The following is a 102,982-nucleotide window of genomic DNA, read 5'->3' on the forward strand; positions in this document are numbered from 1 at the left end:
AGTCAAATTGACTTTTACATAAATACTAAACTACTGTGTTGGGGTGATATAGCAAACAAATACTTAATGATATGTTTTATTGCACTTCACACTAACAATCACAAAATATTTTTTTTTTGCTTTTATAGCATAAATACTAAACCTACTATTTCAGTGGTGCTATATCAGCAACCACTAAATGATCTGTTTTATTGCACCTTACGCCAATATGAATAACGACAAAAAAAATTTAAACCTCACTCACCAGCTTTAGTCGAGTCTTGAGACTATAGATTAAACGCTAAACCTATTATTTTGGTGGTGCTATGCCAACAATCACTGAATGTCTGTTGCATTTTACACCAACATGAGTGACCTATAACAAAAAATTCCAAACATTATTCACAAGAGGCGTAACAGTAAAATTGTTACTCTATAATCTATCCTGGATTCAAATTTTAGAAATAGTCTTTTACAAAAAGTAAGGTAAGACTATGTACAATGAATCATTTCCTGGGACCCCGTATATGAGAGTTTCATATACTGAATTATTCTTTTTATTGTTTGAGAGCTTTAGTTGAATCTTCATAAAAAAAAAAAAAAAAAATGATAAACCCAGTTAGTCCTAGGATGACCGGTCCGACCCTATGAAATTTTTTCACCGACCATCAAAATAAATCGAGAAGCGCTCGTAGTGGGCGGTCAAAAAGTCCAACATCTCTTAATTCACGTTCTAGAAATCAAACTACGAGTAATTAAGTGATAATTTAGATGTTCTACCATTGCAGCATAGCCGGGGGCGTACTTGAGTCTTCACCATGGTGGCAAAAAAGGCGAATACGCTTGCCCCTAGCGTCCCCGACAACCAGTCCCAGGACCAACACGGAGAAGGTAAATCACGGGTGGCTACTAGCCTTTGGAATAGTGACTAGCACATAAGGAAGATATTTATCTCGACTTTATCGATATTCGAACTCCAGACTTCATGATGACAACACTTCATGCACTAACCACTAGACCCATCCGAGGGAACTTACTTGAGTCTTCACCAACAACATATCCTAGTGGTTTTTGCATGCAAACCTCATCAACCAAGTCACTATGTAAAAGAAGGTTCTTCTAGCACTCATCTGAAACATTTGCCAACTAAAAAGATATTTTCTAAACTTTTAAATGATAAAGCATAATTAAACATAAGATGTTATATGTTATAGATATTCTTTTCCCAATAAATACTGGCATATTTGGAAACAAGGAAATAAAATAAACATTAATATTTATTGGAAAATATGAAATAAATTGAGTTTAAGATCACACTTTACAGAGCCTTCTATTCCATGTTTTCTTTTACAAAAACATGGTCTCAAATCTCCGTACTGTTAATATCTAGAAGTTAATATGTGATTTAAAACAAGAAGTACATTGGGCAACCTGTGGAATAAATAAGAGGAAAAGTTCTCCGCAAGAAGTTTACATGCTATGACAAAGAAGATAAGACATGCATAGAACCTGAAATTGATTGAAAAAAGAATGATAAAAAGATGAGCATTACCATAAGTTGAATCCGAATGATGCACTGAAAGACTCAAAGTGAACGCCAAGAGGTGAATCTTCATCACAATAAAATTTTCCTAGTTTCAATCTTACAGAAGAAAGTGTTGATTAAGTGTGAATGGAGAAGAGGAGGAAGAGAAGAAGCTTCATTGTGAATGGGGACTTTAGTCCCACATTGAAAGTTTCAAGTGGTTTTTGTTGGTTTATATTGATTCACATACTTTGAGGATGTGAACAAGTGCATGGAGAGAGACTCTCTTTCACGCATGGGTGCGCAGGAGGGGTGCAAATCCAAGGCTCGGATTACATTGAACGAAGTTGACTCGTGCGCGAGCGCGACCTGCGCACACGAATGCCGGACCGGTCGGGGCAAAAATTTGCCCAAGCAGAACAACCAACATTTTGCCACGTTGAACTTTTTGTTGCTGTAAAACGGATACATTAATTCGAGATTAATGCAGAATAAAACCGGCCGAATAATAACGAGTGAAACGGTGGCCGTTTCACTGTTCGGCTAATAATGACCATTAAGGTCATTAACACTGCCGTTGATCTGAGCTCCTATATAAGGAGGTTGTGATCACAGGCAGAAAAGAAGAGAGAGCAACAAAAGCAAAGGTCATCCTCCTCGTTCCCCTCTGTCGTGCAACTCCTGCTCGACAGAGCGCCCGTGATAGTGATCGGGTGCCACTCAATTCGCCGTGACCACCAGTGCTTGGTGGAGTCCACGGTCAAATCGTTGTATCCTGGGAAACAGACCTCCCGAATAGGCCTCGAAGCACAGCCGGAGGTGGGGGCGAATCTTTTTCAAGGAAACTGCGAACTCGCAGGCCTCGATCAATCCACCTGACCCGCTGTTCGGCTGAGCTACTGTGCTGCCGACCTGACCTGTTGTTCGGCTGAGCTGCCATCCTGACCTGCTGTTCGGCTGAGCTGCTGACCCGCCGAGCCGAGCTGCCGACCCGAGCTGCTGACCTGACTTGTTGCTCGGACGATTTGCTCAAAACCAGCCCCTGCTGGCAGCCTGAGATTATCAGCTCAGGTCATCTCAATTGTAAGTTGAATTTGAATTCGGTGTAATTTTAAATTCAGCTAAATACCCTATATATCTCCGGCTACAGATTGTTTGGTGTCCAACAAAAAGAGCATAATTTTCATTCCAATCCATATCGTTGTTGATCCTGTCCGAACGTCGAATCAACGGAAGCTGGGCACGTGGCGCTCCCGGCTGCTGACGTGGATCTCCGGCTAGTCTCACGAAGCTCCGGCGAACCTGCACAGAAATCGAGCCGGGAAGGGGTTCCCGGCGGCGACCCTCCGACGCTCAAGTCAGGCAAGCAAGCAGTGAAGAAAGTGGCTCCAGAGGTGTTGAACGCGTACCTCCGGCGAAGTATGCGACTCTTTATATAGAGCGGTGAAAGAGCTCCTGCACGTCCACCGAGGTGCATACGTGTCCGCAACTCATACCTCGGTATGTGTCTGTCAGAAAGCTTACCTGACGCCATACTGCTACAGTCCGAGTGTGTCCTTGATGGGACAACAGAACACCTCGTTGTCAGACTTGGAGCATGGCCTAACCATAGGACTTGACGGCTGTCAGAAGGTGTTCTTGTCCATCTCTACCCACCACAGGTCGGGACGTCCGTCCGTCCGGCTAGACGGGGAGTTCACGCGCCGGCCGGACGGACCTCATCTCATGCCCTGGCCGGACGGAACTCCCCTCCCGTCCGAACTGCCATTTACTTCGATATGCTGGGGGAGAATTTCGGTAGAGTGCTATGTAAGGACTGTTAACAGTATATCACCTTCTCTTAAGCCTTCCGCTCGGCTCCTTGCTACTGTTCCACTGAGCGTTAGAACCCCGACTCCCGCCGGGGCACCTTTTACCATCAGATATTCCTCGGTCGGCCGGTCGGGAGGTCCCGGCCGACCCATCTATCTCCAGTCGCCCAACTGGCCCTTTGACTTCGGTGGGGCGTTGACCCCTCGAAATAGGGGTCCCCTGTTCTAACCACCGGATCACTTGCCTCCCCCTCGAGTCTAGTCGAAGGAGGCGAAGTCCGACTGACTGGACCATCAGTTCGGCCGAGCAGCGCCATGAAAATACCATCCGCTCAGACGAATATATTCTGCTTCGACAGAAGAGGTTATTCACTGGATGTTGGTGAAGTATCTTTGGGTACTGGGCCGAGCGGAACACGTAGGTGGTCGAACGATATTGACGACGAGTACGAGTCCCCTTGATCGCCTTTTTCCGCTCAGAGGGTTTATAGACGCCGGCTCGTCTCTCGATTTTTAACGTCGGAGCTCGACGGTCTTCCGCTCGGAGGGTTTATAGACGCCGGCTCGTCTCTCGATTTTTAACGTCGAAGCTCGACGGTCTTCCGCTCGGAAGTTTATAGACGCCGGCTCGTCTCTCGATATTTAACGTCGGAGCTCGACGGTCTTCCGCTCGGAAGTTTATGGCCTCCGCTGTCTCTCGATATTTAACGTCCGAGCTCGACGGTCTTCCGCCGACGTTTATAGACGCCGGCTCGCCTCGATATTTAACGCCGGAGCTCGACGATCTTCCGCCCGGACGTTTAGGCTCGTCTCTCGATATTTAACGCCGGAGCTCGACGGTCTTCCGCCGGACGCTTTAGACGCCGGCTCGTCTCTCAATTTTAACGTCGGAGCTCGACGGTCTTCCGCCGGAGGGTTTATAGACGCCTGCCTCTCGATATTTAACGCCGGAGCTCGACGGTCTTCCGCCGGAGGGTTTATAGACGCTCGCCTCTCGATATTTAACGCCGAGCTCGACGGTCTTCCGCCGGACGCTTAGCCGGCCCGCCTCTCGATATTTAACGCCGGAGCTCGACGGTCTTCCGCCGGACGCTTATAGGCGCGGCTCTCCATTTTTAACGCCGGAGCTCGACGGTCTTCCGCCGAAGTTTATAGCCGCCTCCTCTCTCGATATTTAACGTCCGGAGCTCGACGGTCTTCCACTGGGAAGTTTGCCGACCCGTCTCTCGATATTTAATGTCGAGCTCGACGGTCTTCCGCCGGACGCTTATAGACGCCGGCTCCTCGATATTTAACGCCGAGCTCGACGATCTTCGCCGGACGCTTATAGACGCAGCTCGCTCTCGATATTTAACGCCGGAGCTCGACGGTCTTCCGCCGGACGTTTATAGACGCCGGCCTGTCTCTCGATTTTCCTGAGCTCGACGGTCTTCCGCCGGAGGGTTTATAGACGCCGGCTTGTCTCGATATTTAACGCCTGAGCTCGACGGTCTTCCGCCGGAGGGTTTATAGACGCCGGGCTCTCGATATTTAACGCCGGAGCTCGACGGTCTTCCGCCGGAGGATTTATAGACGCCGGCTCGCTCTCGATATTTAACGCCGGAGCTCGGCGGTCTTCCGCCGGAGGGTTTATAGACGCCGCCTCGCTCTCGATATTTAACGTAGGAGCTCGACGGTCTTCCGCCGGAGGGTTTATAGACGCCGCTCGTCTCTCGATATTTAACGTCCGAGCTCGACGGTCTTCCTCTGACGCTTATAGACGCCGCTCATCTCGATATTTCCTGAGCTCGACGGTCTTCCGCCGGACGCTTTATAGACGCTCGTCCCTCGATATTTAACGCCGGAGCTCGACGGTCTTCCGCCGGACGGTTCGCCGGCCCGCCTCTCGATTTTAACGCCGGAGCTCGACGGTCTTCCGCCGGACGTTTATAGACGCCGGCTCTCTCGATTTTTAACGCCGGAGTCGACGGTCTTCCGCCGGACGCTTATAGACGCCACTGTCTCGATTTTTAACGCCTGAGTCGACGGTCTTCCGCCGGACGTTTATAGACGCCTCGTCTCTCAATATTTAACGCCGGAGCTCGACGGTCTTCCGCCGGAAGTTTATGCCGGCTCGTCTCTCGATATTTAACGTCGGAGCTCGACGGTCTTCCGCTCGGACGTTTATAGACGCCGGCTCGTCTCTCGATATTTAACGTCGGAGCTCGACGGTCTTCCGCTCGGACGTTTATAGACGCCGGCTCGTCTCTCAATTTTTAACGTCGGAGCTCGACGGTCTTCCGCTCGGAAGTTTATAAACGCCGACTCGTCTCTCGATATTTAACGTCGGAGCTCGACGGCCATTAAGGCTAATTTTGACACTGCCGTTCGGCGAAGCTATTTGCCATCCTTTAATTATTTCTGCTTCCTACATTACAAGGACATAGGCGACCAAAACATATATAAAATTACATCAGCGCACCTCTCACCCAGCTCGGTACGGCTGGAGATGATTTGCGATTCATGGTTGATCCAAGTCCCAATCCATCTTCATCCGCTCGGCGGTGCTCCCCCTTGAATACCGGTTGGATCATTGTCTTGGGGGAGACGTCCGCTCGGGGATCATTGCCTCCGCTCGGGGATAATTGCCTCCACTCGGCCACCTGATGCTGACGTTGTTTGTTGCTTCAGCCACTCGGCTTGCGCATTCTCTCTCTGTTGCTCCACGAGCTTAGCTGCTCTTGCCTTGATTAGAGCGTCGAGTTCCTTCGTGGAGAGCATCACCGTGGGCGGTCGTCCAGCCTCGTCCATTGCTTCCACTCGGATGCAGGTGCGTTCCCACAGACGGCGCCAAATTGATCCTGTCCGAACGTCGAATCAACGGACGCTGGGCACGTGGCGCTCCCGGCTGCTGACGTGGATCTCCGGCTAGTCTCACGAAGCTCCGGCGAACCTGCACAGAAGTCGAGCCGGGAAGGGGTTCCCGGCGGCGACCCTCCGACGCTCAAGTCAGGCAAGCAAGCAGTGAAGAAAGTGGCTCCAGAGGTGTTGAACGCGTACATCCGGCGAAGTATGCGACTCTTTATATAGAGCGGTGAAAGAGCTCCTGCACGTCCACCGAGGTGCATACGTGTCCGCAACTCATACCTCGGTATGTGTCTGTCAGAAAGCTTACCTGACGCCATACTGCTACAGTCCGAGTGTGCCCTTGATGGGACAACAGAACACCTCGTTGTCAGACTTGGAGCATGGCCTAACCATAGGACTTGACGGCTGTCAGAAGGTGTTCTTGTCCATCTCTACCCACCACAGGTCGGGACGCCCGTCCGTCCGGCTAGACGGGGAGTTCACGCGCCGGCCGGCCGGACCTCATCTCACGCCCTGGCCGGACGGAACTCCCCTCCCGTCCGGACTGCCATTTACTTCGATATGCTGGTGGAGAATTTCGGTAGGGTGCTATGTAAGGACTGTTAACAGTATATCACTTTCTCTTAAGCCTTCCGCTCGGTTCCTTGCTACTGTTCCACTGAGCGTCAGAACCCCGACTCCCGCCGGGGCGCCTTTTACCATCAGATATTCCTCGGTCGGCCGGCCGGGAGGTCCCGGCCGGCCCATCTTTCTCCGGTCGCCCAACTGGCCCTTTGACTTCGGCGAGGCGTTGACCTCTCAAAATAAGGGTCCCCTGTTTTAACCACCGGATCAATTGTATTGCCTGAAATCTAACATAACTCCTTGTCTCCATCTGTTCATCAACTTATGCATTTCTTTCCATTCTATTCTTGGTCCATGAGGTACTAGTGTTCGAACATACAGAATGTACTACTCTAACACTAGTAGCCTTCTGCTGCATTGCAAGAACTGCAATCGAAAGTTGATGTTCTTCAGACCTTTTGCTTTCTTCATCTTTAAAATTGAGATGCAAATATACCTTGTTTGCTGCTACTACATGATTCTTGCTCAGCTCTCCACTGTTTTGGTCATTAATAAGGCTATTGGAATTTTTCTGTTTGCCATTTGTAGTAGCTTCAATTTGTAGTACCTTTTTATCCTTCATTCTTCTGTGAAAAAACCATCAAGAAACCTGCTTCTGAGATAATCCTATTTGATTTATGTTTCTGAGAAAAAACATACGATAATTTTCCACTATTTATATTCAAATTGAGCAACTTTGGATTCGATGATTCATGCAATCAAAAAGGATTGGTTGTCAAGAGGGAGAACTAAGCATCCCACTGTAAACTTTTTCTAATGCTAGAACTTGTTCAGGAGTCTTTAGCCTGCTCTTATTCTTTCGAGGAGAAACATTCTAGGTTCTATCAAAGCAACAATTAGTTCTCCATGAAATTGCAAAACAATGTGCTCGTCATTTTTCTTCAGTATGACAAATCTGAGAGGCTGGATTCGTTAGTTGCGAGCATTTTCAAATTCATAGGACCGGTTTCTTAGATTAGTCGCCTGAAAGAAAAATCTTGGAGCAAGGGTGTCAAAAATAGATCCGATCCGTCAATCCACCAATTCAACCGGAGTTATCCTAAAAATATCAAATTAGGATTATAGATTTTCAGATTGGATTCAAGTTGGAGGTTTTTAGATTGATTTAGATTTAGAGTTGTGATAGAGTTCAGGTTGATATGGATTGATAAAAAAATGACAGCCTTATTTTTTTACAAGAAGTTGTTTCCAGTTCCAAGGCTCCCCTTTTTAATATGGATTAATCTGAATTTAAAATTGAAGAATTTTTTTAATGATTAAATGAAAATTTTATTTTAAAAATTATGATATTTTATGTATTTAAATAGTTGGAATAGTATAATATAATAATAATATAATATTAAGATAAAAATAAAGAATTATAAAAATTAATATATATATATTTTTAGTTCGAACGAATTATTATTTGGATTGGTAAGTTATCCGATTTTAAATTCGGATTTAGAATTTTTAGATTGGTTTTGAATTAGGAGTGGATTCATATTGAAATTTTTTTTATAATATTTTAACTCAATCTGACTCAAACTGAATTAAACCGAACCGATCCATCTGACCCTTCAAATTGAAACCCGAGGTAGGCGCGTGAAGTGAGGTAGATTTCTATTTTTTCCATTGTAAATGTTAACTTTGGAACATAGCAATTTGACCAAAAAAAAAAAAATTATGTCGATAATATTTAGGCATTTTATCCATCGATAAACCCGCCGTCGATCACACTCCTGTCCTGTGGTGTGATCCCGGATCACAAGTTCCGCCGGGCTACCGTATTCGCTCCGGCGCCGGCAGTTATTCCTATGGCTAATACTGCCCTCGTCCTGATCTCTGTTGTGGCTGCTGCCTTTCTGGCCATCATCCTCGATCCACTTCGTTACCCTGAATGTATTACTCATCTCTTCTCTCCTCGCCTATATATTTCTACTCTTTCTTTAAAGAAATCGACTTCGAAGAAGTAGAGGAAGGTTTCCATTTTTTTTTTTATTGTTTGGAAGAGGGACAGAAATGTTGTGTTTGAAATGCAGGGATTCCTCCGAGGTGGTTCAGGATTTCAGCGGACATGGTAGTCATGAACGCTACTATCTACACCAGCGACCCATCGCTTCCTTTCGCCCAAGCTATGGCCGTCCGAGACGGTCGGATTCTCCGAGTTGGAAGCTATTCCTCCATTAAGGTAACTGTGTTCTTTCTCAAGCTAGAACTCCTTTCCATTCTCCGCATTAATGTTTACTGGCGTAGAAGTTGGTTAATTGATGATATGCCTGCGTGCCCCTCATTCTATTTCTTTATCTGTGTTTGAAATGCGGGGAGGGGGCTGTTCATGTTACGTAAATCAGAAGTAGAGATTATGAAAATTTCCCCCTTTTTACTGTTTGTTTAATTTTGTTTTGGTTCTTATTGCACTCTCAGTATCTTCTTAACGAAAAACATAGTTTGTTATCTTTATTTTTTCCTTTTGTAAGTCCTAATAATTTTATTTGGGCTGTCACTTTAATTTTCAGTCGTTTCAGAACATTTGGTATTTTTGGTCGTGTTATTTGGTAATTATATTGCAGCCAGTTAATAATGATTACTGTATTCCTTGGTTTGTCAAGTTGGTTTCTAGTTTGTTGTGGAGCCAAATCTATACAAGTGTCTAGTCTCTTTTTATCTCTGCGTGAGGTTTGTCCTGGTGCTAAGTCACCTTCTCAATTAAAGATAGCAGTTTTTCCTAATGTTGTAGTGCTGTTAAGAAACTTGCAGTAAATATTTGAAGATTTAAATTGTCTTGGAGTTGTGCTGTATTTTGAACTTCTGAGTTGCAGGGTCTGATAGGACATGGAACTTCTCAATTGAACCTTAACGGGAAGGTTGTAGTGCCGGGGTTCATTGATTCACATGTGCACTTGCTATTTGGTGGATTGCAGGTATTATACTTATGTATTGTTGTTTTATTGTTGGCTAATGTATTTTTTTTCCTGATTGAATGATTTCTTGCCTATAGATTTCACATTATTTGGTGGCTATCATAAATTCTGTTATATTGTTCACTTGCATGAGTTTCATGCTATTTAACTTTGTACATCATAAAATAACTTCTCCTCGCAAAACATTTCTTTTTTACCTTATTTGTTTCAGTGCATCCAATGATACATACAGTCAGATTCCTTCCAGCATATCTCAAAGTGTAGACATGATTTCTGATTAAGATGGCTGATGGTAACTAGGAAACCCCAATTTAATGAGAGATTTTATATAGATACCAAGAATTAAGATGGCTGATGGTAACTAGCAATATCTGTGAAAAAATAGACTGGTATCTAGAGATGAAACTTCTGTATCTTTTCAATATGAGTAAATAATATTCTTTCAGGGTTGAGACATTAATTATGCTTTTCTATCTATGATAAAGCTTGGTAGAGTAGTTTAATGATTTTCATGAAACGTGGAATGATCATTAACAACCATTAATTACAAGATAGTCTTATTCAAGAATTCAACAGCTATTGATATGGGGAGTATGAAAAGCTACCATAGATGCAAAGAAGATCGGTTAACATGTTGAGCTAGGTCAAAGTCAAGGAAGGTGAACGGCCATCTCTTCTCGGCCGAGCTGACCCACTGGTCTTCCCAGTGAGAGCCAACTTAGATGGCGTTTGGTTCTCTCTTAGAAATCAGAATGGGAATGAGTATCATAGTATTGTGGAATGAGAATGGGTATGAGCTTGGGTATCATTTTTAAAAATAATGTTTGGTTAGTTGAATATTTTTAATCGGAATAAACCTAAATTTCCTTTTTTATCCTTAGAGGAAAATAAGAGAAAAAATTAGATGAGAGAAAGTTGAATGTGAGAGAAACATATGATGAAAGAGAAAGTATGATGAGAGAAAATGAGGAGAGAGAGCGTGATAGGAGAGATTGAGAAGAGAAAAAGTATGATTAGAGAGAAAGTGTGCTGAGAGAGAAAGAGTGATGAGAAAAAAATGAAGAGAGAGAAAGTATAATGAGAGAAAATGAGAAATTGAGGAGAGAGAAAGTATGATGAGAAAGTGTGATGAGAGAGAATGTGTGATGGAAAAAATGAAGAGAAGGAAAGTGTGATGAGAGAAAATGAGGAGAGAGAGTGTGATGGAAGAGAATAAAGCGAGAGAAAGTGCGATAAGAGAAAATGTGGAGAGAGAGTATGGTAAGAGAGATTGAGGAGAGAGAAAGTATAATGAGAAAAATGAGGAGAGAATGAAGAGAGAGAAAATGAGGAGAGAGAGTGTGTAATGAGAGAGAATACAGAGAGAAAATGGTAGAGAATGTGTGATGAGAGAGAATGAGGCGAGAGAAAGTGTGATGATAGAATGAGGAGAGAGAAAATATGATGAGAGAGAATAATGAGAGAGAGAGTGAAATGAAAGAAAAATTAAACAAATATATTAAGAATATTTTCGTCCAAAACTTAATTCTCATTCACATTCCATCAAAACTCAAGAATATTTTTATCCATATCCAAGTTTTTGGGTTTCATTCCAAAATCTTGATTCCATTCCCATCTTCCAAACACAAAGTTTGAGAATAAATTCATTCCTTCATTCCCAAACTCCTAAACCAAACGCCACCTTAGTCTTTAAGGTCGACTCTCCGGTGTTCCCAGAGAGCTGACTCACCGATCTTCAAGCCGACTCTCCGGTCTTCTCGGTGAGAACCGACTCGCTAGTCTTCAAGGCCGACTCTCCAATCTTCCCGGTCAAGCCAACTCGCCGGTCTTCCCAATAAAGGCCGACCCGCCAGTCATTCCGACCGACTAAACAACATGCGGGCCAAATGGGGTTGTCAGAATATGTGGGTTGTTGTCCAAACATGTGGAGTAGTATGAGTGGCATAGTATGATCCCCATAAGATCTCCATAGTACAAGACGTGGGTGACATGACCCTCTGACATTTGGGACGTGACATATTCTTTATTATAGATGTGACTGTTGGGTTTTTCGGGCCGCGAAAATCGCGTTTTCGCGTCGCGGAAACCCCGAACCACCCATGCCACTGGATCTCGTGCGAAGGATAGATTTCAAAAATTTACATGTATGAGTTTCTACTTAGATCTACTTCTAGATCTACATGAAGAAAAGGTTATACCCTTGAAGCGCGCCCTTCGCGAATCCCGTTCGTCCAAGGTGCCGGATCTCTAGACCGTCAAGCGTACGGTCCTCTAGAAGTATCCACACGAACAATCCTTGATGGAGAAGACCAAACAAAGGTGTGCTAGCACCTTATCTTGTTCGGCCAAGAGAGGAGGAGAGGGAGAAGAAAGAGCTCAAAGAGGAAGAAGATGTGAATGCACTTGAATGAGAAAAATGAATTCACTTCCCATTCAAAAGTGGCCGGCCACTTCCCAAGTGTAACCCCCAAATTTTGCATTAAGTGCAATTAATGTGAAGTCATTAAAGAGAATGACTTTGTAACTTCCATGAGGTGGCACCCCATGATGATGTGGAGTAACATCATTAGTCCACATCAATGCCAACTCACCAATGAGGTGGCATAAAGTCAAGTCAAACTTGACTTTTATCTTCCTCTCAAGTCAAGTCAAACTTGACCAAATCTCTTCCATGGTTAATCTAATCTAATCATTTGATTCAAGCCAACTTAATATAATGAATCTAATTCATTAAATTAAGTTGATCTAATGAGTCATAATCTAAATTAGACTCATTGAATACATGAATCAACTTGAGTCCAACTCAAGTTAGCCCAATTAGGATTACTCTTAATCCAATTTGATTCATCAAATGAATCTAATCCTCTTGGTTCATAATATGAACCTAATCTCCATCTAATTGTCCTTAGTGTGTGACCTTATAACGTTGACAATGACCCTAAACCCATTTAGGAGCATAAGTAATGAGCGGTATCTAGCAACACATCATTACTACCCAAGTTACAAGAATGTTGAGATCCAACATCACCTTGTGACTACTAATTGTGACTCCTCACAATATATGACAAATGCCCTTCTATCCTAGACATCTAGATTGATCAATATGAGGCATAGACCGTGTCATCCTCTAATCAATCTAAATCTTGAACTCCAAGTAGACTCACTAAATCAAATGAGCTCAATATCTCATATTGACTCATTTGGGCATGACCATGCACTTCGTGGTCTCACTCTATCAAGAATATTGATGTCTCTCCCGTCATATAGGAGGGATAGATCCCATATACATCACTCACATCCCTCCGCATAATTTGTTACATACCCAAGAATCGCTTTATAGTCCCAGTTACGGGTGACGTTTGACGAAACCAAAGTACATAACTCCTTATGTAGGGAACCATGGTTTTAGTGTCTAAGGACTAGTAGTCATACTAATAGCCACATGAGAAAGTATATGACACTCATATAACGATCCATGATACTTTCTCATGGCGGGTCATTCAGTATACATTCTCCAATGCATACCCATGTGCCAACTTGATATCTCTATATCCATGACTCGTGAGATCAAATCATCGAGTTGACCTACATGCTAGTCTTATTGCATTAACATTGTCCCTGAATGTTAATACTCGACTAGGAATGATTAAGAGTAGTGTTCCCTATATCATCTCACTATCGGTTCAACTAACCGATTGATATAGGTGAGAACCGTCTACTCAAGGACGTTATTATACTTAGTTTATTTGGCACCAATACAAGTAAGTATAATAACCAAAAATTAAATGCCTTTATTTATATATAGAATATGATACAACAAGTCCAAAATACAATCATCAAATGATTGGCTCTAGGGCTCTAGCTAACAGTGACATCTTGTTAGTAGTATTTCCTATAAAAAGATTCACTCCTGCGGGCCAAAGGGGGTTGGATGTTGGGAGGCTCCCATCTACACCTACTCCATTTTATTGCTTTGTTCATCGTTTTCATTCTGTACCCCTAGAATGCAAGATGTCTCACCTAAGTCCTTCATTGAGAAGCAACTCCCTAGCCAGGTCTTGACAGACTGAAGCATAGGGATGCCCTTCCCAATGAGCAGTATGTCATCCACATACAATATGAGGAAGACAACTATGTCCCCTACAACCTTCTTGTATACACAAGGTTCATCTTCGTTCTTGATGAAACCAAACTGTTTGATTGCATCATCGAATCGAAGATTCCAGCTCCGAGAAGCTTGATTTAGTCCATGATCCTGTCCGAACCGCTGAACCAAAGGACGCTGGGCACGTGGCGCGCTCCTAGTCGATGGAGTGGATCTCCGGCTGGTCAAGCGAAACTCCGGCGATCCTGCACCAAGGTCGAGCCGGGAAGGGATTCCTGGCGGCGACCCTCCGACGCTCAAGTCAGGTAAGTGGTGGAAAAAGTGGCTGCCAAGCTTGTATTGTGCGTACCTTTGGCGGAGTAATAGGCTCTTTATATAGGACGGAGAAGGAACTAATGCACGTTCACCGAGGTGCATACGTGTCAGCAACTCATACCCCGGTATGCACCTGTCAGAGAGCTTACGCTACAGTCCCGAGCATGTTCTTCGATGGGACAACAGGACCCCGTTGTCGGACTAGAGTACGGCGAGCTATACGACTCGACTACCGCCAAGATGTTCCGTTTTACCCACCGCTCGACCGGAACGTCCGCCGGCGGTGAAGAACGTCGTCCGGACGGCTTTAATTCCTCATACGACCGGGAGGCACGCCCTTCCGCCATTATGCATTCTTCATTTGAAGGCCGGAACCTCGTCCCTACCAGGTGCCTTTACTATCGATTTCTTCCGAGTCCGGTCGGCTCGTCCCTTTCCGACGAGCCATGGACCCTTTGACCTCCCCCTTCCTCTTTGGGTTCCGATTCTTACCGCCGGATCACCGCCTTCCTCTCGAGTCTAGTCAAGGAGGCAAAGTCCGATCGACCGATCGCCGATCCGCTCGAGCCATGATCATCGATTAGCCGCTCGCCAGCCTAAGGATGCTTATCCGCGGCAGATCTCGTCCGCTCGCGATATTTTGTCCACGCCTTATGTTTTCTTCAACCACGCCTGCCATCACGCTCCGCGCAGGGAGCTCATTAAACGCGACTAGTAACCGCCGACACGTGGCGATCATGCATTTGTCAGAGTATGGCGGTTACGATGGGATGCACCGTTTGAAATGGACGGCTAGATGACAACCTTGATATCAACGACCTGGATCGGACGGTGGAGATCGCTCCCGGGCGGCGATATAAAGCCCTTGACTCCATTTCCGCCGCATTTCGCCATCTTCGTTTCCAGACCCCCGTCGTCCCTCCTTTTGCCGGCGACCTTGTGCTCAGGCTTTCCGACGACCATACGGCTTCTTCCGATCATCTTCCTCGCTTGTAAGACCTTTTTCTCGCTCCCGACGCTTTCTTCTTCCTGTTAATCATCTTTTTCAGTCGGTTTTCCTCTATTGCTTGAACCCCCCTCTTCTATCTCGCATTCTGGCCTTTCGATCATGACCAGTACCTCGCAGTCGACCGGCGGTACTCCGGGTCTTTGGTACTTGAACATGGAAAGCTGGTTCGACGAGGAAGACGCCTTGCGCCTCACTCGAGCATATGACCTATCGATCGACCACCAAATAGTGTTAGCCACACCGTCCGATCGGCCTCACAATCCGCCGCCCGACACTGTTGTTTTCTTCCGGGACCAATTTCTGGCCGGCCTACGTTTTTCACCCCACAAGTTTTTCTTAGAAGTTTGCAATTATTTCCGCATTCCGCTCGGCCAGGTAGTTCCCAATTCTATTAGGTTGCTGAGCGGAGTGATAGTTTTGTTCAAATTGAACGGTGTTCCCTTAACCCCAAAAATCTTCCATTACTTCTACTATCCCAAGCAAGCCGAGTGGGGTACTTTTGTTTTCCAGTCTAGGATAGGCTTCGTCCTTTTCGATAATATGCCGAGCTCCAACAAACATTGGAAGGAGCATTTTTTCTATGTACGTTTTCCCGAACGGCCAACTTTTCGCACCAAGTGGCAGACGGCGATGCCATCACAACCGGAGCTCGGCAAATTTAGAGGTGACGCGGCCTACCTTCATGCAGCCGAACGGCTAGTTGGCCAGCGCTATCATATTGACAAACTACTCCTCCCGAGAGTAATGCACATATTCAGCTTGTCCTCTACCACAGCCGATCTGCCCTGCAGCATGAGTAAGTTTCCTTATCTTCCCATTTGTTTTGTTCTAACTGATTTATTTTTTGCTCCTGCAACTGAAGTCATGTGGCGCGCCAAAGCTACCGAGAAGCTCAAACTGAAGGCCGCTCAGATTGAGGCGGTGACGAACAAGGAGGCCGCCGAACGGGGCCTTGCTCCGGCTGATCCGACAGGCGAAGAAGGTGAGGGGATGCCAACTGTCCCCGAAGCCTCAGACGCCCCAACTCCTCATGATGAGGCCGCGGGCGACATAGAACCTCCTACCGAAACTGAGGTGGAGGGCCGCTCGGCAGATGATGTGCCGCTACGCACTAGGAAACGCCGACGACCGGAATCCGCCCCTGCCTCTACACTTGATGAGTCACAACCCGAGCGGGGCGCGGATGCACCGATGCAGTCTGGGACGGTTTCCCTCGAGAGTACCCCGACCCCTCAGGGTTCTCCGAGGGCCAGTTCGGAGGTGCCGTCTTCCATCCCTCCAAGAACTTTGCGCCGTATCCGGCGTTTAGGCGAGCTACCCTCCTCGTCTGCTGGTGGGCCGTCTCAGAGCGAGCCGAGCGGCCAGAATTTACTTAAAACTGTTCTGCGCCTTCCTTCGGAGGAGTACATGGCTGCTGCTGATGTTTCCTGAGCAGATGATCACCCCGACGGGCCCTCTCGCCCAAGCTTGGTTGGATGCTAGGCGATTTAATAGCCATGCTAACTCCCGGCATGACAAAGAACCTTCACACCAGGTATTTTTTTGAATTAAGTTTTTAACCTGCCCACGTTTGCTAGCAGAACTGGATGGAGCAGATCGCCATTAGCGATCGGTTGGCCGAACTGGAGGATGAACTGAAGAAATAGAAAGCAGCGGGGGAGGCCAGGCAGTCGACGACCGCTCTGGAGAAGTCCCAAAAACTGCTGGATGCCGAGCGGAAAAGGGTGTCCGATCTGGTGAGCAAGGTCGTTCTGCTTGAAACAATGATTAAACAACGAGACAAGGAGATCAAGACGACGACCACTCGGAAGCAACAAGCCATCAATGATATGGACCACATGAAGGTGGAGATCCGGGGGCTGGAGCAACGCATCAAAGAATTGGACGCTCTGCTGGCCACCGAGAAGGAGAGCCGCTCGGCTGATCTCCAGAGATTCGATGGGGACTTGAAGGAGCTTCAAGCTGCCAGTGATGCCGCCCACTCCGCGCTCAAGGAATACCAAGAGGGGGAGTCGGCCCGCTCGGATGAAGTGAGGAAGGCGTTCCTCCGTTCGGAAAACTTCGGAGAGAAGTTTACCGAGAAGATATCCCTCACTTTCGAGGAGGCGATCAAGGCGGCGGTGGACTATCTGAAGACCAAAGGCCACCTGTCTGCCGAGCTGACCATCCCCCCCGAGGATCTAGCGAGCGTGATGGACACCATCCCCGACGCTCTTTTTGATTTTGATGTGTGAGGAGTGTTTCTGTAAACTTTTTTGAATTCCCGCCGGTCGGCCCTGCTTATCTTTGTAATGACTTTTTTGGCTTGCATATTAGATAATCTTCTGTTTCTTTCACTTTCTATTTTGGCAAGAAATTTTTCCCTCGTCCCAACTTCAGGTGTTTTTTTAAAACTCTTCTGCTCGGCACCACGCTATGCCAGATAAGCGAATTGTCTTTAATGTCTTTCATCATGCGACTAAGCGGACGACGCTTGCTCACTTGCTCGCATTTTTAATTCGATTAACCATCTTTGCTTCGCGCCTCGCCTCAAAGGGGTTTTCTGGATTTTCGCAAGGCCTTCCGCCCGGGCGTTTATAGACGCCGGCCTGCCTCGATCGTGCTCGTCGGCTCGGATATTTATAGCCGGCCGGCCTCGATCTTTAACGACGGGCTCCGGCCTTCCGCCGGACGCTTATACGCCTGCCTCGATCTTTAACGCCTGAGCTCGACGCGGATATTTATAGCCTGGCTCTCGATCTTTAACGACGGGCTCGTCGGCGCTCGGACGTTTATAGACGCCCGCTCTCGATCTTTAACGCCTGAGCTCGACGGCGCGGATATTTATAGCCTGGCGCTCGATCTTTAACGACGGGCTCCGGCCCCGCCGGACGTTTATGACGCCGCCTCGCCTCGATCTTTAACGCCTGAGCTCGACGCGGATATTTATAGCCGGCCGCGACTCGATCTTTAACGACGGAGCTCTCGTCGGCGCGGACGTTTATAGACGCCTGCCTCTCGATCTTTAACGCCTGAGCTCGACGGTGCGGATATTTATAGCCGGCCGCGACTCGATCTTTAACGACGGGCTCGCCGGCCTTCCGCCGGACGTTTATAGACGGCCTGCCTCTCGATCTTTAACGCCTGAGCTCGACGGATATTTATAGTCGGCGCGGCTCTCGATCTTAACGACGGAGCTCGTCGGCCTCCGCTCGTATAGACGCCGGCCCGCCTCTCGATCTTTAACGCTGGAGCTCGACGGTGCGGATATTTATAGCCGGCCGCGCGGCTCTCGATCTTAACGACGGGCTCGTGGTCTTCCGCCGCTTATAGACGCCACTGCCTCTCGATCTTTAACATCGGAGCTCGACGCCCTTTCGGTCGGCGCGGCTCTCGATCTTTAACGACGGAGCTCGTCGGCCTTCCGCTCGGACGTTTATAGACGCCGGCTCGTCTCTCGATCTTTAACGTCGGAGCTCGACGGCGCGGATATTTATAGCCGGTCGGCGCGGCTCTCGATCTTTAATGACGGAGCTCGTCGGCCTTTCAAGGCTAACTCTTTACCAGACCGAGCGGCCTTGGCCTTCGTATCATATCCCGTGCTCGAACAATATTTATGCCCGGCCGAACAGCATGGGCTATTTGCTTACAGAGTCTTTAAATATATAAACCTCCTGGCCGATCGGCTCGGGGGCCTTCACTTAGTAAGCCATTCGGCGGATAATGCTCAATGTGTTTTCATCTTTCTGCTTCCTGCATTACAAGTATATAGGCGACTAGCATATACACAAAAACGGATTATATTCGTGCACCTTTCATCCAGCTCGATAAGGCTGGAGATGATTTGCATTCCACGGTCGATCCAGCTGCCGACCTTCCTCATCCTCCAAATAATACGCGCCCGAGCGGAGCTTCTCGATGATTTTGAAGGGACCTGCCCACGGAGCTTCAAGCTTGCCGACGTCGCCGACCGGCTTGACTTTCTTCCAGACCAGGTCGCCGACCTGGAATGATCTGGGAATGACGCGCCGGTTGTAGTTTTGTCTCATCCGTTGACGGTATGCCATCAGCTGAACGGATGCCTTGGCTCGCTCCTCGTCAACCAAATCCAGCTCCATGTTCCTTCGCTCGGCGTTGCCTTCATCGTAACATTGGACCCGGACGGACTCGACGCCGACTTCAACCGGAATGACCGCTTCGCCGCCGTACATTAACGCCTGTTCCTTCCTTAGGAGTCGTTCGGATGGCCCATAAAACGCCCGGCACTTCATCCGGCCAACTCCCTCCCAAGTGGTCGAGCCGAGCGCGCAGAATACGGAGAATTTCCCGATTGGCCACCTCGGCTTGACCGTTGCTTTGGGGGTAAGCCACGGACGTGAAGTGTTGCTCGATGCCGTAGCTTTTGCACCAATCTTCTAGCACCTTCCCTGTGAATTGCCTCCCATTGTCGGAAACCAATCGGCGAGGGATACCGAACCTACAGATGATGTGTTGCGGATGAATTTTTGACCATCCGTTCGGTGATCTTGGCTAGTGGCTCGCCTCCACCCACTTGGAAAAATAATCGACCGCCACCAATAAAAATTTCCTCGCCATCTGAAATGGACCCACAATATCCATTCCCCATCGATCGAACGGACACGAGACGGTTGATGCCTTCATCTCCTCTGCCGGTCGGTGGGAGAAGTTGTGATACTTCTGGCACGAAAGGCACGTAGCTACCGTCCGAGCGGCGTCTATTTGTAAGGTCGACAAGTATCCAACCAGCAGGATCTTCTTAGCTAGTGATCGTCCGCCTGATGTCCTCCGCATGATCCTCGATGTACCTCTTGGAGGATGTAAGCCGAGTCCTCCGAGCTCATGCATTTCAACAAGCGAGAGAAAGCCTTCTTGAGAGCTGATCGCCAATGAGTGTGAACCGACCGCCTCTCCTTCCGAATTGCTGGGCCCGATCGGCCGGTGTGGCTCCCGAGCGGAGGAACTCTATGATGGGTGTCCTCCAACTGGAAACGCGTGAGGCCTCAGATTCGTCGACGTCGCCACCAGCAGATTTTTCAATTGGTTCAATACAGGCGTTATTGAGCTTGCGAGTTTGGCTAACTCATCGGCCTGCACGGTTCTCCGCTCGGGAATCTTCCAATAAGCACCTCTCGAAAGTAGCTTGAGTTTTCAAAGGCCTCAACAGAGTTTAAGCGCTGATTTCAAAGGTGCCGAAAGTCACGAGCGACCAACCGTGAATCGAATAAAGTGTCACCCGACCGGCTCCCACACGCCGCCGCAATCCGCCATGAGGGCCTCATACCGCCTTGTTGGTAGCTTTGTAATCTAGCCTGACGGATAGGTGCATCTTTTCTCGAGGTGAGAGCAGGAATATTCCAATCCCACTTCCGAGCCGAGTGGAAGACCCATCCACATATTCTCCACGTAGCTTCCGGCTCGGCCTTGCACTTGGTCACAAAATCAGCCAAGGATTGCGCTTTGATCGCCGAGCGGGGCTGGTATTGGATGTCAAATTCACTTAATTGCCGTCCACTGATGAGTCGTCCGGACGCTTTCGATTCAACAAGATTTTCCTAGTGGATGCTCGTCCGACAATGATGGTGTGAGCCAAGAAATACGGTCGGAGCGGCTAGAACCAAAGCAAACGCCAACTTCTCGAGCCCGTGTAACGAGATTCAACATCTTTAAAATGTGGCTCGGAAAATACACCGGCTGCTCCTCGCCGCTCGCCCTCACAAGCTGTAGAAGACAGATAAATATAAAGTGACTCACCCCGATCGGCTTGGCTAGTACAGTAGGGAATTAAGATATGTCTTCAATTCTTCGAACGCTCGGTCGATTCCTCGTCCCTGAAATTTAGTGGCCTCATAAAATTTTCAAGAAAGGAGGCTCCGGCCTGCTTGAGATGAATCGACAATGCGGTTATCCGATCAACCGTGACTTCCCTCAGATTTCTTGGAGGCGGCATGTCTTGTAGAGCTTTCACCTTGCTGGGATTTGCTTCGATTCCCCGCTCGGTCACTATGTACCCCTCCTTTTGCTCCGAACATGCACTGGGATTTAGCTTGACTCATATTTGCGCAGCGTTCGGAAGGTTTCTTCCATGTCCTTGAAGAGATCGGCCGCTCGGACGGATTTGATAAGAATGTCGCCCACATAGACTTCCAGATTCCGCCCGATCCGCTCCCTGAACACTTTGTTCATCAAGCACCGATAGGTGGCCCCGGCGTTCTTCAATCCGAACGGCATCACATTATAGCAATACGTGCCGTTACAAAGCTTACTTTTTCTTGATCTTCCCAGCAGCGACACTTGATGATATCCTTGGTAGGCGCCGAGCATACAAATTAATTCGCAGCTACCGTAGAGTCCACCACCTGATCTATCCGGGTAGGGATAAAATCTTTGGGGCATGCTTTGTTTAAGTCCCGAAAGTCGACGCAGACTCTCCACTTGCCGCCCGGCTGGAGACTAATCGTTAGCCAGCTCGGGAACTGCACCTCGCAGATATGGCCACCTCCGAAGCTTTTCTACCTCCGGATGATGGCATTCGCTGAAATCTCTTTTCTCGCTTTCACGTCGGTCGCCTGACATGTAACTCAGGTCGCTATGCTCGCGAAATTCCGTGCGCTCATGTGTCACTGCAAAGACATCATGATTTCTCCCGAGGCATTGATCAGCCCTCTTTTCGCTTCTCCGGATCGGATGCAATAAAGGTGGTGGCCTCCGATCGGATCGATGAATCTGCACTTCCTCTTTTCCTCATAAATTAAACCGGGTGGCTTTTCGGTGATGGCGCTACCTCGATCTGGGGAGCGGAGTTGGATTCTACCCGGATCATCTCGATGTAGCATCGCCGAGCCGCTAACCGATCTCCCGCACTTCTCCCACCTTGTCTTCGACGGGAACTTCATCTTCGAGACGACCGCTCGGAATTCGTTGAGCGCCGGTCGTCCCAAAATGACGTTGTAGGACGAGGGAAAATCAACCACCACGAAGTTTATTGCTCTTGTCCTCCTGAGCGGCTCTTCTCCTAGCGAGGTAGCCAGCCGAATCTGTCCAACCGGCTAGACTTCGTTGCCCGTAAACCTGTAAAGCGGGGTCGTCATGGGCAGCAGCTAGGCTCGATCAATTTGCAGCTGATCGAACGCCTTCTTGAATATGATGTTGACTGAACTCCCTGTGTCAACAAATACGCGGTGAATAGTGTAATTGGCTATTACCGCTTTGATGAGCAGAGCATCGTCGTGGGGTACTTCGACTCCTTCCAAGTCCCCTGATCCGAAGCTGATCTCCGGTACGTTCGCCCGCTCTTGGTTGCAGCCGACTGCATGAATCTGGAGTTGCCGGACACTCGCCTTTCTAGCTCGGTTGGAGTCTCCTCCGGTCGGCCTGATAAACCCTAATTTTGTCGTGAAATGGGTATCAAAAGAATTAAGTATCCGAATTCATTCTACACTAATGTAGCATAGAGATAACTCGGGTCGTCTCCCAACGAATGTAGCCAATGCTTAATATTTTTAGGATTGAATTGTTATTTCTCTTGGGGTTTTTGGGTTTTATTGACTTCTTGGATTAAAGAATGAAATAGCAAGACAAGTATGAAACTAAATCTAACGCAATGGAAGAAATCCTATCTAACTATCTATTAATCATGAACCCACAACATATTGTCACATTATGCTATGAATTTCATCATTAACAGATCCAAACAAATTAGAAACTAAACAAGAGTAAAATAAGAACAAGACAAGAACAAAAGATCAATTCAATGGATCAAACCACCATTTGTCAGATGATAGAAGATCTATTCAGATTCATGCAACTGAGCAGATAAGAAACCAACAATACTAAACAAGAACAAAACCTAATCAGATTCAGCTAATTACTGAAACAAGAACTTGAATTCGGATGAACAGTAGATGTAATCGATTCAAGAACAACTTACCAAACACTTCAAATCTAGACGCAGAGATTCAACAAGCATACAACAGAATCAAAGAAAAGAAACAGATCTAAGAATTCAGCTAACTCAAGCAATGTAAATCTACAAAATTAAACGGCACAAATCATAAACTTGAACTAGAAATAGAGCAAAACAAAACTCAGTAATGGAGATTGGGGAAAGTGATGAACCAAAGTGAGCTGGGCATTCCCGAGTACTCACTGATCTTGACGAAGATGTCAAGATATTGCAGACGGGGAAGAATCGAAATAACGATCTCTGAAACTGGCAGATGCGGTTGGAAATGGTGTAGAAATCAGAGAAGAAAGCAGAGCAACACTCATGCCCCTTTAGATGGTTGCAGAGCTTCGAGGAAGAAGATCTTCGGTTGGAAGGAGGAATAGAATTCGGTTGAAACCACCAAATCGCTCCACTTCTCCGTTCTTCTTCTTCTCAGAATTGCAGCAGATCAGGGATGAATCAGATGATTGAAATGGCGTCGCCGACTTGAAGATGGGTGATGATCGGAGGAAGGGAAACGCCCTTGACCTCAGTTACTCGTCGGCGGTGGAATGGATCGGAGAAGATCGCCGGAGACTCACGCCTCGCCTGTTCTTGACGCGAGGACGTACTGTAGAAGTTGACGATCGAACTGTAGCTTCTCTTGTGATTTAAATCAGATCTCAGATCTATGATAAACGGCTGTGATTCTTCCGGATCGATCCAACGGTGGATATTGCTCCAAATCTGATCCAAATCTTCAGATCTTGATCACTGGTTATGATCTACTTCCCCTTTGCTTGGATGGACCAAATCTTCAATGGATGGCTTAGATCTCTCTTAATCTTGAATGGACGATCCAGATTACTCCAGAGCTTGATCTCTTCATTTAAGCTTGGATTCGTGTTCAATCTGGTTTGGTCAACCTCGGATTCATGATCCCTTGATGCCTATAAAGAATATAACCAAATATTAGCATCAAATACCACAAATATGATATAATTTGCAATTAGGTCCATAAATGGCTCTAACTCATGAAACATGATGTAAACATGACTTTAACATATGAGAAGATTAAAATGTATGCCTATATGGATCAAAATGTTATGATAAAATGATAGTTATCAAATTCCCCCACACTTATTCTTGCACGTCCCGGGCAACAAACAAAACAAAGAAACAATTAAAAATCATCTCCATAATAATCTCCTAGCAATACCTAGAAGATAGTAAAAAGAATTTAACTAAGACCATCTTAAAATCACAAACAATCATGAATTCAACCCCTACAATAATCAGTAGGTATGATGGTTCCAATCCAATTGAAAAACTAAGCAAGATGCAATCTCACAAGGTACTCACCTATTCTAACTCTCACACTCAAACATGTGTATAAGTGGAGTTCAACTCAATGCAACTCACAACATTTCACTACCATAAGCTTGCTTATTTTCTAATTCTCCAACACTATAAAACATAGCATACATGAATCAAAAGGATTTTATTAAGAACTGAAATAGAATCAAAAGAACAAGTGAAATGAATGTAATAGGCAAAAGAAAAGGACTCAATGAAGAATTGAGAGCATTGAAAGAATAACTTGATGAGTTGACTAATTTGAGATGTATCAAAGAATTTATTATCGGGAATAAAGAATACCATTTGTTAATGTCAATACAAAAGATTAAGCCAAACTCTTCTTCAATTTGACCACTGCCATAGAATCTTGGCACACTATCCTCTCTATTTGATAATCTTCATTGCCACTGTTTTTTTTCACACTTCAATTTTAGAATTTGGAAGCCAAAATAATCCCAAATCACTTCATGGAAGAGAGTTCCCTCCCCCACACTTAAAATATTGTCCGTCTCGGACAAAGATTGCACTGATGTGAAGCACTCAAACTTCCTCATCATCAATTACAACAACTACCAGCTAAATCCAAGAATGTTCCTACAAATTCTGCAAAGTTCTGTCAATTTCACACTTTGTTAACATTCAATTGAACTCATCTCTTCTAATTTCCTTGCTCCTACATTGTAATGGAGAACAACCATTTAATTCAGATTCCAGCCATGTAAATTTTTAAACATCAGCTGTTTAAAGATCAGTTTCATGAATTGAAACTTCATGGAGTTGCAAAAATCAAGTTAAGTCCTTGATAAACAGAATTTGCTGCATTTCAGCATTTAGAACCAGCACAACTCAGCAGGAACTCAATTAACTGCAAAAATTTCAGAATTTCAGAATTCAAATTCAAGTTCAAAGAATTCCTGCAAATCAGAACTTAAAAAAAAAACAAATTCAGCAAAACTTGATGAATTAAGCCACCACAAGTTTTAGAGTTTCAGTAATCTGAACAAGGAAATTAGATTCAAAGGCACTCAGAAAATTAATTTCAGAAGTTCATATTCAAAGAGATTTGGTTTATTTCTGGAATTCTAGCTTTTTCCTGGACCGTAGTTTCAGCACTTTGATTCAATGGAAATTTAGCTCAGCATTTTCAGGATTCAGCTTCAATTGGAATTATAGAAATCAGATATAGTCTTTGACAACAGATTTATTTTCCGTTTTCTGCATTGCAACAACTCAGAGATTAAATACAGCAAAAACTCAAAAATCCAATATTCTGATAAAAAATGAAACCACTCTATTCAGAATTCAGGAACTTGGCACACGTTGCAATCTTGAAGATCAGCAGAAATCAGAATCAGAGTTCTGTTTGCAGAAATCAGTTTCAAACCTGCAAATCAGCTTCCAATTATAACCTCAGCAACAGATTTCTTGTACCTTTCCTAGCTTCTGTGGCTGCATTTCTTATTTTTAACCTCCAACTACTAATAGAACTTTATCAATACTAAATCTCCAATTCTGAATTCTTACATTTCGGATCAGATATCATCTTCATCATCCATATTGCAGAATTGATATCAGTTTACAACTCACAACTTCCACATTTGTTTCTGCTTCTGATTTTTTTTTTACAGCTTGATACCATGTTCCTACACATACTCACACTTAAGCTCATCACTCTGGTTTGCTCTTGGATAATAAAGGTAGACTAACAAGATTATTTCAGCTATCCAGCAACTCCAGGAAATCAGCCAACTCAGAAACAAAATCTGAATTCGGAAAACAGAATGCCAATGCTGATGACAACAACTTCACAGACCAAATTCAGAATACATGGCTGGATTCTGGAAATCAGATTCTGATCTGATTAAGAATTTCTGCATCTCAGAATTCAACTAGTCTCCCCAAGATTTCAATTGCGCCATACAAATTATATTAAGAACTAAATTTTTATTATTGCTGCCCAGGAACACCAAATTGTCTTGGAACAAAATTGAAATTCCATTTCAACATTCAAGATTCAGATTCAAGGTTTTAGCTGTGCCATTTACATTTCGTATTTCAGAATTCAAAATCAATGAATTTCTACTTATGAATTTTGAGGTTTATCCAACTCCAGTTTTAGAGTTTGCTGGACCTTCAATCCCAATGCTAATCTTATTATGATACTAGCTTAAGACCCCCCGCTTAGTATTACTGACAAACTGATTACATAACTTTTGATTGGATGTTTCAGTTTTAGAACATAGGCAAGCAGTTTACTGGAATCAGATTTATTAATGGCTGTTACTACTTCCTAATGCATTAGCAATTCTCAAACACTTATTAACTGCTCCCCATCAGCTTGGCAGTGCAAAAGCAGTAAGTATCAGTGAGTTTTGTCTCTTGGAATCTTACTGATATTCACAAAATTTCCAAGTGCAGGAACATCCTCTTAGAGTGACTCAACACAATTCAGAAATAAAAATACATTCCTGCATTTCTCTGCATTTTGCTCATTCCTATTTATATCTTTTTCTGTTTGTATTGTCTTCCTCGTATACTTCATTGGAAAGATGATCATTACAAATCCATTGCTTCCTTATCAACAGAATCAACAAAATTTTGTTTGTAGAGTATTATTTCTTGTTTTCAGCAACCTCTGAAACTTTTGGACAACATTCTAGCAACAAGCAGTGATTCAGAACTTGTATAGGCAGATTGTTTAGAATTCAACACTGCCTATTACTAGAAATTAAATTCCAGCTGTTTTTTTATCACATATGTGCACAAAGCAATTAGGAAACTAAATTTCAGTTCCTGTTATTCAGAATTCTGCACCTCATTCAGATTCTGGATTCTGAATTCGGAAAATCTGCCAATTCCAATTCACAGCTCAACTCTTAACTCCTCTTAAGTTCCTGTTTTGCATTACTGCACTCTTTTTTTCTTCTGCAAATTCTGCACAAAAATTCTGGTAATTCAAATCATACAACAAATTAGCATCCTTGCTCTATGTATCACTATTTTTTTTCCATGCAGTTATTCACTTCATAATTGCCTCCTAACAGCAACACACATTCATTGAAATGTGCCTATCAATAGACCTCACTTCCTTAAGCAATTTGAGCATCCAACGTATACCAATCTCCCCCCACACTTAACCTTTGTCCATCTAGTCAATCCAACTCATCAAGAATTCAACCAAACTCTCATGGTGGAAAGTCAAATGTTGAGTGAGTTATTTCAACTAGAATTTGAGAAGGAAAAGAAATCAAAGAATAGGAAGGGAAATATCCTTCATCATATTCATGCACACTAATGTTATTGTGATTTTGAAAAGAGGCAAAGCAAGTTCTAGAGTTCAATTGTCATGAGTGCATGCCACACAAAAGAATAATTAAGTATAGGCTTAAAGTGGTTCTCTCTAGGTAATTTTTGGCAATCAAACTCAATTAATCAAAAATGGAATCCACCACCACACTAACCAATATCATGCAAGTAGAGTATTCAATCATGTAAAATAACCTAAACTTGATGGTCAAACTTAAAGAACTTTTACCATTTTAAAAGTATTACTAGAACAATTTCATGGAGAGTTTTATTCAAAATGAAATACTATGTAGACTAGACAAAGTGCAAAATATAGAAACAAAATGCAAATGTAAAGCATGAAAGTAAAAGAAAGTGTAAAGCAAAAAGAAAAACAAGGAACGAACTCCCCTTTATTCCTGGCGGCTGAAGACGGTTCAGAAGTAGAATCCATGCCGGTAATGAAATGGTCTTTCCCGATGGTTGGAGTCGATTGAGCTGCAAAATCCAAGTTGGAAGTGAAATAATTGTAGTTGCAGTCAAGTCCACTACATCCAACATTTTTCCTTTGAAAATTCTTCCTGGAGGTCGGAGGCGGTTTAGATGGAGCAATCATTTTGGAAACCTACGATGACCTACAAAGCAAAAGGAAAACAACACCTCTTGCAAGCATGGGAAAATATTAGTTTCTACATTACATGGTTCAAAAAATATATCACATCCAACAAAATCAATTAATGGTACCTTTATAAAATCTTCTAATGAATCACAAGAAATACTAACCTTGTCATGTTGAAAGGTACCTGGAAGTTCTGGAATGGTGACTGTGACCTCCTCATCATCAGATACTAGCTCAGATTCTAGCTCAGGTGGTGTATCTAAGGGAAGTGATTCTTGGGGCTCTGCTTCCACAGCATAAGTCCCTACACTCTCATCATCAACATCTAGTTCAGGTGATTCTTGGGGTATTGCTTCCACTATGCAATCCCCTACACTTTCCTCATCATCCACATCAGTACCTGCATCATCAACAACATCTACAAAAACAGTATCAGTAGAGTTAAAATTCCTTACAACTACAGAATCATAACAAGAAATACTAGAAGAGTCTTGTGGAGTATTGGAAACAATATCAGGTCTATCCAAAACACTACAATCCCTCTTCTCACTGAAGCATGGTGCTTGTTGCTGGCTAATGGATGATGCAAATTGGTCTACTTGTATCTGAAAGTTTTGTATCTCTGCAAATTGTTGCTTTTGATACTCTATCATTTGCTGGATAATCTCTTTAAGGTCCTGTGTTGAATTAGGACAAGGAGCTTCATCTTGAAATGTTCCCCATGGAGTTGGATCACTCTGATGGTCTCCGATGTGGCCGTTGGAATATCCATTGCCACCTTGTTGAACCGCTGGATGTAAGTTCGAAGCGATTCTCTCGGCTCTTGCTTGATGGTGAACAAGCTGACACTTGTCTTCTGATAACGTCGACTGCTGGCGAAGTGGTGGAGGAAGGCCGCTCGGAAGTCCTTGAAGCTCGTGATGGATCCGTCCGGCAGCCTCCGAAACCACCGTTGAGCCGATCCCGAGAGAGTGGTAAGAAAAACTCGGCATTTTACTCCATCTGTGTATTGATGGAGTGTAGCCGTGTTATCAAACTTACCCAGTTGTTCCATTGTACTCGCCGATCGTCGGAGGCACGTAGTGCTTGGGCAGAGGGTCTTGTAGAATAGCCTCCGAAAATTGGCGATTGATCCGCTCGGGAGATGAGTCCGCTCGGGGGGCTTTCCCCTTTCTGTCATCTCACCTAGGCATCTCGTTTGAAGAAGATCCTCTATCTCTTCGAGCTGGTACGGCTTCATGGGTGCGAAATAAGGCTCGATGGAATGCGACGGTGGCCGGAGGTGCTTCCGCTCGGCCACCCGACGCAGATGTCGCTCGGCTACTACTTTCTGTTTTTGCTCCACAAGTTTGGCGGCCCTCATCTCAACCAGAGAGTCGAGTTCTTCGTTGAAAGCGCCACCGTGTGTTGTCGTCGACCTCGTCCATCGTTCCTGCTCGGATGCAGTGCGTTCGACGGCGCCAAATCGATCTTGTCCGAACCGAACGAAGGGGGCACGTGGCGGCTCTAGTCGATGGGTGGATCTCCTGGTCGGCGAGCTCGCGATCTTGCACCAAAGTCGGAAGGATTCCGTGGCGACCCTCAACGCCAAGTCGGGTAAGTGGTGGAAAAAGTGGCTGCTTGTATTGTGCGTACCTTTGGCGGAGTAATAGGCTCTTTATATAGACGGAGAAGGAACTAATGCACGCCCACCGAGGTGCATACGTGTCGGCAACCCATACCGGTATGCACTGTCGAGAGCTTACCTGCCGGTACGAGCATGTTCTTGATGGGACAACAGGACCCCCGTTGTCGGATTAGGAGTATGGCGTAGCCATACGACTGACTGTCGAAGATGTTCCGTCTTTTACCTGGCCGACCGAACGTCCGCCGGGCGGGCAAGAACGTCGTCCGGACGGCCTTAATTCCCCGGGAGGCACGTCCTTCCGCTCGTTATATCTTCTTCGTTTGAGCGTGGAACCACGGTCCCTACCGGTGCCTTTTACTATCAGATTTCCCTTTCTTCCGAGTCCGGTCGGCTCGTCCCTTTCCGGCGAGCCACTGGACCCTTTGACCTCCCCGTGGCGTTGACCCCTCTTTATGGGGTTCCGGATTCTTACCGCCGGATCAGTCCATAAATGGACCTATGCAGCTTGCATACTCTGCTAATATGATGTGGATCTACAAAACCCTCAGGTTGTGTCATGTACACATCCTCGAGTAGGTTTCCATTCAGAAACGCGGTTTTGACGTCCATCTGTCAGATCTCGTAATCGTGGTAAGCTGCAATAGCAAGCATGATCCGAATGGACTTAAACATCGCTACTGGAGAAAAGGTTTCATCATAGTCAATACCATGAATCTGCTTGAAACCTTTAGCTACCAAGCGACCCTTATAGATAAGTCCATCCATATCAGTCTTTCTCTTAAAGACCCACTTACACCCAATGGGTTTTACTCCTTCAGGTGGATCAACCAAAGTCCATACTTGGTTAGTGTACATGGATTCCATCTCGGATCTCTAGCCATTTCTGAATCTGGTCTCATCACAGCTTCCGATGGGTGGTGGGCTCATCCTCTATGAGCACAATGTCATCATGGTCGACAAGAGAAATGAGTATCTCTCGGGCTGACGACGTACCCTATCGACCTCGAAGAGGTATATCTACTTGAATTGGTTGTTGTTCCTCAACTCTTTGTGGAACAACATCATCCACAATACTTTGTGGTTCCAGTTCAACTTTCACAGTGCTATCGTTCGCGTCTTGAACTTCTTCAAGATCAAACGTGCTCCCACTAGTTTTCTATAAACAAAGTCTCTTTCTAGAAAGACCCGCAGTCTTTGTGGGAATGTAGAAATAATATCCTTAGTTTCCTTGGGATATCGATAAAGTAGCACTTGTCGTATTTGGGTCCAATTTGTGCGAGACTTGACGTCCAACGTAAGCCTCACAACCCCAAATCCTGATTAAAGACTGGGCATCTCTCCCGATCCATATCCTATATGGTGTCTTTATCACGACCTTTGATGGAACTCGGTTGAGTATAAAAGCTGCGTGTCTAGAGCATAGCCCCAAAAGTATGTCGGAAGATCCGTGTGACTCATCATAGATTGTACCATATCTAATAAAGTACGATTCTTCCTTTCGGATACACCGTTCCATTGTGGTGTTCCAAGAGGAGTGAGTTGGGATAGAATCCCACACTTTGCTAGGTAGTCAACTCATAGCTAAGGTATTCTCCACCTCGATCGATCAAGTATCTTAATACTTTTGCCAAGGTTTTGTACTTCGTTCTTGAATTCTTTGAACTTTCAAAGGATTCGACTTATGTCATCAAGTACACATAACCATATCTCCTGTCATCAATAAATGTGATGAAGTACCTATAACCACCTCTGGCATGACATTGAAAGGGCCACATACATATAAGTCCTAACAAATCAGTCTCTCTGTGCCCACTAAAGGAGTCTTGGTCATCTTGCCTCGTGGGCGTGACTCGCGTATCTCGTATGATTCAAAATCAAATGAGTCCAAGAAACCATCTTTATGGAGTGGGATAGCGTTTGTCATTTATATGACTTAAGCGACGGTGCTAGAGGTAGGTATGTCATTTGACTTAAACCTCTTGGTATTTATGTTATAAATAGGGCTCTCAAGGTCTAGAATATGAGTCCGTTCACTACTATAGAACATTTCGTTTAAATAGGCGGAACAACATTTGTTCTTTATTATAAGCGAAAAACCTTTCTTGTCGAAACAAGAAATGATATAATGTTCTTAGTTAAAGGGCACATAACAACAATCATTTAATTCTAGTACTAGCTCGGAGGGCGGAGATAGATGGTAAGTTCCTACGGCGCAACCCGTGCTCCATTGCCTACTCGTAGGTCTATCTCACCCTTCGTCAATGCCCTGCTATTTCTCAGCGCTTGTACATTAGTACAAATGTGCGAAGCACATCCGGTATCTAATACCCGCGATGAAGAAATAGAGAGGTTGACTTCTATAACATGTATACCTGAAGTAAAAATCTTATTTCTCTTCTTCTTAAGATCTTCCAGGTATTTGTTCCTCTTCCAGTGCCTTGCTTGTCCTTGATATAGGTGACAAAGATGTTCAACCATATCATAAGCACCCATCAACTCATGTTGCTTCTGAAGCTCAGAGTTCATGGTCGCGAGCATAAGACAGGACACATCTAATGCGTCATCTTGATGCTTCTTGTAAGCATCTCGATCTACTCGCGTGGCAGTGGCAGGAGGAGCCTCCGGAATGGGCTGCTCCAGAACGTACAATTTACGTTCTTGGGTGAGAACTATTCTCAGGTTCCTGTACCAGTCCAGGAAATTTGCTCCGTTGAGCTTGTCCTTCTCAAGGACAGATCGCAAGGAGAAGGTGTTCGTATTCGACGTTATGGTAATCTACAACAGAAATAAATGCAGAAATAAGTATCATATTCTTAATCATTTAATTAGGCCTTTAACTAAATGATGCTCCCACTGAATTCTATAATTCATGTAGGACAAGATCCACATCATACTAACCCTTGAGTTAGCTTTGGCTAATACGCCCAAGACTTAGTATGATCGGTAGGTTACGATTACCAATTACATCTCTATGCAACTCTTGTTTATAGGATCAAAATCCGCATTTATATTAAAACTCGAGTTAGCTTTGGCTAATACGCCCAAGAGTTAATATAAACATGATTTTGACCTATCTACCAACCATTGGATAATGCCTATAGTTAAACTCGATCTAATTGAGTTAACTAGTTACTCAATCTAATTGAGTTGTACTCACCCATGCGTTGATAGGCGGGACCAAAATTGTCCCTCCGTACCCTACCAAGATAGTATGTGTTGCTCTGCTTTGGCAGATTCAACAACAACATGCGATCAAGGTAGTGGTAGGTATCACGGCATGGTAGGCATTATGAGTTGACGCGATTTAGATCAAATCTAAATGATGATGCGTATCATATACTCGATAGATCTAATCTAATCGAAGGGTGCATCATGTGCACGACTTAGATCTAATCTAATCGTTAGGCACTAATTAATTACTTAATTAACTAGCATGCATCACATACACACAAAAGCAATTAATTAAATAATTTTGTGATTATGTCATGACCCTACTACGATCTTCTCAAGCCAATGAGAAGATCGGATGGTCAACTTAAGGTCAACAGCTTCTCAAGCTCCTTCCTTTGACCACTTCGTGTTGCTCGCGCCCTCCTCGTAACTCCGTCTCGTGTGGACTTTCCACCGCTTAAAAATTACATTACAATTTTTGAAACTCGAGTTACATTCGAGTCTAAATCTAATTTACAACCAGAATATAAGAGAAAGGCACGATGCGCAGGTTGTGAAAATAAAATAAATAAAAAGAATAAATACAGCACGCACATCACATAACGGCACGCAGGCCGTATTATGAATTACAACACATTTCCAAATCCAATTTGGGTCGTTTGGGCCATGACTATTACAAAATTAATATATAATTCAAAATTATATATTTCTATAATTTTCTGTAATTTTTTTTTCTAATTTTACAATTTTTTGCGGGTACAATTTCCCGGCGGATCCGTTTAGCGGTTTTCGGGGGCAATCGCGGAATGAATCCCCTTGCGGGGCCAGGGGGAGCACCCCTACCCGCGATCTAACCATCGCGAGGGTTCCTTTGCGATCTAACAGCGTCTTAGCCCGCTGTCCCAAAAAGATTTGGGGCGAAACCAAGCCGTTTTGGAAAAATCTTCCCGGTAGCGGAAGCTTATAAGTGCCGAAACACTTGTGCTTCGCTTCTACGAGAAAATTACCCATAAAAACTATAAAAAACCTAAATTTACAGAAAATCACAGAAGCTATTTTTTTTCATAAAATCAAAAACAAACTCGTACACGCCTTCGCACGTGGCTCTGATAGAAAATCGCGTTTTCGCGTCGCGGAAACCCCGAATCACCCATGCCACTGGATCTCGTGCGAAGGATAGATTTCAAAAATTTACATGTATGAGTTTCTACTTAGATCTACTTCTAGATCTACATGAAGAAAAGGTTATACCCTTGAAGCGCGCCCTTCGCGAATCCCGCTCGTCCAAGGTGCTGGATCTCTAGACCGTCAAGCGTACGGTCCTCTAGAAGTATCCACACGAACAATCCTTGATGGAGAAGACCAAACAAAGGTGTGCTAGCACCTTATCTTGTTCGGCCAAGAGAGGAGGAGAGGGAGAAGAAAGAGCTCAAAGAGGAAGAAGATGTGAATGCACTTGAATGAGAAAAATGAATTCACTTCCCATTCAAAAGTGGCCGGCCACTTCCCAAGTGTAACCCCCAAATTTTGCATTAAGTGCAATTAATGTGAAGTCATTAAAGAGAATGACTTTGTAACTTCCATGAGGTGGCACCCCATGATGATGTGGAGTAACATCATTAGTCCACATCAATGCCAACTCACCAATGAGGTGACATAAAGTCAAGTCAAACTTGACTTTTATCTTCCTCTCAAGTCAAGTCAAACTTGACCAAATCTCTTCCATGGTTGATCTAATCTAATCATTTGATTCAAGCCAACTTAATATAATGAATCTAATTCATTAAATTAAGTTGATCTAATGAGTCATAATCTAAATTAGACTCATTGAATACATGAATCAACTTGAGTCCAACTCAAGTTAGCCCAATTAGGATTACTCTTAATCCAATTTGGTTCATCACCTGAACCTAATCCTCTTGGTTCATCAAATGAATCTAATCTACATCTAATTGCCCTTTGTGTGTGACCCTATAGGTTCTTGTAACGTTGGCAATGCTCCTAAACCCATTTAGAAGCATAAGTAATGAGCGGTATCTAGCAACACATCATTACTACCCAAGTTACAAGAATGTTGAGATCCAACATCACCTTGTGACTACTAATTGTGAGTCTTCATAATATGTGACAATGTCCTTCTATCCTAGACATCTAGATTGATCAATGTGAGGCATAGACCGTGTCATCCTCTAATCAATCTAAATCTTGAACTCCAAGTAGACTCACTAAATCAAATGAGCTCAATATCTCATATTGACTTATTTGGGCATGGTCATGCACTTCGTGGTCTCACTCTATCAAGAATATCGATGTCTCTCCCGTCATATAGGAGGGATAGATCCCATCTACATCACTCACATCCCTCCGCATAATTTGTTACATACCCAGTAATCGCCTTTATAGTCCACCCAGTTACGGGTGACGTTTGACGAAACCAAAGTACATAACTCCTTATGTAGGGAACTATGGTGACTTCAGGTCTAATGACTAGTAGTCATACTAATTGCCACATGAGAAAGTATATGACACTCATATAACGATCCATGATACTTTCTCATGGCGGGTCATTCAGTATACATTCTCCAATGCATACCCATGTGTCAACTTGATATCTCTATATCCATGACTTGTGAGATCAAATCATCGAGTTGACATACATGCTAGTCTTATTGCATTAACATTGTCCCTGAATGTTAATACCCGACTAGGAATGATTAAGAGTAGTGTTCCCTATATCATCTCACTATCGGTTCAACTAACCGATTGATATAGGTGAGAACCGTCTACTCAAGGACGTTATTATACTTAGTTTATTTGGCACCATTACAAGTAAGTATAATAACAAAAAACCAAATGCCTTTATTTATATATAGAATATGATACAACAAGTCCAAAATACAATTATCAAATGATTGGCTCTAGGGCTCTAGCTAACAGTGACATCCTGTCAGTAGTATTTCCTATAAAAAGATTCACTCCTACGGGCCAAAGGGGGTTGGATGTTGGGAGGCTCCCATCTACACCTACTCCATTTTACTGCTTTGTTCATCGTTTTCATTTTCATCGCCGGAGACTAACTTGTGCGTCGGAGTGGAAGGCCAGGGCAGCCCGATCTCCATTCTAATCCCCTCCTTCATTCTTTTACTCCTCACAGGCTCATCCAGTGACCAGGACAACTCACCTTTTATTTAGAGATTCTACAACTTGGTCAATATCGAAGACAACTCACCCTCTCCTTCCTCTTAGTCATGTCGACTTGGTCAACATTACAGCCAACTCACCGGTTGCCCATCTTTTACCGATTTCAGACAGGATAAAATTTGGCGCCTTTTACGGGAACACGCCTGATTTGTAATATGAAAATGGATGACGCCGAAAAACTCTACTGTCACCACGATCCCGAGGATTTCGACAAACACAACACTGCCACATTGCAGGAGCAAAATTCCATCAGTCGACAATGACTTCAAATGGAAAAATTCCAATCGGCAAGTCCATTCAACAAAATCCAAATGGTAGCTTCACTCGACAGCATATCGGGAAAATTTCTCCAACTGGAAAATCCCGATCGGCAGCCCCACAAGCCCTCCCCACTTGGCAATTAGAAACTTGTCATCCAATCAAAAAATTACAAGTGTCCAAACCAATCCAAAAACTCAAGGGGGCCAATTTCAAGAACATTGGCAAAACTCCAAGGAGCAAGTGAACATTCCAAATCAAATGTTAAGTGGCTAAAGACGATCGACTTTGATCGGAACAAAAAAGGCCTGATGCGGAGGGAATGCATTACCCGAGTGGCTTGCTCCCCCTAACATGAATAAGCCTCATTCAGGTGGGGTCCATGGGACACACTCTCCCAAAAACCATGCATTAATAGCAGTGTTGAGAAAACCGGACTGGACCTGCCGGTCCGACCGGTTGAACCGCGAACCGACTCTTGATCCGGTCCGGTCACCCATTAAAGCTGAAAAAATCAAAAATCCGGTCAAAACTGTTTAAAACCAATCAAAACTGCTTAAAACCGGTCAAAACCGTTGCAAATCGGTCAAAATCGCAGGTTCAATCAGGATTGAAGCATGATTTTTAATTATTGAAGCATGATTTTTATATATATATATATAGCGGTTGAACCACCGGTTCGACCGGTCAAACTTTAAAAACCTCGATCCGGTAATCTCACCGGTTCAGTGATCGGTCCAGTTTTCAAAACATTGATTAATAATGAGCCTCTCACTAAAGAAAGTCCACTCGGCTTCATTCGGCAAGTCAAATGGGCAAAGTCCCAGCTAATTCAAAAGGGAAAAATTGCCTAGCAGTGGCTAATTCCGATCGACTTTAATTAAATAATCCAAGATAACAAATGTCAATCGACAAACTCTAATGTAAGAAATGCTGATCAAATTCCAATCAGCTTTAATTGGAGAATCCAAGATAACAAATGCTGATTGGCAAACTCCAAGGTAAGAAATGTCGATCAAATTCCAATCAACTTTAATTGGAGAATCCAAGCAACTTCAATTCATTCGGCAATTCCAATCAGGTTTTGGCAAAGATTCCATGGCCAAATCCGATCGGCTAAGGGACAATCCAAATTTTCAATCAACTCAAGTGGACAAATCCAAGCAATGTCAAATTAGCCAATTAAATTCCAAATAGGAAAATACGAACAACAACCCAAATCCAAATGGACATTCTCCTGATCAGCAAGCAACTTGGCAAATTCCAAATGGCCTCTTGGCCGTATCTCCAATGGCCTCTTAGCCAGTATTTCTAAGTGGCCTCTCGACCGTCAATTCCAAATGACCTCTCGGTCGGTATCTCCAATGGCCTCTCGACCGATAATTCTAAATGGTTTCTCGGTCGGTATCTGCAAATGGCCTCTTGGCCGGTATCTCCAATGACCCAGTCGTATTCTCCAAATCGACTCCTCAATCAGTATTCTCCAAAATCAATCGGCGAAAATTCAATCAACTAGGTAATTCCAAATGACAATTTCAATCACTCCGATCGGCAAAAGGAAGAAGAAAAAGAAAATGCATAAAAAAGGCAAGCACTAACGGGTAAGCTTCAAATGGAAAATTTCAAAGCAGTGGCTCCCAATCGACAGCCTCACAAGCCGATTGGAAAGTTAATCCGATCGACAACCTCCTTGTCTTCATTGTGGTTCACTCGGCAACCGGAACAATCCTTGGCCACTTCATATAAGAAATTCTCATTGGCGAAATTCAATTGAAAAAATCCCACCAGCTTCACTCGGCTTGAATCAGCAACAATCCCATGAACAAATCCAATCGGCTAAGGAGAAAAATCAAAATTTTATTCCAATCGGTATTCAACGTCTTCAAAGGTTGTCAAATTCCGAATGCACAAATTCCAAAATTCATTCGGCTGAGCAATTGGAAAGGTCAAACTCCATTCGACAATCAACATCGACAAATGAATAGCACTTTAATTGGTAGCTCCAATTAGCCATTTAATCGGTTATCCAATCGGCAGCTCCAATTGGCAGCTTAGCACAAACCATTTCGACATATAAGTCTGAACTTAAATTTTAGAATTTAAATTCAGAATATATCCCTCTTTTTATCTAGCAGAAAGTTCATCTCTAGAAGGTTACTTGCTCGCAAAGACTAAAGCTGCTCGCTTGGCATAAAACCTAAGGCCGCTCACTCAGCAAAAAGACTAAGGTTGCTTGCTTGGTAAAAAGAATAAGGCCGCTCGCTTGGTGTAAAGAATAAGGTCGCTCGCTTGGCAAAAAGACTAAGGCTGCTCACTCGGCACAAAGAATAAGGCCGCTCGCACAACACCAAACAAAAAACAAACATTGCAGCGCCCGCTCAACACAGCCATTGCAGTCGCTTGCTTGACACAACCATTACAACCGTTCGCTCGGCACAAACTTAAACTGTCACAAATTTACAGCCACTCGCTTAGCACAACCATTAGCATTCAGTAGTGCCGGAAGAGGAAGCAAGAGTGCTCGCTCGGCACAAACTCAACTTTCACAATTTTTTAACCGCCCGCTCGACACAACCATTGCAACCGCTCACTCGACACAACCATTACAGTCGCTCGCTCGACACAACCATCACAACCGCTCGCTTGTCACAAACTTAAACTTTCACAATTTTACAGCCGCCTGCTTGGCACAACCATTGCATGCAGCCGGCCGCTCGGAACAACCATTGCATGTAGCCGCCTGCTCGACACAACCATTGCAGCCGCCTGCTCGGGACAACCATCGCAGCCGCTTGCTCGGCACAACCATCGCAGCCGCCTGCTCGGCACAACCATCGCAACCGCTCGCTCGGCAAAACCATAGCGATCGCTCGCTCGGCATAACTATCGCAACCGCCGATCGTCACATCCCAATCAACAGCAAACCATCAGTCGGCAAACTCACAAGCATCAGCTGCATTACAAGTTGATCGGCCGCATCACAAGTTGATCGGCCATTCACTCAACAAATTCTAATTGGCAGCTCAACTTCAATCAGCTGTTAAAAAAAAATACAGGTTGGCCAAATCCTCCAAGTGGCCAAATTAAATCCTGTAGGTGGCCAAATTCAAAAAAATTTAAGTGGCCAAATTCCAATAGGCCTTAACTTGGTCCAATTCCAATCAAATGAAAAGTCCGATCGACAGCTTCTTGTTACACTCCAATTGGCAAAATCCAATCACATGTATATGGGTAAAAGCCAAAGAAGTCCAATCCACAAATTTCGATCAGCAAAAGTAGTCAAAATCCAATCGAATTCACAAAGCCACGATCCGATCCAATTTACAAAGGCGAAATTTCAGTTCAATACACATGGATAAATCTCAAATTAAATTTCCAGTTAGTTGCAAGTGACCCAATCCAAGGACTTTTCCATCAAAATTCTCCAAGGATTTCTTAGTCATACTTCCTCATACACATAATCCAGTCAGTTTGGCTCGGACCTCCTTCTACTGGACTTGAGGGGTAGGTTTGTGATACGAGGAGTATGAAAAGCTACCATGGGTGTACAAAAGGTCGGTTGACCTGACATGCTGAGCTGGGTCAAAGTCAAGGGAGGTCAACATCCATATCTTCCCAGCTGAGCTGCCCCGACCCGCTAGTCTGCTCAGTGAGTGTTGCCTCGCTAGTCTTCAATGGCAACTCTCCAGTCTTCTTGGTGAGAATCGACTCGCTAGTTTTCAAGGCAGACTGTCCAATCTTCCCAATGAGAGCCGACTCACCGGACTTCAAAGCCGACTGTCCAGTCTTCATGTCGATTCTCCTGTCTTCCTAGTGAGAGCTGACTGGCCCGTCTTTAAGGTTGACTCTCCGGTCTTCTCGGTGAGAGCAGACTTGCTAGTCTTCAAGGTCGACTCTCCAGTCTTCCCGGTGAGAGCTGACCCGTTCTTTAAGGCTGATTTGCTAGTCTCCCGGCAAAGGCCGACCCGCCAATCTTCCCGGCTGACCTAACTCGCCAGTTATAGTCATTCCAGCTGACTAAGCAGCACGTGGACCTCATGGGGGTTGTCAGAACACATGGGTTGTTAGAATATGTGGGTTGTCAGCACATGCGGGTTGTCCAAACACGTGTAGTATGGGTGACATAGCGTGATCCCCACAAGATCTCTATAGTACAAGATATGGGTGACATGACCCTCTGGCATTTGGGACATGACACATTCTTTATTATAGATGTGACATCGAAGTAATTCCTATAAAAAGACCCACTGCTATGAGCCAAAGAGGGTTGGATGCTGGGAGCTCCCATCTACACCTACATTTTACCGCTATGTTCATCTTCTGCATTCCCATCGCTTGAGATTGATTTGAGGGTCGGAGTGGAAGGCCGGGGCATCCCGGTCTCCATTCTAATCCCTTCTTTCACTCCTTTATGTTGGATCGTGAAAACGCTAGAGGGGAAGGGGGGGGGGGGGGGGGGGGAATAGCGATCGTTAAAAATTCATTATTAAATCGAGTACGCAGCGGAAAGATAAAAATCACAACGCTAACCCAAACCAATTTTACTTGGTTCGGAACCTTCGGCGACTCCTACTCTAAGGCCCACATGTGAGAGTGCTTTCGTTGGGCAATCAATAATAAATCGTAATAAGTACAAGAATTTATAGAATGAAAATGCCGACAAGAATAAAATAAAGAATTAATCACTTGGTTGTCGGAGAAGCTTCGCAGTGTAGCAAGAGCGTCTTGGAAGCAGCGTGCATGAGAGCAATCATAGAAGAGAGTTGTTGTTGAAGCTTTGGTGGAGGCCTTCTTTTATAGGAGTGCTCCAGGCACCTGGACCGTGACGTCGGCCAACCAATCAGCGCGCTCCAAGTTGTTGAGATAAGTTTTGCCTTCCGGGCGCCTAGATCCCTTCCGGGCGCCCGAACTATCATTTTCCAACACTCTTTTTTCCTGCAAGAAAATGTTAGTCTAAGGCAAAATACAATTTATACTACCCTACAAAACAAAGTGTTAGCACAATTATATTCAGAAGGGTAGTAATTAGATTCTGTCTCCCCGAGACCAGAATCTAGTCACGATCTCAACTTAGATTCCCGAAATGGTTCTAAGTTCGATCGACGTATACTGTTTCTTCGAACGGGGAACGCGCCCTCACCAAGTCATTCCCTTCTAGTGACTTACCTTAACTTACCTGTCAGACATCCGATCAGTCCGTCGACCTGTCTAGACTTCGTGCCAGCTATCATGTCAGCCCGTCGACCTAGCTGGACTTCGTGCCAGACCCGGTCAGTCCGTCGACCTGTCTGGACTTCGTGCCAGCTATCAGGTCAGCCCGTTGACCTAGCTGGACTTCGTGCCAGACATCCGGTCAACCCGTCGACCTGTCTGAACTTCGTGCCAGATATCTGATTAGCCTGTCGACCTATCTGGACTTCTCCTGTACACTCAGTCGAAGTGTTAGATCACTACGAAACTAATTTAACTTATTTTGTCATTCATCAAAACCTGAGTTAGATCATTAGTGCTAACTGCATCAACACTTTACTTGTCACAGGCTCATCTAGCCACGAGGACAGCTCACCTTTTATTCGGTGACTCCGCAACAGCTCACTGCTCACCCTCTCCTTTCTCCTGGTCATGGTGACTTGGTCAACATTCCAGCTAGCTCACCGGTAGTCCAGATTAGTCCAGATTTCACCGTTCAGATAGGATCAACTATTAACAAAAAATTCTTGGTGCCCGTCTATATTAGAGAGATAGCATAGTGTTTTCATTGTGTAACTAATGCTCTAATTGTTGATAACTGAGACAGCCATTTAGGCTGAAGTTCTTTATGATTAATTTCATGAATTTAAATGTGTCTTTGTTATGTGCACTATCTGTATGCTCATAATCTGTATTGCTTGACTTAACTGGTCCATCCATTGTGGTGCTTATTTTCTATTAATATTCCTTTCGAGGGGTTTAAATATAATTCAGTTGGGATAGGTATCTGATTCATGCATGTATTAAATATTTTTGTAATGTATTTTTCTCTGCCTCAACAATTGACAGTGAATTTGTTCCAATGCTATTTTGGCTTATATGGGTAGTGAATCTTTCAGATGGCACAAGTGCTACTTCGAGGTATCAAGAGTAGAGAAGAATTTGTAAGATTGGTCCAAGAAGCATTGAGAGGTTTCTACTTGTACAACGGACTTTTTTTTTCAACTAATGTAAATTATGGTTGAGCCATTGGTTGATCTGAATGTGATAAACTCATTCAAAGGTATGCCAAAAGAATGAATTGGTACCAAATCACACCCCAAATAAGATTCTTTCATCTATGGTTCTCCAATATTATTATTATTTTTTTAACCAAATCAGGCACCTCCATATTTTCTTCTGATTTTACCCTTCAGATTTAAAATCCCTTCATAAATTACTCCTGCTGATTTCTACAAGTTGATTTGTGAATCAGATTTTGACTTGATTTTTGCTCAAAGTCAACTTGTTTGAGTTCCTTTGCGCCTCTAATATTCATTTTGGAGTCTCACATTTAATGGTGCCTAAATATATGTGAATCTTCACGTAGGCTGATTAAAAAAATCAGAAATGAACTTGTTTGAGTTAGTTTCATCTAAAATATTTTTTTGGGGGTGCATAAGCGTTTGCCCATGCAAGTTGAATTCAGAACAGCTTGCATGAGTGAATTGGCAAAAAATGATATGCAAGCAGATTTGGAAATCAGCTTGCAGCATGATTTTTTCTCAAAATCAACTTGTTTGAATTTGTTTTCATGTCATTTTTTGGTCCCGCACGTCCTAATGATGTATAACATAGAGTTCGCCCAGAATCAACTTGCAAGGGTCTGTGGTTTAGACAGATGGTAAAATGGGGGAAAATTTTTTGGAGGGGGCACAATTCAGCACTGGGGTATGATTTGGTAAAAACAACATATTAGGGGTTTGATTTGATGAAGCCTTCTTTGTTTCCTTAACTAATTCAAATAATCCAATCAAACAATATGACTTTGATACAAACCAAACCTATGGGTTTTAGGTTTTCCAGGCTCACTTGGACTCGTTGTCTAACCAGTATGAACCACTGGCTACTGCTACTAAAGTGAACCATAACACTTAACACAAAGATAAATATCATATAAAAGAATTATTGTGTTGTGAAGTTGGACCACTACACATTCTAAGCACAGACTACCAATATTTCAATATTCCTCAACCCTCTGCTTTAAATTCATTAAAAGAGATGAAGTGATTTCTCAAATTTCTGTCTCTGACCTCATCCCGTTATCCTCTACATCCTCATTCTTTTAGTTATGCTTTTCCAGATTAAATCCTTAAAAAACTCATGAACACCACCACCTTTCTTTATCTGGAAAGATGATTCTTTGATAGGTTGTGGGTAAGCAACTCAATTTTTTAAGTACCTATGATGAATGATTAGAATCCATGTTATTGAATCACACATTACACAGCAATATAAACATAAGCCACTTTCTTTAGTACCAACCAGTGATTCAGACTACATTGCTATTGTTAATTCAAACTTTAATGGGGATGTCAAATTGATCATTTTTTTGTCTTTGCTAGCCTAGTTAGGACTTACCATACGTCGTCAAAGGAGTTTTATATGGTATATGCTCACTCTCTCTCTCTTAAATATTTTACAAGTATTATTGCTAAATTATTGTTACCCATTATGAGAAATTCCACAATACAGTTTCATTCTTTTTCCTCTGTTATAGTACTAGGTTGCTTAATCTGACCAACTGAGCTCTAGGAAAGAGACTTCTATGAGTAATTCTAATTTTAAGATGGATTTTTCACATATTTATGAAATTCGTCCTTGTTTGGTATTAAATTTCTCTTTTTTGTGTGTGATTGCACTTATTCTAACAGCTTACCCATTCTACAATTTTCATGCTATATCATTTTATACTTCATTGGTTTTCTGACAGTCACATATCTTTTGTGAGACAAAATTTGAGACAGAACATTTTCAAGACCATTCGTTGTACTTCTGTTTTTGCTGAAATTTAGACAGATTTTTTTACCTCCTATATATTATTATGTTTCCTATCCTTTGGCTCCTACACTTTGAAGTAGGCATTTTTTTTTTCTTTTTTGCACTATATTATTAAAGTGGAGATATTGTTTATATTCTTCTAACTTTGTTAGAAACTTTTCTTTGATAGGTAAAGATGTCGGTGAATGGATATTAGGAGGTCAATGGAATAATGATAACTGGGGAGGAGATTTACCTCTTTCTTCTTGGATAGATAGCATCACGCCAGACAACCCTGTGAGTCTTGTTTTTACGATTACTGTGTGTGGGTTTTAAATAAATTTATAAGTTGAAGCACAATAACACATGTTGATCTTGTATCAATAAAATTGCGCCATACAGGTATGGCTTTCACGAATGGATGGTCATATGGGACTGGCTAATTCACTTGCTTTAAAGATAGCTGGAATTAGCAACAGGACATCTGACCCAGTTGGTGGAACCATTATGAAGAATTTGGATGGAGGTAAATATGAAACTTTCAGTTCATTGAAAGTATGCTAGATCAAGCTGGGAAAATTAGTATTATCTTGCAGCACATTCTTGAATTATATGATCCAATTACAGGTATCCCTATTACAGAAAAGGAAAATAAATTAGCAGAATTAAAAAATTAAAAGAAAAAAATATAGATGTCCTTGGTTCAGAAGATCAAGCAATGTACTAGGACGGTTGCATCATGTCAAGAATTGAAATTCATGCTCGATATGTAGATATGATGGATATGCCACAACAGTGTCCAAGCAATGCTAGTGAAACATAGAAGTCTGGTATTATTCATTTACAACAATTTGAAAATTGACACTGAATATAGGTACCAATAATATGAGAGGAAGAGATCCCCAGAAACCATCAATACTTATTTATAATTATATTGCATAATCAAAATTATACAATGACTAGATAGTATAAGTAGCGGGAGAAACTATTGATATTTATAATCATGTTTCACCATTATCTGAGTTATACCATTTAAATATGTAATATATATAAGTTCACTAGTGTAAATATGTAAGATAAAGATGATATGAAGCATATTACACTGGTGCTCAGCTAAATTCAAGATATAATTAGGAATTCGGAGGTAATCTTTGATTCATGAGGTCATTTATCTTATCTCTGTGTATGCAATATAATGTTTTTAGGAGGATGAATTGATCAGTAGGGCAATCATAAGCTCAAAGCAATTGACATTCTCCTCGTTTTCACCTTACAACATTAGAATTACACTCTTTTTAATTCCCTTTTTCAAAAAAATAGCGTCTTGTGTGGTCTTCGGTTGTGACAATGTAGTATAGATTAAAAATAGCACCATAGCAATCTAGGAAAGCTGTTGATAAAAAAAAAGGATAAGTGCTACTTCTGGTTGGTATATTTTATGAAAAAAAAAACTCAACTGAATTTTGCATGTTATTATGAAATTAAGGTTTCATTTCAAATTGAAATAGTGGCAGAAGAGATAGGCGTGGATAATGATTTTTTTTTATAGAGTTTGTTAAGTTAGACTGAATTTGGATACTCTATCTAGTTAAAGTTGATTGCTAGTTTGCACTATTGAGATGTAGGTGTCAGCCTCAGAAGTTTCTCAATTTTGGATATTAGACACTTAGATATACTGACCTTTGGGGAGTTTCCGAAGACTGTAAATGTGAACTTAACTATGGAAATCATTGAATCATTTGTTGAACTTTCTAATATGATTGTGTGATTTGCACTACAAGTTGGGAGATGGGTTAACACATAACAACCAAAGCAAACCAAAATGCATTATACATACCCAGGAGTCTTGGTGTTGGCCTGCACAGAAAGTAGTGTCAAGCACTGTGAAAGCATGTCTTGCTTGAGACTACTATTTCATGCAATTGCTAAGTTACTTTTGTGCATGTTACCTCAAGCTGTAAGTACTGTTTTTGTAGTACAACAAATGTTGCTCAGTCTATTGAAACCTGACTTGGAAATTGATTGAATTTATACACAATAAGAAAATCTGTATTTGTGCTTAATTTTGCTACAACAATTTCTTGTATGACCACTGATTTAGTAAACCTGTTCTTATGATCTCCTTTGGTGATAGAGCACCTTATGGTTATGAATTAGAAACAAAATGACAATGGAAAATTTTGTCAAAGGGAGCCAATAACACTTTTGTTACCATTTTCAAATGTTTTAGGGTTTGCATACCGGTAGATATTAACTGTTAATCCCATTAAATTAATATATCTATGCTTCAATTTATTTACTTTGTACCTCCATATCATGCAGATCCTAGTGGTCTGCTAGTCGATTCTGCAATGAAGCTTGTTCTAGCCGTGATTCCTGAAGTTTCAGTCAAGGAGAGAAGGGATGCATTGTTAAGAGCAAGCAAGTATGCAGTTTCCAGGGGAGTGACAACAGTAGTTGATATGGGAAGATTCTTTCCAGGCGCCTCAGTTCATCATGTTTGGCATGACTTTTCAGGTTATGTTTGAGTGCCCCCAACTTATGTCATTAGTTATGAACAAAAGTTACCCTGTCGTCGTCATCATTGTCATCGTCATCATCGTTATCATCATAACAATATTGGGTGGGGTACGTGCTCATAGATTTAGACATTTTTAACATTGGCGGTCAAGGCATAAAGCATTATGCAATCCTCACCCATAAGGTACCTTTTATCCTACTATTTTGTTATCCATTAAGGATGTTAGATTTCTCTAACACTGCAACATAGGTTATTTCTTTTGCTTAAGTTGTAAATATGAAGTATACAACTTAAACATGTATTGTTGTATAACTTATAACAAAATGAGTCAAGGTTGCCATATTTCTTCTTTGAGATACAGAATCATTTAGTGGTGGACCATCATTATTAGGAAAACATGCTTTACCAAGACTTGAGTGCTTCATGAGCATTGCCTTGTCAGGTGCTTTCTCAAGTACATAGCTGTTCTTGGTTTATTTCTGCAGATGTTTACCAATGGGCTGATTCTTCTGGGAAAATGCTGATCAGAGTGTGCTTATTTTTCCCATTGCAAACTTGGTCTCGATTAGTTGTAAGTGACATTCCCATTTTACCAGTCTTGTCAAGTTTTGTATAATGAAAATGCCAAGGCTCTTTATTTGGTTACTGATTAGAAGAAAGAATTGTCTTGTGCTATTGTTTCTTTGACTCCTAAGTTGTTCTAAACTCATCAATCTCTTGGCTATATCTTACTTTGTAATCAAAGGACTGAACTGAATCTTATGACACTAATAGTAAGGGCAAATGTGCAACCAATCAATCCAAACGGTATTGATGCAAGTTATTAATCAGTTAGACTTAATGGAGCAATATAAATGACACATTTTGGTTATCAAAACTTGTCTGGCACATTCTGATATATCACATGGTCCAAAGAATATCAAGGTTCTACTTCTACCATCCTAAATATGTTTATTCTAGTAGTTTATTTGTGTGATACTGAACTCATCTAACACTACCAGATGCTTTGAATAGCTGGAAACTCACTGCAAAATCTAGCTTTCTTCTCAAATTTGAAGCCCACAACATCTCAGTGGAAGATGAGAGTATCTTCTCTTATCTGCTATTTGTTTGCTGCTACTCTCTTGTTGGTGTTGGACCTTTGCCTAAGCTTTTCTTTTTGACCTCTGCTACTTCTCAATTCTGTAATTCTGCATTGCTCAATCTTGTGATCTTACCTATAGCTGCTGCCATTAGGTCAACTCTCGCCCAAGGTCTCCTGTTCTCTCATAGTAGCTCATCTCTTCAGATCAACTGCTTATCTGTGCAATTTCCTATGCATCACGACCTCCTCAACCACAAGCAAGATCTGGGTAAACAAACAACAATGGTTTCCTTTTGTCATCACCAGTGTCATCTATACATCTCCCAACCAATTGTTTTTAGCCATCCAAATCATGGAGACTAAGCCTGGAATGAACTGAACGTTATGTTAAGTATTCTTGTAGGTTTGCTATGAACAAGGTGTAGGGCCGGATCGTGCAATAGAGGGATCTTTTCTTTTACAAAAACAATTTAGAGACTTCACAGTTCAGTGACTACTACTCCAAGGCTCATAATTCTGTTGACCGTTTTCGAATGGGCAATACACTAAACTTTCTCCTTCCAAAAAAAACTTTCAGAGGAGGCGAAAAACTCATTACAAATTTGGAGGATAGTGACAAGTTTACTATACCTCTATTGAATGAAATGCAAGTACAAAGTTTATCAACAATAAACAGATGCAGAACTTTGGCGTTGGTTGTCGGAGAAATTCGGCGTGTCAACAAGACTTGCTTGTACGAACAAAATGAAGACAAATTCGGATTGTTGAGAGGAAATTAATTGCTAAGCCTTGGGTCCCAAGACTTCTTTTATAGACTTTTTATCTAGTCGATTGAACCTATTCGGTCGACCGAACCTCAAAAATCGCGTCCAGGTTCATGATCTACCCAGATTGTATCTTCGGCGAAATCTGCTTAATCGGTCAACTGATCCTCTCGATGGTCGATTGAACCCTCAAGTTTCCTTTGTTAATTGATTTGATCATGTCCAATTTTCAGTTATTAAATGTGTTCAATCACCTTAGCCTCATGATCGACTGAAACTTTATTTCCTTCTTTGCTGTATCCGTATATGATCTGTGTCTATCTGCTAGGACCAGTCAACCGAACCACCATGTTTGGTCGACCAAACCCTTCGGTCAATTGAATCATTGTTTATCTGCAAAATAAAGTTAGCATAATAGACAAAATAAACATAATAGTAATCCTATAAAATAGAGTTAGAAATATTAAATGTATGCATGAATTCATCTGAGAGTTGACTGTCTGATCTCGACTTAGAGACCTTTGTTGGTTTCTATAGTTGGATCAATGCATAAGGCTGTCCCAACTAGGATACATCGTCACTGCCTTCCAGAACGAAAGGACTCTCTTGTTTGGACTTCTTCTGCTAAGACTTTCCTACAACGCCAGATTAGCAAAGTAGATATAAATAGCAAAGCAAAACAGTGTTAGCAATATTCAAATATGCTGGTTTAGTCTAACCTTGTTTCGGTCACACTTACTTAGAGTTCACTCGTCCAAGGCTTCTCACTAGTTTACTCTCTTATGCTCTGTTTATCCCAAGGAGTGGATGATGGATGGATGAAATAAATCTAGGGGCATGGAAAGAGAATGGAAAGGGAAAGAAATTTCTTTCTCTGCATGCTTGTTTACCTTGATTGAGGAAGGTGGGCACATGTGGTGTAATTTTTATAACTGAAAATGGTACATGCATCATTTTTTTTTGGTATATAGTGTAATTTTGTGAATGAAAAGGGATACATACGTTATTACGTTATTTTTTTTTCCATCCACTTCTTTGTGCCTGATTTTGACGTAATCGATTTTGGTTCCAAAACTATCCGCTAATGGATTGCGTTTCTTTTCACTCTTAACAGTTTAATAAAGTAAACAACGAAAATTTTTCCTTAGTTTTGCTTTCCGTTCTCCCAAGTAAACAGAGCATTAGGGTTTTCCTTTTATTTGGAGTTTACCCCTCCAAGACTTCTCGCTACCTAAGGTTCACTCCCTTAGGATTTTCCTCTGACTTAGAGTTCTTCAAGACTTCTTACTACCTAAGGTTCAGTTAACCTTGACTTGTCTGGATTTTTCCCTTACCAAGCATTTGGTCAACCTTAACGGACTTTTTCCCTTTGTCAGTCATCCGGTCAACACGTGAAGGAGTAAATGCTAAAGTAAAATTTTGGTTGGAAACATTAGAAGGGAAAGGTTTTAGACTTAGTGAATTAAAGACAAAATATATGGAATTTAAATTTATTAATATTAAAAGTGATGAGACAATTGTCAAGATAGGAGAGGACAAGTTGCCCGGAACCAAGAGCTTTAAATATTTAGGATCATTTTTGTAAAATGATGGAGGGATTGAGAAAGATGTCTTTACATATAATACAAGCAGGATGGTTGAAATAGAGGAGAGCGTTGAGTGTTTATGCGATCGTAAAATACCTTCAAAATTTAAAGGAAAGTTCTCTAAAATCGTAGTTAGACCTGTTATGTTATATGAAGCTGAATATTGGGCTATGACTCGAACACATGAGCAGAAAATGAGAGTTGCAGAGATGAGGATGTTAAGGTGGATGTGTGGACATACGAGGATGGACAAAATAAGAAATGAGAGCATTAGAGAGAAAGTCAGAGTTGCATCTATTGAGGGAAAACTCCGAGAGACGCGTTTGAGATATTACGGACATAGACTTAGACGACCAATAAATGCTCCAGTTAGGCGATGTGAAACTATGACAAACACGCATATCAAACGAGGAAGAGGATGACCAAAAAAGACTTGGTTAGCAACAATAAAATAAGATAAAATTTATGTAAGTATAGATGATGATATAGTAGGAGATAGAGTTCAATGGTGTAAAATGATTCATATAGTCGACTCCACCTAATGGGATAAGGCTTTGTTGTTTTGTTGTTGTAGTCATCCGATCAACCTTGACTTGACTTGACTTAACTTGACCGGACTTCTCACTTGACTTGGTCAACTTTGACCATGCTCCACTAAATATATTGTCAAACAAACATCAAAACGTTAGAGGTCAATTGCACCAACACAAGGTTACCTTTATTCCAAAATATTGGATTCTATGACTTCTCCAATGCTCTCTTATTCTAAAGTTCCTCATAATGGTTTGCTTGGCAGTAAACCTTCTAATGTTAGTTCTACTACTGATATATCATATGAGTATAGATACTTCATTTGTGAGTTTCTCAGGGTATGCCATCTTAATTAGTGGCATCTTTAGTTCAAGAAGGTACTTCTAGCACTTCTCTGGCACATGCCTTTAGGTCAAAAATTTGGATTCTTAGAAGCTTCTAAGCATATGCCTGGTGATTTTTCCCTTTCTATGAACTTACAACATTATCAATGGCAAAGGTTGTGGGCCATCAATTTCTAAGATTATGGCAGAAATTATAACCGAGACTTCAAAATCTAATTTGCCATAATTTGTGTATTAGCTGTATATATTCTTACCTAAAATAGATTAGTAGTAATTACTGTATATATTCTTACCTAAAGTAGATTAGCAGTAATTAGTGTAATTATTGTAAATATTTTCTTGTCTAAAATAGGTTGTACAACAATTCTTATTTAAAAGAAAGATCATCAAAGAAAGTGACATTCAACCATTTCATCAAATCTTGTCATGGTATCAGAACCAGGTTCTGAAATTCATAATTGAATCTTCGAATCTTTGTCAGTTTCTTTTGCTTTTGTTTTACAGAGTTTTCTGGTTTGTTTCATTTTTTTGGGTTTGATTAATTTCTGATCAACAACTTTGGCTTTGGGATTTTATTTTGTTTGGAAGAATGTTTGAAGAATGTCTATAGAGACTTTGACTATCAAATTTATAGGAAAGAATTATGTAGCATGGGAATTTAAGTTCAGAATGTTTCTGAAAGGGAAGGAGCTTTGGAATCACATTGACGGGTCTGCTCCTGCTCCTAAAGAAGGTACAAAACTTAGTCAATGGGAGGCAAAGGATGCTTGAATCATCTCTTGGGTTTTAGGTTCTATTGAACCTCATATGGTGAACAATTTACGTTCATTTAGTACAACTAAGGAGATGTGGATTATTTGCAACGCATATATCATTAAGATAACACTGCAAGATGGTTTTATCTAGAACTTGAGATTGGTAACTTTAGTCAAGGTAGTCTCCCTCTTGAGCAGTATTATTCTGGATTTATTAATCTATGGAGCGAATATTCTAGTCTTATCTATTCAAAGGTACCTAAAGAAGCCTTAGCCAGCCTTCAAGCAATTCATGAAGATAGTAGATGCGATCAATTTTTGATGAAACCAAGGCCAGAATTTGAAGTTGCATTAGCTGGATTACTGAATAGAAATCCTGTTCCTTTCTTGGATATATGTCTTGGAGAATTGTTGCGTGAAGAACAAAGAATGGCTACACAAGCTGTTCTAGGTTCGTCTAAGGAGATATCCGAGGTTGTTAATGTTGCTTATGCTGCTCAAGGGAAGAACCGAGGAAAGGGACAAATGCAGTGCTATAGTTGCAAAGAGTTTGGGCATATTGCATGCAATTGTGGTAAGAAGTTCTGCAATTATTGTAAACAGAATGGACATATTATCAAGCAATGTCCAACACACCCAGAAAATCAACGAGGCCAAGCTTTTCAGACTGCTATCTCAGACCCCACTACTATCACTTCTATAGCCATAATTGCTGGCACAAATCAGTTTTTTACTACTCCAAAAATGGTCCAATAGATGATCATCACAGCATTTTCTACTCTTGGACTTCATGGTCAAGGTAAGATTGTTTCTTCTCCTTGGTTTGTTGATTCTGAGGCATCAAATCATATGACGGGATTATCTGATTGGTTGCATAATCTTCATAAGTAAACTGGTAAACAAAATATTCGGATTGCTAATTGTAGTAATCTTACAGTTATTGGTGATATTGGACATTCCTTTCGTCATGTATTTGTCTCTTCCGGATTGCCTACTTTTTTTTTGATAAAACTCCTGGATTGTCTACTAGTCGAGCAGTTGGTGGATAATAACTATGATGTAAATTTCTCTCCTCGTGGTTATCTTGTGCAGGAGGTTAGGGAAGATGATAGCGAGGGGGTCTAAAGTGGGTAGATTATTTCTATTGCAATTTACTATTCCTAGAACTTTGTCTTTGGCTTCTATTATTATTGAAAATAAGGTTGAAGCTTAACATAAACAATTAGGCCATTCAAATAATGTGATATTGTCTCATTTGATGAAGCATGGTTTTCATGAAAATAAAAATCAGTGTTCTTCTAATAGTTTATCTCTTGATTGCTCTTTTTGTAAACTAGGAAAGAGTAAAGTGTTACCTTTTCCTACCTATGATACTCGTGCTAATGCATGTTTTGAGATTATATATAGTGATGTTTGAGGTGTTACTCTTATCGTTTCACATGCGTAGTATAAATATTTCTTGACATTCATTGATGACTATAGTCGTTTCATATGGATATATCTTCTGCGTACCAAAGCTGAAGTGTTAACTATTTTCAGAATTTTTATGGCTTATATTGAGACTCAATTTTCCACCCCCGTTAAGGTTTTACGGTCTGATAATGGTGGTGAGTATATGTCACATGATTTCCAAGCTTTCCTACAACAAAAAAGCATTATATCTCAACGATCATGCCCTTATAACCCTCAACAGAATGGGGGTGGTTGAACGGAAGAACCGTTACTTGCTGAATATGGTTCACACTTTACTCTTAGAGACAACAGTTTTGCCTAGATTTTGGGTGGAAGCTGTTAGGACCAAAAGGAATTTAGATATCTCTACAATGACATGATATTGTCCACTTTGGACCTAAGCCCTCATGGTTTTGTTTTTGGGCTCTACCCAAAAGGCCTCATACCAATAGAGATATCTTTTCCATGTATTTTTAATGTGGAACTTTGTTTGCAACCTTACAACCCAACAATCCCCCCTCAAACGAAGGACCACAGGCTTCCTACGTCCGATCCTTGACCCACCAGGTCTTCCTGCCCCTTGGTTCACCTGATCTACTAGGACTTCCTTGCCTAGCCGTAACTAAGACTTTCTGCTTGGTGTCTGGTTCTCTTGATTCAACATGGGAGCCCCCACTTCCTTTATTCGAGGTCAATATTCTACTCACATGGCTCAATTTGACCATAGATGTTGTGCACAGTCGACAGTCAGACTTTCTGGCGGTCCGGGCTCTGATACCAATTGTTAGAACTAAAAGAAATTTAGATATCTCTACAATGACATGATATTATCCACTTTAGGCCTAAGCCCTCATAGTTTTGTTTTTGAGCTCTATCCAAAAGACCTCATACCAATGGAGATATCTTTCCCTTATAAATCTATGATCTTTCCCATGTATTTTCAACGTATGAAAATAGTTTGCAACCTTGCAACCCAATAGAAGCTTTGTCGACTGCAATTTATCTAATTAATCGGCTACCTTCTCAGCAATTGAATTTTGATTCTCCTTACTTCCGTCTTTTCTATATGCAGCTTGGTTATCGTATGCTACATACTTTTGGATGTGTTTGCTTTGTTAACTTACCTTCACATGAATGCCATAAGCTTACAGCTCAATTAGTAAGGTGTGCATTTATGGGATATAACACTACTCACAAAGAATTTCTGTGTTATGATGCTACCACTAATCGACTGCGTGTTTCTAGAAATGTGATTTTCTTTAAACATGAGTACTATTTTCAGCAACAAGATCTCCCTTCAATTGGTGTTCTTCTTCCTAGCTTTAATGATATATCTCCCTCCATTGAGCATTCTAAACCTAGTTTTGTCTATTAGTGACAATAGCATCGCAAATCCTTCCTGGCCCTGATCTAGTGCCTATTTCAGTGGCTCCTCGAAGATCTAATCGTATTAGTTGTCCTCCTGATAGATATGGTTTTTCTACTATTTTAGCTAATATTATAGTTCCTACATCTTATTCTCAGGCCACTAAACATGTATGTTGGGAGAAAGCTATGCAAGAGGAATTTCAAGCTCTTCAAGAGAACCATACTTGGGATATTGTTCTTTGTCCCACTGGTATTAAACCCATTGGTTGTAAATGAGTATATTCTATTAAGCTGAGATCTGATGACTCACTTGACCGATACAAAGCAAGGTCGGTGGCACTCGAAAATCGACAAGAGTATGGACTTGATTATGCGAAGACATTTTCACCAGTAGCAAAAATGATGACAGTGCGACTTGTTCTAGTTATTGCTGCCTCTAAGGGCTGGTCCTTACGACATATGGATGTTAAGAATACCTTTTTACATGGGAATCTTAAGGAAGCAATTTATATGAGTCTACCACTAGGATTATTTTCTACACCCTCTTCTGATGTTTGTAAACTAAAAAAGTCACTCTATGGTTTAAAACAGGCTCCACGTGCTTGGTTTGATAAGTTTCGATTCCGTCACTTCTCTTTTGTCCAGAGTCAATATGATTCCTCTTTGTTTCTCTGCAAGACTGCTACAAGAATTGCTTTGCTCCTAGTATATGTTAATGATATCATTATTACAGGACTGACTCTGAATTGATTTCTCAGCTTCAACAACGCCTTCAAAGCTCCTTTCATATAAAGGATCTTGGTCCTTTATGCTATATTTTAGGTTTTGAAGTGAATTCTACAGCAGCTGGTATTTTCTTAAATCAGCATAAATATATTCAGAAGATAATTACATTGGTTGGTCTTCGAGATGGTCAATTTGTTGATACTCCCTTAGAAGTGAATGTTAAATATCGTCGTGATGAGGGTGATTTTCTTCCTGATCCCTCCTTATATAGACTTTTAGTGAGGAGCTTGAATTATCTAACTATTACTTGGCTTGACATTTTTTTTGTTGTCCAACAAGTTAGTCAATTTCTGCAGACCCCTCGACACCTTCACTTCGCTGTTGTTCGCCACATTGTTTACTATTTGCAAGGCACTTCTACCCGAGGTCTTTTCTTTCCTATGGATTCTCCTATTCACTTGGTTGCATATAGTGATAATAACTGGGCTAGTTGTTCTGATACTCGACGTTCCATTACTGGCTGGTGCATGTTCATTGGCAACTCACTTGTCTCTTGGAAAAGCATGAAGCAAGATTGGGTGTCAAAATCATCCACTGAGTCTGAATATCGTGCTATGTCCTCTGCATGCTCTGAGATTGTTTGACTTCGAGGACTGTTGGGTGAGCCTGGGTTTCCTCAAATGGAACCTACTCCGCTTCATGCGGATAATACTAGTGCTATCCAAATTACAGCTAAGCTTCACGAGCGCACCAAGCACATAGAAGTGGATTGTCACTCTATTTGTGAAGCATATGATGCCCATGTCATTTCTCTACCTCATATCACCATTGTTCAACAAACTGCTGATGTATTTACTAAGGCTCTCTTACGACAATAACATCATTTTCTGGTTACCAAATTGATGTTTTCTGATCATCCAACATCAATTTGAGAAGGGATATCAGTGGCAAAGGTTGTGGGCCATCAATTGCTAAGATTATGGTAGAAATTATGGCATAAATTATAGATGAGATTTCAAGATCTCATTTACCATAATTTGTGTATTAACTGTATATATTCTACCTAAAACAGATTAGCAGTAATTACTGTATATATTCTTACCTAAAGTAGATTAGCAGTAATTAGTGTAATTGCTGTAAATATTTTATTGTCTAAGATAGGTTGTACAACAATTCTTATTTAAAGGAAAGATCGTCAAAGAAAGTGACATTCAGCCATTTCATCAAATATTATCAAACATCTCATCCTACCAATATTTACTATAGCTCTAGGACATTGGTCAAGTCACTCCATCTTTACCACTTTTTTTTACCTTCATATAACTATATTTTATTTGCATCTACTATCTATGAACAATAAACTTTACTGCCCACTTGTTTCCACTAGGATCCACGGAGTGGAAAGGTGATTGGTACCAGCCATGTTTGGTGGATTGTACAAATTGATAGTGATTGTCTCTTCTCTGTCCCCAATACACAATCACATGGGGCATTTTAACTTGCATAATTTACAGAGAGTGTCATGCTCCGAGTGAGCCCTTCCCATGCTAGGAAAGACTCACCTTGGCGACATGACAATTCCATTGGCACATCCCTTGACCTGGATGCCAATCAACACTAGTAACACATCCACATGAGGTGGACATGGTACATAAGAGTAACACTCACAGAAGTATAATAACAGAAAAGGAACACTATGGCACTATCAGACTGCAAAAACCTGGGGATAATCCAACTACACATAAGGTCTAGGCAACAAGTGTCATAAACATGAAAAGAAATGTAAGTAAATAGCTCGCAATTGATTTTCTTATGTTAATCAAGTTGATAAGAAATATCAGCATATTTCTGGTTCTGGACAAATTGTAGAACAGAAGTTCTCTATCTGTATTTTCATGCTACTGGGTAGTTCAGATAGTTATTGGATCATGTAAAAATTTTCATGCACTTGTATTGTCTAAAGAAATGAAGGGTTTTTTTTTTGGTGATTGTTCTTATATATGCAATGTTGTTGTTTTTTCTTATCTTTTGTTCATGTATTTGCATAAGTCGGGGTTATAGTTATCGTTGTTTTTAACATATCTTTCTTATGATCAACTTATCTTATTAAATCTCTTACTACTATTTCGTTAAAGTAGAATTATATAATATTTATCTTAAGTGATTATGTTTATCCATTGTTATTTATTAGGATCTCATCCAAGAAAAGGGTAAAGTGTTCAGTAAATGGATGCATTTTGGTGGTGTGAAAGCTTTTGCAGATGGCTCTTTGGGCTCAAATAGTGCACTGTTCTATGAGGTGATCTATCAGTTTTGCCTAACGCAATAAATTTGAATTAGAGCCGTCTTATTATGAGTACTGTCATAGCATAGTTGAGCAGGTGGATGATCATATTACATATGTAATTGGTTTGATACTATCAAAAACATAGAACTGAGGTTTTGATATATTCATTCTCATTAATTGCAACTTTTTACTTGTTGCTCTTTAGGTTATGAGCAAGATTTGGTTATCTGAAATGACCATTAACTGCTGCGTAACATATTTTTTTTTCGCAAATATGAAAATATTACTAAATTACCTGTTGTTGAAAAGCAATACTATAGTATATTTGTAATGGACCAATGAGGCCATGATCCATCTAGTTTTGCAGAGTTCCACCCTGGAGTGGTTTTGCAAAAAGAAATTTCTAGCATGGTGCGCACATGCATGTGTTCTCTGTTTGAGCAAATGTTAATCAGTACCATAGTAGTTCAATCTTTACATTCTATCAATTGAATTGCAAATACATGTATCCTCGGAAGTCCCCTCCAAAAGAAACTTGTTTAAGATAACAATCAACTCTCACGGAGAATAACTCCTATTTTGTAGTATTATAGTAAATTTGGGATTGGCTGGTGGGAATTGGCATGGTAGTATCACTAGATTAGAATTGGACAAGAATAATTTGAAAGTCAAATTATTTTTAGGGCTATGTAATATGCATAGCCATATGATAACATTAGATAAATGATCCTATCCGAAAGTCGATGAGATGGAAAGCTAGGGATGTGGATGTCCCGCTGACCGCTCGTAGACTCCGCTCCGCCCTGCAAGACAGATTCAGTGCCGAGCCAGGGAAAGGATTCCGGCGTTGGCCCTCTGACGCTCAAGTCAGTCACCGACGATGATGTAGAAGGCGGAGCAACAAGAATGAAGACTGTAGTGCAAATAGTGTATATCGCGTACCTCCGTCGATGCTTGGACCACCCTTTATATAGAGCTCCTGTAGCGCGTGCGCACGCTTCTCGAAGTTTTCCCTGAAAAAATTTCTCAGTAAAGTGTCCTGACACAATACCTTAACAAACCGAGCATATATATGATGTGAGTGAAGCTTTCGTCGTACAATCTTCCTGTCGACCATGCCTGGTGTCAGTGACACTAACTCCCAAAAGGATGTCGAGAGATAACATATTGGGTTCGTTGCTGGGCCGAGCGAGTTAGCCGCTCGGCCGGAACTTCGTTATGTCTGTGTTGCGTCCGCTCGGCCGGAACTCCCCTGAGCTTGAGCTGAGTCCGGTTGCTTGGTCAAGCGACGTAGCTGATTGGCCAGGATTCTGCATATCGTCTCCTCCTCCTGGCGTCCAACAACACTCCATTGAGCGTCGGTCGTTTGACACCTCCCCGAGTCAAAGGTGGGTTCGGACGGAGCCTTCTCCTCCCGATCGGCAGCTTGATCGCCCGACCGATCAATGCGATTATCCTCCGTTTGGCCATATGATACCTGAACGTTGGCCGCCTTGACTCTGACCTCCATCGTGGCAACCGACTCCTGCCGGGTGGGCCCCTCCTTATCACCGCATCAATAAATATGGTAATTTCCTAGTTGCTGGCATGGACAGTAAATTTTGATTCTCAATTGATTCCCTCTTCTTTCAATTGCTTTCTAGCTGAAAACTAATTACTTAAATTTTTATGAAGAGTATATAGCAAGACAATAATAGAATAAGTCAAGAAAAAAAAACGAAAAGAAAAAGAAGAAATTGAAGTTTTCGTTTAGGTTCACACTGAGCACCTACTAGCCATATCAACAGATTACTTCTGCTGTGCAAATCACAACACTATCACTTCTGTAATGAATCATCCAACCTCAACTTATTCCTGCACCTAGTTTGTATAACATGCACTTAGACACCAGATGTCCAGATGCATTGCTAACTACAAAGTTTTTTTTGGTCTTCAACCACTATATTCTCACCAGGACGCAGTGTACCTTTCCAACTAACCTGCTCTCTTGATTAGATCTGCTTCCACATTACCCAACCACCCACTAACACACTTAGAGACATACTTATGAAGATCTCTGCTTCAACTTTGATATCCACTGTCAGGCTCATGATTATTCTCGCATCTTTCATTTTATCTTAATAAAGTTATACAGCATCGACAATGTAAATCCTCTGAGTTCTCATAGGCATATGACAATGATCCACACAATTATGGACTTCAAGTAACAGATATGATTTGGCTTCAAAATGCAACAATGCATGCAGACAAATGCAGACTTCAGGTATCTTCTGTTATGGTTGTCTCACTACTCAATTCTTTCTAATTTATGTTGACTGTATACCCAGGTAGCAATTCATGCGATTGGAGACAAAGCCAATGATATGGTCCTGGATATGTATAGTACTGTTGCATCTTATAATGGATTGAGGGATCGCAGATTTAAGGTGTGTTCTTTTGGTTCTTTGCGCTTTTGAATTTGAACTACAAAATGCCTCAGGAAGATAGCCTATTTTACGGGAAACTTCATCTTAAGGAGATAACTAATTGACCTTAAACATGTTTCAGATTGAACATTGCCAGCATCTTGTGCCAGAATCACCCAAACGATTTGGTAAACAACTGGTGATTGCCTCTGTGCAGGTAGGTAATTGGAAATATAATTTGTTTTCCCTTAATTATATTTCACTTCTTTAGTATTGCCTTCCATTGAACTAACAAACTTGCTACCTTTTATGGTAGATTGTGCCTTCTCTAAGGTAGAATTGTGGTAGTTCAATCATATTTTCGAACATGTATGTCCAGAACATAATTTGCTTTCAGGAATGTCATTTCTTGGAGATAAGAGGAGAATTAACTGGCTCTGCGCCGTCAGTCTTGTGCATCCCACTGTTTGGGAGAAAAACAAACTACGAAGAAGCCAAGTAGTCTGGATGTCTTCACTCTCCAATCTCCATGCCCTTGTTTAGTAGCAGCTCTCAGTGAATCTTAGTACCTTTAGTTATTTCTAATGATTTCACTCTTGAGAATTTGGGGGAAAAAAAGGGGTTTCAGCATTGAAAATATACAAAATTATTATTGATAGTTGCCCATCATATGCATAAGAACTTTATCCTTTTCTTTATGGATGTCTGGTTTAGTTATTACCTGCCACTTTGTGATGCTTTGAATATTGAACATCAATTTTTTTGGGTTGTCTAATCAATTCATGAGCTATAGTGAGAAATTCATCGTTATTTTTTGTCAAATTTTAAGATATTATTTCTGTATGAGATAAAAGCCATAGCCATAAGTCATTCGGACTTCAGGCAGAATATCTTCCCTCTTTGTTTCTTTGTCATTTACACACGACAATATATGAAATTTCTTTCTTCCTTTCTCTTTGTACATGGTTCAAGGAACATGCCACACTAGCAAAAGAAGTGGAACCTTTCCAGATTACCTTTTATTCATGATGAAAAAAAAAAAATCTATTAAATGGTTGTGGCTACATACTATTAAATGGAAATGTGAATTATTGAACCTGTTGACTAGGTCATCTCTGTGAACGGCCAGAAATTCAAATACTTGAATTTAATTGTTGCATAAGTTATTTTCTGTATGAGTTGTTTTGTGTGGCTGGTTCAAGTTCTGATACTCGTGAATATTGCTCGGTCTATGGTCAAACATGAAAATGATGTTTTCAAGACACCACTTTCTGTACTTTTCTTGTAAAATTATTCCACTGCATAACAAAATCATTGTTGACAGCCAGACCATCTCCTGGATGATGCTGAGCCTGCTGAAAAGAAGCTAGGGATCGTGAGGGCTCAGAGTGGATCATACTTATTCAAATCGCTATTTGACAGCAATGCAACAGTAGCTTTTGGTTCTGATTGGCCAGTGTGTATTTTTGGATACCAAACTTGATTTCATTTTCTGATCTGGTTTAATTTAATCTGTCACTTGAGTTGTTAGTTTGGTGCATTTCTTTCTAGGTTGCTGATATCAATCCACTAGGAGCTATCAGGACTGCTATACACCGAGTGCCTCCTGGATGGGAAAATGCTTGGATTCCAAGTGAGCGTACCACTTTGGATGAGGCTATGAAAGCGTAAGATGTCTTATTGTATTTTAGTGGTTCTTGTCATCATTTAATAAAGAATATTACCGGAAATGAGCTAAGTCAAGTGAAGCTTTAACTATCTTCAAAATTGTTCATTCAAAAAAACTGGAAGAGCTTGAGCCAAGTTCAGTCCCAATGGAACTCTAGAATTTATGTTCATGCTTGTTTATTAAAATCTCATCAACCTCAACTAGAAAGAAGCTTAGACTTAATAAATAGGAAACTCATTTGAACTTGTTTATTAAAAAACTATTTTCTTTAGTAGTTTTTAGGACTGGATGTAAGTAATCTTAATTGAATAAATGAGATCTTTTGTCTCTAAATAGCTTACAAAGTTTATTATATGTATAAATTCAACAAAATATGAAACTTGATAAAAGATCATATAAAACAAGTCTGTGAATTTAAATTTTACAATATACAATTGTTGAGATAGTCCCACATGACCAGCTTGTCCGTCTGTTTAAGTGGGCACGATAGTATGATGTTTCATCCATATGCATGGCATGTGATGGTCGGATCATAATATTGCACGTCCACCAAGTGCTCGACATGTATCCTTTAGTCATCAAAATTGTTTTTACAATTGTTGCACATTTGATCTTTAGTCTGAAAGTCAGCTTTACTCATCATCTGGTAGACTCTCCGAGTGATTAATGGATATTTCAATAGCTGATATAAGTCACCACAACAAATACACACCATTCTAGTTATTGTACTCAGAGGTGCCTTATGTAAAGAAACACGAGTTAATGAATGCTTGCAGCATCTTGTAGTCTACCTTAGCTTGTTGGAGGTTGGGTTTCTGTTTTGTACATATTGCCTTGCCAAATTAAGTATGAGCTACAAATGGAGATAATACATGATTATGTGTATTCAGGTGTACGTTTAAGGTTGCATATTGCCATAGTATTCTTGTGGTTATGACAGTCTTGAACCTCACAATTAGCTTGTGCGATAAAATCATCAGGGCTTTCTAAGTACGGTGAAACAGTTGAGTACGTGTATTTTGCTATTCAAATATTAACATCATGTTTGGTTCACGGAATGGAATTATCAGGAGTAAAATCGTAATATTTATTCTTGGGGATGTAATAGAATTGAAATGAAATATGTATTCCACAATCTGGTTCGAGGAATAGAATAAATACTCTATTCTCATTGTTTGCTTGCAAGAACTGTGCAAGTGATAGGTAGGATGTTGATGACTTAAAACAATATTTTTAGAATTTGGAAAGTTGGAATGGCTATTGCTTTGGATGATGAAAGGAATAACTAAGCTGAACGAAAAGAAATGACTATTCTGTTAGAATTTGAATTCTGATCCCAGTGTTTGAATCATAGTGACAACTATTCCATCAGAAAAGTGAAGACAAACTAATTAACTAAAAATCTATAAGCCAAACATACAAATCACTTGTTGGACTTGCTTCATGTCTTTATAAGCGTTTAAAATCCTAACGTTCATTTCCAAGTTAATCGCCTTCTAGAGCGGACCAAGCGTTTTGTTGTTATACTCCATGATCATAGGTCATTTATGTTGTGCTTGTGAACTTATGATGACTATCCTTGTTTCTGTCCATGTTAGATCCACCATTTCAGCTGCATATGCTGCCTTCCTCGACAAAGATTTGGGCAGCCTATCCAAGGCCAAGTATGCAGACTTTGTCGTGTTGCCGGCCAATTCATGGGATGAACTTTTGGAGAATTTACCTGATACTGTACTGGCGACCTATGTGAATGGAAACCAAGTATATCCTTGAGAATGTTGAATTTTTGGTAAGCCATGTTCCAATCTGTCCAATATCAAAGACTCATCGGCCATTTTGGTATTGATTATGGAATCAGCGACAATAGTTATTTCTTCCAAATTGTAAGGTGATCCTACCATGTTATGTGCATTAACCATAACAGTAACAAATCGTTGAGACCTGGAGATGCAAATTTAGATTGACCAGTTTGTTTAAATGACGATTGAAAAGGGCGGTTTGACAGTGGTTATATGATGTTTCCATTCTATTCTGGATCAGTTTTCACCCATCTAGTCTGGCATGTAACAAGAATGACTATGTTGTTTGTAAATTTTTTTTTATCAAAGAAACAAAACTGAATTATTTCAATTTTGAATTATTTGTTGGCATTAGAAGCTTTATTTACGAGCAACATAAACATTTACGCTACAACACTAAGGCCATCTGTATTCATCCGTATTATACTCATTTAATTTTGAAAATGGTGTTACAGCATTATAGTTTTAATATTTTTGTCGATCCAATTCATTAGTACTAATATCATCAAATATTGACATTGATGCAGATATTTGGCAAGTTTTTTGGTAGATCTTTTTAGGACAGTTTCTGACTCTCTCAAGGCAGTATGAAGCTTGATTCAAGCTTTCCAATCAAATCATGCATACCAAGAACAGGTCTCAATTATTTGGGACATGAATCTTACCAATAATTAACAAGAAACTGCATATTTTCCTTACAAGTTTTTTACATAGACGCAATTTTGTACCAAATTCCTACAAACAACTTTCTTTCTATATAACCACTATTTTCATTCTATATGCATCTGTTATCAACAAGACAACTTACAGTAACGATAAACTGATCGTGCAGGATCAAGAATTCGAGATGACCAATATGAACTACAAGCGAAATGAAAAAGAAAAAACAACAAAAAACTACCATGGCTCAGGGCTTCTACCCCAATATTTTGTACTAACATCAGACTTGCTCCAACCTTCCTCACCTAGAATGAGATTTACTCGGGCCATTAAATTTAAAGTAAGATCTTCCTCCAACTCTTTCATTTTATCAGGCCGTGAATTGCAGCAAGAATCCTGAACAGAACAAGATCCTTGATTTTAGTTAAAGGTAAGGTAGTTTCCATCTTAGCATATGATCTGGTAAATAGGCTTTTACCTTTGTGCTTTGATACAACTTCAAGAACTGTAAGCATACTTCGTAGAATCCACAGTGATATAGAAGAATTGCATAATCTCTTAGCTCCTCATGACCTGCATCTAGGAGTACGAGTCTCTCACAGGCTGCGCAAACAAAAAGATTAATAAGCTGTTGTGACATCAAACAGGAAATTAAGAGGAAAAGAAAGAGAGCACTGTGATCATATATTTACCTTTAATTCTGGAGTACAGAAATTCCAAGGAAAAATTAGAGGAAAATTTACTTGGATGAAAATTAGAAGGGATAGAGGAGAAAGAAGAATGTTAGGGATCTTGTAAACTAGGGATCATTTTTAACTACGGTCTAGTACATGGCGTAAATTGCAAAGTTATAGTAATATAATTAATAAAGGTAGTGGGGACTTCCTAGAATAAGTGGAAGACTTCTTGTTAACGTTAACATGATAGCTAGTATGACATTGACGCTTTACGCTCACCGAGTTGTTCTACTATAGGTGGACCATCCTAGAAATCTCATGAGTGCAACATGCCTTGCGCGCCTCTACAAACAAAAATCCTTAGGATCTCAGCCGCCACAAGCACAACAACAATCCCATGTACACCCCTCGCAATTAGTCTTGTGAAGCCTCACTAATATGTATGGTCATTAGTAACAGATATCTAGTTTGCTGTATCCTTCTAAACCAAATATGTTAATGGTGCAATCTGTATTCTGTAGTGTATTTTAGGCACCTCAACACTCTTTAATGCTTTCCAAAGATTTCTACCCAAAATAGTTCTTTATCTACCCAACTTGTTATCAGCGTATGTTATAGCAGGGGCGAGTGATTTACAATGTACATCGGACTATCTCATGAGTGCAACATGCCTTGCGCGCCTCTACAAACAAAAATCCTTAGGATCTCAGCCGCCACAAGCACAACAACAATCCCATGTACACCCCTCGCAATTAGTCTTGTGAAGCCTCACTAATATGTATGGTCATTAGTAACAGATATCTAGTTTGCTGTATCCTTCTAAACCAAATATGTTAATGGTGCAATCTGTATTCTGTAGTGTATTTTAGGCACCTCAACACTCTTTAATGCTTTCCAAAGATTTCTACCCAAAATAGTTCTTTATCTACCCAACTTGTTATCAGCGTATGTTATAGCAGGGGCGAGTGATTTACAATGTACATCGGACTATCTATTATGCTACAATATCTATAATATGAGTTTCTTGTTATTTTTCCCTAAATGTATAGTTGAATCTACAAGGGTTTTAACTCTAGGATCACTGAAATCATTATCCTTTCTAAGTGCTAAGTACAGATCACTTGCACTTTTATTCCTTGATAACAACAAAGGAATACAGAAGAATTTCTAACCAGTTATATAGAAGATGCTTAAATCCTCTACTTGCTAGTATCTGGATAAATATCTGGCTTAGGTGTTTTAATAAGCACACTATCTTAGAGGTCTTGCAGATCATGAAATTATTGATTTATCCAACTCATTTAATTTCTACACATTTTTATTTTCTAAATAAAATAAGATTGATAAGCTTATCTATTCTTCACCTTGCAAAAGAGAGGGACCTGAGAAGAGAGGAATAAAAAAATCAAAATAAAGTAACTATTTCATTGCCCCTTGAACACTAGCAAAATATAAAATCATATTTTGATAGAATAATCTAGGATTCCTCAATTGGTTAGTAATCATCCAAATTTCACATATGGTGCTTACCCCGTGATAGTGACCTATGTTCCTACTCAAGGTCTGTGGAAGAAAAGAATGAAAACAAAAGGTTGGTAAACTTGGAAACGCACAGTAGGAATTGTACACACCTGCTAATGCACGCCGCATATCACCAAAACGAGCGATAGTCCAAACTCCACGCTCTATTCTATGATGAGCAGCCTTTGAAGAAGCTATTTCGAAACCACTGTAGTTGCTTAAAAACATAAGCAAATGGACTAGACATTTTCATATTATTTTTTCTAGACAGAAGTAGATGCAGACCTGGCACTGCCACCTGAATTGTAGTGTCTTTCTCCAACAGATCTTGATCCAAAAGTGAGATTTGCAGCATGTGCTGCTCTTATAAATAAACTAGTAGCACGATCATACTGGAACGGCCAGAAAGTATCCTTAAGATCCCTTAAGATCTATAAACGAAAATGTTACAAACCTTCCATGTTAGTTTTACTAGTCACCACAAGAAAAGTTAAATGTCATGACCATGTGAAAAGGAACACAAAAGACTCTTTTTCTCTCAAAAATTTTCAAGTGACAAAATGAGCATAATAGATAAAGATAATATAATTATCCCATCAGACTTATGAGGTATGTTTGGCTCTAAGCATTATTGCTTTGACATAATACCTCCTCTACACAGTAGGTACTAGGTAAGCACATATTAGTCATCAATTTTCACACCTACAGAACTATAATGCCTAAATTTAAGATACGCCTTCACAAAGTGATGATAATCAGCTTTTTCTCTACAATTTTATTCTTCTACATATTTCCGTTTCAGCATAGAAGTCAGTACATATTACTCCATCTGTGATGCAATAACCATTATGTGCTTCACACCGAAAAATAGTATTTATGCCAAAAATCATAAATTAAGTGTAAAAGAGTAACTTCTAGGTGTTTCAAACCTCTTTTTGTGTGGCAAGAATGTTGTTATGCAAACAAGAATAACTACTCATTTATCACATATACTAATCATAAGCAAATTTTAAGAATAATGAGATAAAATACTCCTAGGTACAATAGTTAATGATGACAACAAACAAGATTATGAAAAAAAAGGTTGATAAATGTAATTAAGCATCACACAAGGGGAGATTGATGAGGTTCAGCTAGGGTTTTCTAGATGGCATCAACGGCCACAAGAAGTCTTCACTTTGTATTTAAATTCAACTTACATCACATAAAACTCACTGAGATGATTCTAGTCCTAGGAACAATAGTTAATGATGATGACAATCAAGATTATGAAAAAAAGATGATAAATGTAATTAAGCATCAAACAAGGGGGAGATTGATTAGGTTCAGCTAGGGTTTTCTAGATGATATCAACGGCCACAAGAAGTTTTCTCTTTGTATTTAAATTCAACTTACATCACATAAAACTCACTGAGATGATTCCAGTCCTACATCTGATTATATAAAACTCATTTTCATTGACCCCAGAATTTAGAGTTGCATGTGTTGAGCTAGAGGGATCATACAGAATGGTGTGGGCTTAGATACTTAGAAGCATGAGCCATGAGAATACAGTTGACATATGAATTTGAATATTGCCTATTGTTTTAGTTCTTTTGTATTAGTGTTTCCAGTAAGATTGGGATTCCTTATGCCCTTGTGTTTTGTAATCATCACTTTTCAAATATGCCATTGAGCAATAATAACTTATTTGGAGCAAAGTTGGGAGTAAAATATCATGATGAGACCATTGCGGTCAGAAGATTTTGTTGCAAAGTCATATTTGATTTATTTTTTATTTCTTTATCTCATAAGTTATTCATAGGTGTTGAGTATGGGGAGCGTTGAGTTATCTTTAATTAGCAAGTAGCAAGATAATTGACCATTTCTTAAGTGTAGCTTCGAGACATTCATTTGAGATTAAAAATACATTTCCTATATTTATTGAGAGTTATTTCTGATATGTTTTTGGAATTATTTTTAGAGATTTCTTGTACACAGAAATTCACATGTTGGTGTTGGATTTTTTAAAAAAATTATTGGGTTGATGTAATTTTATGAATTTCTGCTATGTTAGTCTTCCTTAACATGTGTTATTTCAGGGTATACTTGTTGAGTGCTTTAGTGATCACAAATTATGTCGAGTTTCAGATTCTTGTGTAAAATTTCTTGTGTGAATTTCATGATTGTTATTAAGTTTGTGAGCATCTTGTTGTCGATACATGTTTGTGTCTTACAATTTTGGATGATTAGGAAATTGAAATGTGTTATGAATCATAACATATATTTTGAGATATTTCTCATGTACATTCATCCATGTAATAGTAGATATTCATACCTAGAATGGTTATCCCTTATACAGGATACAAATCCACTGGGCAATGACTTGCTTCATGCATAAATAAAAACACAAATTTTCCTATAGAAAAATATCATGAACTCACCTTCACCAAAAGCGACTTCGTCGTAATAATATGAGATTGATCAGATGATTGGCTTTTCTGTTTCTGATATCCCCTAGGAAGACTACTAAGGTCGTGAGGAAAATGGACCTCCACATCAAACTCCAAAAAGCCATACACTCGTAGCATTTTTATAATTTCTGAGTATATGAGTGACAGTATGCCTGCTGATCCTGATCGACAAGTCAAAGCCTGTACAATATCAAACAGAGGAGTTAATAGGAAGATTCAGAAATAGTCAAACAAGATCAATGACAAAATCAGAGATTACCGAATGAAGATACAAGGATCGAGCATCCGACATGGCATCGGCTCTATGAAATCCCTAAAAAAGAAATGTAAACGAGTTACACAAGACTGAATAAAAGGGGGAAAAGGGGGTTGAGGATGGACTTTCACACAAGATTAATTCATTTTTTTTTAAAGAATTCCCAGCCTAAATCATATTGACTAAGTACAAAAGCTTGAAAAACACAGCATTGATGATTGGTTTTTCCCTCTATTCAAAAATCAAATAGTGATCAAAACGACAAATTCATAGGACAATTAATGACCATGTTAAACAGAAACGCCGAATGTTTACTCATCGACAGATCTTTTGGGTGTCAAATTTTGACTGAGATTACTTTCCTTATGGTCTTTCTTGCTGATTTCGTCTGCAAAAATGCACAATTTGAGCGTACATTGTTGACCTAGTTTTCGAGTATGTTACCTTGTGAACATAGAAATATCGTTCAAGGTTCCCAATAAACACCTCTGGCGGAGACTTCAAAGGCGGCATGTAGAGGGAGCAGAACTCCATCGAAAGATCATCCAGCCGTTCGATGAAAGAATCCACCGGAAGCGGAACCGACGAATGGGAGATGAGCGAATCATCCTCCGCCGCGATCTGCAGCGCCGCCCTAGCGAGGTCGGCTCCGACCCTGACGACGATGCTCGCCTCTCCGCCGATTCTCGACAGCCTCTGTATCTGTTTCACGAACCCTTCTCTGGCATCCTGCTCCAACATCGAACAATTTTTTTTAAAAAAAAAAAAAAAAAAAAAAAAAATGGCACCTCTTTTCCGTCCGAAAGTCAGAGAGGAAAAAGGGGATCACGAACTCGGGCGAGCTTGGTCTCGACTCCGGCTTCATCGAGGGAGTCGTGGAGCACAAGGCGCGGGAGACTCTCTGCGGCGGCACTGGCCGTGCACGAGTGGGACTCCGCTCGGAGGCTGCGGCGTGAAGAGGCCTTCCTCGGGAGACCGGAGGAAGCGTGAGGGAGAGTGAGGGCGCTCAGCGCGACGCAACTCATGGATGGAGACAGAGCGATCCAGGAGAATCGAAGAAGATGATTTGAACCAGAGGAACGGCTGCGGCTGCGGCTGCGGCGGCGACTCGGAGCTGGAGGAACGAAATATCTGCGGAGCAGTCAGAGTTTGAAATTGCCGAAAGTGAAAGAAGTGCAAGAGAATTTATAATAGGAGTTAAATTATTATTATTTTTATTTAAGCATTTTAGTTAGATTTAAAAATACATAAATATTAAATTAGATTTATGTATTAACTGAAAACAAAAAATAGTAGAGTGATTCTGTAACTTGTTTTAAAGAATATATTTTTATAATAAAAATAGTAATAAATATATTTTTTTAAAAATTACCAAGAATAATTTGTGGAAAAAGGGAGGTTGTGTGAGGATGGGAATGATCCTCTTATCTTCTTGCCTAGAAATTAAATTATTAAATCCGTTGGAAATTTTAAAAAAATCACAATCTAGCAATTTAATTTAATTAAAATGCGGAAATTAATTGGAAACAAATGATTATATATATATATATATATATATATATTTTAATAAAAACTTATAAATTATTTCAATGGGACGAAAATTGACGATTTAGTCAAATTTTCTATTCATTTTCAACTCACGTAAGGCAGAACTAATTGAACGACCGATTTAGACGGGAAACCATAAGTGCCTTCGTAGCCACAGGCGATCTTGTGGCGGCAAAGCGGCAAGCTGCCTCACTCGCGGTCAATCGTTGATGGGCCGAGAGCTGTATTCATTCAAATGTCAAAATGCAATTACACTCAAAATTATTTGCTTAATTTCGTCGTATCCCATGGAATTTAGGGTCCTGTCACGAGAACATCCATATCAATTTTTTTTTTAAACACCAAATTTATTTTAAATTTTAAATTTTTTTTATCTTAATTATCCTATCAAATTTTTAAATTTAAATTTCATAAATAATAATTCCTTAAATTTAGTAAATAAAATTCATTCCATAAATATTAAAATATTATTTACTTTAGGTGAAGAAAAAATAATTAAAAATAGAAAAGAGAGAATAATAATAATAATAAAATAAAGATAATGGAAATTTTAAGATAGCTGATATAGTATGTAGTGAAAAATAATTATCTAAATTTAATAAAATGTATGATTTACCTCAAATTTTAGAGATATTATAGAGAAACTGATGTGCTCTTACAACGAATAGAAAAGATAATGATCGGATTTCATATTTCTCCATCCTCATTTATTATATATATACATGATTTTGATACGTTGTATGTCAATTTCATCTATGATTGGGGCATCTGATCAAATCCAAGTACCTTGATTGCTAAATAATATTTTTTTTTTAGCTCGGGGTTAAATCAATAAAATTTTGCTTTTAAGATTCTGGAATTAGATTATAATGTTAAGTTAAAAAATTTAAACGAAAAAATCTTTAGATACTTTAACATATAATATTTAGGCTTTAAAATTTTTTAAAAACATAACGTACCTAAATATTGAAATATGTGGATCACTTTTAGATGTGTCTTAGCACCTGTCATGCACATGCGAAGCAAGACCCCTAATCCGATCCCCATGTTTAGGTTCATTGAACCCTTATAAAAAAAAATGGCAGAGTTGTCAAAAAAGGGAGTAACTCCAAATTAAAGCCCGCTCCTCCACACCTTCTGTTGATCACATCTGTCCTTCGGGCAGGGCGTACTCAGTAAACATATTGTGCATTTATAAAATTGAACCAGGATTGAATTTCGACAAAAATCATGATAATTTTCTTTGATTTATTCTTTTCTAATGGCGTGGAATAGACAGATTTTATCTTGCATAAACTCTTGATTACATTTTAATATCATGCTTCTTAAGATGATCTATGACTAGCCCATAAAGTATTAGCATTATAAAATTTAAGGTTTAAATTTTGATATAGTTAAGGTAAATATCTTTTTTATATGTTAATCACTATTCCAAAGATTAATAGTCATTCATGATTTACTTTCTCTGTATTACCCCTATAACGGATTGATGGGGGTGCTAGGGACGTCGGAAATTTTTAAAATAAAATTTCTCTTCAAAAATCTCTTCATAGTTGATAAAAAGATATTTCTATAATTTTAATTTTTCAACATGTGAATAATTTTTAAATAGAAAATAAAATATCTCACCAATCTACAAATAAGGAAAGAGATCTAATCTCTTTCTTTAATCTTTTGTAGATCCTTTACAAGAGAGATATTTTAATTTTAATTCTCTTTAATTAATTATATCTTCCACATAATAAAAATTAAAATTAAAATTCTTTTAAATTTAATATGGTCGGCCTCCTCTAGCTTGGGTTCAAACTAGGGCCGGCCACCCTAAACCATGCTTAGGACGGCCCTAGCTTGATTCCAAGCTAGCTTGGTCGACCCCTTTTAGGTGGGTATAGAAGGTGGGTATAGGTGGGTATAGTACTCTATAAGAGGCTACGATAGAGACCGAGAGGAGGAATTGGTTTTGGTCTCCCGATAAAATTAAGCATCCCGTGTTCGCCCCGAACACACAACTTAATTTTATCAATAATAATTCATTCCACTAGAGAACTATTATTGAACTACCGCACCAATCCCAAATTACATTTTTGGGCTCTTTCTTATTATGAGTGTGTTAGTCTCCCTGTGTTTAAGATATCGAATGTCTACTAATTAAGTGAGTTACTGACAACTCATTTAATTAATATCTTAGTCCAAGAGTAGTACCACTCAACCTTACCGTCATGTCGGACTAAGTCTACCTGCAGGGTTTAACATGATAATCCTTATGAGCTCCTCTTGTGAACATTATCAACCTAGTATCTCTAGGACACAGTTTCCTTCTATAATCAACAACACACACTATAAGTGATATCATTTCCCAACTTATCGAGCTTATTGATTCATCGAACTAAATCTCACCCATTGATAAATTAAAGAAATAAATATCAAATATATGTGCTTGTTATTATATTAGGATTAAGAGCACACACTTCCATAATAACTGAGATCTTTGTTCCTTTATAAAGTCAGTATAAAAGAAATGACCTCAAATGATCCTACTCAATACACTCTGAGTGTACTAGTGTAATTATATAGTCAAGATAAACTAATACCTAATTACACTACTACCTTCTAATGGTTTGTTCCTTTATATTTTGGTCGTGAGCTACTGTTTATAATTTATAAGGTACTGATAACATTATCTTCTGCATGTGACACCACATACTATGTTATCTACAATATAAATTAATTGAACAACTACAAACAAATGTAGATAATTTGATCAAATGTGATTCTTTATTCAAAACAAATGTTTACAAAAGCTTAGGCTTTTAGTATACACTCCAACAATCTCCCACTTATACTAATGACTAAGCTGTCATTTCTTCTACCATACATCTGATTCTCATTCCCTCCATATGCCGATCAAAAGCTTTCGCCGGAAGGGCCTTAGTGAAAGGATCTGCTAGGTTATCCGCTGATGCAATCTTGGCGATGACAACTTCTCCTCGCTTCACGATATCTCGTATCAGGCGGTACTTGCGCTCTATATGTTTACTTGCCTTGTGAGCTCGTGGTTCCTTCGAGTTTGCAACTGCACCGCTATTATCACAATAAATTGTGATGATTTTGGGCAAACCAGGAATCACATCTAAGTCCATTAGAAAGTTCCTAAGCCATACTGCTTCTTTAGCTGTCTCAGAGGCTGCTACATACTCGGCTTCCATGGTTGAGTCCGAAACGCATTTCTGCTTAACACTCCTCCATGAAATGGCTCCACCTCCTAAAGTAAACACAAAGCCTGATGTAGACTTACTGTTGTCCCTATCTGATTGAAAATCTGAATCCGTGTATCCCACAGGGAGCAAATCATCTACTACTTAAACCTTCTCAGGTACTTTAATATATGCTTTACCGCAGTCCAATGTCCTTGTCCAGGGTTACTCTGATATATGCTAACCATGCCCACGGCAAAACAGATATCAGGTCTCGTACATAGTATTGCATACATTAGGCTTCCTACAGCCGAAGCATAAGGAACTGCTTTCATGTCCTCTATCTCCTTTGATGTCTTCGGAGACATCTCTTTAGATAGAACTACTCCATGCCTAAAAGGTAAGAAACCTTTCTTGGAATCCTGCATGCTAAAACGAGCAAGGATTGTATCTATATATGAAGCTTGGAACAGACACAACATTCTTTTCTTGCGATCCCTTATAACTTTGATCCCAAGAATGTGTGCACAATCTCCTAAGTCCTTCATATCAAATTGTTTGGACAACCATACCCTTACGTCCGATAATACCTTGACATTGTTGCCAATTAACAAAATATCATCTACGTATAGTACAAGAAATACCACCACGTTTCTGTTACACTTCTTGTATACACAAGACTCATCCGAACACTGAATAAATCCATATGACTGGATTACTTCATTAAATTGGATGTTCCAAGACCTTGAAGCTTGTTTCAGTCCATAAATGGACCGATTGAGCTTGCACACTAGATGCTCTTTGCCTTTTTCAATAAACCCTTCTGGTTGCTTCATATGGATGTTCTCTTCAAGACTTCCATTAAGGAAAGCTGTCTTGACATCCATTTGTCAAATCTCATAATCCATATGAGCAGCAATGGATAAGAGTATCCGGATAGACTTAAGCATGACTATCGGTGAAAAGGTCTCCTCATAATCGATTCCCTCTTTCTGAGTGTACCCTTTCGCAACAAGCCTAGCTTTAAAGGTTTCTACCTTCCCGTCTGTCCCTCTTTTCCTTTTGTAGATCCACTTGCATCCAACGGCTTTTACACCATCAGGTGGTTCTACGAGCTCCCAGACCTTATTAGAGTACATAGACTCTATTTCAGAATTCATTGCCTTTTGCCAAGATGCTGCATCTATATCTTGGAGTGCTTCGTCATATGTTCGGGGATCAGGTTCATGTTTACCCGGGATCAAGTCCGAAGACTCTCCCAAAAACATGAATCTTTCAGGCTGCCTTACAACCCTCCCACTACGACGGGGCACAGTCTGTGGTTGTGTATCATGTGTGACACGTGTTGCAGTCTCTTGTGGTACTTCATCTTGTACTGTTGGTACTGAAGTAGACGTGTCCTCTCTAAGTTCTTCTAAAACAACTTTGCTACTGGGCTTGTGATCTATTATATAGTCTTCTTCTAAAAACTGGGCATTGGTACTAACAATGACCTTCTGGTCTTTAGGACTATTAAATAAATCACCTTTCATTCCTTTGGGATACCCCACAAACACGCGAGCTTCTGTATGAGATTCTAACTTATCAGCATATGGTTTCAGCACATGTGTTGGATTACCCCAAATCTGAATATGTCTTAGACTGGGCTTTCGCCCATTCCACAATTCTGTGGGAGTAGAAGAAACTGATTTAGAAGGTACTAAGTTCAGAATGTACACTGCTGTTTCCAGTGCGTATCCCCAAAATGAATTTGGTAATTCTGAATAACTCATCATCGATCTAACCATCTCCATAAGAGTCCTATTCCTCCGTTCTGCCACACCATTCTGTTGGGGTGTACGAGGTGCGGACAATTGGGATTGAATCCCGGCCTCTGATAAGTAATTCCTAAACTCTCCTAAGAGGTATTCGCCACCACGATCAGACCGTAGTGTCTTGATACTTTTACCTAGTCGTTTCTCCACATCAGCCTTGTACTCTTTGAACTTATCAAAGCACTCGGACTTGCGACGCATTAGGTAAATGTATCCGTATCTTGAATAATCGTTTATAAAAGAGACAAAATATTCAAAACCTCCTCTTGCCTGGATAGACATAGGACCACACAAATCAGAATGAACCAATTCTAACACTTCTTTGGCTCTATACCCCTTGGCTTTGAAAGGCCTCTTGGTCATTTTACCTTCCAAGCAAGATTCACAAGTTGGAAAATTTTCCAACTCTAATGAACCCAATAGTCCATCGGCTATAAGCCTCTGAATCCTACTTAAGTTAATATGACCAAGCCTTAGATGCTAAAGATATGCTTGGTTCATTTTTTAAGGTTATTTTCTCTTATTTGAATTAGAAGATGAGTTATAAATTTCCTTGTTTTGCTTTGTGAGAGAAATTGGATTTAAAGTATACAAATTGCCAACTAATGCACCAGAACAGATAATCACTTTATTTCTCTTAATAACTACATCGTTACTAAATGAAACTGAATATCCATCCAAAAATAGTTTAGAAACTGAAATTAAATTCTTTCTAAAACTGGATACATAAAGACAATTTCTTAAAACCAAATTTCTATTTCTATTAAAAGATAAGTAGACATCTCCCACTGCAACAGCCGCCACCTTAGTAGCATTGCCCATGTAGACGGTAATCTCTCCTTCAGTTAGTCGTCGGGTTTCCTGGAACCCCTGCAAGGAATTGCAGACATGATCAGTGGCTCCCGTATCTACACACCAGGTGCTGGTAGATAACACCGCTAAACAAGTTTCAACAACTAGAGCATGAGATATACCTTTGTTGTTCTGATTCCTACGAGGACAGTCCGCCTTCCAATGCCCTGACTGCTTGCAGATGAAGCACTTGCCCTTCGGCTTCTTCATTCCAGCTTTAGGTCCTGTACTCTGAGATTTATTCACTTTCTTTGCTGAACCAACTTGTTTCTTCTTCTTCTTTCCTTTCGGTTTAGAAGTAGAACCATTTTCAACATAGTGAATATGAGAATTGTGACGAAACAAACCTTCTGCTGCCTGAAGTTCTGTCAGTAGTTCCGCCAATGAATATACCCTTTTGTTCATATTGTAATTCAGGCGGAATTGCTCAAAACTTCTAGGTAGTGTTTGGAGGATCATATCGATCTGGGTTTCCCCATCAATTTCTCCTCCAAGGATCTGTATTTCGTTCAGATAAGCCATCATCTTTAGGATATGATCCCTCACAGGAGTACCCTCTTGCATGGTGGCTGTCATTATCTTTCTCATGGCTTCTTGCCTAGAAACTCGATCCTGATGACCAAAGAGTTCCTTGAGATTGTTCATAATATCATAGGCTGTTGGTAAATCTTGATGCTGATGTTGCAATACATTTGACATTGAAGCCAAAATGTAACACCGCGCCATCTCATCTGCTTTTACCCATTTCCTATGATATTCAATCTCCTCTTGGGTAGATTCACCAGTGAGTGCATCAGGACAAGGCTCAGTTAGTACAAACTTATAGCTTTCAGCAGTAAGAACAATGTCCAGGTTCCTTTTCCAATCTATGTAGTTAGGACCAGTAAGTCTATTCTATTGTAGTATGATGGACAGTGGGTTGAAAGTCATCCTAAGAATCACAAATAACTTTTGGTCAGAACTCTAAATTTAGAATAATATTGATTCCTCAAACAATACTATTTTAAATTAACCAACGCCTCAAAACACCGTGAATTTTGTATGCCACGATAGTGTGGACGTATACAAATTCAGCATTTGTAAAAGGAGGGTTTAACCCATTAATTTTATTATCTTGTCAACCTAACTTTTTGACAAATAAAATTAATAGTTGGTATCCTTTGGTCTCACGAATAATAGCAGTGACTCCGATGGGGAGGATACTATTAAACGTGCCTAAGTGTATACCATTACTTGACACTAAGTCCATTAATAAGATTGTGCCCCTTCCGATGGGGAAGATCACACGCTCTTAATTAACTTCTTATAGTCATCCAGAATGGAAGTTTGTTCTAGTGATCCACAAACAAGCTCATCCGATATGGAGGAAGGCACTCAGAGCCAACGCGCAAGCTTGTTTGCATCACTTACAAACCAGTAATGGAGACCGTGGAATTTATTTAAAATTCCTCTCCCACTTAGTTATTTATAAATGAGGAATTTTAACTATGCTAGCCTACTAGACATGTGTACTAACATGCACACACGGCACAATATAAAAGCAATAAATAGAAAATCTAATTTTCAACTATTATGGCTTTTATCTATGGTTGTCCTCCGTGTGTTGTCATTCAAGCTACTGTCATATTTGGCCACCGTCACCGGGTCTAGCTGTCGCATCCATCTTGCTCCTTGTTCCGCTGCGCCTCTGGTCCTCAGAAGGTTCCACGCTTTGCAAGATTTGGCCAGACCTAGGAGACTTGGCTCCTATTGCTTCAATATCATAGCCCCATCTTCACACAATATGTAGCCAAGTGACCCATGGGTTGAACGACCATACGAAACTCAGTACCCTGCTTATGTATCAATTTGCCAATATAATATATAACCAGTCGGCTAAAGATCCGCTCGAAATATCTTCAGGGGACAACATTGTCAAAGAATTTCAATAACCTATCAGAGAGTAACAACTATTCGTTAGAGAATATTCATCTATTATAATAGATGTATTCAATAGAATTTTTTTTGAAGGTGATTAAACATCTTCCATCAGCCGACACAAATATTCTCCTAACTACCTCATTAATGGCACCAGTTATAAAAAGGGAGCACATATAGCTAACGGAAGATTCCTCGGACTATGATTGTACATCTCCCAGGCTATATATCTTCCCTTACTCAACAACTCTTGACACTCGACATCCTTTACCATCTTATGATTACAGAGGTTATGAGAGGTGGTATATAAGGGGAGTCCTCTCCATTGGCTAGGTATGCTTTTACAACAATCTCACTTACGTGCATGCATTTACTATTCATCTTCTTCAATTTTCTCTAGGCCAATATACTAACTTGAGTGTTGGAGAGCCTGTGTCAGGGACCTCTTTCTTGGTTCTCACTCTAACGTTATGTTGGCTTGCTTTCCGTGTACACAGAGAGGAAGAAGGAGCCTCTTCTCCTTGATTCACAAGTCTTCTCCCGGTCAACAGCATCGCCACCTGCCTAGTGTGTCATCTCCTCTTATTTTAGACAGGATCAAATTTGTCTCAGTATATGAGAACTTTCGCCTGAATTTGAAACGAAGAGATAGAAGAGGCTAGATGATTTACTATCATCACTTATCACTAGAGGAATTTGAGTTGTTGGTAGCAGCCCGGGCCCAAAGGTTAATGCAACAGCAGTTGGATTGAGATACGCTAGAGAGGGGGGGGGGTGAATAGCGCTCGTGACTTTCACTTTTCGTTCGTTTCAGAAATCTCAAAATACGCAACAAAATGGAATTAAAAACAAACGCAAAGAACAAAGGCACCAAGATTTTTTATTTGGTTCGGAGCTTATGGCGACTCCTACTCCAAGACTCGCATGTAAGAGTGCTTTCGATGGGCAAATACTAATCAATTCGGAATAGTACAAATAATTACAATTGTAGTACAATAGCTTTCGAAATAAACAGAATACCGACAGCTCTTGTGAGAAATTCCTCTAGAAGGATCGTCGTCGGAGCTTTCGGGCATCGTGGAAGTGTTTTCTGAGCAGCTCGAAGAAGCAGAAGTTGTTCGTTGAGTTGTTCTGCAGCTTCTGGTCGAGGCTCCTTAAATAGGTCATTCTGGGCGCCTGAAACCCCTCCGGGCGCCTAGACCACGTGGCTCGGCCACTCCGCGTGCGCCACGTCAGACTCCCAATAGTTTTTGGGTTCGGCGCACCCGGACCAACTGGGGGCGCCCGGACCTGCTTTCTCTAGCAACTTTATTTTCTGCAAAACAAAGTTAGCTCAGGCATAAAATAATATAGAATATAAGAAATGTGACAACGTCCAACTGTCCAGTTCTGACTTTGAGTTTCGTAGAAACTCTAGGTCGAACCAACGCTTAATGTTCTCTCACCTACTCTACTCAGGAGAGTATATCTGTTGCCAGTTGATCCTCCAGACCAACTGGACTTTTGCTCGGCGCTCGAGTCTTCTGGTCTTCATGCCAGATGTCCGCTCCACGACCCGTCCAGTTTTCCACCTGGTTCACGATACCAGGATTTCAACCTAGGGTTACCACCCCCTAGGACATAGGGTTGCCGCCCCCTAGGGTTTTCCCTTTGCGTAACCGCAGCTAGAACTTTTCTTCACCTAAGGTTACCATCCCCTAGGACTTAGGGTTGCCACCCCCTAGGATTTTCCATCAGCCTAACCACAGTTAGGACTTTTGTCTAATACACTTAGCACTTTCCTGCAAAGCTCATTCAGCATATCAGATAACAAAATACGTTAACTTTGAACCCTTTGATATAATCAAAATATAGGTTCGATCGTCGATGCTCCCCACACCAACAATAGCAACAGCAAGTAACCACCAGCGATACTTTACCAAACGATCCTACTATGTCAATGACTAGCCCTCACGCTAAACGAGGAGCCCGAGTGGAAGGCCCAACGAGGCCCCAACTAATCCTCCCAGTGGCTGGCTTCGTGTAGCCACCTATTCCAACAGTCAACCTGCCGCTTGTGCTATCCTCATTGATCGCACATCACCGGACATTATTTCGCACGTCGCTCGAGGGTATGGCTCGAGAGGAAAGACCCTAGCTATTTTCTTTTGGAAATGCGCTAGCACGAGATTTACACAAGGGGAAAGCCCCAATGGCTAGCAGCTCCCCTGAGCAGATCAGCATGTCGTTCTCCCACGAAATATTGGAAGACAAGTTGCCAAACCACTTCTGAGCACTGACGATCAGAGAGTATGGAGGGCAAAGGACCCAGAAGACCACCTCCTCAAGTTCAAAAATACCGCCATCCTTCACCAATACATGAATGTTGTGAAGTGTCGAGTGTTCCTTACTACACTCTCAGGCTCAGCACAAAGGAGGTTCAACTGGCTCTCGACAAAATCCATATGCTGCTTCATGGATTTCCGCAAAACTTTCCTTCATCATTTTGCCAGTAGCAGTCAGTACCATAAAACTACCTTGAGCTTATTTTTGCTCAAGCAGGTGCCCAAGGAGACGCTCAGAGCCTACATTAAAAAGTTCAACCAGGTGGTCATGGATGTCCCCTCAGCCACCCTTAAGATTTTGGTGAGCACCTTTTCTCAAGGGCTCGCTGATAGTGAGTTTTTTGCTCTCTAATAAAGAAGCCCCCAAGGAACTTCGATCACCTATTTGATCGAGCGACAAAGTACATTAATGTCGAAGAGGTGCAGTCCGTAAAAAAAAAAAAGAGGTCACCACGCCCGCTCCAGTATCAGGGCCGAGCAATGCCTCTGCTTCTTCATCATACAAGACTCCAAAAGGGTCCTCAACCTCATCATCAAGAGTCACGGCCTCAAGCGGTACAACACGTAGAGGCCGAGCTGCGGAAATTCCCCGAGCCCCCTAGATGGGCTCCACTAAAGTTATGCACATACCACCGATCGAAGATGCATAACATTCAAGATTGTTATCATTACAATTCAGAGAAACACCTGGGGGCTAATCAAGGGTTTCGTCAGTGCCCGCCATCTCCTAACCATCAACACTATCAATGGCCGAATGGCCCGCCCCAAAGAGAATACTAGGGCGCCAAGCGATGCCAAAGAATGCCCCAACAGCAAGATCGGGCCTCGGCGTTCGCTTGGGTGCAACAAGAGTATCTCCTGACACGGCAAGAGGAAAAATACAATAATACCGCCCCGGGGGGACATTGGCATGATCATAGGAGGTCCGACCAATAGATATTTCAATTAGGCGAGGAAGTCGTACTCTCGCTGACTGGAGATCCACGCAATCGACTACAATCAGGAGCAGACACAGGGGCTTGAAATAAGCTTCGGACCTAAGGATTTGGAAGAGTGAAATTTCTCCATGATATTTACTTTAATAATTAAGGTTGTTATAGCTAATTATTGTTGGTGCAGTTGGTAGCAATGATCAAACCTAAGTTTTGATAAATGACAAATGGATTAAACTTAGGTCTGTTGTGATCTAACCATTCTACCAAGTGTGCATGACTTGATGGGTTTGACACCAGGTTGAAATCTAGCAAGATTTGAAAGACTTGATAGCTGGTGTAGAAGTTCAGATAAGTCAAGGAGTGACCTAATATCTAGCGGAAAGTCTGACTGAGTCAGTAGGACCTGACAGCTAGGTGAAGTCTAGTAGGATCTGCGGACCTGACAATTGGTAGGAGGACTTTGTGGACCATAAGGAAGTCAAGCAATTCTACATGATAAGTAAGGTAAGTCACTGGAGGAGAGTGTTCCAGTGAGGACGAGTCCGAATTAGGTGTTGGATCGATATGCATGTGAGAGGGGGAGAGTGAATTACGTGATTTTTGAAAATCTTGTTTTATCATTTTGAAATCAAAGTATACGCAGCGGAAAACTAAAAAGAACAACACAAGGAAACACAGGCGGTTTTACTTGGTTCGAAGCCTTCGGTGACTCCTACTCTAAGACTCAGATCTTGCGGACCTATCGATGGGTAATCCACTAAAAATCTCTTCCGGTACCTCCGGAAGAGAGAATCAAGTATAAAGAAGATCGGAGAAGTGCAACAGACTGCACTTCCCGTTTGCAAAATTTAAGTACAAAAAAAAACTGTTACGGAAACTCAGGGATTGAAGTACCTTGGTTCGGAGCCTCGGTGACTCCTACTCTAAGAACCTCTTCCCTGATTCTCATTCTAATATTCTGTTGACTTATTTTCTGTGTGTGCATAGAGGAAGGAGTCTCTTCTCCTCGATTCATGTCTCCTCGATTCATGTCTTCTCCTAATCAATAGTATCGCTATCTATTCAGCACACCATCTCTTCTAATTTCAAACCGAATTAATTATTATTAATGAAATCTTTTCTTCTTCTCATTTTATATGCATATTTATCCTAATTTTATTCTAATTTTAATTATTTTTTAATATTTTTATTTTATTATCCTGCCATTTTGTATATTCATGCACGCACGCACGCAACTTAATAACGACATCTTTACAACTAATTTCATTTTTTTAATCAAAGTCATAACTCAGCAATTATCTAAAACAATATACTCTTGAAAATAATACTAAAACAATATTTTATTTCAGAATTCCAACTTCAAATTGTACTCTTATAAGTTGATCTCTCCAGAAGTCGAAAAAGATAGAAAATTGAAGATATGGTGTTGATCACCTATAGATTTCACTTTGACATGTAATACAGTTGATGTTAGTATCGAGTCAGGATAGAAGTCCCTGGTGTTGACTCTCCGACGTTTAAGTCAGTCACCGACGATGAAATATAAGGCGGAGCAATAAGAAAACTGTAGTACAAACAGTGGATATCACATATCTCCGTCAATGCTTGGACCCCTTTTATATAAAGCTCTTGTAGCGCATGTGCACGCTCTCTAAGATGAGCATGATTCCTAAAATTTTTTTCTGAAAAGACTTGTCAGTAAAATGTCTCTGACATAATACCTTAATAGGCAGAGCATATATCTGAAGTGACAGTGGAAATTTTCACTGTACGATCTTCTGGTTGTCACTGTCTGGTGTCGGCGGTACTAACTCTCAGAAAAATATCCATGGATATCAGAGAGAGTATGTTACTAGGCTGAGCGGCCAACCCGCTCGTCCAGAGCTTCACTGTTCCTGTGCCCCGTCTGCTCAGCCAGGGCTCCACTGTGTTTAGTCCGCTCGGCGATAGTAATTCCGCTATTCATGTGTCTCGTAATTCCACTGTGCTTATGTCATGTTCGCTCGATCAAAGTTCTGTTCTGCCAATGTCAAGTCTTGCTGCATGGTTGAGCAGGATAGCCGCTCGGCCGAACTTCTACACATCGTCTTCCTCGTCTGACGTCCGATACTCCATTGAGTCGATCATTTGACATCTCCCCGTGTCGAAGGCGAGTTCGGACCGCCCTGGACCGGGACCTTCTCCCCTCGATTAGGATATTCTCATCCAACCGACCGATGTTATCTATATATTGACCACCTTAACTTTAATTTCTAATGTGACAATTATCCTTCACGGGATGGACCCCTCCTCATCACTGCTGCATCAGTTAATTTAATATTATCTAATAAGGAAAAAAAAGCTCTACAAAGAAGCCAATACAAAGAATATTACTCTCGTGTGGATTTGACAGGAAACGGCAACAATAAATGAATAATCAAAATTGGCCAATTAGGTTCAATGGATGGAGCCACCTGACAGCTGCCTAAACCGACCAATTCAGTGGGGCTTCTCGGCCCACTCTGGTCGACTCGTTCGAATCGACTTGTTAACTCAAAACTATATAGCTAGCCTACCCAACAGGCTCCCAGCTGGTTCGGTTCGAGTTAACACTGTTACTAGTAAAACGTAGTATAAATATGGACTGGAGTCCTCGAGGAAGCAATATAATGCATTATGCATGCTTGAATGAGCTGCTCGTGCTGCCCTCCTTCACCACCAAGTTCTGGTAGGAGCTATAGGTTTGTGTTGCTTTGATGGTGAATGAGAGTGCAGTGGTGGCGGTGCTGGCCATGGCAGCTCTGCTGCTGTTGCTGTTGCCGCTGGTGCTGCCTCCTCTCCCTCCACCTCCTCCCTTCCTTCTCCTGCTCCCTGTGGCCATGGTGCTCCTCCTCGCGTTCCTCGCCTTCCTTCCCAACTCACCCACTGATCCGCATCACCTACACTACTGATGAAGAACAATGATCCGATCCGATCCGATCTCTCCAGAGGAACAATGCGATCCATTATGTCTCTTTTCTCTCTCCCTTGTTCAACAGATGAAGAACTCCTGTTGAGTGCTGCTTTTGGATTTGTCGTTAATGATAAAAAAAAAGCAAGTGGAGTCTAGCGTCGGTAGTTGAAGTACCGGGATTTCGAATGCACCTGTGAGAATATACAGTTGATTAGACTGAGACCACTGAAATGTCTTTGGATCGATTTCACCATGGCCGCTTCTACTGATATGATATAAACAGTCTAACCATGTCCCAACCATTGTTAATCGATGACGTTTTAGTTTTATCGAGTGTGATTATTTAGTCTCTTTTGTTTGTCCTTTGATCGAGAGGGACGTGCATTTTTAATCAACCTCGATGTGTAACATCAAACTAGAATATTTCTGATGGAGTAAATAACTGAAACAAATGGGACGCGTTTAGGACTACAAGCAGATATCGTATTGTTTCATACTTTCACGTGCCAAACGAAGTGATGAAATAATTAATTATTCTAGGAGAAAAAGTACGAGGCACAGGGGACGTTGATTTGTCTCGTGGCTATTTTCCCTCCTCCAATCAAATCGATCCATCATCCATCCCGTGAGAGCTGCCCCACGTTCTGTCGCAGTGAAAGCCGCACCCACCACTCGCATTACTTAATGCACGGACAGCGACTCTGACGACGACGACGACGACGACGCCTCCCCCACTTGGTCGCGCTACGATTCTCGTCTTTTTTGACTGAGACAAATATACATACACTTGGCGTGCGCCTCCGATTCGTCCAGCGCTAGCTGGCGCGATCTCGAGCTCGAATCTGGATTCGTGCAGCGCCGGTTCCGTCGTCGTCGTGGTGGGCGTTTGATTGGCCACATCGCCGGGTGTCAAAACGCCCTTCGATCGCACGGCGCGTCTCGGGCGGAGAAAGGACAGCCGGCGTCGGTGTGGAGGGGAGGTTCAGGTGGTCGCGATGCGCCGAGGCGTTGCCACGGTCCCATCGCGTTCGATCTTGCTGAGCCGCTCCTTGATGGTCGAGTCGAACAGCCGCGAGGTCGGGTTCTCGGCGTAGCAGACGTAGTAGCACGCCACGCACGCGTGCGGGAGCGCCATGCCGATCCGAGTCTGCGAGGAAGAGATTAACCGATTAGGGTATGGGATAAGGCCGGCCATCTCGAGTGAGCGATGCGAGACGAGACGAGACGGAGAGTGGAGAACTGATTTACCATGAGATAGCCGACGAAGAAGGCGAGCAGGGAGACGGTGGGCGTGTAGTGCTTATGGGACGAGAAGGTCCACGACGCGGCGAAGATGAGCGAGAGGGCACCGCTGGTCACTCCGGTCAGAAAGCAGACAGCGCTGGTGATATCCGAGTCGACGAGCTCTTCCATCTTGTTCCGCTCGAATAGCCCCCACGTGCTCATCGACGCTTGCACAAACCCCTTTCCGTATGCAGCAATCTGTGAACATCCTCATCAAGATCGCATTTTTGATTCAATTTGAACATCAAATTAGTAGCGAGAGGGTGTAAATGGAATCGATCGGTTACATGGACGAAGGCCCAGCTGTTCCCGTAGCGGAAGATGGAGTGCATGACTCTGAGGCAGCAGTGAGCGCAGGAGAACAAGAACTCGTCCTCTCCCTCCAACAAGTTGAGGCCGCGAGCGATGATCCTGAGCGCCTCGATGGAGGGGACGAAGAGTGAGCCGAGGCAGGCGCTGCCGAGATTGATGGTGGTGGCGCGCTGGAAGCTGAACTGGGTGTTCGTCTGCATTCCCCGAAGGTAGTACAGGGCGATCACTCGGCTTACCGTCAAATTGGCCACATTGCGCATCACTTCGGCCGTCCAAGCCAGGCTCAGCACCAGCGCGAGGATGGTCAGTGGCGGGTAGTAGAAGTTGAGGGCTCCGATGACTGCAAAGCACCACACCGAGATCCAGAGGAACCCGACGCCCATCATAAGGTAGACCGGACCATTCAGGTCCGGGAATTTGGTCACCGGTCTCAGCGCCAGGCTGAAGATCTGCCCCGTGAACGCGACGCGACGAGTGACCCAGCAGGTGTAGAGGCCGGCGCCGATTGAGAAGGCGATGAGTGCGACGCCGAGCCCGTCGGTGGTCGGGAGGGAGAAGCAGAGGAGGAGGATTCCGGCGGCCATGGTGGCGAAGAAGCTGGCCCAGAGGATGAAGTGGACCATTACGGTGGGATATAACCGCACCGCTTTCTGCCAGACGAAGGCGAGGACGATGCTAAGGACGGAGGCGCCCTCGATGGGCGGAAGCCAGAACTTGAGCACATGCCTCTCCTTTCGGGCCCTGGGGGAGCTGAAGTCGAGCAACCCCTGGACGCCCTTGTAGGAGAAGAAGCACATGGCGGCGCCGGCGACAAGGAGGTGGAAGACGAAGAGCAGCAGCGAAATCTGATTGGTGTACACCTTGGAGTTGAGCGAGCCGCGGCTGTCGACCTAATCTCCCACCATATTCAATTAGCTCGAATCGCACTCGCCCCCATTTAATAATAAACAACGATCTCACATCACAAGCATTACCTGATGTGGAGTTGGAGTGGGTTGGTAGCCGGCGGAGGCGGTGGCTGAAGTGGCGGCGGCGGGCGGGGCGACTTGGATGGGGGCCACCGGATGCGGCGTTTGCAACCTGGACACCCTCATCTCTCCCGGCGACGAGTCGACGACCACTTCCTTCTTCCGGTCTCCTCCATCCGATTTCGCTTCTCCGCCGAGCTTCTCTTCCTTTTCTGCAGCGGGTGGCTCCATCTCCTCCTGCAAACAGTCAAGCGGCGACCTTTCTATCTCAAATTGAAGGTGGGAAAAGCGGGGAAGCAATCGATAGGGGGTGCAAGCACGAGGATTGTTGACAGTTGACACCGTGCGCCCCTCTCGTGTTCCTTTCCGGCGAGCGGAGGAGAGATGTTCGCGTCGGTTTCTTCTCTCTCTTTCTATCGGGATGGGGATTTGGGAAGTGGCCGTTGGTGGTGGAATGAATCGGCGTTCTCATTGCTGTCCCTCTCTTTCCTCGTCAGCGGTGTCAGGGAGTGTCGACGGTCAAGTTAACCCCGCCGTCACGCACGGTCGAAACATGGCGAAGAGATAGACGGACGGCTGAGATGGGCCTGTCGAAGATCAAGTTAACCACGTCGTCACGCACGGACGTGGACCCCGGACAGCGAAGCTTTTTTGGCAAGTAGGGACCGCTGCTTTCTTATCTCGTTATTGGTGGGCATGGGAGGAATTATTGCTAGTAATTTATTTCACCAACCAACGTCGTAAGCTTCCGGCACGCTCCCTGTCAATAATTGGCGGAGGTGGAGGTGGAAACTGACGAGGGCCAATTTTCTAACCCTATTAAATATTTTTAATAAACAAACAATAGCATAAGACGAGTTGTCAACAGAATTATTGACTTAATAAACTTTACTTGAATGACTGATAATATTCGATGCCGATCCATGCTGCACAGCCACATCTCTCCACGGATTCGAACCGGTAGAGATTTTATTTTTCTGCACTCAGACGGTTATTCGGCCCTACATCAACATGCATCACGCAGTGATCCCTCGAGATCAAGTCAGTATGAGACTGAGAAAACAGAAAAAAGGAAGAGAATAAATGAAAGGCTTGGACTCTTATAGAGAAAAGCTTACCTGCAATCATCATCATCAGCCGCTCTTTTATACTCTTTTATACTGTTGAACCATGTTTGTAAAGTCGATTGATCCTATAATCTAGAAGATCTAATTGATCCTGAATCATGCAAGATTATTTTTATAATAGAATCGGAACAGAATCAATAGGATTATAGTAGAATCAGAAAGATCGAAACAGACTACGATCGATATAAACTTTGAGAAATTATAACTTTTGATTTAGATTAAACAACGATACTTATAATACAATAAAATAGAGTTTGTTTAGAGATCTACAGTTGATTACAGGATGAAACCTATAAGAACTCAGTTTTAGACTAAAAAAATATCATTTAAAATCTTTTGAGAGGTCCAAAAGATATTTAGTCTTTTTTTATTGTCTTTTAGATTATTTTATAATTTAAGTTATTTTCGTTAGAGTTAGAGTTTTGAGATTATTTAAATATATATTTAGTTAGTTTTGAGTTAGTTTTTATCAATAATATTTTTTTAGAATTTTGAATTTTGAAACCTAAAACAACTCAGTTTAAGACTAATATTATACTGTTGCTTTTTTTATATATAAAAATATAAATATTATTGAGTATTATTATGCTAAAATAGTATTGTAGTTAAATTACTAGCTAATTTAAATAAATAAATATACAATTATCATAAAATTAAAGGATTTTTAATAGGATTATATGATTCTACGATCTTGACTGATCCGATTATGACCATAAATTCATCCTGTCTAGGATCATGATTTTGCAAACTATGCTGTTGAACTTTGATGTCCGCATGTATTCTTACGTACTGCTAGAAGCAAGGGGTCACATGAAACCACATCCACCTGTGGCGTTGGGAGCATGTGTTTGATAGAGTGTTAGAGATGTGGCGTTGATGTAGTGCACCTAACATTGCATGAAAGTCGTCGCGAGTCATATTTGTCGTTGTCAATCTTGTTAGTGGCATATACTTACAATTTTATGACGGAGTTGCAACTATCAAGAAAGACTGGTCAGACATTCAGATCGAAAGAGGTCCGATTTGATCTAGATATTTTCCGACGAGAATATTCTCAAATGTCTAATTTGCTACCTATAGGCTAATTAACATAGACTGACGGACTGACCGACCTTAAATAGATTCCCTCAAATACATCATCGATGGTATATGGGTCTTGCCCTAATATAATCTGATTATAAGTAATTGAATCAGATCTATTGGACCGGATTTGTAGGCTGAAAAGGGAACTGATTCACCTAATATCAATATTAAAGACATAAAGTGACTAGAAGAAATTCATATATTTATTAACAGGTATAAATTGTAGCTCAGTGAACGCCATTTAATCAATGAAAACAACGAATCATGAGTAGAGATGAGAGGGATTATTAATATTCTGACCTGAATATCTGATTAAATAATATATGATCCGATAATGATATGAGGTTCTATCAAAGATGGGTCAAAGTAGGGAAGATCGGCTGACGTGGAAGATAAAGTTAAGCGGGGTATTCAAGTCCGCCGAATAGATCGACTATGGCTGAGCAGACCAAGTGCTACCGAGCGGAACAAATACTGTAGAGCGGATGATACCTGCTTGAGAGACAAGTAAACCGAGCCTGTCCTGACCAGATAAATTACCCTCCGACCACAAAGAAAGATAAACAGCCACTAGCCTCGTTGACCGAGCACCACGCCTGGTTAGACGAAGATAATTGAGGATAGTCGGGAAGCTCTAAAAGGGATGAGCTAGCATGCCTAATGATGCTACCGAGTGGGAGAAGCTCAGCCGAGCGAACGTCGATCGACCGAGCATGATCCCGTCAAATATCTTATCATATCCTTTTGGGAGTCTGTGTCGCTGATAGTAGGGCATGTCTAGCAAGTAAATAGTATTTTAGAAGCTTCCAGGCTGTCATGTCAGAGAGGATTGCATGACTACTTAAGAAATGATGTCAGGGATACTTTTTGACTTATCTCTTCCTAGGAAGAGGTGCCTACACCTTGAGATGCATGCACAAGTACCATGTTGACACTATAAAAGGGGGTTCTTAGTTACAGGAAAATGTATGCACAACTTCGTCTTCTACATCTACTTGCTACAACTCTCCATTTCTTGAGATCACCGGATACTGACTTGAGCATCGGAGGGCCAACGCTGGTAACCCCTTCCCTGTTTGGTATTGATGTTTTTGTCTTGCAGAACTACTTGGAGTCTTCGTCGCATCAACTACACAACCACATCCCCAGCTTGCCATCTTCGCTTATTTTGAATATGATCATATTTGGCGCCGTCTGTGGGAAGCTTACCTGAATCTGAAACGTTGAGATGGAGGATATTAGATGACTCACCATTGTGGCATTGACACAAGAGGAGTTCGGCATGCTGGTGTAATCGCGAGCGGCGAAATATTGGAGCAGCAACATGCAATAGACGGTTGCCAAGTAAATGAACCTGTGACATCGACGATTAGCCAACAAACCGATTCTAGAGATCGAGCGAAAAACACCGTCGCTCGTTAGTCGAACAACAAGCCAATCGGCACATTCGGAGACGCGTCGGATGCGCCAATCCCCTATCATTGGGCGTTGTTCTGCACACCTTCAGAGGAATAAGGCTAAACAGATAGGGCCCAAGGATCATCATTAGAGGAAGCACCCACTCAGGACGAGCACAAGGGTAAAGCCCCAAGGCTCGATGATTCCCCTGAATGGATAAATAGATAATTCTCTCAGGAGATCCTTGACGACCGGCTACCACGACACTACACGTTGTTAACCATCGGAGAATACATGGGGCAGCCAACCCTGAGAATCACCTTATCAAATTTGACAACATGGCCACATTCCATCAATACTCTGACTGGATCAAATATCGAGTGTTTCTCACTACACTCTCCGAATCGGCTCAGAGGTGCTTCAGGTGACGACCAATAGCTCTATTTGTAGCTTTAAAGACTTCCGAACGTCGTTCCTATAACACTTTCTGAGCAGCTACCATCATCAAAAGACGAACGCCAATCTGTTCGCAGTCAAGGAGGGGCTTAAGGAGGCACTGCAGGCCGACATCGCGAGATTTAACAAGATAGCTATGGAAGTCCCTTCGGCCACGCTGGAGATCCTTATGAGTGCATTCTCACAAGGATTGTTGGAGGGCGAGTTCTTTCGCTCGCTCATCTGGAGGCCCCCTAAGGACTTCGGTCATCTTCTCAGACGTGCAACCGAGTACATGAATGGTTGGGCTTAAAGCACTTAACATTATAAATCTATATATGCGCTCGACCGAATGAAATACCAGCCAAGCCTAAAGCACATAGCCCCATAACTCTCCACGTGTGCCTGTCCGGTTTACATACCGGATGGGCTTAAGCACTTAACATTATAAATCTATATGTACGCCTGGCTGGTTGAAATACCGGCCAAGCCTAAAGCACTTAGCCCCATAACTCTCTACGTGCGCCTATCCGATTTAGATATTGGTTTGGCTTAAAACACTTAACATTATAAATCTATATGTGTGTTTGGTCGGATGAAATACCAGTCAAGCCTAAAGCACTTAGCCCCATAACTCTCCACGTGCGCCTATCCTATTTACATATAGGTCAGGCTTAAAGCACTCAAGATCATAAAGCTCTATATGCGCCCGACTCGATGAAAGATCGGTCGGGCTTAAAGCACTCAACATCATAAAGCTCTATGTGTGCTAGGCTGGATGAGAGACCGGCCGAGCCTAAAGCAGTCAACATCATAAATCTCTCCGTATATGTCTAGCCCAAATCTTCCTATATCTATCCGAACAGATAAAAGGTCGGTCAGATTCGAGGTAGTTAACTTTATAAAGCTCTTCATGTATAGTTGGTCATAAGGCCAATCGGAATTAAGAAATTAGTTGCATACTTATTGTTAAATGGATCTTCAGTGCACACAATTTATCGGAGGATTACCTATGCGAGTTTCTAGAAGGCCTAACGTATCATATGAATTTCTAACTAGATTTATGACAAGATTCAGGTGACGTTTGATTTAGAGGTTTGGGAATGAGGGAATGAATTCATTCCCAGACCTTGTGTTTGGTTGATGGAGATGGAATCAAGATTTTGGAAAGACAATAAAAAACTTAGGTATGGATGAAACTCACCCCCTCCTTTGGGTTTTGATGAAATAAGAATAAGAATTAAGTTTTGGACGAAAATACCCTTAGTATTTTGTTTAATTTTTCTTTCATTTCACTCTCTCTTTGTTTTCTCTCATCATACTTTCTCTTTCCTCATTCTATCATCACATTTTCTCTTTCAACATACTTTTTCCCTCTCCTCATTCTCTATCATCACACATTCTCTACCATTTTCTCTCTGTTTTCTCTCTCATCACACACTCTCTCACATTATTTTCTCTCTCTTCATTCTCTCCTAATTTTTTCATCATATTTTCTCTTTCATTATACTTTCTCTCTCCTCAATTTATCTTACCATACTCTCTCTCTATATTTTCTCTCATTATGCTTTTTCTCTGTTTATTCTCTTTCATTACACTCTCTTTCCTCATTCTCTCTCATCACACATTCTCTATCATTTTTTCTATATTCTCTCTCATCACACACTCTCTCATTATTTTCTCTCTCTTCATTCTCTCCTTTTTTCATCATACTTTCTCTTTCATCATACTTTCTCTCTCCTCAATCTCTCTTACCATAATCTCTCTCTCCATATTTTCTCACATCACACTTTTTCTCTCATTATTCTCTTCCATTACTCTCTCTCTCCTCATTCTCTCTCATCACACATTCTCTACTATTTTCTCTCTATATTCTCTCTCATCACACACACTCTCTCATTATTTTCTCTCTTTTCATTCTCTTCCATCACACACTCTCTCCTTATTCTCTCTCATCACACATTCTCTACCATTTTCTCTATATTCTCTCTCATCACACAGTCTCTCTCATTATTTTTGCTCTCTTCATTCTCTCTTCATTTTTACATCATACTTTCTCTCGCCTTAATCTCTTACCATACTCTCTCCATATTTACTCTCATTACACTTTCTCTTTCTTCATTCTCTTCCATCACATTCTCTCTTCTCATTCTCTCTCATCATACTTTTCTTCTCTTCATTTTTTCCCATCACACTTTCTCTCTCATCATACTTTCTCTCAATCTCTCATTTTCTCTCATCATACTTTCTTTCTCTTCATTTTTTCCATCACTCTTTCTGTCTCAGCACACTTTCTCTCTCATCATACTTTTTCTCTTCTCAATTTCTTCTATCACACACTCTCTCATCATTTTCTATTATCACACTTTCCCTCTCTTTAATTTTTCCCATCACACTTTCTCTCTCATCATTCTCTCTCATCATTTGTTTCCCTCACATTCAACTTTCTCTTCCATCTAATTTTTTCTCTTAATTTTCTCTAAGGCTAAAAAAAGAAATTTTGGTTCATTCCGATTGAAATATTCAACTAACCAAATATTATTTTTAAGAATGATACCTAAGCTCATATCCATTCTCATTCTACAATACTATGATACTCATTCCCATTCCGATTCCTAGGATAAGCATAACAGTGCAGCTTAATGCAAGGATAAGCATAAGGATGACCAACCTTGTTAACTAGCCGAGATATATTCAACAGACAGGCATGAGACAACATTTTAACAACCTGTCAGAGTTGTCAGGGAATATTCCTTTGAAACCTCCTTCAGAAGCTATTTTGATTCATATTGTGCAACCATTTATGACACCATATATACTTTTGTAATAGCTTCATCAAAGGTCTAGGCCAGAAGCGACAAAAGAGGTACATCTGTGGATAGATAAAAGATTCCTCAGATACTCATGACATAACAAACTAACAAACTCCTATACACAAGGCCACCTCATGATCACAGAGATTATGAGAAGTGTTATAAAAAGAGAGTCCTCTCCATTGGCCAGGTACACAATCTACATCATTTGAGCTCTATTCTCGGGCGAGCACTTCTCTGTTCATGGCTCCTTCATCCAGGACCGTACTAACATGAGCATCGAAGGGCCTTGCCAGGGATCCCCTTACCTGCCCTTTTGTCACTAACTTTTTGTTGGATCGTCACGTGTGCGCAGGATCGCAAGGAATCTTCTCCAAGAAGGAAAAAGTCTTGTTCTAGTCAAACATCTGTCCATTGTCACTAGCGTGCTATCTCTATAGCTCTCAGACAGGATTAGTGATCTTAGATTGTAGGATCCTACGATCTAAAACACAAAATCAATCCTGAATCATATAGGATCATTTTGTAATAGAATCGGATCAAGATCGGTGGGATTGTAATAGGATCGGCAAGATTGAATAGAATCAGAGTAGCATCAAGCTTTGAAAAATCATAACTTTTGACTCGAATTTAACCACGAGACTTTATAATATATCAAATTGAAGGTTGTTTAGAGATTTAAAGTTAATTATTAGATGAAACCTATAACAGCTCAGTGTTAGATCCAAAAAATATCGTTTAAAGCCTTTTGCGATATCGAGAAGATATTTAGTCTTTTATTATCTTTTAGATTATTTTATAATTTAAGTTATTTTCGTCTTTTATAGAGTTAGGGTTAGAGTTATGAAATTATTTAAACATTTATTTAGTTAATTTTTAATTAATTTTTATCAATAATATTATGTCATTTATTTTCCTCCAAAACAATAAGTTTTTATATGTCTATAGTATGATATTCTACTAAATCAACATGTCTTTAGAAGATTATTTCCAACAATATTTGTGTTCGAAACAAAAATTTCAATAGCTTCTATTACATTAATTGCTTATTTTCCCATAAATTAAGCTATCTTGTGAATCAAAGGAACATTCTCGAAGTTGAATATGATTATTATTATCATGTTAATAGAAATTTTATACTCTTGAATTTTGTGATAAGAAAATATAAATATTATTGAATATTATTATGCTAAAAATAGCATGGTAGTTAAAAATTGATAGTAAATTGTCCTAAAATCCTTGTAAATTCGACTTCCTCCTTAGTCTCTATGTCAAAAAAGCTTTATTTCTATTTCCTGCATGCAAACTTTTCTTTACTTCAATTCCCTAATGGATATTGATTTACCTTATTGTTCTTATTTTTTTTAGGTATAAAAAAATCTAAGATGAGGTATAATTCCTCTTAAGTACAGTATATTTAAACTGAAAAATAGTATATTTTCTAATAAATTGAGCACAACTCTTTTTTCACCTGAACAATCGATTAATATACTCAAGTCTAGTTGAATAATATTGAATTTAGGTGAAATTATACCTTATTTTAAACTTTTTATATCTATAAAAATTAATAAGGGATTCTGGTCTAAAACTAATAGTGTAATTCATTCTAAATTCAGCAGCATTTAACTAAAATTGAGTATATCAATCGATTTGTCATGCGGAAAAAGGGTTGTGCTCAATTTAATAGAAAATATAATAGATTCTAGTTTAAACGTACTGAATTTAAGAAGAATTATACTTAATTTTGAACTTTTTGTACCTAAAAAAATGAGAACAATTAGTAATCGGTGTGCATTAGGGAGTTGAATCAAAGAAAAGTTTATATGCAAGTAGTGAGAATAAATTTTTTCTAATACAAAAAAAATGATAATCCTAGTTTGCCTCATTGACTATCTCTGGGTGACCGGCCCAGTCCCACGGAAGTTTCCCACCGGCCACCAGAGTAAATCGGGAAGCGCATGCGACAGCCAACCCAGACGCCCAGCTTCCGAACCGTGGGTGCCTGGGTAACAACCTGAATGTCCTACGGTGCTAATACAAGAACTTAGGAAGATGAGTTTGCATGTAGAGATTTTAGTACAATTTACCTTTAAATTAATAGTTAGTTTATATATATATAAAATAATAATAATAATAATAATACTAATGTCATGCGGTGTCGCATGCATGTATATATATAATTATTAATCTATTTATATGTAAATAATTTTTTTATTTTTAAAAAAATAATAATTATGTTCTATAAAATTAAATAGTTTTTAGTAGGATTATATAATTCTACGATCCGATCCTGACTGATCTAATCATGACTCTAAATTTATCCCACATAGGATCATGATTCCACAAGTTATGTTGTCGAACCTCGATGCCCACGTGGATTCTTACGTTCTACTAGAAGCAAGGGGTTGTCGGCGTTGGGAGCACGCTTCCGATAAAATGGTAGAGATGTGACGTTGATGTCGTGGACCTAACGTTGTGCGAAAGTCGTCGTGAGTCATATTTGTCATTATCAATCTTGTTAGTGACATATACTTACAATCGCATGTCAGTTGCAACTGTCAAGAAAGAATAGTTGGACATTCAGACCAAGAGGTCCGATTTGATCATGAAATTTTCCAACGGGAATCTCTTGGAAGTGTCTGATTTACTACCTATAGGCTACCGAACTTACCGACGGACTGACTCGAGCGGACTGACTAATCCCGAATAGATTTCCTCGAATACATCACCGATAATATATCGATCTTGCCCTAATATAATCTGATTATAAGTAATTGAGTCCCACCTTTTGGGCCGGATTGATTCGAGTGTTGAAAGGGGAACTCAGTCACCTGATATAGATAATAAAGACACAAGTTATTAGAAGAAATTGGTTTATTTATTAACAGGTAGAAACGGTAGCTCAGTGAAGGGCCAAATAACCGTGGGTTAGTCGCAGTCGTTTCGGGTGCTTTTCTCCCCTCCGCTTCTTCCGCTCTCTTCCTCTGTCCAAATTTCTCGTCGGCCACCGATGGTAGCCTGCCTGCTGCACGGCCGCACGCCCGTCGCCGCTGCTCGCAGCCCCCACATTCCTCGCTTTCCCAAACCCCTCTCGGCGTTTCCCTTCTGCCGGCGCCCCTCCCTCTCCGACCGTCCATCTACTCCCCGAACCGTCAATGCCGTCGGGCCCAACTCGTCTTCCTTCCCCAATCCTCAAAAACAGATGCAGCAGCAGCAGCATCAGGTGAGGACTTTGTTCCCCGGCGGGTTCAAGCGGCCGGAGATTAGTGTCCCCACCTTGGTGCTCCGATTAAGCGTTGACGAGTCGCTCGAAAGGGGGGCCGAAATTGACTTTGCCTTGCCCAAAGGAGTCGGAGTGGTTGTGCTCGACGGTGCCGCGTGCTCTGAAATCATTGGTCGGCGACAGGGCCTACCTTCTAATTACTCTCCATTTGTGGGAACAACTTGATTCAATTTAATATTTACACATGTAGGTACATATATATTATTTTGTTATACTTCCTCTGTATTGTGTGAGATCCAGTGGGAAGGTGTAGAGAGAGAGTGAAATCACAATGTCATTTAATGGACGATACACTGATCAGGGGTATAGGGGTACCAGAGGTGTAGATTGTGCAAAGTTGCTAGTAGGCAACTAACATGAGATGAGACCTAAATGGGCAATGATGGATCAAGCATAACACGAATGACAACATTAGCCAGTGGATTCTCTCCCCTTTCAAATATTAAAGTCCTTTGCAATACTTTGATGAGTGATACATCAATCTTCTTTTTATGATACAAATAATTTCCATTCTGCTCAATTGGCAGATTTTTGCTTGGGAGCTGTAAACATTTAGGAACATTAATATGACCTTTATTTATTAGCAAGTTAAAGAGAATTTCCAATTTACCTCTCTGTTCAGTATATTGCTGTTTTTGGGCTATTCTTGCTCCAAATGTAACATTCTTAAGAAATAATCTTACAGATACCATTAATTTCCATTAAATCATACTAGAATGTTTGGTACTAAGAATTCAAATACTAGCCTGAAACTTCCTGAGTTGGCGGCTTCTCTGTATTTTAGGTTGTTGGACTTGGAGCAAAAACAGTTTTCCATGAAGATAAATTGAGAGTTTTACCTAGTGGTTTTAGATGTTTGTAATGATCAAGGAGTTTCAGAAATGTATCGTTCATAAACGTTAGATTTTGGGAAATATATAGCTGGTTTGATGGCTTAAATTTGAGGGTTCTCTTTGCTTGTTTTAGGTGTTTACTATGCATGCCTAATTAGTTAATACAAGACCCATCTTGTTGTCTTCCAACCCTTTGTTTTCAAAGTGGTATTGAAGTTAAATGTTTTTATAGTTTAAGATTTTAAGCTAGTTTGCCTTACCAAGGCTACAAGGTTGAACTGTTGAACTTATAAAAATGTTGCTACTAATCCCACTTGAGCAAGAGGGCAGAACTTCAGATTTTTATGTTCAATTTGACCCTTGTTTTCTATTGCCTCCATATGCACAAAGTTCCCTCACAGTCATATATTTTTCATTAACGTAAACACTCTTAAAATTTTACTGCTATGAAGTTGGTGTCCAACACCAGATGGTGACTTGTGTATTCAAATATATTGAAATTTGAATTACTAATTTCTTATATATTCATATTATTAGAGCTGATAGATCAAATCAGAGAATTAATCCTGGATCACCTACTGATTTAGTTTAATTTTTTATTGTTGTGGTTAATCACGTGATTTCTCATTGCATTGGTTCACTAGGGGTTTGCGTATTTTGGAATCTTGTCTTACTTCTGCATGCTTACTTACTAATTTCTAAATTATGATCTAAATGATCATTATTTCTTACTACACTGCAATTGTATAACTAATTTGTCAGTTGAAGTTTATTCATAAGTTATAATTACTTTTCTATCATCAAAATCATGTGGTTATCTCTTTGTATGATGGCACATCATCTTTGTCGCCCCACACATTGTCCATCCCTTCTATCTCATTTTTATGTTCTTTCAGTTCACACTTAATGGTCAAACTTCTAGATGATTCCATTGTCTAAAGTGATCAGTATTAGAAAAGAACTCTCTATTATAGTTATTATGACAATCTATGTTAGTTGAACACAGATGCAGGTATTAAACATGTGTTAGATCAAAATATTCAACATGATTGTTTTAAAAAAAAAAATTATACATGACGGATAGGAGTATCAAGAATTATCTTGGAGTGTCAATGTTGGAGTATCATTGTCCAACACGGTTATGGAGGGCTTATATGTGTTCAAGTATTAGAGATAGGTAACGATATTTAGCCAACATAGTTACTACCTCAGCACCCTTCGTTTGCCTTTTTGCATGATTTAAGAAAAAATTACTATTTATCTATCATTTTCAACATCTCTTCTATCAGAGCTTGTGCCAATTTCACTTAAATCTGTCCTAACACATTCTCCCACTCTCAAAGTAAAATGGTCAATAATTTTGTTACTTACATTCCTCCCCTAACAGAAAAAGATGTTGGAATTTTGAACTCACTCATATCTGTGATGCTTTTTTAGTTCCATTATTAATTGTAACTCTGAAAAGATAGATTGTCCTTTGGAAATGCCATAACTTATGAAGCCTTTCTTTGAGATCTCTTTGAGTAATATTGGATTTTACTTGGTCTCTCTTCCAATTTTAATTTCTTATTTGAAGAGCATGATATTGAATCTCAATCTCTCATTTCACTGTGCAATCTCTAACGAATCTTTTGAAAGTGGCCAAGCGTCATCCCCCAAGACACGTTTCACTTTAAGGAAACCATTAGTGCCTACAATATAATGGGTATTATCTTGATTTATCATATAATTTCACTATTTTTAGTATCTAATACAACTTTTGTAGAATCTGATATTCTTCCCCTGATTGCATGCTTAGCATATTCTTGCTTTCAATTTTGCTAATTTTGTTTCTGGGAATGTCAACTGTTAAGCAATGTCAGTTATATATTTCTGCAGTGTGGAAATCTGTATTTATGTATGTGCCTACTTATTTATCTGTCCAAATGTCAGGTTGCCTTTCTTCTTTATGTCCAGCAGTGGAAGAAAAAAGTTGTATTTGTTTTAAACAAATTGGATCTTTATCGTACAAGCAGTGTGGTTATGAATTCCTCCTCTGATATATTACATTGTAATTTCATTGTAATATATTAAATAATTTCATTGTAATATTACAATGAAATATATTAGGAAAGTTTATTCTTAATTTAGGAAATATTATTGAAATTTTTAATATGGAAATATTATATAATAATTTAGGAATTTCAATTTGGAAAGATTCTAAATTTATTAAGAAATTTTATTTTTAGAAAGTTTTTTAATTTGTTAGTAAATTAATTTTAGAAAGTTTTTGAAATAATTTAAAAAAATTTCAAATTTGAAAGATTTTGAATTATTTATGAAATTTTAATTATTAATTTTTTAATTTATTAGCAGATTTAAAATTAGGAAATTGTTTTCTAATTAATTAGATTTTCATGATTGAGAATAATTTTCTATATAAAATATGTAATTAAAATTTAAAAATTTATTTCGTAATTTAATTAAAAGAAGCTTGATTCATGAAAATCAGATTGTTAATTGTACTTTATATATAAATAAAATTATGAATAATAATAATGACATGTCATGCCATGCCATATATGTATGTCATGTTGATGCATTAGATGTATATGTCATGTGCATAATGTGTTATATTATTGATTATGCTATATGCGATGTGATATGTCATCATTTAAGACATGCGTGTGATGTCATTTAGAAATTACATTTGCATGATGATGATGATAAGACTTAAATCATTTACTTAAAAATATTAGGACTTACACTTTCCGTTAATATGATAAGAACTAGATTTTGATTTCTTGTTTAAGTTATTGGCCAAAGTGAAACTCTACCTGAAATTAAATATGTTTGAACTATCGAGATACGATCTCATGATTAACGAGTTTGTTTTAACTTGAAGTATTAATTTATTGGCCAAAGTCAAGGTCAACGTGGATAGAGGTGAAGTTGGTGATATACATTTGATGTATACTTGTTAATGTGTCAATAACCTAATATTTATATAAATATTTAATTAGTTGATCGCATAATGTGATAATTTTGTATATGTGATACATAATCAGATATGTGATATCTACCACGATAGGTAATAATATTTGTTGGCCAAAGCTAAGGTTGTTCTTATCGATAATGAATATCAATCGACTTGGAGAAAATCTACAATCTCTCGAATTCAAAGTAATGACTCTTGAATTAGATAAGTGGGAATCAATATTCATGTGTAAATTGTTTATATTTATGGAATAAATCATCTCTATCATATTTATTGTGTATTTCAATTTTATTAAAATAACATATTTTCTTTGAATTTGCACTCAACTTTGGAAACAATGAATTTCTTGGATTAGTTTCGAATTTGAGAATTATTCTCAAGGTCAAAAAATAAGAACTGGTTCCGAAGGATCCATGTTACCACTATGGTAAGATGGATAAGAGTTTATTTCTCACAATATCCAAATGAACCCTTTGTGTACATGAAGGTTAGTGTGGGTGCAGTTATGTTTTTAATGTTATATGTTGATGACATATTATTCATAGGAAATGATGTACCTGTTCATCAATTAGTTAAAATTTAGTTATCTAAAATATTCTCTATGAAAGATATGAGAGAAATAATTTATATCCTTAGTATTAAGATCTATAGAGATAGATCGAAAATGTTACATAATTTTTCACAGCCAGCATACATCATTAAAGTACTAAAATGGTTTAGCTCAGAAGAATCCAATAAAGGTTGTCTTGCCATGTGACATGAGATTTATCTTTCAAAATCTGTGTCTGAGCACACAAGGCAAGAGGATTCACATGATTTAGATCTCATATGTGTTAGAAGTAGAATATTATACGCTCTGAATGTCATGAGTAGATATCAATTGGATCTAGGCATAGTTCGTTAGGTGGCTGTTATGACAATCCTTAGGCACTAAGTATTTGTTCTTGGTATATAGAGGGGGTGATATGATTATACATGAGTATACTGATGCCAGTTTCCAAACGGACCGGGATGACTCTAAGTCCCAATCCAGATACGTATTCATCTTAAATGGAAGTGCAATAAGTTAAAAAGGTTATAAGCAAGAAACCATTGTAGATTTGACCGCTGAGACGAAATATATTGTAGTTTTTAAAGCATTAATGAAAGTGGTTTAGATCTAGAAGTTCGTCATTGAACCTGGATTTCATTAATGATCTAAACATATGCTTCATCGTTGTCACATGATCAGGGAGATTATAGTAGGAAACAAATACAAATCGAAAAAATTCCCACTAAAAGAAACCTTGTGGATCCTTTGACAAAACCTCTACTTTAAAATAAGTTTGAGAGTAAAGTAGACGCCTGTGATATTGGATGTTATGACGATTGATATTAGGCTAAGTGTGAGTATGTTATATTTGAGAGATGTCTTCAGATAATTGTCTTATGAGATCTACTATTTATTGGATAAATAAAAATTTATTATTTGAGTGTACATTCTTTCTGTGTATGATTATATCCTAAACTCATTTACTGAATGTCCGTCATATGATTTATAGCATGAG

The 102,982-nt window shown here is 40.6% G+C and overlaps 3 protein-coding genes across 8 annotated transcripts; 1 reads left to right on the top strand and 2 right to left on the bottom strand.

Annotated features, from left to right (window-relative positions):
* The first annotated feature begins 8,469 nt into the window (after nucleotides 1-8,469).
* LOC121983957 (protein LONG AFTER FAR-RED 3-like) lies at nucleotides 8,470-66,737 on the top strand. 6 transcript variants are annotated; one of them, XM_042536671.1, is made up of 16 exons: nucleotides 8,470-8,664; nucleotides 8,805-8,953; nucleotides 9,585-9,686; nucleotides 42,649-42,721; nucleotides 44,739-44,845; nucleotides 44,951-45,074; nucleotides 46,871-47,065; nucleotides 47,555-47,640; nucleotides 57,871-57,978; nucleotides 60,134-60,229; nucleotides 60,294-60,392; nucleotides 60,514-60,588; nucleotides 61,696-61,827; nucleotides 61,923-62,038; nucleotides 63,639-63,829; nucleotides 64,672-66,737. In XM_042536671.1, exons 1-15 carry the CDS (start codon nucleotides 8,580-8,582, stop codon nucleotides 63,811-63,813), a joined length of 1,722 nt encoding a protein of 573 aa, XP_042392605.1. In that variant the 5' UTR covers nucleotides 8,470-8,579; the 3' UTR covers nucleotides 63,814-63,829; nucleotides 64,672-66,737. The 6 variants fall into 6 exon arrangements, 4 of the variants coding, with proteins under 4 accessions (XP_042392605.1, XP_042392606.1, XP_042392607.1 ...); XM_042536672.1 differs by lacking the exon at nucleotides 63,639-63,829 and adding an exon at nucleotides 64,367-64,475; XR_006112740.1 differs by lacking the exons at nucleotides 63,639-63,829; nucleotides 64,672-66,737 and adding an exon at nucleotides 64,367-64,470 and having other exon boundaries at nucleotides 61,696-61,829.
* Nucleotides 64,501-70,569, bottom strand: LOC121983958. Its single transcript, XM_042536675.1, has 8 exons — nucleotides 70,240-70,569; nucleotides 69,851-70,135; nucleotides 69,410-69,463; nucleotides 69,121-69,330; nucleotides 66,983-67,128; nucleotides 66,808-66,905; nucleotides 64,978-65,102; nucleotides 64,501-64,895 (listed from the first exon to the last, which is right to left on the bottom strand). The coding sequence occupies exons 1-8, from the start codon at nucleotides 70,429-70,431 to the stop codon at nucleotides 64,737-64,739; spliced, it is 1,269 nt and encodes a 422-aa protein (XP_042392609.1). The 5' UTR covers nucleotides 70,432-70,569; the 3' UTR covers nucleotides 64,501-64,736.
* A 14,756-nt stretch (nucleotides 70,570-85,325) lies between these two features.
* Nucleotides 85,326-88,251, bottom strand: LOC121983959 (CTL-like protein DDB_G0274487). The gene is made up of 4 exons (XM_042536676.1): nucleotides 87,493-88,251; nucleotides 86,494-87,408; nucleotides 86,171-86,404; nucleotides 85,326-86,069 (listed from the first exon to the last, which is right to left on the bottom strand). The coding sequence occupies exons 1-4, from the start codon at nucleotides 87,715-87,717 to the stop codon at nucleotides 85,905-85,907; spliced, it is 1,539 nt and encodes a 512-aa protein (XP_042392610.1). The 5' UTR covers nucleotides 87,718-88,251; the 3' UTR covers nucleotides 85,326-85,904.
* Nucleotides 88,252-102,982: the final 14,731 nt, after the last annotated feature.

The sequence above is a fragment of the Zingiber officinale genome, chromosome 5B (assembly GCF_018446385.1).
Source record: "Zingiber officinale cultivar Zhangliang chromosome 5B, Zo_v1.1, whole genome shotgun sequence".
NCBI classification, from domain to species: Eukaryota; Viridiplantae; Streptophyta; class Magnoliopsida; order Zingiberales; family Zingiberaceae; genus Zingiber; species Zingiber officinale.

What these genes read in the sequence shown, in the direction of transcription:
- LOC121983957 (XM_042536671.1), top strand. Translation starts at nt 8,580, where the DNA reads ATGGCTAATACTGCCCTCGTCCTGATCTCTGTTGTGGCTGCTGCCTTT. An exon ending in TCCACTTCGTTACCCTGAAT is followed by an intron (nt 8,665 to 8,804) that starts GTATTACTCATC and finishes TTTGAAATGCAG; the next exon opens with GGATTCCTCCGAGGTGGTTC. An exon ending in CTTTTGGTTCTGATTGGCCA is followed by an intron (nt 61,828 to 61,922) that starts GTGTGTATTTTT and finishes ATTTCTTTCTAG; the next exon opens with GTTGCTGATATCAATCCACT.
- LOC121983959 (XM_042536676.1), bottom strand. Translation starts at nt 87,717, where the DNA reads ATGGAGCCACCCGCTGCAGAAAAGGAAGAGAAGCTCGGCGGAGAAGCG. An exon ending in CCACTCCAACTCCACATCAG is followed by an intron (nt 87,409 to 87,492) that starts GTAATGCTTGTG and finishes GTGGGAGATTAG; the next exon opens with GTCGACAGCCGCGGCTCGCT. An exon ending in ACAGCTGGGCCTTCGTCCAT is followed by an intron (nt 86,405 to 86,493) that starts GTAACCGATCGA and finishes GGATGTTCACAG; the next exon opens with ATTGCTGCATACGGAAAGGG.
- LOC121983958 (XM_042536675.1), bottom strand. Translation starts at nt 70,431, where the DNA reads ATGAGTTGCGTCGCGCTGAGCGCCCTCACTCTCCCTCACGCTTCCTCC. An exon ending in AATTCAGGTGGCAGTGCCAG is followed by an intron (nt 66,906 to 66,982) that starts GTCTGCATCTAC and finishes AAGCAACTACAG; the next exon opens with TGGTTTCGAAATAGCTTCTT. An exon ending in TATGCGGCGTGCATTAGCAG is followed by an intron (nt 65,103 to 66,807) that starts GTGTGTACAATT and finishes TTGTTTGCGCAG; the next exon opens with CCTGTGAGAGACTCGTACTC.